Source organism: Cyprinodon tularosa, unplaced genomic scaffold, assembly GCF_016077235.1.
Source record: "Cyprinodon tularosa strain WSP-4 unplaced genomic scaffold, ASM1607723v1 ctg452, whole genome shotgun sequence".
In the NCBI taxonomy this organism is placed as follows: Eukaryota; Metazoa; Chordata; class Actinopteri; order Cyprinodontiformes; family Cyprinodontidae; genus Cyprinodon; species Cyprinodon tularosa.
In genome coordinates, this window is record NW_024039177.1 from 404,121 (window position 1) to 548,299 (window position 144,179).

The 144,179-nt window shown below is 41.9% G+C and overlaps 4 protein-coding genes across 7 annotated transcripts in view; 1 reads left to right on the forward strand and 3 right to left on the reverse strand.

Annotated features, from left to right (window-relative positions):
- Positions 1-13,204: 13,204 nt before the first annotated feature.
- On the reverse strand, positions 13,205-56,539 carry ckap5 (cytoskeleton associated protein 5). 3 transcript variants are annotated; one of them, XM_038300646.1, is made up of 45 exons: positions 56,418-56,539; positions 51,380-51,479; positions 49,623-49,816; positions 49,233-49,439; positions 47,677-47,848; positions 47,473-47,602; positions 47,292-47,392; positions 47,014-47,127; positions 46,486-46,590; positions 46,308-46,397; positions 41,001-41,165; positions 40,749-40,877; positions 40,504-40,668; positions 40,321-40,422; positions 37,652-37,762; positions 37,456-37,548; positions 33,347-33,532; positions 33,179-33,273; positions 32,850-33,033; positions 32,612-32,757; positions 31,695-31,869; positions 31,455-31,568; positions 31,248-31,376; positions 30,978-31,172; positions 30,772-30,898; positions 30,612-30,700; positions 30,341-30,442; positions 29,956-30,078; positions 27,558-27,707; positions 27,280-27,483; positions 22,244-22,379; positions 21,770-21,963; positions 21,520-21,692; positions 20,531-20,554; positions 18,810-18,977; positions 18,608-18,728; positions 18,347-18,526; positions 18,088-18,275; positions 17,927-18,002; positions 17,670-17,858; positions 17,452-17,589; positions 16,207-16,290; positions 15,970-16,129; positions 15,765-15,886; positions 13,205-13,980 (listed from the first exon to the last, which is right to left on the reverse strand). In XM_038300646.1, the coding sequence occupies exons 2-45, from the start codon at positions 51,434-51,436 to the stop codon at positions 13,720-13,722; spliced, it is 6,168 nt and encodes a 2,055-aa protein (XP_038156574.1). In that variant the 5' UTR covers positions 51,437-51,479; positions 56,418-56,539; the 3' UTR covers positions 13,205-13,719. The 3 variants fall into 3 exon arrangements, with proteins under 3 accessions (XP_038156574.1, XP_038156576.1, XP_038156575.1); XM_038300648.1 differs by lacking the exon at positions 30,341-30,442; XM_038300647.1 differs by lacking the exon at positions 20,531-20,554.
- Positions 56,540-62,003: 5,464 nt separating this feature from the next.
- cunh11orf49 (chromosome unknown C11orf49 homolog) lies at positions 62,004-78,144 on the forward strand. Of its 2 annotated transcripts, none has more exons than XM_038300651.1 (10): positions 62,004-62,035; positions 62,098-62,185; positions 62,267-62,369; positions 66,035-66,165; positions 67,252-67,336; positions 70,049-70,134; positions 74,098-74,305; positions 74,393-74,502; positions 76,889-76,952; positions 77,293-78,144. In XM_038300651.1, exons 2-10 carry the CDS (start codon positions 62,143-62,145, stop codon positions 77,459-77,461), a joined length of 999 nt encoding a protein of 332 aa, XP_038156579.1. In that variant the 5' UTR covers positions 62,004-62,035; positions 62,098-62,142; the 3' UTR covers positions 77,462-78,144. The 2 variants fall into 2 exon arrangements, with proteins under 2 accessions (XP_038156579.1, XP_038156578.1); XM_038300650.1 differs by lacking the exon at positions 77,293-78,144 and adding an exon at positions 77,050-77,259.
- Positions 78,145-82,953: 4,809 nt separating this feature from the next.
- LOC119793443 (C-Jun-amino-terminal kinase-interacting protein 1-like) lies at positions 82,954-120,392 on the reverse strand. The gene is made up of 12 exons (XM_038300665.1): positions 120,068-120,392; positions 103,621-103,696; positions 98,417-99,001; positions 97,249-97,770; positions 93,410-93,691; positions 90,483-90,558; positions 89,794-89,960; positions 88,372-88,475; positions 86,766-86,876; positions 84,771-84,841; positions 84,530-84,628; positions 82,954-84,328 (listed from the first exon to the last, which is right to left on the reverse strand). The coding sequence occupies exons 1-12, from the start codon at positions 120,137-120,139 to the stop codon at positions 84,256-84,258; spliced, it is 2,238 nt and encodes a 745-aa protein (XP_038156593.1). The 5' UTR covers positions 120,140-120,392; the 3' UTR covers positions 82,954-84,255.
- Positions 120,393-135,042: 14,650 nt separating this feature from the next.
- Positions 135,043-144,179, reverse strand: part of cry2 (cryptochrome circadian regulator 2) — a 21,148-nt gene continuing 12,011 nt past the window's right edge. The window contains exons 5-12 of the mRNA XM_038300666.1: positions 143,747-143,835; positions 140,280-140,411; positions 137,177-137,302; positions 136,911-137,096; positions 136,687-136,838; positions 135,736-135,938; positions 135,518-135,598; positions 135,043-135,446 (exon numbers count right to left, since the gene is read on the reverse strand). Of these exons, the coding sequence (XP_038156594.1) occupies positions 135,088-135,446; positions 135,518-135,598; positions 135,736-135,938; positions 136,687-136,838; positions 136,911-137,096; positions 137,177-137,302; positions 140,280-140,411; positions 143,747-143,835 (1,328 nt within the window). The 3' untranslated portion in view covers positions 135,043-135,087. The remainder of the gene's footprint in view (positions 135,447-135,517; positions 135,599-135,735; positions 135,939-136,686; positions 136,839-136,910; positions 137,097-137,176; positions 137,303-140,279; positions 140,412-143,746; positions 143,836-144,179) is intronic.

A 144,179-nucleotide genomic window follows, 5' to 3' on the forward strand; every position in this document is an offset into this window, starting at 1 on the left:
TGTGTAATTTACTAAGCTTTTAGTTAGTCATAAATTGCACTTTATTTATGTGGCTTTTTATAGAATCAGCTCAAATATAATGAGTAGAATTTACTCATTCTTTATGAGTAATGTCAATAATCTCTATTTCAAGTATGTGATGAGACTCAGGAGTCAAACCTCATTATTGTTGCTGAAGTTCTTGAAATGTGTTGAGTTGGTTTAACAAATATTGAACGTAAACCTCCAGATTAAACTCAGCTATCTGTGTGTTAGGTTGAATAATGAAGTACTGAAGCAGATTTTGACCCTATTTCCAAATTTTTTATTTTTTTTTTAACATTACACTGGGCTTTGTTTTCCAAGCTTAAAGATGTTTCACTTCCCATCCAGGAAAGCTTTCTCAATTCAAAAATTGAAAAAGCTTTCTTGAAAATCTGCTTATTGATACTAAGTGTCACTTTGTTGCCATCAATTCTAAAGATGACTTTTCCGAGGCTTTATTTCATCCAATATAATCCTTATAGGAACCTTGATATATTAAGCTTCTAATGCCAGTTGTTAAGTATGTTTGAGGGTCTATGATCCTGTGGGCCTATTTCTCTTCTAAAGGGCCCCACTAGCCTTGTTAGAATGCATGGCATTGTGAACCAGAAACTCCACGGCCCCTCAGATCCACCAGCCACAACTAGTCCCAGGTCCTGCAGTGCTGGTCTGTTAGCATGAATCAGAGAATTCAGCTGTTACTGCAAGGCCTTGGTTTACATCACACGTTTCTGCAGAGACTTTCCAGTCCTCGTCAGCGTGTCACATCAAACCCAGAGAGAAGCTTCTCCTCTGAAGATGAGGGTTCCTCTTTGTGAGGAAGGTGAATGAAGGTGGAGGATTTACTGCACTCACTCTGAAGCCTGCCATGAACCCCACATCTCCATCTCCCTGCCTGCTCTGCTGTACTCTCTCCTCTGGTTTGATGAAGGTTTTTGTAGAAAGCACTGGAAGGCCTGCTAAGCCACACTGAGCCGGCTCGATTATTCTCCTGAAGGGCCGCCCCACTTTGAAGTTCCACATTCATCCATCTCTTTCTCCTCCATCAGTGTCTCCGTCCCGCTTCAGCTAAAACCCAGATGAGGTAAAGAGGCAGAGGAGGAGGGGATTTAAATTACAGCGCCGTCTTTCTTCCTCATTGTATTTAATGGGTCTTATTGTGAGAGCGCCGCAGCACAGAGGAGCTGTGAAGGCCGATCTCTCTGCAGAGGAGAAGAGGCTCAGGAGGAGATGTGAGAGGCCGATTCTTGAGTTTTTAATTAAAACGAACAGAGGAATCTGAACGAGGCTCTCATCTCCTCCTTCGGAACTCAAGACTGGAAAACTGTGCAGAGAGGAGCTGCAGAGAGGCTGTTTACAGAATAATCCATTAACACATCTCATTAATCAATTAACTCATTCATGGTGAATAAAAAGACTAATTAACTCCTGGTTAAAGGACCATGGGAGCGCTGCTGAGAGCTGTCAGCCTTTTTCAAACTTTTCCACTGCTTCAGGCCCTTAAAGTGCTCCTTCTTTTCAAAGTTAGGCTGACCCGGCAGAAAAACAGGAATCCTTTTACATTTCATCTGGATGTTCATAAATAAAATACACTTGTGACTTTTACAGAAATTATCGAAAAACAAGAAACACACCCTGAAAAAACTCTTATTTATAAAGAAAACTGTTTCTAAAGGGCTTTGAAAAACGTTTCTTCAATTAACAAACATTTTTGTTTTCTTGTTTAGCTTTTATTTTGTCATATTCAAAAATGTTTGATTCTTGTTTGCCCATCATTTTTTAAATCTTTTTTATACATTGATTTTTATAACAATTACAACATTTTAATACCGTAACAATATTATTATTATTCATATTGTTTACTGCAACAGTGAGTCAATTTTTCTAATTCTGTTTTCTAGATCATTTGATTAATTTATTATTCTTCCTATTTTCCTGCAATTAATATTTATAATTCATAAATCACGTTTCTAATTTGTGCAAATTTTTATTTTGCCTTTTAAGGCTCTATTTTATCAAATATTTCAGTTTTCAGTTTTATTGTTGCCTGATCATGCATTTCCTGTTTTTATCATTAGAAAGAAAAATGTCCTTCTTGCTTTCGCTGCTGTTGCTTTATTCACCTATTTGATGTGTATTTTCCAGTATAGTAAAATATCTTTATTTATGTTCCCTTTGCAATTTATTTTGCAAAAACAATATTTTAAATAATTTTGTATGATGCATTTTTAAATGTTTGACTTTTTTTTTTGTTATTCTAAATGTTTCCTGGTTAGAAAGTGTGCTTCTCCTCTGACTCTGCAGAGTTTTTCTTTTTTTTCTTTTTTTTGCTCACATGACAAAAATCTGCTGGAAGGAGGTTAGTGTGAGTTTGCTGTCGTTGGATTTGAGTATCCAGCCTCTTTTGAGGCCCAGATTGAGACTGTATAAAAGAAGCAGTGAGGCGAAGTGGAGGCCAACGAGCGATCTGCTGCTTCTTCTACCTGAGAGCAAACACACATCGTACCAAAGGGCCGTCAAGTGCAGCTGAGAGGCACTGCTGAGGGGCAGCAACAATGGGCCCCCAGGGCGGCAGTGTGACCCCTGGGAGTCTATAATTCAGAAAGGGGTTAGTCTATCATTCACACACTCTCTGAAGAGATTCACAGGGCCAGGACAGGCGGCTCTTTATCACAGAGAGGAGGAGGAGGAGCCAGGAGGTGGAAATAGGTTTCCACAGAGAATTCAAACTAAATCAGTCTCAAGAAACAATAAGCAAAGCAGGGAGCAGGTATGAATGTAGAGAAGAGCTCAAAAACTGCCTGTACACATAAATACAACATTTAAAACGGCAGCAGAAGATTAACTTATGTGAAAACTTGTGAATTTAGGAGCTTCAATGCTTTCAAATAACAACTAGAAAATGTTTTTCCCTCCAAGGCTGCGTTATTTGTCTCATCAATTTCTCACCTTGGCCTTTTCTAATAGTATAGGTGGTTTGGGGGGGTTTCTCAGAAAAAACTAAAAATTACTTCACTGTGAAGCTTGAGATGATTATTCTTAATAACAAGATTTTTTAATCTGACTGATCTTTCTTCTGGTGACTTTAAGATATGGATGGGACACAAATCATGTGCTTTTATACATATGAATGTTGCTTTTTGTTTTCTTTTTGGGTTTTTTCTGCATTGTTCTCTGAAAATGCACCTTTAATTCTGTAAAGCAGTTTTGATCCTTTCTGACGGATTGTTAGCCCAATATTACATTTAAATTTGAAGTCAAAGCTTTCCATTTTATTTCTAATTTTCTTGTGCAAAACTGTAAAACTGGTTAAAACGTTTGATCCTGTTCTCATCTTATCCTCAACCACCCAAACTCTGAGTATTATTTTAAAATAGACAAATTACAAGTTATCTGTACTTTTTATACAAAACAAGCTAAAATGAGATTTAAAAAAACAATTAAAAAGATTAAAGTGAGATGAAATTTATCACAAATTTAGAATCTGATTAAACTAATCTATGAAAATATAAACTTGCCTGAAAAAATTATTAATTCAAGATAGCTTCTCTGATATAAAATAATAAATATAAAATACACTGTGTTATAATAAACTAAGCTAAACTAAAATGATTTCAGGCTAGCTTAAAATGAACTAAAATTATTGAAAATAATACAACAGACCTATATTAGATAAAGTCAAGTAATGTAGGATTAGATAAATATTAATAAACCAATCCAAACGTGGGCAAGTGAAAGAGATTAAAAACAATTTATCATAGTAAACCTCATTGGGCCCACTTTAGCTTTTACTTTACCTTTTTTTAAGCTAATGTCTGTTTAATAAAGATAACCTAAAACAGAAACAAACTAAGACGATTTAAGTAAACAAAAGCTGGCTAAATTCAGCTAAAATAACTGCAATTAGTCTTTTTTTCTTAGTATAGCAAAATTTAGCTTTAGTTTGTTTATTGTATGTCAGTCTGATGTAAAACCCAAGCAAGCTAAGCTAAATTAAGCTAGGCTAAGCTAAGCTAAGACATGAAAAATATGGCACCATATGCTAAGCTAGGCTAATGGTATTGTTTAACCATAAAATTTGTTGGAGCATTTTGTTTTTTTTTTTACTTCCCAAAAAATTTATTTATTACATTTATTAATGTATCTGTAGTTTTAATTTTATGTTTGCTTTATCAACTACACACCTACATTTTCCTCTCTGTGGGACAACAAAGGACATTTCTACTAAATTCGATTCAAATTAATTTGGCTCTATTCTTTTTTTATTATTATTATTCTTATTTTATTTTTTCATACAGTGTGGCAATAAGAATAATTGCCTGAATGCCAAAAAGAGCCCAACAGATTTTGCTTTCACGAGTGGAGCAGTACGGCTATCTCCATTGCTTTATGCATATAAATAGCTTTATTATGATGCAAGGGAGTATTACAGATAATATGGACACTGCAATGTAATATAAACAGGAAAAAGGACCAAAGATGAAAGAAAGAAGAGATGAAAGAGAGACAATTATAAAACATCTTAAGTCTGCTTCATCACTTGCAAAGAGATGTAAAAAGAACATCATAACCAACGGATAAAGTATAAAAGATACAATAAAGTAGGACCTTGATACTATCACTGAAGTATAAGTAGTTTTATTTAATCTGACATGTATACTGTGGTAGCTGAAGATAAGAATATGGGCTTTCTGTATGGAAGTGAATCTCTTAGTACCTGGAGCCAAGCACATGTAGTTGTTTGTGAAAGTGCACTTGTGCATGTTAAGTTTATCCAAAGGAAAAATGATCAATAGCGGTTGTGAAGAGCCAAATAATTTGGCTCTATTCTGACAGATACTGCTTATATTTTTTGAATAAGGTGACGCAGCTGAAAGTAACATTGCTGTCAGGTTTATCAAATAGGTTTAAAGGTGTTACAAGCATTTTCTCTGTGTATCTTAACTAGGAAATATATAATTTATAAATCTCATCTATTGCATGTCCATTTTTAATCTGAAAGTTCTGCGGAGATCTGCTGTTGGAGCCTGAATCCTTTTCCTGATTATCACACTGTATCATGTTTTGAATTTGGTTACAGATTAACCTGAATTTATAGAAATAAATGATCCCTTTATAAAGGCTAAACACCTCCTTCACTTCGCAGGAGCAAAAAATTGAGCCAGAAAGCAGTGATCATCTGTCCAAAGGGTCAGTTAACTGAGTTCACTATAAAGTCCACTATATAGTCCCCGCTCTATATAGTGATTGAGGAATTTAGGGGTTAGGGTGGACGACAAAAACAGAACTTTTAAACAGAGCGTGCATGAGGAGAAATGGGCTTGTGCACGCTCTCGTAGCTGCATTTTTTTAAAGTGGAAATTTGCAAAAATCCTCCACAATACCTTTAAGCGACAGATGCAAAGGCAGCATTTAGGGTTTTCTGTATCATGTTTGAATTGAACAGATGTTCTCTGCATCAGGCCGATGTCAGCAGGTGGAGGATGATGCTGAGTTTTAACTTCATCACAGCCCTACAAAAACATCTGTTCTTGTCTATGTGTCTTTATAAATGAGATAAATATTTTGCATCTAAAATCTCCTGTTTCAAAATTAATTCAGCTGGTCTGTGTTGCCTTCATTTCTATTCCTTGAATGGTTCGAAGCTGTCCGCCAGACCCCTGTCTTGTAGGCCGTGGACTGTTTCCACGGAGGACAGGGTTGCTGTGTGTTAGGAGATACCACACAGAGCTGTGACGAAAGGAGCAAAATACAGACATTTCACACACACACTGACACACACTCAAGCAGCAGTTTTTCAGCTCATTAGGCAGACGGTGGCGTGGATAATCAGGTTTTATATGCATGCTGCGAGGTCATTATGATCTAATTACCTTTAGTGGGTATTCAGCTGGGCAGAGAGGGAGGAGGAGGAGGAAGAAAGGAGGATCTCAGAGAAAAGCCCCGAAACTGAATGTCAGCAGAGGCATCTCTAACATAAGCATCTAAAGGCCATTTTTTGTTGTCGTAGATCTGAAGATGACGCCAGAAACACAGCAGAACTTCCCATTTTCTGAAGAAAATACTGAGCAAGAACAGGGGAAGAAAACTTAAGCATAATAAATGAAACTCAACGCTGGAGATGGCATCTGGTTCAGACATCGAGCCTTCAGCCTTTTCATCAAATTCTAAGAAAAGTGCCGTCCTATGACATGATCCTAGCAATAAAAAGGTTCCATAATAAATGAACGTTTTTGGAAGTAAGAGGTCCATTTCAGAGTAACTTTCCCAAAACTTACCAATGCACTATCCTGGAACTTCATTGACACTTGTAATGGTGCTTCTGATCATAATTAATAATGATTATAGGGATCAACATGCTCGATGGGGCACTGTGTGCTGAAAAACCCTTTCTCTTCATCTCTTCTGCAAAATCTGATTAAAATTACAAAAGCAATTTCAGAGCAATGATGCAACTGATGATGGATGTGTAAAAAAAGTTTATACATGTATAGAAATGGCTCCTTCCTCATTTGGGGGTAGCAGTAGAGGGGAAAGGAAATATGGTTTCAAAGTTGAAAAAGTTCCTTTAAAGTACCTTGTAAGTTCTAAGTACCATAAATGTTACAGGAAAGTATCAGATCAGTTTAATGTTCCAGGAAATTGCTTGTAAGTTCTATGAAAGTATCATACAATATCCATGAAACTTAAACAGTACTTAGAAAGTTCCAGCAAAGGTCCATTAAAAAAAACCATAAGTTTGGTTAAGTATCTATAAAGGTAATTGAAAATGTCAGGAAAGTTCTATTAAAAGAAGTTATAATAGGAAGGTCATCATAGGTTTTTGAAAATTCTATGTTTTTGTAAATTCAAAGAGTGCCAGATGAGTTCCAGGAAAGTATCTGGGAAATTACACAAAAGTATCTGCTAGGCAGCAAAAGAGACTGTTAAAAGTACCTGCGATTTTTCATCTAAGTTCCAGAAAGTATTTGATAAGGTGGTATTTTCATCCAAAAAAGGAAGAATATGTCGGTTTCAATCAATTCACTGAATCTAACATCAGGAAATGTTGCACAATGTGGGACAAAAAAAGGTTCTGGCCGCTGCAGGAAGGAACCCCGCTCTAAATGAAGCCCAGAAACACCAAAGTTCTTAAATAAATGTTCAGATGTGGGATGAGCAGAAGGAAAGGCAGACTAACAGGAAGAGCTAAATCACTGTTCTGATTTCTAACACAAACGGAGCCTCAGTGTGACGCAGAGAGCTGGTTAAATTCCACGCTGCATACATGGGGGTCTGAACCTTTTGTCCCAGCGTGTTAAACGGGTTAAAAAGTGCTGTCCTGGAGGCACCAGTGTGTGTCCTGGTCAGCGTGCACGGATAAAGGAGTCCATATGGCACTGGTCAGTCGGCCACAGCTCCCAGCGAGGAGGGCCGGCCAACTGCCAATCAAACAGAGAGAGCGGAGAAATAAAGAGAGGAAGGCGGCCACACACTCACTCACACACACACATACACAAAAACAAGTGTAATCTAGAACAGCAGAAATCAATTTATCAAGTAATGCAGTAAAGTTTAGCTTCTTATTCAATTGTATTTTAATTTTTTCTTTAATTGCATCCAGACATAGAGTTGGAGCCCTCAGTCCTCCTGGAATAGTGTGCATCAGTGGGCAGTCGTCCATTCTGTCATTGGCTTTGCAGCTGGCATGCATGCAGTGACAGTGGAAAGGAAAACTCCTCATTGACAGGAGGAAACCTCCAGCAGAACCTGTCTAATGTAAACAGCCTTCTGCTGCCATTAGCTGGGAGTTTTTTATTCAGGTTTCCCTCCAAAGGTATGACCGATATGACAGAAGCTAAAGATACTGTCAGAAAACAGCAAAGAGTGGAATGACAGCAGCTGATGCACGCCCACAATTTAAACGGTCTGAAAATGTTAACATTGATGTAAGAAATCCACCAGAGTGACTGAAAAAACTGAAACATTCAAAACATCTGGGCAGGTATTAAAATGCTTTTTATTCAGCCCACAATTCTGTATGAATTTTTTATATTGTCTGATGTAATATTTTGATCTTAACTCAGTTTTTCAAAAGGTGAAAAATGAAAACTTTAATAAGTCGTAGAAATAAAAGCTTTTAAACATCGGTCTGTGTCTGATGGGCTGTTTCTAAGGGAAACACCTGATATTGCTTAATAAACTGATTTAATGAATAAAGTTACGGAAGAGGATTAGGGCCACTGAAAAAAAAAAAAAAGTTACGGTAACTGATTATTAAATTTTATTTCAGTTTAGTATGGGAAAAAAGTCAGAATTCTGACTTTAATCTCAGAATTCTGACTTTTTTCTCAGAATTCTGACTTTTTTCTCAGAATTTTGACTTTAATCTCAGAATTTTGACTTTAATCTCAGAATTTTGACTTTAATCTCAGAATTTTGACTTTTTTCTCAGAACTCTGACAGATAACAAACATGTTAGCATCAAGCCATAGCCATGTCTGTTTTAGAGACTAGCTCTCTTGTTTGAATTACCATTAATGAGGGGACCCCAAATCTCTTCCTTCATGGTGCCCATCTACATTAAGATCCCAAATCCTGAGATTAAAGTCAGAATTCTGAGATTAAAGTCAGAATTCTGAGAAAAAAGTCAGAATTCTGAGATTAAAGTCAGAATTCTGAGATTAAAGTCAGGATTCTGAGGAAAAAGTCAGAATTCTGAGATTAAAGTCAGAATTCTGAGATTAAAGTCAGAATTCTGAGGAAAAAGTAAGAATTCTGAGATTAAAGTCAGAATTCTGAGGAAAAAGTAAGAATTCTGAGATTAAAGTCAGAATTCTGAGATTAAAGTCAGAATTCTGAGGAAAAAGTCAGAATTCTGAGATTAAAGTCAGAATTCTGAGGAAAAAGTAAGAATTCTGAGATTAAAGTCAGAATTCTGAGATTAAAGTCAGAATTCTGAGGAAAAAGTCAGAATTCTGAGATTAAAGTCAGAATTCTGAGATTACTTTTTTCCAATACTAAATTGAAATAAAATGTTAAAATTAGTAAACTTTTTTTATTTTCCAGTGGCCCTAATCCTCTTCCGTAATAAAGTGATAACAATTTTGATAACTTTTTTATTAAGTAAAAAAAAAGCACATTTTGTTTGATGAAATCATGTTTTTATGATGTGAATTGTTTTAGTTTTGAACTGTTTAAGCTCCAAAATATGTTCCTCTAATTATGATCTTCCTTGAATCATGCAGGTTTCTATGATTAACTTTTAGACTGTTTTTGTTTTTCACAATTTATTTTGTTGGTCTCATGATGAGCTTAAAGTTATTTAAAGGTTTTTATCCTTTTTTTTTTTTTAGTCTAATCTTGTTTTTTTGTGTCAGTTCTTCAGTATCTTCGTCTGAAGTTCACTTTTTTTTCTGTGCTTGTTTCTTATTGTGGTTAATTTCCTATAACAATGTTGTCCCATATTTTTGTTTTAGACTCGTTTTCCTGGTTTGTGTCTCTGCTGGTTGAACCAAAGGAGTCTCGCCTTCAGGTAAAACCTGAAGACCCACAGAAATGCTTTAGTCTCTGTAATCTCTATATTAATCTGATCCCAAAATAAGTTTCCTGTCAGAGTAAATGGAAATCATTGTGTGTGTGTGTGTGTGTGTGTGTGTGTGTGTGTGTGTGTGTGTGTGTGTGTGTGTGTGTGTGTGTGTGTGTGTGTGTGTGTGTGTGTGTGTGTGTTGGGGGTGGGGTACTTCTAACAGCTCTTGAACTCTGAGTCTTATGTCTCCTCACTGGAATTCTGTTCATCTTCTCAGACATTCAGAGAAAATCGTTCAGCAGCTAAACAAAATGCAGCTCCTCTGCAGATCAAAGTCCTCCTAATGACTCCTTTCTCTTCGCTCGGATTTCAAGCAGTTTGGATCCTTTGGGAAGCGTTTGGCACATCTGATCAGGAGATTAAGAAAACCTGATAATTGGTGGAAGAGGAGCAAGAAAAGCGGCTTTGCTCTGCATTTACAGGTTTTCTGACTGAGGGCAGGGTGTGTGGTCGAGTTTTTTCAATTGGTACTTCACTGCTGCTCTCAGTTTTTGCAGGATTGGAGCTCTGAGCTGCTGTGATAGACAGATGAAGCGTCTTTGAGGGATGAAGCATTATGTCACGTTAAAGGAATCCAGACAAAAACCAGCAGAAAACAGTAGATAGAACCCAGACAGGTTTAGCTGCTAATGACCTGCTGACCTCTGCTAGAGCTCCAGACACCTGAATGCGCCTTGACCAAAGTCACAACAATCACTAAGAGAGAAATCCTCCTAAAAAATAAACCAATAAGCAGAAAAAAAGGTGAAGAAAAACTGAAATGAATAAACATTTTCAATTCATCCTCCATCCATCCACCCATCATCCAACCAACCATCCTCCTTCATCCAACCAACCATCATTCTTCATCCATCCACCCATCATCCAACCAACCATCCTCCTTCATCCAACCAACCATCATTCTTCATCCATCCACCCATCATCCAACCAACCATCCTCCTTCATCCAACCAACCATCATTCTTCATCCATCCACCCATCATCCAACCAACCATCCTCCTTCATCCAACCAACCATCATTCGTCATCCATCCACCCATCATCCAACCAACCATCCTCCTTCATCCAACCATCATTCTTCATCCATCCACCCATCATCCAACCAACCATCCTCCTTCATCCAACCAACCATCATTCGTCATCCATCCACCCATCATCCAACCAACCATCCTCCTTCATCCAACCAACCATCCTCCTTCATCCAACCAACCATCATTCTTCATCCATCCACCCATCATCCAACCAACCATCCTCCTTCATCCAACCAACCATCATTCTTCATCCATCCACCCATCATCCAACCAACCATCCTCCTTCATCCAACCAACCATCATTCGTCATCCATCCACCCATCATCCAACCAACCATCCTCCTTCATCCAACCAACCATCATTCGTCATCCATCCACCCATCATCCAACCAACCATCCTCCTTCATCCAACCAACCATCCTCCTTCATCCAGCCATCCTCCTTCATCCATTCACCCATCATCCAATCAACCATCCACCCATCATCCAACCAGCCGTCATTCTTCATTCCTCCACCCATCATCCAACCAACCATCCTCCTTCATCCATCCATCATCTATCATCCAACCAACCATCCTCCTTCATCCATCCATCATCCATCTATCATCCAACCAACCATCATTCATCCATCATCTATCATCCTTCATCCAACCAACCATCATTCATCCATCCTCCTTCATCCAACCATAATCCATCCTTCATCTATCCATCCATCATCCTTCATCCAACCAACCATCATTCATCCATCATCCTTCATCCAACCATAATCCATCCTTCATCTATCCATCCATCATCCTTCATCCAACCATAATCCATCCTTCATCTATCCATCCATCATCCTTCATCCAACCAACCATCATTCATCCATCATCCTTCATCCAACCATAATCCATCCTTCATCTATCCATCCATCATCTATCATCCAACCAACCATCCTCCTTCATCCATCCATCATCCATCTATCATCCAACCAACCATCATTCATCCATCATCTATCATCCTTCATCCAACCAACCATCATTCATCCATCCTCCTTCATCCAACCATAATCCATCCTTCATCTATCCATCCATCATCCTTCATCCAACCAACCATCATTCATCCATCATCCTTCATCCAACCATAATCCATCCTTCATCTATCCATCCATCATCCTTCATCCAACCAACCATCATTCATCCATCATCATCCAACCAACCATCATTCATCCATCATCATCCAACCAACCATCATGTATCCATCCATCATCCCCTCATCCAACCAACCACCATTCATCCATCATCATCCAACCAACCATCATGTATCCATCCATCATCCCCTCATCCAACCAACCACCATTCATCCATCATCATCCAACCAACCATCATGTATCCATCCATCATCCCCTCATCCAACCAACCACCATTCATCCATCCCCAGTGAGGCTGATTTCTATCTCCATGCAGAAAGACCATGAACCAGGAATCGAACCCCTTGGAATCTAACTGATCAAGCTTTTGATCGAGCTTTATCAAAATAAACTCTCCATTTTTAAACTTTTCTATCACCCTCTCTGGATCTTTTCATGGTTCTTTTCCAGCATAGTTCCACAGTTATTACTGTAAAACAAGGAGACAATGAGGGAATATCAAACAGTATCTTAATGTGAGTTGGAGGCACCTTTACTTATGGATGGTTATTTACCATTTCAAATAACAGTGAGGCTCCGCTTTAAATGGACAGTGGCTCCCTCTAGTGGACGGTGGTAATATGACAATACATTTATTCCCAGTCTGTTATCAGTTAATCAGATGGAACCAATTTAAATCTAATAAATCATTGATCTATAATTAATCGTGATTAGATTTTTTTTTACATTACTTATCCGTGTTGGTTTTCAGCAGGTGTTTTTCTCTTCATTCAGTTCTTATAAAATAATTTTGGCAGGCAAATAAAAAAGCATCTAGAATATTCTGTAGCTACGGTTGGTTCAACTGATCCAAATTGTTCTAACAGAAGCATATCTTTTCTAGGATCCTTCAGGATTCCTCATGAAGTTCTATGTCCAAACAGAAGATTTTTAAAACATCTAAACCTGTTTCAGAACTTCTGGATGTCCAAGAAGAACCACATCTGGTCCAAACTCAGCCAGAGGCCCTGTGTTTTTACAAAATAACTAAAACTTCTGGTTCCTATACGTTTGAGTCAATAGATTGGTCTCTGATCTGTTTTTTTAATCATTTAAATAAAGTGGAGCAGAAAAGTTTAACATTTTAAAGTGATCCTTCTGTCGTTTTTAACCCATTCAGACCCTTTTTTTTTGGCTGCTGAAAACAAACTCCTGTTACCAATAACAACAAGAACGTCTCCAGCTGTGACACAAAAGGGAGTGATGGCCTAGTGGTTAGGGCATAGGGTGTGGAATCCTTAGGTTCTGACTACAAAACCCACTCCCACAGACTGCCACTCTTGCTCTTTGAGCAAGACCCGATTGCTCCCCAGCCACCACACGATGGCAGCCCACTGCTCCCCAAGAGGATGGGTTAAATGCAGAGGTAAATTTCTCCAATGTAAGAACAATAAAGTTAAATTAAAAACCATAAAAATGTTGTTAAAAAAAGATTTTATTTATGTTTTCCACAGTGGATTATACAATAACTCCAACAAAACATGACTGCAGTTCTGAATTAAATAGAAAAAGAGGGTCGTTTGAATGAACGAGTCCGGCTCACCGTGGACCGACACGAGGAGGACCAACTGCAGCTTCATTAAAACGAATTTATTTACACAAACATAAAAACAGCAACAGACATGCCATGCTCTTCAAGCCACAAAGATGGAGCGGGACGGCGAGCTGAGTGGGTCGGGACCGGCCGGTCTGCTCTGCCGTCACGCTGCTGAAAGAACAGGGTGTTAAGAGAACTCTACAAGTATCTACAGCCTGATTAACCTGCAGGGGGCGCTGTGGAGGACACTTAAATATTTACAGATGGTTAGAAACAGGAGCATCAGGTGTATTATACAGACACAGGAGGGTGGGGGCAGCTGTAATGGTTTCGTCTCACAGGCACAGTGGGCGGAGTCAGGCTGTGTGTGCGGAGGCCGCCGCCCATCCTTCGCCTCACTGCCTGTTGCTCTTGATGCGCTCCAGACGTTTCTTCAGGTCGTCCAGGTTGGCAGCCGGCGAGGCGGAGCGGGCGTGCGAGCGCGTCGGCGAGCCGGAGTGCGGGTTGTGCTCCTGCTGGTACAGCTCCCGGGACTCCTTCAGCTGAGACAGCTTGCTGTGGAGCATGTCTGTGGACGACGCCACGGACGGCTTGGAGGACAGCAGGGATGAGATGGCCGGCCGCTGCTGGGGCTCGTCCTCGCTCCCTCCGAGACCCTGGACCGACAGAGAGGAAACCCCGTAAAAAACAAACATGGGAGCCATTTCTGACCGTTTCATTCTGTTGGATTCATTTAGGATCAGTATCTGAAATAGAACGAGACAGGAGGACACCTGGAGACCACAGAGGAAGGACAGGGGGGAGGAAAGAAAGGACAGAAGGTCTGATGGATGGAAGGAAGGAAGGAGGGACTGAGGGAAGGACAGAGGGAGGGAGGGAAGGAAGGACAGAGGGAGGGACAGAAGGATAGAGGGAGGGACGGAGGGAAGGACAGAGGGAGGGACGGAGGGAAGGACAGAGGGAGGGACAGAAGGATAGAGGGAGGGACGGAGGGAAGGAAGGACAGAGGGAGGGAGAAGGACAGAGGGAGGGACGGAGGGAAGGACAGAGGGAGGGAGGGAAGGAAGGACAGAGGGAGGGAAGGAAGGATAGAGGGAGGGAGGGAAGGAAGGACAGAGGGAGGGACGGAGGGAAGGACAGAGGGAGGGACAGAAGGATAGAGGGAGGGACGGAGGGAAGGACAGAGGGAGGGAGGGAAGGAAGGACAGAGGGAGGGAAGGAAGGATAGAGGGAGGGAGGGAAGGAAGGACAGAGGGAGGGAAGGAAGGATAGAGGGAGGGAGGGAAGGAAGGACAGAGGGAGGGAGGGAAGGAAGGACAGAGGGAGGGACGGAGGGAAGGACAGAGGGAGGGAGGGAAGGAAGGACAGAGGGAGGGAGGGAAGGAAAGAGGGAGGGAAGGAAGGATAGAGGGAGGGAAGGGAGGATAGAGGGAGGGAGGGAAGGAAGGACAGAGGGAGGGAAGGAAGGATAGAGGGAGGGACGGAAGGAAGGACAGAGGGAGGGACAGAAGGACAGAGGGAGGGAGGGAAGGAAGGATGGAGGGAAGGACAGAGGGAGGGACGGAGGGAAGGACAGAGGGAGGGACGGAGGGAAGGACAGAGGGAGGGAGGGAAGGACAGAGGGAGGGACAGAAGGACAGAGGGAGGGAGGGAAGGACAGAGGGAGGGACAGAAGGACAGAGGGAGGGAGGGAAGGACAGAGGGAGGGACGGAGGGAAGGACAGAGGGAGGGATAGAAGGACAGAGGGAGGGACAGAAGGACAGAGGGAGGGACAGAAGGACAGAGGGAGGGAGGGAAGGAAGGATGGAGGGAGGGAAGGAAGGATGGAGGGAGGGACGGAGGGAAGGATAGAGGGAGGGACAGAAGGACAGAGGGAGGGAGGGAAGGACGGAGGGAGGGACGGAGGGAAGGATAGAGGGAGGGACAGCAGGACAGAGGGAGGGACGGAAGGACAGAGGGAGGGAGAGAAGGAAGGACAGAGGGAGGGACAGAAGGATAGAGGGAGGGACAGCAGGACAGAGGGAGGGAGAGAAGGAAGGACAGAGGGAGGGACAGAAGGATAGAGGGAGGGACAGCAGGACAGAGGGAGGGACAGCAGGACAGAGGGAGGGACGGAAGGACAGAGGGAGGGACGGAAGGACAGAGGGAGGGAGAGAAGGAAGGACGGAGGGAAGGACGGAGGGAGGGACGGACGGAAGGACAGAGGGAGGGAGAGAAGGAAGGACAGAGGGAGGGACAGAAGGACAGAGGGAGGGACGGAAGGACAGAGGGAGGGAGAGAAGGAAGGACAGAGGGAGGGACGGAAGGACAGAGGGTCAGAGACGGATGGATGGAGACCTTTGATGAGGGACAGAACCAGCAGAGATGAAAGGAAGGAGACAAAGGAAGCAGAAAGAAGTGGAAGCAGAGCCGTGCGGTTCTGCCGGTGGAGGAACCCACCCTGGACGTGTTCTCCAGGCCCTGTCTCTGTCGGAGGATCTTCAGCCTCTCATAGTAGACGGCGGGCTTCAGCTCCTCGTTGCTGCTGCTCAGGCTGGAGTCCACGCCGTGCTGAGGGATCACTGAAAGAAACCACGGCCCAGTTAGCGCCCTCTCCTGGCTGACCCGAACAAGGCCCTGGGGCCCAACATGACCAACAGCAGACCTGCTGCGCTCTGGATCCGAGGTTTTCCTTCTCTCTCGGACTCGATGACCCGGAGGCCCCTCTCCACGTAGCTTTGGAAGAACTGCGACGTGTTCCTCAGGAAAGGCTCCAGATCTGCATCCGAGTACTTCTGCTTGTACTCGTAGAGCTCCGTCAGACCCTGAGGAAGAAAGGAGGCGCGTGTTAAACGGACTGAAGATTTTACCAAAGCAGAACCAGAACCAGACGTCAGCCGACCTCTTTAGTGTTCTCCTTGGAGCCGATCTTCTTAAAGATCTCAGACAGGATGTCGCTGACCTTCGCCTTGGACATGCGCTCATCCTATAACAGCAGATTAGATGGAGATCAGATTAAATTCTTCCATCGCAGCGTTGGTGAATGTGATCAGATGACATGGTAACGATGCAGACACCCAGGAGGATGCTCGCTCATTCACTCCGCCGCTCAAAGTTAAGGCAGGACACTCCGCTCAAAATCCGCTCTGCGCTCTCCTTAATTTTCCTGCTGCGCCGAAATTGCTCTGTTAACTGGCTGTTAAATTATCGCACTGTTTCCCAGCTGTGAACATAACACCTCGCTCCATTTATGTTGCCCCCGTTTCCTATTTAATTAGTAATTTATTTTACTAGACTTCATTAAAAAAGGCATCCCAAGGCATTTGCATCCCATTGCAAATGAGATATTAGCTATAAGCCATGCATGTGATCCATTTTCAAAAACCAGCTCTTACCACAACGATCACTTTATGTAAACCCACTCTATATTAAGAATAGTTAGTGCATGTTTTTTATGACATTTTATCCCACTTTTTAAAATCACACTTAAATCATAAATGTCATTTTACAAATTTTATAATCCAACATTTTTAATTGACGCGAGCAAATAATTCAGTTCATTTTGTGATTAAAAAACAGAACAAAAACGTTGAATCTAGTCAAACAAAGAAAACATCTATACATATCAAAAGCATGACATACCCCATCTAGTAATGATACATCTGCGTCTCTGTTCATTGGAAAACTAGAAGTTTTACAGATTACATTTATTATTTCTAGTAACGCAATAGTTTCCCATTTTATTTTCTATAAACCAGTTTAATAATGTGGGAAAAACATTTATTCAGTCATTATCTTAACTGAGGAGACAAATTGTTAAATATAATAAAAACTTTTTTTAAATTAATATCGTAAAACAGCTCCTCATATTCTGAAAATAATTGATATTAGAGAAAACTGGAAGCTTATTAATCAGTTATTTTGATAACTTTCATCTCTACTAAAAATTTTTTTATGTTTTTGCTAAACTGATCACAGATCCCAATACCTTAAAAAAAAAAAAAAAAAAAAAACTTTTAAAGGTATTTATTCGTTTAAAAATAAAAACCCTTTTTGCTAATCTGGCCTAAAAACCCCAAATAAAAAGCAAACCAGGTCTGATCGTTCCGATCTGAACCTTCGCTGCGGGTCGAGGGGCGTGGCTCACCATGCCGTGGGCCGTCTTCTCATTGCCGCGGTCGCTCTTCGTTCCAGACAGGTTCCCCGTGTGTTTGACAGTTCGTCTCAAGTGGGCCTCCAACTCTGACTCGTTCCGGTTTTCTATCATGGACAGATGGTCCAGAATCTGCCCACAAACACGGAGAGGAATGAGAAACCCTCTGTTCCCTCACCGAACATTATCTGACACCTAAACCTCCAGGTTACCTTGGCCCCAGTGAGCTTGCAAAGCGTGTGACAGAGGGTCTTCAGGGTCCGGTGTGGAACATCCGTCTTCAGCTGCTTCAGCTTCTCTTTGGGGAAAACCTTCATGAAGTTGTGGACGTCCAGCAGGATCCGGTCCAGGTTGAGGCTGTTGATGGTCTCTGGGAGGAAGCGGATCATCCTCCACAGACACTGAGGGGACAGAGAGGGTTAGAGAGGAGCGGCAGGGTCAGCGGCGGAGCGGCGGCTCCAGAACTCACCTTCATCACCAGTTCAGACACCTTTGGAGACCCGGCTGTTGAAACCAAGGTATCCTGAAGCAGAACCAGCAGAGCGCTGCAGGACAGAAAGAACGGATCAGCCTTGGACCACCAGGGGGAGCCCCACCCCCACTGCGGCACCTAGGACTGACTCCACCCACCTGAACATGTTGTTCTGATCGGAATGCTCCAGAACCCGGATCACCAGCAGGTTGACGGAGCGGATGACCTGTTCCCCGTCCTCCACGTCCTCCACTCTGCTGTCCAGAATCAGCGTGATCAGGCTGTGCATCAGGTCCTTCAGGACGCCCATGGATGCCTCCCTGGCCAGCGTCTCCATGGAGAACAGCTGCCAGAGGAGAAATGTGTTAAAACCTGCTGGCAGGCTGCGTGTCGCTGGCGTGCCGCTTGCGTACTCACAGAAAGCATGTTTCCCATGATGCAGCTGTACAGCTTGATGAGGTCCCTCTTGTCCAGCCGGTCGTCTGCCAGGTGCGTGCTGTTGATGAGCCTCAGCTGCATGATGGTGGCGATGAGCAGCTGGTCGATGTGTCCCGACATGACGTCCGCCTTGTCCTCCTGACGCAGAACCTCGTCGATCTAAGGAGACGGAGGACAGCCGACCGTTTAGACAGGAAGTTTTTAATTTTTCTTTCCATTTAGTGGAGGAAGCTGTGGCACCTGAGCCAGCGCCTGGATGCTGGTACTTATGTCCCCGCTCGCCACCTGAGAGATGACGAAGTTAATGGTGGAGGCGGTGCTGCTGTGGAGGTCATCAAAGTGCGGTGACACAGAGCGCATCCTTTGAGAAAGGAAACCAACAGGAAGGTCAAACCAGGGAACGTTTCCTTCCAAAGAACCCAGCAGAACCGGGTGGACTCACTTTGGCTCCGGGATCACCAGCGGCTCCAGCAGCTCGTCCAGCTTGTGTTGGACCAGGTCCGGCAGCTCGCACACGTTGCTCTGGTCCTGCTCGATCATGTCCAGGTCCAACTGGAACTCCTTGGGGATGGAGGGGTGGTCGTTGTGCTGGGCGTTCTGACGGGACTGGCTGGATGGGCGACGAACAGAAACCCAGTTAGTTCTGTTCTGCAACGATCAGCACCGGTTCTGCTCCAGTTCAGACTTCCACATTTCAGAGCTTCTCAGCTCTGACGTCACTGGTTTTTAAAGTGCTGATGAAGAATAATTAAAAACAGTCACCGTGACGACGGCTCACCGTCTGCGTCTCTGTTCCCCTGAGGTGAAACCCTACATTAACGTGGCCCTGACAGCTTTAAGGTCCGTCTGAACTGGAGCCGATCGGCACTGATCTCAGAGGCCAACATGGTGGACTCCAAACAGAGTTAATGTGCCACAGAACACAGAGGAAGCATAAACATGGCGAGCAGAGAAGAGCTTCCTGTTCCGTCTACCTCGTTAAAACCAGCAGAAAACCAAAATAAGCCTTAAAAAGAGGCGATTGGCAGCTCCATAACTTACAGATGGATCAGAACAAAGATCCTACTAAAAATAAGCCTCACCATTAGCTTGTTACCTAAGATATGCTAGCTTATGAATGCTAACGGTGGAGGTTCAATGGATCACGAGAGGGGGGTGACCGTTAGGGGAGCTGCTGCTACTAAAACAAATTCAAACATCAGATTTCATTTCCAGACTTCAGCCTTAAGTTTCTAAACAAAAAACATGAATATAATAAATAATTAGGAAACCTAAAGGAGGGAAATCTGATGCAGCTGCAGTTTAGAGCAGTTAGCTGAAGTTTTAGCAATGGTCCTTTAAAACCTTCCGGATAATTTAAGCACCAACTAAAAAGTATCAGCTTTTAGAGTCAGTCCACTCGATGGAGAACGGCTTCATTTAAGATACTATTAATAAGTCATCAAGAATTATTTTATCAAATAAAAATTCCCAATATATATATATACAAATTATATATAAGTAGCTTTGCTACATATGTGTTTCACATTTGATAATGAAATAAAGCTGCCAGTAAAAATTAGATATTTCATATAAAGCTATTAAGAAAGGGATTTCCTTTTGAATTAAACTGATCTGCACTGCAGGAAAGAGGAGAACGACCATAAAGATCTAATAAAGACCTTCCTCTGACCCTCTAATCCAGAAGCGACTCAATGAACGCCTCCCATCGTCAGGAACGCAGCTGAGAGCTTCACATTAGAAGAAACCTAACACCTTAAAGCCATGTAGGAAAAATATGTCTTTGAAAAGCAACGCAGCAAAACTTTCCTCATGCGACATTTTGATCAAATCTTCATCTCATTTGATAGGAACCCAAACAAAATGGTTTTCAAGTAGCCTCTAAAAACTGGATCAGCTGATCATAAAAACCAGCAGCAGTTCTGACCCGCCTGATGCTTCGGAACGACTGCTCAGATTCAGGGTTTCACAAACACTAACGGGCGACTGAGGAAGAGGAGCGATGGAAATGAATGCTCAGCTTCTGAATGTTAGTCTGATGCTCCACCTGCAGCAGCACTAAAACTCCAAGCCAGCAGCAGTTTTGTTAGAGTCATGGATGATGAGGATTAGGATGAAGTCAGGAGCGACGACATAATAAAGAGGAGGAGGAGTTGTACTCACATCCTATATGTGCGATACATTATTCTGCTCCGGAAAGGAAGGCAGGCAGAGCAGATCACACAGGAAGAAAGATGAAGGGTTAAGAGACAAACAACCAGAGCAACCCAGCATGCGATGGCAGAGAAACTAGGAGGACAGATTAGTTCAAAGACGGATAAAAAGACGAGGCTGGAGGAAGAACGGTCAGCATGCTGCTGATAAACAGCTGAAAAATGGAGTTTCACACACAAAGATGTAAACAGGCATCAAGGAGCGCAGAGAGACGAAAAAACAAAACAAAAAAACCCTTTGTTATTAAATAAATAAATTAATTAACACACTGACGACAAGTTGACGACTCCAGGATCTAATATAAGGGATGGAGGTGATGTTTTAAATCAAAATCTACGGTCAGATTCTCAGGACATTTTGGTAAAATAAAAACAAAACTAAGAAAACAGACAAAGCCTGAAGAACGTTTTATAACAATCTGTGTGAAGTTAACGATAAACACCAATAACTGGACGTCTACTGGCCCTAAAACCATTTCAACCATCTAAATTCAAATCAACTTCATTGAATTGTTTTAGTTCATCTAAGGTGATTTGTAAAGGAGCTGGAGCTAAAGATTTGTTGAAGTTAGAGAACCTTTACCTCACATGCCTGAGGAGCCGTTTCCTGTGCCGACCTCCTGAAAGCAGCGTTAGCATCACACGTAGCAGCGCTAACACTAGCGACACGATGCATTTCACCCTGCCTTCAATAAAACCTTGCTCCATCATTGAACTAGCTAGCTTGCTAACTACTTCCTGTTTATTACAGCCAAGCGTTACCTAAACATCTGACAATGTTCTGCTTTGCATCGCCTGGTTCAACTGCGGTTTCCTTTTTTTGTTATTCGTTTCAGTGTTTGTGAACAGAAAGTTGGACTAAGATCAGATTCATAATTTTTTTCACTCTTTCACATCACGTCACATCTTACTGATTTCCAGTGATCAGCAGGGACCTACTTGAGCTTTCCGGGGTCTTCCTGCGTTGGCTTACGGAGGAAGGTGGCGTTGGGGTTTGTTGGGTGTTCCCTCTGCGTCTTCTCGGGGGCGCTCTGCTTAGCCGGAGCCGCAGCCGTCTTCTTTGCCGACCGTTTGATCCTCTCCTCCAGCATGCTCATGTCTTTCTCTGATAACTGCAAAATAAACATAAAAATCAGTCCTGGGTCGACGCTGTGGACTGGAGCTGCGGATTGGAATGGTTTTCTCCTACGTTTCCAATCAGTTTGTAGACTTGGTCCCCGCAGACGTTGTAGACTGCCACCACCGTGTTCAGGGCGGCGTTCCGGACCGAAGTGTCCCTGTCTCCGATGTGCACAGCGATTTCCTTTAAGCACTTGGCTGGAGTCGGCTGGCACACGTTCATCCCGTAGCCCTCGATTAGACAGCCCAACTCCTCCAAACACTCTGAGGAGCAAACAAGACCAAACATGAAGCAGGGAGCAACAACTCATCAGATAAAAAGGTTATTTTTCACATCAGGCCTAAAACAGCCCTTCAGGATGTCTCCATAAAAATCTAGACGCCCCGGGAAGACTCAATGAGGCTCAAAAATTACAACCCCATCAATGGCAATCAACAACAGCCGGCCTAAATGCCAACAGTCAGTCCAAACATGAACAGTCTAGTGACTACAATCAGATTGGTCGTTTTCCACGGCTGAGATCTGATGCCGTTTCAGACCCACCTGCTCTCTGCTTGGAGTTCTTGGACTTGGTTCCTTCCATGAGGAAAGGGAAGAGCTTGGAGGCTGGATAAACTTTGCACAGCATGGTGAAGATGGCCCGGACGTCTTTACGGACCACATCTTTCGATTCTCCCACCTTAAAAAAAATGAAATTTAAAAAACAAGTTGAGCTTCTCACTCTAAATGACAAGGTGAGCAGGAAATGCAAACAGATTCCAGAAAGAATTAAATGTTGGACATTATGGTCCAGGTTAACTTTCTATTCCAAGTTAAATTGTATCCATCTGGACGGAGTCTGAGGGCAACAGATGCTCTCTGGACACGAGGGACTTCACCCACAAAGCTGAATATCAAGAGATTGAAGAAAACACGTCACATTTTTTAAACCACACTTTTTAAAAATATCCTCCATATTGAAATCGACCGTGTTTTTAAGGCTACTAACGATTATTATGAGTCTGGCTGATCCCTGATCTGTTTTCTTGAGCTGATGTTGCTTTTTCTTCCTCCTTTTTCATAATGAATAATAAATGACATTGCTGACAAATGTTACACGTGTCTCAGTTTAAAGAAAATCTAAACATTTAATAAAAAGGATCCACCACTGGTTGAATGCATTGGCCTAAATATGTTTTAATTTTCCTATCAACTTAAAAATTGCTGTTTGTGATACGTGAAAAGTCTAAATTACACATGTGCGTGCCAGCTGACCTGATTGCCTTTACCACTCCTGGCGTGGTGATTTTTTTTCCCCCTTTAGCCCCCCTTCTGTTGTGAAATGATTTTTTAAAACTATTTGACTCAAATCTGCACGGAATTAGATGCATATTTGTGAGTGACATGAACACATGGAAAGCAAATTATTATCCAGCAATTCACTTTAATACAAAATAACAAACTTTGCTGTTTAAAATAAGTATCTATCTAGTCGATAAACATAAGCCTGTCCTGCTTAACTTCAAACTGTAAAAACAACTATAAAGCAAACAACAGCAAACTTGTAAACGCATTTGTCCAAGGTGCTCAACCAATGGGATGAGGGGATTCTGGATAATTACATATATTTTGTCAGCTGATTGGTCACAATGTAGGACAGGGCCCGGGAAAAAGTTTTACTTAAGTTTTGTATCTAACGTGCCCTTGTTTTTCATTTGCCATTAGCTTCTTACTGACTAATTTTTTTACTTTCGTAGTAATACGGGACAAAGTGCGTTCATTTTCCACTAAATATGGGACAGGTCCTTCCATTTCTAAATACAAAACGATTCCGTTTTTCAAGGTACAGTTGGCAACCCTAGTTGGAACAAACAAATATAATCGGTATGTGATCTACTGTTAGCTACATTAGCTTGGGCTAACACCGTTAGCTTAAGCTAACCTGAAATCAAAATCAGTGACAGAACGATGGGTTACAACTGAAAGATGCTTCACTAATGAATCTGAAAAAAATGTTTTGATCCAGATGCTAAAGGCTAACTGCTAACAGCCTCAGAAGAAACTGGAGCTCTTTGCAGCGTTGCTCTCTATCTGGGTTAGCATCTCCTAGCAGCAGCCAAACAAATAGCAGCTTCTTCAGCCAGTTCTCCCCTCTTCATCCATTTGGTCCTTATCTTCATATTTTTGTGATTCTACATCATCAGTTTCAACGTGGTCTGGTTGAAACTGAAAAGGCTTAAATTTACCCAGTGCCATTTTGGCTGTACGGAGCTAAGGCTACTGGATCTAGCATATGTCATTTACCTTAATGCCTTTCAGCATAGATGGCGATGTCTACATGACAATACTTTATTCACATTAATAAAACTGAACAGCCAACTGTTTTTTTACTAGATTGTTTTACATCAAATATATATACCCATCTCATATTTTTTTTTTTAAACAAATCATGACTCCTTTAACAAATCAAATAGAAATATTAAGCATAAATAAAAGGGAGCAAGTGGATGAAGCAGCAATGCATGAAGTATTCAGTGCCCCTGAACTTTGACCTTTTGCCACATTTCAGGTTTCAAACAAAGATATAAAATTAAATATTTTTTGGGACACAATCATGAAGTGGAATAAAATTTATTGGACATTTCATACTCTTAAGAAATAAAAAAAACTGAAAATTGGGTGTGCTAAATTATTCACCTCCCTTGAGTTCATACTTGTAGCTTTACATTTTGCTGTGATGACAGCTGCAGGTCTCTTGGGGTTTGTCTCTATTAGTTCTGCATGTAGAGACTGACATTTTTGCCCATGCTTCCTGCAAAACAGCTGGAGCTCAGTGAGGTTGGATGCAGAGTGTTTGAACAGCAGTTTTCACTTCATTCCAAAGATTCTGGATTGGATTCAGGTCTGGACTTTGACTAGGCCATTCTAACACCTGGATCTGTTTATTTGTGAACCACTTCATTGTAGATGTTCATTGATGTTTTGGATTATGGAAGACAAATCTCTGTCCCAGTATCAGTCCTTTTGCAGACTCCAACAGGTTTTCTTCCAGAAGAGTCCTTCCATTTCAATATTATCACCTGTATATTGCTCCTTGGGATGTTTAAAGCTTGGGAAAACTTTTTCCATCCAAATCCAGCTTTAAACTTCTCTACATCATCACAACATCAGTGATGCAGGTCAACAATGGATCATTCAGAGATCCTCAATGAATTTCTGGAGTTTGCTGCTCTGAATTAAAGAAGCCTATTCATTTAGCACACCCCACGCTTCATTTTTTTTCCCCCTCTCCACAACATGATTGGGTTCCACTGGTTGTTGATTCTTTACAAAAGAATATATACAATTTTATATCTTTTAGTTTGAAGCCTAAAATGTGGTAGAGTTCAAGGGGGTTGAATACTTTATCAAGGCACTGGATCAGTTAAAACTATCAACCTGCTGTTGCTTTTTTTCCTCTCTGCCTCAAAGGTCCTGCAGCCTCTGGCTAAAGAGCTGCTGGTTCCACATTTAACGGATTTAATTTGCAGTATCTATCGCTTACAGCTCGTTTCATGGTTTGGTCAGATAAGTTCAGAGTTTGAATGAGTTTTTTTTTTTTTTAACAGATTTTGACTGAAACTCTCACTTTGAACATTTTTCACCATCCTGAGCAGCTAATCTTCATTCAGGTTTAATCAAGAAGTTTCCATTCTAACTGGGATGAATAAACGTCAGGATGTGACCAACTCCGCCACGCGCCAGGGGATCCACAGACCAGCGGCATGTTTGCTCTAATTTAATAAAGGCTAGTGGAGGTGAATAGTCGGTCCTCAGGGCCCGCTAGGTTCCCTCTGCTCTTTGTGACCCGCTCCAGGTTTGGCTTACTTGGCTTCAGTGATGTTTTTGACAGCATCTTAGATTTAGTCTTAGTCTTCAGGACAAAAACATCTATTAGTTTTAGTCGCATTTTAGTAATTATGATATGTGACAGTTTTATTCGACTAAAAGTCTGGTTTTAGTCAGTTTTAGTTATATTGCAAAAAAAAATTTCAAATAACCAGATTCTTTTCCAGGCTGACAGCTCTAGCCTAGATACTACAGTTGCTGGTATAGAATGCTGCCATGCAGTTCATCATTGCTTCACTTTGATTTATAGAATTCAAATAAACTTTTTTATGAATTAATGCCCTACTTTATACAATAGTCTCACAAAAGTTGTGAAAATGGCAGATCTAGTTCAACACGTCATATTGGTTAATATAGCAGGCTAACAAAATGTGCAATGAAGGAATGGTCATAGAAGGTTTCCATTGTAAAGCAAAACTCTTCCTGATCTACTATGAATTATGCTTTACACACAGATCAATAAAATCTTCACTGCTCCAAAAAAACAAAGAACAAAAACATTTGTCTTTCTACTTTGGACATTTTGGCTCCCTTTCTTCAATTTGCCCCTTGGTTCCTGCTGCTCAGGGGTCAAACTAGATTAAAATTCACTGGGCTTTGATATTTAAAAAATACAGAGAGAACCTATATAATTGCCTTGTAATGCCATGGCAATCAAGGCCTAAATTGAATGAATATGCCAACTAAAATGTTAAAATATTCAAAGGACAAATAGAAAATGTTTTAATGACAATACAAGGAAATATTTACATCACATTTAAATAGATAGAACAATGAGAGAAAAATATTAAAACATAGATGTACCTTTTCATCTGGCTCTTTGTCCAGAAAAAAAACCAGAATTCAATGAAATATTTGGTTTGGATATAATTTAGGGATTCTTTTTCGTAGAAGTTAAAGAATGTTTAGTATCACCTGTTCTGAGCTGGAAGAAATAAAATAATAATAAGGATTTTTTTTTTTTTCACTTGACAGAGGATGATCAGTCACATATAGTTTATTAAGTAGCGAGATCAGGAAGAGTCATACTGCTGAGAGCGAACCATTAGAGTGGAGTGTGAAGCGCAGACTCTGAGCTCCGTGCACAAAGACGCATTTCAACACAAGCGGAGAGAAGATCAGAGCAGTTTGACAAGATTTGAACGTGCAGCATCAGACCATTCCAGGTTATTTTCCTTGGACTCTGCCGCTGCTGCCATGAGCCATCTGTGCTCCTGCAACATGTGCGCGCGTCAGGATCAAACAAGACGCAGAAGTACGGCAGATACTGCTTAGATTACAGCACATTGATGCATTTTAAATAGCTTACCAATGACCCGCTAATTCTTATTTAGTCTCATTTTGTCTCACTGACTAAAACATGACTAGTCATAGGAGTTTTAGTCAAAGATCCATGTTTAGCACAAAAAAAAAAGGGATCGTCAACAAAATGATTTCGTTATCCTCATTGTTGACAAAAACAACCCTGTTCAGTGGTCACCCTTCATTTATCACCACAACTTATGACTAAAGTCTACATACTGGTCACCATTACAGCATCTAGATTTCCATTTAATAAAAGCAGACGTTCTGCCATCAGTCTGCCAGAACAGAGACGCATCCATTGATCTGTGGAGATCAGCGCCTCCCTGCTGAGGAAAGATCAACTCGGAGCTCCAGATTCAGACAGGAACCTGAACCCTCCCAGTGCTGCTCTGAGCGTGTCTGCTTACCTTCAGGATCAGGTAGGGGATGAAGGAGTTTGCTTCGTACTCCGTCAGGTGGTAGTTCTCCCTGTTCAGCATGGTGAACAGCAGCTTCAGGTACTCCAGAACTTTCATCAGGATGGTGGTGTTGGTCTCAAAGAAGCGAAGCGTGACCCATTTCAGGATCAGGTCCAGACAGCCGATGGTGGCGTCGCTTTCGCTGTTCAGCCTCTGTCAGACAGAATTCAGAGGTCAGTACCAGAACCAGATGTTCTGAAAACACAGTCTGACCCGCAGCCTCCCACCTCGATCATGACGCTGATGGCTTTCACGTGTCTCTGGAAGTCGAGGTGAAACAGCTCGTCCAGCAGCCACTTGGTGAAACAGGCGGCCATCTGGCTCTTCAGCTGCTCCACGTATTCATCCCGAGGAGTGATGAAGTTCCACTTCAGAATCTAAGGAACATACGTTAGGTTACCGTTATTGCTGGACATGACTGGGACCCACTGAGTCAACCAGGACCCCCCGACTCGGGATGAAGACCTAAAAAGCAGCCAAACCGAAAACGGAATCGTGGAATTGGCAAATTAACGCGGAATCTAGTATAAATGCGAAATTTCTACATTTGAAATGAAATTCTGTTTTTGTGTGGGAGAAGAACGTACGTCGGGGGGGAAATGCACACCAGGGGATGCAAGTCTGGGCGACACAATCCCTCCCGCCCTGTCATTTCCGCTCACCCTCCCCCATCAAAACATGGAAAAAATGTGGCTCTCCACAGCTCCGCTTTCGACGAAAAGTTGAGAAACACGACACTAAGCCCCGAGTACCGAGCTGAGCAGTTCCCGCATGACTTTTTCGTGTCAGGTGAACTATTGTTTTGCAAGTTTTGTCAACATTCCATTGATTGGAAGCGCAAAAATACATGCACTGACCACTTGTCATCCAAAATCCATGTGAGGAACAAGGAGAAGTACAATAACGCTAGCATGTCCACCACGTCCCTACAGACGTGCCTTACTGCTACATTTAAGTCTTCTGACTCAAGAAAAGAGTTTGTTGAAGATTTTGTCGCCATGTGTGCTGAGGCTGACATCCCTTTGGAAAAGATGAAAAAACTGCGTCCGTTTGCGTCAGTAAAGGGTAAAAAAAACTGAATTCGCAAAAATTAAAACGGAAAAAAATGGAATTTGCAAAAATTAAAACGGAAAAAAATGGAATTTGCAAAAATTAAAAACGGAAAAAACGGAATTTGCAAAAATTAAAACGGAAAAAAACGGAATTTGGGGAAAAAATAAAACGGAAAAAACGGAATTTGGGGAAAAAATAAAACGGAAAAAACGGAATTTGGGGAAAATATAAAACGGAATTTGGGGAAAATATAAAACGGAATTTGGGAAAAAACAAAACAGATTTTATAGGGCCCTACTGGATTTCAGTTATATCCCTATAGCCCGTTTATTTCTGAGAAGAGTCGGCTATTAGTGGCAGCTGGAACGGCTCACAGGCCCGGGTTAAAAGTCGCCTTCAAACAACTCAGCTCAGATCGGCATACAGTGGGAACGACCTGGGTCGACCTGCTAATTTACATGATCCCATTGAGCTCTATGTACATTCGTTGAACTTTGAGAAGCTAAGAGAGATTCAGACCGAAAATAGAACGAAACAATAAAGCACAGACTACGCCCTGTACGAGTTCTCTATACAAGAATTCTCCAGTCGTGCAAGACATTTTTTGGATCGCTCCGAGTTTCAGCCTCATGTGTCCTGTAGCATACAGGAGGTAACGAGGGCAGCGGTGGGAGGGAAGGAAAGTCCTCCTAATTGTCAATCATTCTGGTGATATGTTTACATAGGGCCGTCCTACATGCTTGCCTGGTTAGCTACCTTTTTCTGCGCACTTTCAGGCGTATGTCTGTGTTGAGCTACGGATTCAGAGAGTCATTGAAGCTCACCTTTCTCACCGCGGTTCTATAAAAATGGTCGAGTGTTGTAAGAGAAAAAGTGTATGAAAAGAAAGGCCTCAGAAGAGGTAGATATGTCCCAGAATGCTTAGCGCTGAGAGCTGTCCTTGCAAAGCATTATGGGATTTACTGTCAAAGCAGCCCGCTGTCGCTACCCGACCGCAGTGACTAATAAAGATGGTGCAGGAACCGCACAGTGGAGGAGTTACGTGATCCGTCCACTATATAGTCCCCGCTGTATGTGGACACAGTAAACTTGTATGAGCTATGAGAACCGCACATATTAAACAGGGTGTGCACAAGGAGAAATGGGCTTGTGCCTAACGCTGGGGTCAAAGGTTACACAGGGTTGCTTTAAGGCAGGCATGTGAAACTGGTTCCGGGAAGCTGCTTTTTTTTTTTTTTTTGGAACACAGGCTCCATGAGATCATCAGGTTTAGACTGGATTCATGGTATGGGAAGGCTGCAGTCTGGTGTGTTCGAAAACCGGCAGCCATATGGCCTCTGGAACCAATGTGATAGCCCTGCTGTAAGGGAAGAGGTTTGTCCAGATCTGGTGTTCCTGCTATCAATATCTAGAGCAGCTGGTTGGAGCAACGACAACATTTCCCTTCAGGATCAATACACTATTTTTGAATTAAATGTTAGCAACAGAAAACAAACTAAATTAAAAATAAGGGGCTGCTCCTTAGAAATCAAACAAACTAGAAGAACAACCAGCTACTCCACTGTCTGCTACCTTCAGCTGCTTCTCCTCCTTCATCCTCTGCTCCTTGGCATTGGGGATGAGAATGAAGATGGGTCCAGACTTGTCCTCTTCGTCCTTTAGGACTTTAGCAGCAAGCTTCTTCCCGGCTGGACCCTGTAAAGTAAGCGGAGTGAAGATGATTGGAGGTCGATGGAAGCAGAGTTTTCTAAAGGTGGTTTTAGTGAGAACTGGTCAGAACAGAAGAACAAACAGCAGCTACTAGTCGGACTAAGATGGAGAGATTCCCGTGCAGGTTAACAGAGGGAGCAGAAGAACAGTGATATTATAGAGCAGTCATCAGGTGTAACAGCGCAGCACTGCTGTTAGTGACTGAAGAAGCTGGACAGAGGTTAACATCTGCCAAGCAGTCATCTACCTGTTGGCTGCCAGCAGCAGCCTTCCCTTTGACGGGGGGCTTTTTGCTACCATTACTCTCCTTTTCCTTGGAGGAGGGGGCTTCCTCAGAGGGAGAAGGAGGCTGGGTGAGTAAAAATAAAAGACGTCACACAAACTTCCTGGAGGAGAACAGATGATGGGACGGGTCCACATTTAAACATTAGGAGAAATAAGTTGGATCTCCTTCTTCTATAAAACCAAAGAGGAAAACGTTTCTAAATGTTTATGTTGAGGTGGTTTAACAGTCATACCTTCTTAGCAGCTCCTCCTCCTCCTCTGACCTTCTTGGCTTCAGGTTTGCTGTCGTTTACATCCTCGCTGGCGGCCGCAGACCTGGAAGCTGCAGAGGCAAACATCTGGGTTATCTCCGGTTTTTCTTTCGTCCACCTCGGATCACCTCCCAGGGCTTACCTGAAGGGGCTCTGCTCGGCTCAGCAGAGCCTTTCCCTACGCCCGCCTTGGCCGGCGCTGCGGGTTTGGCCGGCATCACGGCTCTGGCCTTTTCCAACATGGCTACCACCTGATCCTTAGAGGCAGGCTGAGGGAGAACATCAGGTTAAAATTAACCAGCTGCACTCAGACACTGGAATCACCAGCACTCCTTAACGGCTCCTTACTTTGAGTTTCCCCGTAGCTTTCATCATCTTCTCGTAGCCCAGATGCATCATGAAGGTCGGCAAGGCGTCCTGAGCCTTCTTCCTCACATCGGCGTTTCTGTCCTCCAGGCAGACGAACAGCTGAGGGATACAAAGCATCAGGTCCCCGGGGACCGTCCTGAGAGTGGGCAGCTTCTCTGCCAGCCAGGCGAGCACCTGAGGAAGAAGAGAAAGTTCAGAGGCTGATCTGCATCGACTGACGAAGATGAAGAGGACGCAGGAAGTCGTCACCTCTTGGCGCAGGAAGGGGTTCTCCCTCTTCAGCTCCTCAGACAGATCTTCTCCTTCCAGCCAGTCCTTCATCCCAGTCTGCTCCACCCATGCCTGCAGGGTTGCCATGGCAGCCGCCCTCAGGTTCGCCTGCAGATGAACCGCAGTTAGAGCCGTATTACCTGCAGGTCTCTGAAAGAACCAAAATATCTAGCAGAGCATAAGGACCTTGCTGTCTCCCAGAACCGTGATGATAGAAAATCCGAGCGCCTTGACATGCTGCTTGAGCCCGGGGCCCATGGCTGTGGCCAGCTGCTGCAGGATCGTCAGGGTCTGTTGGACCTGCAGAGCAAAAAAAGGAGGGGCATCAGGTCAAGGTTCAACAGGTTCAGCATTAAAAACTGTTTCACTGCAGGCGTTAAAAAGAACTAAACTGTCAAAAGTTAAGAAACCTTTCCCACTCCTCACCAGGATCTTGTTGGAGTCGCCGAGCCGCCCTTTCAGGGCCAGAGGAAGCTCTCCGATGTTGGTAGTGATGAATTTGGCCTCTGAGATTATGGCTGCAGTCTCATCCAGACCCTCCTTCCTGATCTTCCAGTTCTTGTCTCCAATTTTATACACCAGGTCGGATGTGATCTTCTCACTATACAAAGAAATTGGCACATAGATAAAAAAGGATGCAGACTGAATCATCAGATTTAAACTCCAACTACAATCAAAACTCTTTATACCATTTCTATAGATATTTGCAAACTCTTTAACCTTTAAGAATAAGCAGAAACTTAACAGCAGAACAGCCAGCGGATCATTTTACCCCTCTGCATTTTCTAATGTAATACAGACAGATCGTTTATACCCAGAACCACTGAGGGGGGGGACCACCATTGAAAACAATGTGCCCAGCACCAGTGTTGCTAGGCAACTGAGTGATAGTCTGAAAGATGAGAGCAAAGAAAGCACACATTTCCATAATCATTTCAGTTTCTTAATACTTAGCATTACTGTAGAAAATGTTTTAAATTTTAAATGTAAAAATTGGATAATTTAATCTACTAAACACTCTAATTCATCTTAATTAGTTCTTTTTCTTCCCCATTAAATTACAGACTGCAGTTAAAGTATCAATGCTCTGAATGTGTTGATTGCTCAAAAAACAAAAATACACTTCTCTAAAATTTTCTAAATATTTCCTTAGATGTCCACCTGTTAAATATTACATGATACAATCATACAAAAAAGTTTGGGCACCCCTTTTAATTGTAATTATTTTTATTTCAAAATATTTGGGTGTTTTTCAAAAGCTAATTCAGTTTGATATATCTAATAACTGATTAACAGTCCAATAAATCTTAATCCAATGCAGAGAAGATGCAGAAGTTTGTTACCTGATATCAGTCCTGGGCAGCAGGTCCATAATGTCCGGTGCTGCTCCTCCTCCATCATCTTCGTTCTCCGCACCTTCCTCTCCTTCATCCTCGGCTGCAGCCTTCCTGACCGATCTGATGGGAGCAGGAGGAGACTGACCCTGCATCTGTGGTGGACAGAAGCATTTAGAGGGATGGAGCGGGAGGCAAACCAGGCCGTGATCAGCAGGATTAAGATCGGGTCTAAAGAAGCTGGAACCTTCTCAAACTCGGCATTTATCTGCGTGAGCAGAGCAGGCTTCTCGTCTTCAAAGAACATCCGCAGCGGCTGCCCCATGTACAGGTACATGACCCCCAGCAGGGCGATGGCAGCCGTCCGCACCGCAGGGTTGGTCGCCCCCAGAGCGGTCTTCACATTGTTGATGAATCCTTTCACATTGATGCTGCAGAGCAGAAGGAAAATGGTTTGATAGCTTCAGAACCCCCCCCCCCATAACCCTCATTAAAGGGTAGGTTTCACACTTTAACCTGATGCTTCCTAAAAGTCTGCTTAATCTACAGGTTTCACCACCATCAGTAATCTCATACCCAGCAAATCCAAACTCCTTCATGGCGTTGGCGAGCCAGTTCAGCGTCTCCGCCTGGTTTTTGGGGTTCTTCTGTGCAAACGCCAAGGAGACAACCTGAAGCACAGACAAACCGGATCAGTACCGTTTGTTCAGAACCCCCAGCCTTCGCTTCATTAACCAGGTTCACCTGCTCGGCGGTCCATGGCAGCGAGCATGCCTCTCCGATCGCCGTCAGAGCCGTTTTGGCGTTCCCGCCGCACTTCACGTCTCCGATCTTGTCCACCAAGCCCTCCAGAACCACAGAGGCTGACGTCTTGGAGAACTGTCCTCTCTGAGCCACCAGAGCCACGACCTGCAGCTTCAACTGCATCACCTGCAGAACGTCACATGAGCCAAAGGTTACCATGGCGCCACCTACCGTATTTTCACGACCATAAGGCGCACCGGACTAAAAGGCGCACTCTCAGTTATGTGTCCCATTTCTGTATTTAACACACACATAAGGCGCACCGGACTAAAAGGCGCACTCTCAGTTATGTGTCCCATTTCTGTATTTAACACACACATAAGGCGCACCGGACTATAGGGCGCGTTTTTTATATACAGGTACATGTCCTCTACTACCTTTAAATACCTCTACTGCGTATTTAAAAATACAGCGGGGGCAAAACTGAGTATGACTGTGCTTTATTCATGTATTTATTACAAAGTATTAATCAAACCTGGCAGCTGGCCGTGAGACAGAGACATCGCAGATGACACAGCGCTGTGATCACTCCTAAATTAACTTAAAATCCTGAAACCTGCTGACGGAATATGTTCGCTTTTATTGCCGGTATCCTGGTGCCTGCAGCTAAAATTATTTAGATGAAAAACACCTGCCAGCAGCCGCGGTGAACCTGGAGGCTGCCCAGCCTAGAGGCTGCTGTTGAAGAGATTTCTGCTGTCAGCGCACCGCTGGTATGTGGGGGTCTGAGCGCCTCCAACAGAAATAGATAATCTGGATGAACTGACTGCAATTATTAAGTTTTCAGGTGGACTTTCTCACTTAAAAACATATTAAAACTACTTTATTCCCACTGATCACAGCAAATATAGCTGCAAGATTTAGATTATTTAGATGAAAAAACACCTGCCAGCCGCCGCGATGAAGAGGAGGAGACGCGCCGGGGATGCTGTTGAATTAAGTTTTCAGGGAGAAAAATACAGCGGGAGCAAAACTGAGTATGATTGTGCTTTATTCATGTATTTATTACAAAGTATTAATCAAACCCATCAAAGTCATCATCCTCTGTTTCTGAATAAAACAGCTGCGCTAAATCAGACATGCCAGTTTCCCCTTCTTCACTGTCAGAGTCACTTTCCGTGCAGCGCGGCTCCTCAGAAATAATGCCGGCTTTTGCGAAAGCTTGAACAACAGAGCCAGCAGACACTTTAGTCCAAGCATCTACAATCCATCCGCAAACTATGGCGTAATCTGCCCGGCGCTGCCTTCTTATCCTGAAACTGTGGTCTCCGTCGGTCATCCATCGCTCCCACGCCGCTCGCAGCCTTACTTCGAACGGCTGCTTCACACCGATGTCGAGCGGTTGAAGCTCCTTTGTCAGACCCCCGGGATAACGGCGAGCACAGCGTTCATTTGATTCACCTTTTTTTCACATCGGCTGTGAGATGGGCACGCAGCGATGGTGATGCGTGGAAAAAACCACCTAGTCTTCTCACATACACCTGCCTCAGCCACGCATCCATCCAGCCTTTTCCATTTGCGTTAATATCATATGTCATCAGAGCGCTGTCTGTCTCGCTGGCAGCTCCCAGATCAGCTTCTCTGATTGGTTGATGCGGCGCGTCCAGCAGCAAAACTTCAATTTTTCCATCTCGAGCAGCAGAAGCGCGGCGCTTCAGATGCTTAAACGCTCCCGACCTGCTGCACCAAAATGCGCTGCGGGACCTTTTGCTGCACCTATATGCGCGTCAACCATTGACTTTGCATGTAAACTTGCTGCTTCTGCTGCACCTGCTGGGTCCGGTTCACACCGATGTCGAGCAGCGTTAATTTGTTTCCCCATGTTTTTCACATCAGCTGTGAGATGGGCACGCATGGAGTTACATATTAACAGCGATGGTGAGGGGTGGAAAAAAAACACCTGGTCTCCTTACATTCAGCCACTCTTTCATCATCTCCTCAATGAGGTGGTCTCAAAAGTCACAGTTACAACACACATAAGGCGCACCGCACCAAAGGGCGCACCGCACATTTTGAGGGAAAAAAAAGACGTTTAAGTGCGCCTTATAGTCGTGAAAATACGGTACATGTCCTGCTCCAACTGAGCTGCTGGAGAAACATCCACCCATCTATCGATCACTCCATTTGCTGTCACACTTATCCCAAGCGGGGGTTGCGAGGGGTGCTGGTGCCAGCTGTCTATGGGCAAGAGGCGAGATCAAACTTGAACAGGTCGCCAGTCCATTGCAGGGCAACACAGAGACAAACAACCATTCGCACTCACACCTAAGGGGAATTTAGAGAAGCCAATTAACAGTCATGTCTTTGGACTGTGGGAGGAAGCCGGAGTACCCGGAGAGAACCCATGCATGCACAGGGAGAACACGTAAACTGTATGCAGAAAGACCCCGGGCTGGGAATCAGGCTCAGACTGGGAAAGATTTTCGGCCCTGGCAACATATTTTTGCTAAATATTCAAGATAAAATTTGTCAAATAAAAGAGGAACATCGTAGTTTGGTTTAAAGAAGCATTTTAGTTTTGTTGTAATCTAGTTTGTTGCAAGGATTTTACAGTTTGAAGAAATAGAAAATTACTTCATATGCCAACCGTCCCAAGGATGTGCATGTAAAGCAAGGGCTATATATACTGCATGCATCATTTATGTAGTTAACATATCACTTCTTGAGCTCCTTAAGTTATTTATGGTCACAGGTAGGAGCTTCGCCCCGAGTGTAAGTGTTGGGGCCGGTATGAATTTCTCGCACGCTGAAATTATGACCGGCCTTCTGGGCAAATACCCGGTATCACAGATTATCAGCCCTAGCTTGCCCGGAATCAATCCTGGAACCTTCACTGCAAAAAATAGAAATCTCAATAAGTTATTTTTTCTTAAAATAAGTGCGTTTTTCCTTGAATTGAGGAGATAAGTAAGACACTTTGCCAATGGAACAAGACAATTTCCTTTTAAAATAAGAAAAAATTATTTTATCGTCTTATTTCAAGTAAATATTATCTAACTATCTTATTTTAAGAGTAAAAATACTCATTCCATTGGCAGATCATCTTATTTTTCTGCTCAAATTAAGGGTAAATATACTTAATTTAAGAATTTTTTTACTTATTTCTGGATTGTTTTTGCACGTGCTGCAAGGCATCAGTGCAACCCACTGCTCCACTGAGCAGCCCCTGCTGGAGAAAAACTAATAGGCCAGTCTGATCTGCAGAGTCCCCTTTTTCAGTGGCTGGGCAGAACAAATGCATGACAGATGACTTGGCTCCTGATCTCCCATCTCCCCAAAGCTAAACATGCATATCATGGTCCTCTAATCTAAAATCAGGCCCATAGTGGTTTTTCACCAATTCCTGCTATCTGAGCAGCAGCCCCTCCCCATTCTGTTAAATGCAGCATCCATCACAATCCTTCGTAGATCAGCGGAGCACAGAATAAACCTCAACCCCTCAACAGCTGCAGTCAGAACCATTTCCTGACCGAAATTTTATAAAAGTGGACAGATCGTATGTCTGAGTGAGACCAACTCATAATAAACCTTCATAACACATTTAAGTTTGGGAGGCTTTGTGTGTGTGTGTTTAGCTCTATAAAAAGAAGTTGTTCATATGAATTAAACCAGAGCAGATGGATTGCTGGTATGTTGCATTTTCACATTTTATTTTAATTCCTAAAATGCTGATAACTTAGTAAGATATCAGCACTAATGATAGCTCTGTTTATTACTCATTTCAAAGTGTAAAATATCAGTAAAGGTTACCAAAGTGAAAATATTCAGAACAGTCAACAGAGGGTATGAGAACAACCGAATGAAGAGTATGAACTAATGGGTTAAGCTGACTGTTTCTATGAGCTTAGAGACATTATAGATGCAAACAGACATATTCTAGGTTTTGTTTTTGGCTGATCAGACCGATTTCTGATATCATTATCAGATGTTAAACTAGACTCTGCTAGCCACTATGCTATTAGAAGTATGCAAACCCTCTGGGCTGAGATACGAGAACGAGGCTGAGCTTTAGGTTGTTATCGAGGATCTGTTGGTTTCCAACAACATACCTGGAAGTTTGTCTCCTTAAAGCCTGGTTTCTTGGCCAACATCCTGACTAAGGCCTGGCAGGGCATCGCTGCCTTGTCCATGGTCTCCACCGCCTGCAGACACACATGAATCCAAACCACAGCTTTGTCTCGACAGTCACAAAAAAAACAAAAAAACTGTGGCTGCAGGTAAAGGAGTAAAACGGGGAGACTTTACCTTCTGGAACTCCTCCATACTCGCCAGCCTCTCCTTCCAATTGCTGGAGTCCATCTGTTGCAGACAGGAAGCAGGAAGTACACCTGCTGCCAGCTCCTCACACACTTCAACCTGAAACCACAACAGTAGACGATCAGAAACATGATGAGCCCAAATCTAACAGACAACAATAGGAGAAGGCTTCAAAAAAACACAACAGAGTAGATGTAAAACAGTCAACTTTTGGTTGTTTAATCAATAGTTTATAACAATAAAAATAGAAATGTGTTACAGCTAGGGCTGCAAGTAATGATCATTTTGCAAAACGATTAATAAACGGATAGTAAAAGGGTTACTTAAAGAAGACATTTTAAGAATTTTAAGCAGGTGAAAGAAAAACTTTCCCACTTAAGGAGTTCAGAATAGAGTATATTGGCAGACAATACAGTTTTATATTAAATGCAAAATGTTTATATATTTTTTTATGATCTTGGTATAATCTTAGTCAGCTGACAGCATGTTTTAGATTCTCTATACTCCAGTTAACGAATAATAGATTACAAAATTAGTTGATTATTTCAATAATTGATTCAACATTTAAAGGAATAGTACACCCAAAACATGATTAGCCTTCATTTTCTACTCACCCCCATGCTGAACAACACTCTGGAGTACTTTTTTGATATCTCAAATGCATCTGGAGATCTGGGAGGCTTCTTGCTGTCTGCTGACATTCAAATAATGGAGGTCTATGGCGCCCCAGGCAGAAAGGTCCATAAAAGTCCACAAAAAACGTGTCAATATTCCTCCATACTGCTCGTCCAATGTATTCCAAGTGTCCTGAGTGGGTAGCGTCCAGAATTTACTCGAAACGAAGTCATTTAGAATGTTTTTAGAGCATAAACAGTAGTGTATAGGATTTCCTGAAAGCGCGCACATGCGCGCTCACGACGCTACGGAAGCCGGCAGACCAAACCAGATGAAAGTGCGCATTCAGCTCGGCAAAGAACTCATGCTCTTCCTCAACACTGAAGTCCTCAGACATTTTTCTTTCGTTGTTTCTTTCTTTGCACAGGTAAACAGCACATTTCTTCTTCTACGCTTGCATTATCGGCAGAGCAGACGCTGATTGCGCACTTTCATCTGGTTTGGTCTGCCGGCTTCCGTAGCGTCGTGAACACGCATGAGCGCGCTTTCAGGAAATCCTATACACTACTGTTTATGCTCTAAAAACATTCTAAATGACTTCGTTTCGAGTAAATTCTGGATGCTACCCACTCAGGACACTTGGAATACATTGGACGAGCAGTATGGATGAATATTGACACGTTTTTTGTGGACTTTTATGGACCTTTCTGCCTCGGGCGCCATAGACCTCCATTATTTGGGCAGTCGTGGGTGAGCGGTTAGGGTGTCAGACTTGGATCCCAAAGGTTACCGGTTCGACTCCCGACCCGCCAGGTTGGTGGGGGGAGTAATTAACCAGCGCTCTCCCCCATCCTCCTCCATGACTGAGGTACCCTGAGCATGGTACCGTCCCGCCACACTGCTCCCTTGGGGCGCCATTTGAGGGCTGCCCCCTTGCACGGGTGAGGCATAAATGCAATTTCATTGTGCGCAGTGTTCACTTGTGTGTGCTGTGTCACAATGACAATGGGAGTTGGAGTTTCCCAAAGGGCTTTCACTTATTTGAATGTCAGCAGACAGCAAGAAGCCTCCCAGATCTCCAGATGCATTTGAGATATCAAAAAAGTACTCCAGAGTGTTGTTCAGCATGGGGGTGAGTAGAAAATGAAGGCTAATCATGCTTTGGGTGTACTATTCCTTTAAGCCCTAGTTACATCCGATTAACATAACGCTCAACCCATTTAAAGATGATACCGCAATCCACTAGAGGGAGCCGCTGTCCATTTAAAGCAGAGCCTCGCAGTTATTTGAAATGGAAGTAATATCAGAGTGGAACCAGGCAAGAATAGAACAATGAATGGACCCAGAGTCCAGTCCGGATTTTTTCCTCAGTTTAGAGGATCCTAGGATCCAGAATTAACTTTCTGTGGTTCTGTTAGTGAATCTAAACTCTGTATCAACTCCTTCAGTTCTCCTAAATGGGCCCTTTTAGCCGCGCTGCATGGAGGAGCAGCAGAACTTCTCTACTGGGATCAGAGACCGCTTGGAAAACCCAGATTCTGGATTCTGCAGTCGAACAAAATCCTGGATGATTTTCAAACTCCACCCGGATTTCTTTTTAGGTATGAAAAGCAGGACATGTCTGGAAAAAAGAGGACGTCTGGTCACTCTACCATATCAAAAATTTGATGTTTCAGTGAGTGAGTGTTTGTTGCTATGATGCGTCTTTGCTCAGCAGATTTGCTCGTTATAAACCAACCAATCAGCGCACAGCTCATCTAAATATTCATGATCATACCATAAAAGGAATAAACCTGTCGTTTCATTCTGGGGCTTTTAATCAGGCTTGCATTAGGGATCATAGAAAAGCAAATATGCCATTTTCAGCCCAACCAATGTTACACACCCAATTCAGAGACCTTAAGAACCAAATACGCTATACAATCATTCGATGACCCCTTTAAAGCCAGTTTAAAAGATTAAGACAACGGAACATTTTGCATCATGGTTCACGTTTCTGTGCAGCCCCTGCAGCTGGACCACCACCTGCTTCGAAAACTTACCGATAGTTCAGTCTCTGTGAATTCTTTACTGTCTGAGGTCTTCTTGCTTTTTCCTCCAGCTGCAGATGCTGGTTTCCCTTTTTTAGGAGGACCAGCTGACGGCTGCAGAAAACACATCGTTTAAGAACTGAGATTTTCACACCAACCATTTGTGTAAAACCATCCCTACATACTAAAGTATACCTTGCTAGCAGCAGCGGCTTGGGGCTTCTTGGGTGGAGCAGAAGATTTGGAAGGAGCTTCTGCTGCAGGAGTAGCTTTAGCAGCAGGTTTCTTGTCAGCAGCTGCTCCTCCAGCTGCACCTTTTTTGCTCCCAGGAAGCTCCACTTTATCAGCGCTCTCCTTGATCTGTTAGAAAACACACAGGGATCAAATACGAGATCACAGAGATGAGACACTCAGGAGGATTCTTCTGCCCCAGCGCTCACCTTATCTAGTTTGAGTTTGTCCAAGTCGGCGAGGAAAGGGTTCACAGCCTTTTCTCCAACCACCTTCATGGCCGTTCCCAGAGCTTCAAAGGCAGCATCACGGACCTCAGGGGCCGAGTCGTTCACTTGCTGATGTGGATAAAGGAGGAAGCAGAAAAGATTAGCCTAATGATAATAATCTTGTTCTGGTCAGAGTCTGATGGGTTTAATGTGTTGATGTTCCAGAGGACCACCCTGCGGTACCGGACAGACCTTGATGAGGGCGGCACAGAGAGGTTTGAGGACGCTCTTTGGCAGCATGGCCTGAGTGCAATGTCGGAAAGATCGGGCCAAAAACAGAGACGCCTGCTGCTTAATGGACGGGTTCTTATTGTCCATCACAGCCAGGACATCCTCTGAAAGGTTCTGCAGAGTCGTCTGGAAAGAAAAAGTGAAAATATCAGTCAATCTCTGCTTTACTGATCCGCAATGTCAGCTGAGTGCTCAGCAGATACCAGTCAGTTCATAAACAGGAAGCATATAACACAACCTGATTAGAAACCCATCCACAGAGAAAGAGCTTCATCATGTCTGAACTGAACATGAAGCTCAGCAACAGGAAAGCTTTTTTAAAAAAAAACTCATGCTGCTGGATCTCTAAGGCTCCTGATTTCCAAAGCTTCAGCAGCATTTAACAGGATAAACATCTATGCCACTGCTTAGTGACCTGTCTGCATCAGAGCACCTGGATGATGCGTTTCAGGAGGAATCAGCATGCAGAGAGAAGCAGTGCCTGCAGCTCCTGCAGGATTCTTCAAACAGAACCTAGAACTTAACCAGAGCTGCTGCTTCTTCAGCGCCTCTCAGCATTTCTAGGTCTAATTTATCTGCAATTAAACATTTTTCATCTACAGTATTTTCTTTTAGGATTTAACCCAGGTCATCTCATCAAATACCGTATTTTCACGACTATAAGGCGCACTTAAACGTCTTTTTTTTCCCCTCAAAATGTGCGGTGCGCCCTATGGTGCGGTGCGCCTTATGTGTGTTGTAACTGCGACTTTTGAGACCACCTCATTGAGGAGATGATGAAAGAGTGGCTGAATGTAAGGAGACCCGGTGTTTTTTTTTTCCACTCATCACCATCGCTGTTAATATGTAACTCCATGCGTGCCCATCTCACAGCTGATGTGAAAAACATGGGGAAACAAATTAAGGCTGTGCTCGCTGTTCAACCGCTGGACATCGGTGTGAACCGGACCCAGCAGGTGCAGCAGAAGCAGCGAGTTTACATGCAAAGTCAATGGTTGACGCGCGTATAGGCGCAGCAAAAGGTCCTGCAGCGCATTTTGAGCTGCAGGTGCAGCGTCGGGAGCGTTTAAGCATCTGACGCACCGCCAACACGCTGCTGCTGCTCGAGATGGAAAAATTGAAGTTTTGCTGCTGGACGCGCCGCATCAACCAATCAGAGAAGCAGATCTGGGAGCTGACAGCGAGACAGACACAGCGCTCTGATGACATATGATATTAGCGCAAATGAAAAAGGCTGGATGGATGAGGAGATGATGAAAGCGTGGCTGAGGCAGGTGTATGTGAGGAGACCAGGTGCTTTTTGCCACGCATCACCATCGCTGCGTGCCCATCTCACAGCGGATGTGAAAAAAAGGTGAATCAAATGAACGCTGTGCTCGCCGTTATCCCGGGGGTCTGATAAAGGAACTTCAACCGCTCGACATCGGTGTGAAGCGGCCGTTCAAAGTAAGGCTGCGAGCGGCGTGGGAGCGATGGATGACAGACAGAGACCACAGTTTCAGGATAAGTGGAAGGCAGCGCCGGGCAAGTTACGCCACCGTTTGCGGATGGATTGTAGATGCTTGGACTAACGTGTCTGCTGGCTCTGTTGTTCGAGCTTTCGCAAAAGCAGGCATTATTTCTGAGGAGCCGCGCTGCACGGAAAGTGACTCTGACAGCGAAGAAGGGGAAATTGGCATGTCTGATTTAGCGCAGCTGTTTAATTCAGAAACAGAGGATGATGACTTTGATGGGTTTGATTAATACTTTGTAATAAATACATGAATAAAGCACAAACATACTCAGTTTTGCTCCCGCTCTATTTTTCTCCCTGAAAACTTAATTCAACAGCAGCCTCTGGGCGGGTCTCCTCCTCTTCATCGCGGCGGCTGGCAGGTGTTTTTTCATCTAAATAATCTAAATCTTGCAGCTATATTTGCTGTGATCAGTGGGAATAAAGTAGTTTTAATATGTTTTTAAGTGAGAAAGGCCACCTGAAAACTTAATAATTGCAGTCAGTTCATCCAGATTATCTATTTCTGTCGGAGGCGCTCAGACCCCCACATACCAGCGGTGCGCCGACAGCAGAAATCCCTTCAACAGCAGCCTCACCGCGGCGGCTGGCAGGTGTTTTTCATATAAATAATTTACAGTGCAGGCACCAGGATACCGGCAATAAAAGCGAACATATTCCGTCGGCAGGTTTCAGGATTTTAAGTTAATTTAGGAGTGATCACAGCGCTGTGTCATCTGCGATGTGTCTGTCTCATGGCCAGCTCGCAGGTTTGATTAATACTTTGTAATAAATACATGAATAAAGCACAGTCATACTCAGTTTTGGGCCCGCTGTATTTTTAAAATACGCAGTATTTATATATTTAAAGGTAGTAGAGGACATGTACCTGTATATAAAAAATGCGCCCTATAGTCCGGTGCGCCTTATGTGTGTGTTAAATACAGAAATGGGACACATAACTGAGACTGCGCCTTTTAGTACGGTGCGCCTTATGGTCGTGAAAATACGGTAATCATGTTAAGACTGGACTAACTTGATGAGATGACTGGAATCTGGTGAGCTATTGCTTGGTTGGAAAGAAAACCTGCAGCCACACAGCCCTTTCTGGAACCAGTTTGAGACCCATGATTTAAACTGTACTGATTTTTATTATCGCCCATTAGAGGCAACACATAAGGAGCAAAGTGGAGCATCCCATAATACAATGAAAACAGAGTAGAGCCTGCAGCAAGACATAGAGTAAAGACATGAAAACACACCATAGAAATGCTTTAGTAAACCCAGCAGATGGTATTAATGGTCATCTTTAAAGAATGCAGAGAATTAGAAGTGAATCAGTTGGAGTCAGATTTGCTCCATAAACAGGTTTTGGTGGGCATCTTCCAGACGCAGGCTGATGGATTTTAAACAGAGTGTTTTTCGCCTCATGGTCAAATCAAAGTTCTGGTTTCTAGTGATGTTAGGAGATGAGCCTAGGCGTGTGTCGAGTACCGGAGGGGGGGCGTTTCCACGAGGCGCGTATTGACGCATGCTTCATTTGGGATAGAGGCCAAATACATGACGTCCCAAGCCTCGTTACCACGTGATCGCTTTGGGAAGTGGTTCAGCTCGCTGGGAACTTCAGCAGGCATTTAGACAGCCTGTGTTCAGTCAAGATGTGGGAGTTTGTAGGAGAGTCAAAGTCAGTTGGATAGATTGGTTGTTTTTTGGTAACATCAACCTCATTTTGGGAAATTCTCTATTTTGCATACAAAAATGCAAAAGCAAATAAATTAATTTTGGGTAGGAAATAAAGAGTAGAACACAGCCCAAGCTGTATCAGTTCAAACTGATTCAATGTTGTTTTTCTATTCTCAAAAATAATAGGTATATTTTGAACACCAGTAATAAAGACATGCCTGATTGTTGCGGCTGCTTTGTTATGTTTACAGTTTGACATGCTGCTATATCTGCTAATTGTGCTTTGGTGCTCGCTATGTTCATAAAATTATCTTGGTGGTTCAATTGTGGAGAATCAAAGCTTTCCAACGATGTCTAACATGTCTATATTGGTAAACATTTTACCGGTGGAATTTTCATGCATTCTGTATCATTTGTAAACGCTTTAAAACGTTCTGAGAATTTTGGTTAGATTAAATCTGAGCAAACCACTGGTCACGGTTCTAACCTTAGTGTTAAGTAGTATTGCTTTCCAATGTGTAGTTACCATTGCTAGTGGAATCAGCTGTAAGACATTGACTTCCATTCCTGAGGTTGTTGGTTCGAGACCCACTTCAGATTTTTGAAGGTTGCGATGAAACGCAAGTATTTTGGCTCATGTCATGTGACCAACTTGTACTGGTTTGCCCTTGTATAAATATGGATTGGATAAAAACACTGCCTAATTAGATTGGTTGAGCCAAAAGAATGGTTGAACACATAACTTCCAGCCAGATTAAAACCAAAAAATGGGGAAAATAACACCTTTAATTTTTCTCATCGTTTCCCAATTTGCACAAGCACTTTCACCGTCTGCTTGAGCTTATTTCACTAAAATGTCAGACAAACAGTGTACAGACAATTTACTTTAAAAAGATATGATACACACACCAATCATTAACGATTTCAAAGGAACTTAAATGTGGAAATAAAAAAAACAAACAGGAAAAACAATAGCAACATGAAGCTGTGGGGATCGTTGGAGCAAGTTGGCCAAACGGTTCAAATGTCTAATGAGGCTTCTACTACTGAATTCCATCTGTTCTGTGAAGCTACGCCCTGTTGACCAACTGACTGTTCAGACAATAGAGGAATCGAGCTCCAACCATGGTCGGTTTACTCTGCACACATATGGAATAAATTCACAACTTCCATCAAAGGCTACGTTCACACTGCAGCCTGAACTGACCCAATTCCGATTTTTTTGCCCATATGTGACCTGTATCAGATCTTTTTATGACAGTCTGAACGACACAGATCGGATTTTTTCAAATGCGACCCAGGCCACTTGGATATGTGGTCCTGAATCCGATACGTATCTGATCTTTTCAAATGCGACCTGTGTCTGTACGGCCAGGTCGCATTCATCCGACCTACACGTCATTGATACTTGACAAATGTTACTAAACGTTACTAATCTGCGTCCTACTAAGCGGAGGCGGGAAAAACTAACAACCATTGCGGAAGATAACACAGAGAGCAGTCAATGGAGAGAAAGTGAGGTTGCTGACTTAATTCATATTTGGAAAGATAGCTCGATTCAGATCAAACTCGAAGGGTCTTACCGGAACCTGGCTCTCTTTCTTTTTGATCTTCTTAAAAAGATTTCGTTCGTAATGTGCCTGCTCCTGTTGGAGAAGAACTTAAAGAACGCAATATACGCTGCGGTATTACGAGTCATGTTTACTTCCGCAAACACGGAGGACGCTTGCTACATGTGACGTCATCGCGTCCTCGAGTGCGCATGCGGGACACTTCGGTTGAACGCTTTCAGTTCACACAGTAGATCACATACAAGTCGCATATACTTGGAAGTGTGAACGGACACGCAAAAAAATCCGATTTCACAAAAAAAATCGGAATTGAGCATTAAGGCCTGCAGTGTGAACGTAGCCAAAATGACATTTGACCATGCTTCGAGCTCAATGTTGTCTGAACAGCAGCCAGTTGGACATGACGTTCCCAAAGTTATTGGATTCAATATCAACATAAATGCACAGCCTGGTATCTAAAAGTTTGTCATTTTTTTATCCAAACATAGTGGATTCTTTGTGTAAAAATGCATCTGCACTCACAGTGAGGAATATGGCGTCGATGGCCTCCTGCAGGGCCTGGACAACCTGCGGTTTCTTCTCCTTAAATTTCTCCAGAATCGTTGGAACAACCTGAAAATAATCAGTCTCAGCTTACAGGAAGTGACTAAAGGGGGCGGAGCTGAAAGAAACCTGAAAACTCAGAGAGAGACTCCCTTACTTGCCCAGCGTATGTCCCGAACTTCTTCCTGAGACCAGAGGCCAGTCCAGCCAGACATTTGGCCGCCACTGAAACCAGCATCACGTTCGCATCTTTCCCCACAACCTGCAACAGAGAAACCATTGAACCTCAGCCAAGGTCAGCGGGACCGATCCAAACCAACAGCTGCTGGATCTGTCAGAACCAATCAGGGCCCAGAGAAACAGGAGTTCTGCTGGAACTGCTGGTTCCTGAACTGCTGGTGAAGAACGGAGTAAGTATTCCTCAGGTGTATCTTCCCTGATGATGGGCTAATTTCATCCTTAAATCTTTGGAGCCTTTATGGCTCAAAGCTAATAAGACCAGCGAGTCTGGTTCTGTTTCAGAGATCAGGGGCAAAGTGCAGAAACCGATTTCACCCAGACGCCTTCATGGTGACCCAGATCTACAACCTGACACCGGATCAGGGCCTCAAACAGAAACTATGGAGCTCAGAGGTCTTCTCCTACACCTAAAATAAAAGAAGCTTTAAAGGGGTGAGGAGTTTACCTTCTTCAAGGCACGGACCAGGTCTCCATAGTCTCCGTTCTCCAGTTTGGGGTTCTTTGTCAGAGCTTCAACAGCTTCAAGAGCTTCTTTTCTCTCCTGCCACTTCTTGGCTTCCTGCAGACATCATTCCCAGAGATCATCGTTACCGCAGTCTGTACAGATTGTTCCCTTTGGAACTATCAGTAAACAATCACTGATTTTAATGAGTGGAGCCTTTTTAAAGGGCAGCAGACAGGAGAGCTTAACGTTTATAAATAGAACAGACGTGTCAAACTCACGATTTTATCATAGAAGTCTTTGGGCATCTTTGAAAGAATCTCCACAGGTTCCAGCAGATCGTACGGATCCACAGCTGCTGCCACTTCTTCTTCCTCATCTCCTGAAATAAGGACAAGAGAGTCTGTGATTTTTGGCACCAAACAGAAAAGCTGGTAGTGGGCGACGGTCAGCCAGCCTCACCATCAGACTGCTCTCCCTGAGCTTGTTGCTGCTCAAACTTTGCTTTCAGGTCCTGCTGAGAGCGAAGGAACCTGGTCTGCTTGGGAGGGGAGGACGGCAGCTTCACCCACTCCTCCTCCAGCTCCTTCAGCTGCAGGAACAGGGAAAGCAGACATGTTTACCTGCTCTCTGTCAGCAGCCGTGTGCAGTGCTGCGCTCTCTCACCTGTACTGGGTTTATATTCTGCAGTGGCAGCCTCAGAGCGTCTCTGATCCACTTGTAGATTTCAATGGCTAGCTGCTTGGCCTCATCTCTCACAGCTTTCTCTCTGGACTCAAACTGTTTGGGTAAAACTTTTACTACTGGCTTCAGGGTCACAATCTTTGATCCAAACTCGCTGTGGGAGAAAGATGAAGAGAACAAAGAACCAGTCAGTGTCTGCCTGCTCTTTTATAGAGCTGCACTGATCAGCTGCTAATATCTGCATTGGGTCTGATATTAGAGACCATTTTAAATGAGGCGGGCCCAATTAGTAGAGGAAGATCTATTCAATCCATTTCTATAATTAAAATCTCTGAAACTGCAGGAAAGTTCCCCTCTTTATGGGTTTGCATAGGGATTCTATGGAATTCCTTTGCACTCTGAACTTTTTTTTTTTTTTTTTTTTAAGTATTTTCCATTTGAATGTTCTTCACTGGAGGCATCCATGTTTGTCAAAGAACATTACTCTGGGTTAGTGACGTCACGGTGCGGTATCGGCTGTTGATCAAGTCCCAGTGCTGTATCTGGTGTTTGTCACAACGTGCTATTATCCAAGTCATCTTGAAAACATTTTTCCTCAAAATGTTGGCTACATATTATGGTTTTTTTCTCTGGCCAGAAGTTCGATGGCGAATCCTCCCCCTTCAAGTTGGCGATCAAACGACGAACCCGTCCGTGGAGGATCATGAATCGGAAAGATTAAATGACATCCCCCCCCCCAATTTTACCCGATGTATTCCAGCATCCAGCTGCCATGCACGTGGGCATTGTCAGTTTCACTATAGCTCTGGTGAATTTCAATGGTGAAGTCCTCTGGAAATCTTCAATAATTGTTGTTGATTGCAGATGTGTCTAGTAGTTCCCATTGATTTTGCTTGTAAAGCGGGGAGAATGGCGCTAGGCTTACCGCACCGTGACGTCACTGCTGGAAGATGGCAGGAGGGAGGGGCTACTATATTTGGGCAAAAATGGCCACTGCCGGACTCGGTAATCACAACGAAACATTTTTTTTTTTAACTGATTAATACTAAATTCATTCAATCACCGCAAACGTATTAGTTTTAGGTATAAATAATGATCCATTGATTTTTCCTTGCTGACTTTTGCTTTAATTTCTGCTAAAATGGCTGAGCTCCATCAGAATTTCCCCCCATCAGAGATGCAATGCAGAAGCGCACTGGCAAATTATGCTAAGATGAGGACATCCTTTAAAGGTATTTCAGCTTTTTTCCACCTCCAGCTTGTTTGGCTGTAGTCCATCAAAAAGGTGGGAGGTTTTTGACTTTGTAGACACATCAAAGTTGGAAACTCAAAAAACCCAACAGGAAGCCTGAGGAAACCCAAATCAACTTGGAAAACAAAATCAGAACTGGCTAAAATTCTCATGTTTTATTAAACCAGCAAGAAGAAAAACACTAAAGACAAGAAGAGTCCCCTGGAGGGCCGCTGACGGCTGATCTACGGAGCCACAGAAGAAAAGGAGGATCTAAAATCTGACACCATCTAGAAAAACCACCGACCTCAGAGCTTTCCTCAGCGTCTCGATGCACGCCACCACGATCTTCGGGTTCTTGTTGTCCAGACCTTTGAGCAGCTCATCCTGAACCACCTCGGCCTTCTCTATCTCCATGTACATGAGGCAGATGTCCATGCCCAGCTCCTTGGCCCGGGCCTTCGGCTGGTTGAACACTTTGGTGACGACACCCGACACCACCTCACCCGCCGTCCTGCGGCACAGGGACAGAACAGATCAACATTAACAGCTTCTCCAAACATTCCTGGACGTTTACTGTGAAACCATGTCAGCTAAATTAGAGCAAAGCGCATGGAGCCGCGATGTCCACCATCCAACTCCAACCACCACCATCTGCCATCATATGTCCTCATCTTACACTAGCAGATAAACTTACTTTCCAGCCACATGAGCGTTTTCGACGAAGGCCAAGGCGGCCTCCAGGCCTTTGAGCTGAGCCACAGCATTAGAGTCTGTGACAAATCTCTTGATGAGACCCAGATACTTTCCCCACTCCGGGCTCTTCTCATCCTCTATCCTCTGGAACAGCTTCAGAGCTTCTTCATAACCGTTAAGTCTGGCCTTCCACACCTGGACAAGACGGGAGAGAAGGTTCACACCAGATCAGACACAAACAAAGAAGACGACTTCAACACTTCAGGACAGACCCGCTTCAACCCAAACAGCACCCATTAGGCTCAGTGCACTGATTCCAAGCAGCTCTTTTCTTTTCTAGAATCATTATATAAAAAAAAAAATAAAAATAAAAAACATATTTGCAATTTTTATTCTATAAAAGGTCACAGAATAGAGAGTTGTTGTTTGATGATATCTGGATCAGAAAGCAGCAAACTGCTTTAGCTGCTCATTATTACTGGGTGCACAGAGACCAACCCGCCTGCAGGGTGTGGCCCACTGAAATGCTTCTTTTGGGATGTCATACCAAGTTAAGCTTGGTTTAAACTGGACTTCCATCTTTTTCCTTTTCTACTTATTTGGCTTCCGGATAGACGAGGACGAGTAGTGCCATGTCATGTCATTTACGGAACTGAGTCCAACGTGGTTTTTAGACGTACAGTGTGAGCAGGCAGATCCAGTAAGAGCATTGGGTCGCACAGTACGAGAACATACATTATGAGCTGTGAACTTTTAAACCCTACAGTTTTGTCGTACAGTGTGAGCTGTAGCTGCGTGCAACAATTGGAGGGAAAAAATTAAACGCAGTGTATGCCTGGCTTCAGAAAAGATGCAGATGAGTCATTCAATCTCAGAGCAGAAACAGAAGTTATTCCATCAGAGCCTCGAGTGAACACAAAAATAAATACACTTTATGCTTGTTTATTGGCTTTTCTGCATATTAGTGAAGAGAAATATTTAGATATAAACAAAAAACAGACATGGTCAACATCTAGAGACCTAATTTATTAGGAAAATAAAGAGGGCCACTGTGACCCAAAGCTAAACATTCCCATAGTGCTCCTGTTGGTTTACAACACAACATTAGTACTGATGTCATGTCTGTTGCCATGGATTACAGGTCCAATTAGGACTATTAATCTAATCCTGAATCCAAAGCCTCACCAGGATCCAAACAAGCCGCGTAAGCAAGTCTAGAGGAAGATAATCATACAGAGACTCAAGCTGAACCCCTGATGTCTGCTTTCAAGCCCGTCTGATCTGAGCCCAGAATCTGCCGCCGGCTCGTTTCCAGGTTTGGATTGCCGGATGTGTGGATGCTGTAGTGACGGTTCCTCAGTGGAGGGTCCCGTTATGGTGATATTTGGTCTCCGTCAGCCTGGTCAGTTTGGGGGAATCGTTTAACAAACACCGACTTCAGGCAAAGTTAAGATAGATAGAAGTTTGTCTCATTTATAGTTATGAATTCACTCTTTTTTTTTATTAACTGGACTCAAACAGTAACAGCCTTGTCAGTTTATTAACATCATTAGCAGTGTTCTAGCGCCCAATGAACTGTGAGGAAGATTAGAGTTCAGCCTCATTTCAAAATAAGGTTAATATGTTGAGATTTTAGAACCATAAAAACTAATTTAAATGTTTTGATAAGTAGGATGACAAAAGAAACAGCATGACCGATGTCGAAAAATTAAGAAAAGAAACAGTTACTAACGCAACTCAGTGCAGCCAGTTTCTCACCTTATGTTCACATTTCTGGTCGATGGGAAGCTTCATCCACTCGCTATCGTCCCCCATGGCTACAGGTGGGGGGGACTGGGGTTCCCCTGGAGTTACTCAGCTGGAAACATTAAAATAAACATGTTGTATTAGCATGATAAACATTAAGCTTATTTTAACAGCACTTTACGCCGAGGCAGATTAGTTCAGGTTTGCTTTCTGGAGCGAAATGACTGTTCCTGATGACGACGTTGTGATGAGACAGAGGTTTATCTGCCTGCTTCACAATACTTCAGAGCTTAAAACACAAAAGCTTTGTGAGGTATCCTCCCTGCAGAGTTCCTCCTCAGACAGCAGGTTTGGTTGAGGTGACGCACCTAAAGGTGCTGCAGAAGCAAAGCGTTCACACAACCACCCAGACATCTGGTTCCATCCCCTGACTCCAGTGATGGAAAAGGTCAGAGTTTACAGGTGCTGGTCATAAAATTAGAATATCATGAAAAAGTTGATTGATTTCAGTAATTCCATTTAAAAAGTGAAACTTGTATATTATATTCATACATTACATACAAACTCATATATTTCAGATGTTTATTTTGTTTAATTTTGATGATTACAAATGACAACAAATGAAAATCTCAAATTCATCATATCAGAAAATTAGAATATTGTGAAAAGGTTCAAAATTGATGGCCCCTGGTGCCACACTCTAATCAGCTAATTAACTCAAACCACCTGCAAAAGCCTTTAAATGGTCTTTCAGTCTAGTTCTATAGGCTACAAAATCATGGGGAAGACTGCTGACTTGACAGTTGTCCAAAAGACGACCATCGACACCTTGCACAAGGAGGGCAAGACACAAAAGGTCATCGCTAAAGAGGCTGGCTGTTCACAGAGCTCAGTGTCCAAGCACATTAATAGAGAGGCGAAGGGAAGGAAAAGATGTGGTCGAAAAAAGTGTACAAGCAAGAGAGATAACCGCACCCTGGAGAGGATTGTGAAACAAAACCCATTCAAAAATGTGGGGGAGATTCACAAAGAGTGGACTGCAGCTGGAGTGAGTGCTTCAAGAACCACCACACACAGACGTATGAAAGACATGGGTTTCTGCTGTCGCATTCCTTGTGTCAAGCCACTCTTGAACCACAGACAGCGTCAGAAGCGTCTAAAGAGAAACAGGACTGGACTGCTGGTGAGTGGTCCAAAGTCATGTTCTCTGATGAAAGTAAATTTTGCATTTCCTTTGGAAATCAAGGTCCCAGAGTCTGGAGGAAAAGAAGAGAGGCACTTCATCCACGTTGCTTGAAGTCCAGTGTAAAGTTTCCACAGTCAGTGATGGTTTGGGGTGCCATGTCATCTGCTGGTGTTGGTCCATTGTGTTTTCTGAGGTCCAGGGTCAACGCAGCCACATACCAGGAAGTTTTAGAGCACTTCATGCTTCCTGCAGCTGACCAACTTTTTGGAGATGCAGATTTCATTTTCCAACAGGACTTGGCACCTGCACACAGTGCCAAAGCTACCAGTACCTGGTTGAAGGACCATGGTATCCCTGTTCTTAATTGGCCAGCAAACTCTCCTGACCTTAACCCCATAGAAAATCTATGGGGTATTGTGAAGAAGAAGATGCAATACACCAGACCCAACAATTCAGAAGAGCTAAAAGCCACTATTAGAGCAACCTGGGCTATCATAACACCTGAGCAGTGCCACAGACTGATCGACTCCATGCCACGCCGCATTGCTGCAGTAATACAGGCCAAAGGAGGCCCAACTAAATACTGAGTGCTGTACATGCTCATACTTTTCATGTTCATACTTTTCAGTTGGCCAACATTTCTATAAATCCTTTGGTTTTATTGGTCTTCAGTAATATTCTAATTTTCTGATATGATGAATTTGAGATTTTCATTTGTTGTCATTTGTAATCATCAAAATTAAACAAAATAAACATCTGAAATATATGAGTTTGTATGTAATGTATGAATATAATATACAAGTTTCACTTTTTAAATGGAATTACTGAAATCAATCTACTTTTTCATGATATTCTAATTTTATGACCAGCACCTGTAGGTCAGATGTTTTGACTGTAGGGCAAAATTATCCAAAGGGAAAAAAAAAAAACATTTTCTTTCTTCCAATAAGTAAAGTTTATTGAAACAAAAACAGGCTTTATTCCATTAGAAGCTTAGAAAATGGGCGGTTCAAAGCGGCTTCTAGGAGAACCTGCTGGTTCATGTTTCACATTGATCCAAACCAGTCGGGCAAACAGCCTGAAAAAGCTTTCAGTTCAGAGTCGGTCTCACATAAACAGATGAGAAACCTCACTGACCCCAGCCAACTCTATACACTTATGAACTACGGTTTTCAGTAGGACAGGAAATTTATTGCATTTGCAATATAATCACAATTTAACAAGGTGCAATTTTCAAATTGCATAGGAACTCCATTTTGGTCTTGCAACATAAATAAAGTGTCTAAATTTCTTATTCCAGCGCTTTAGGCAGCAGTAATATGATTTAAGTGGGTTTGCGATCATACAGACAGATAGAGATGCAGCTAGCTCGCAGATTCATGCCTGCAAATAGAATTTAGCACTTTTTCACACAAAAGTCACAGTTGAATCCTGAAAAATGGACTCCGGAAACACGTCCAGGGCCAAGAAAAATCCTAAATCCTTTAGTAAAACATTTATGATTGTGGTTAGTGCAAAGGAAAAAAAAATCGAAATATAATTGCAGTAGTAGTTTAAAATATTAACAATTTTTGTTTTTGGCAAAATCATTCAGCCCTAGTATTCAGTTTAAGATTACATAGGGCATACAGTCAGGCTCATCTTAACAACTAATTTCCAAACATAAATAAGGACATAGAGATACAATAGTTGCAGAAACGCATCCTTGCAGGGTTTTTTTGTTTTTTGTTTGTTCTTTTCCCTCTCCAAGCAGAGCACCTGAGACCACAAGCAAATTGTTACTACTAGAGAAGCACGATATTAAAAGAAAGAAAACTGTTCTTCTAATTCTGACCTAAACCAAACTTAGTGCAGCTCCACAGGATACAGCCAGGTCCTCTAAGAAATGGATTATTAACTCTAGTCCTCAGGGCCCACTATCCTTCATGATTTAGACCAGAGGTCACGGCTTAGCGGACCAGGGTCCGGATCCGGACCCCCCTGCTGGCTAATCCGGACCCAACCAGATTTAAAACATTTATAAATTACCACATGTTGTCCAATGACAGTGTCTAACTTAAGTTGCGTCGCTTTTCCTGTTAATATGGTAAAGCTGGAGCGTCAAGGTTTAGCCTTGATCAATGCTCTAGGCCCTAGAACTGGCTGGCCAATCACAACACAGAGATGTGTTTTGAATTTCTGGATGCAAAGCGGGCGGGGTTTTGAGGGCGTGACGACAAAGCTGTGCGACGCTGGAGAAAGCACAACAAGGAAGATGGCAACAGCTATTGAACAGTTCTTGTTTGACTCAGTTTTGGAATCAGTTTAGGAAGGATTAGACTTTGGGTTTTCATCGAAGCATGAGCGGGAAGAGGCTCTACGCTCATTCATTTTTGAGAAGCTGTTTATTTACATTACCTTACCAGCTTTCTGTCGCTCTTACTACGTCACAGTCAGTTGCCCTCATTGGTCAGAGCGTTGGCCAATAGGAAACAGACATGGTTTGAAAAACAACAGGTTGTTCTCATCAACAATCTTCTGATGTCTCATTCATCGGGACCAGACTAAATTACACATTTAATCTCACATTTAGTCTGGATTATCATGCTACAAATGGTAAGTTCAAGTGTGAATATGTGAATCAGGAAGTTGTCTATATACCAAACTGAACGATTGTTGTTTTCTTCTTCAAAAATCACTTTCGATTTTAAAATAGAAAAATGTTTTTTTATACATTTTTTCATTTAAACATTCCATGTATAACATGAATGCATATTTAATTTCAGTGTTAAATTCTGTTTAAAGTAACAGATTATAATTAAAAATGTCTCCAGACCTTTACTGGTTGATGATTTACTTTATTCCGACCCCACTAATTTTTAATTGGCTACCTCTGAGCTAGATAATGTTTATTTATATAGCACTTTATTATTTATATAACACAGACAAAGAGGTCTTAAAGTGCTTTGCAAAATTACAATACAAATAAAAATGTGTGATTCAGATGATTGCATTTCTTCCTGGACAGACCAATGCTGCAAAAGCCTGTCAATTACTTTTTCCATTCAGGTCAGGTGTGTGGATGCAGGGAAACACCTAAAACATGTAGGACAGAAATCTGCCCTAGAAGGCTGTCAATCAGACGGGTGGCAGCAGGGAGATATGGATGCAGGACCTAGAGGGGTTCCTGTATTCTCCAACATGGCTCATTATTAATTCAGGCACAAAAGCAAAACTAAAAAAGCACTAAAGAGCAGATCAGATGACAACAGCGTCGGTCAGATCCTTCAGAAAGCTGTGCTCACTAGTTAGATGCCACTAACTGGTGAGCACTGGTGAACTTTCCTCCCCCTGATTGGTTCAGTTGATTTGAATTTTCAATGAAGTCGTTCAAATGTCTATGCTCTGCAGAGATCAGCCAGAAACAAAGCTGCACACAACAAACCGGTTAGTCAATAAGATCATCAGACCAATCTGCACCGATGAACCTTCATCACTCGATCAAAGTGAGAATAGTTAGCCTTTTATCGACAGGACTAGTCAAGCAGCGCCGTGGTAACTAGCTACCTTAGCAACAGCCGTTGCTCCGTTTCTGGTGCCAGATCCGGTTTAAACCAGCTTACCAAAATTATACTTAAATATATGGTTAGTTTGTTTCTACTAAAACTGTGAACGACTAAATAATTCTAGCCAGATATCGTCCCCTATTATAACCTGCTCTAACCGCCCTTTAGCTGCCTGGGAACGGCTACCAGCTAACCGTCCATCCGCGCCAACACAACCAGGCCGAACAACGCACTTCCCCGCCTCAGCGACTGCAACACTCCGCCACTTAAACATGGAGGTCGGTGAATAATAAGGAACAAAGGGACATGAAATGTGTACCTGTTGGCGTCTCCGTAAGACAATAAGGATGCAGGTAACCCGGTGATATGAGGGCTAGAATGAGATCACCAAGTGAAGTCTGGCCGAGTATTTAAAGCCTGGATTGCAAAGAAGCGACAAACAACTTCCGCTACAAAATAAAAGTCCTCCATTCATGCGTCAGACGTTGAAGAAGCCGATGTACTCTAAATATTTAGAAGAAATATAAAATAATGCTGAAAAATATGGAAGAGGATTAGGTTCACTGAAAAAAATAAAAAACAGTTAACTGATTTTTAAATTTTATTTCAGTATAATATGCGGGAAAAGTCAGAATACTGACTTTTTTTCTCAGAATTCTGACTTTAATCTCAGAATACTGACTTTTTTTCTCAGAATTCTAACTTTAATCTCAGAATTCTGACTTTAATCTCAAAATACTGACTTTTTTTCTCAGAATTCTGACTTTAATCTCAGGATTTGGGATCTTAATGTAGATGGGCACCATGAAGGAAGAGAAGTGGGAGCACTCAGCTTCACTGACAAGATGTGAGTTTTTTGGAAGGGCCAGTAATTACGGAATTAGGCGATTTTTTATGTGATGCTATTTAACACAAAGATGCTATTTAATTAACGGAAAAGCAGAAGGTGATTAAAACAAGAGAGCTAGTTTAGTCTTTAAAACAGTCATGGCAACGGCTGGATGCTAAAATGTTTATTAGCTGTCAGAATTCAGTCAGGATTCTGAGATTAAAGCCAGAATTCTGAGATTAAAGTCAGAATTCAGAGATAAAAGGCTGAATTCTGAGATTAAAGTCAAAATGTTGATAAAAAAAAGTCTGAATTCTGAGATTAAAGTCAGAATGCTGATTAAAAAAAGTCTGAATTCTGAGATTAAAGTCAGAATGCTAATTTTAAATAAGTCAGAATTCTGGAATTAAAGTCAGTATTGTTAGAAAAAAGACAGAATTCTGAGATTGAAGTTGGAATTCTGAGATTAAAGTCAAAATTCTGAGATTAGAGTCAGAATTCTGAGATTACAATCAGAATTCTGTGGGGAAAAAAGTCAGAATTCTGAGATTAAAGTGAGAATTCTGAGATTACAATCAGGATTCTGAGAAAAAAAGGTCAGAATTCTGAGATTAAAGTCAGTATTCAGAGAGAAAAAAGTCAGAATTCTGAGATTAAAGTCAGTATTGTGAAAAAAAAAGACAGAATTCCGAGATTGAGGTTGGAATTCTGAGATTAAAGTCAAAATTCTGAGATTACAATCAGAATTCTGTGGGGAAAAAAGTCAAAATTCTGAGATTAAAGTCAGAACTGTGAGGGGAAAAAAGTCAGAATTCTAAGATCAAAGTAAGAATTCTGAGATTACAATCAGGATTCTGAGAAAAAAAGTCAGAATTCCGAGATTGAAGTTGGAATTCTGAGATTACAATCAGGATTCTGAGAAAAAAAGTCAGAATTCCGAGATTGAAGTTGGAATTCTGAGATTACAATCAGGATTCTGAGAAAAAAAGTCAGAATTCCGAGATTGAAGTTGGAATTATGAGATTAAAGTCAGTATTGTGAAAAAAAAAGACAGAATTCCGAGATTGAAGTTGGAATTCTGAGATTAAAGTCAAAATTCTGAGATTACAATCAGAATTCTGTGGGGAAAAAAGTCAAAATTCTGAGACTAAAGTCAGAACTGTGAGGGGAAAAAAGTCAGAATTCTAAGATCAAAGTAAGAATTCTGAGATTACAATCAGGATTCTGAGAAAAAAAGTCAGAATTCTGAGATTAAAGTCAGAATTCTGAATTTTTTCTCATACTGTACTGAAACAAAATGGTTCAGTGGCCCTATTCCTCTTCCGTAGAAAACTATCTAATTATTATTAATTTGTTGAATTATTTAAGTATATTTTGATCTTCTAAAATGATTTGACTTTTATTTTACAAAATCACATCCGTAACGCTCTCTGGTACATAAGTCATGCTTGACGCGTCGTTTTCAGCGAGTCCAAGGGCGGAGAGACAGTGGAGGGCGGAGACCGGGGGCTTCGATTGTCTGCAGCCGTTTCTTGGCCTCATTCTGGCACTGAGAGGACATAAAATACCGAGAAACCCCCAAAAAGTCAGAGGAAATAGATTTTCCCCCCTTCTCTTTTCTTTTCCAAACATTTGTGATTTTCTTTGTGGTTTTCTTGTTTGTCAGCAGACATGGCAAATGATTGGCTACATTTAAACTATGCTCCGCCCTTAACTCCTTCAAACCAAGTTACTGATTTGCTGAAAACAACGTTGCTCATAATCGGGAGAGATTTGATTGGCTGATCCGAGAAAACCCCGCCTTTTATTTTACAATGCCTGGTCTCTCATTGGTTAGTTCATACTGAAGGTGTACACGCCCGTTATTTTTGACTGGCTGTTCTCATATTTTATTGTTCATTTTCCTTTAAATTGTATGCATTTTTTTCATGCATAATCTATACTATATATATATATATATATATATATATATATATATATATATATATATATATATATATATATATATATATATATATATATATATAATATAATATAATATAATATAGAAGGTTAAAAAAGACTAAATGAATAAAAGGAAATAAAGACATTAAATTAAAACAAGGGTAAAAAGAAAATTTCTATTAAAGTGATTAGACTGCTTAAATTCTAAAGAACTTGATTTTTTTTTATCCCACTGCCTCCAATCTGGGTTCCTGATCAAAAGCCCTAACCCCACAGTGCTCCATGATGGCAGCCCACTACTCCCCAAGGGGATGGTGTACATTCAAAAAGGTGCAATGTATGTAGATCTATTTTTGGGGGCATATTGAATCCAGACTTCAAAAGTCACAGCAGACAAGCCAGCAGGACATCCTTAATGGGATTCCCTTATACTGGAAACAGTGATTCGAGCCTTGTTTCGTTCAGCATTATCTCAAAGAATCAGGACTCAGAAGAGAAGTGCACAATATTTGTAGGGAGTGTTGGCCAAGTGGTTAGAGCAGTGCGCTTGTGCTTCTGAGGTTGCAAGTGCCCGGTTCGATCCCCACATACTGACACTCTGAGGAAAAGGCCCTTAACCCCCGATTGCTCCCGTGGTCCAGCACAATGGCAGCCCACTGCTCCCCAAGGGGATGGGTTCAATGCAGAGAGTGAATTTCTCCAGTGTGAGATTAATAAAGTTGAATTATTATATTCAGGTGTGGTGTATCCACCACCTGAGATATTGAAACAAAGTAGGTTGAAACCATGTTTTTATGATGTTTCAACAAAATCCTCACCCTAGTATCATAATGTTTCTTCTTTGATCGACTGATTTGCAAATGCAAAGTATTATTAAATCTGCTATTGTTCAGTCAGGGTGAGCTGCATGTTGAGTCTTCTGCTATTAGCTGACAGAAGTGGCATCAGAGTGTTTTTCTTATTGTGGGTCCAAACCTGTTTTAACAGGCGGTTATTTATTCTGATTTTTCCTTTCCATCGTTTCCAGTCATTCTGTCTGTTCTGCTTTGACCACTGACTTCCACAAGCCCTTGGGTCAGCACAATCGCAGCTCACCGGATTATTTATGTATTTTAAACCCAGTGTCATGAGACAAAACGAGCCACATGACATAAAGCTCCTCTTTCTTCCTCAGAACAAATGGATAAATCATATTTATATAGATTCTTCTTAGTGTTTTTAGTCTTTCTGGGACAGTTTTTACAAATGCTCTTATATATAGGAGGAGTTTTCCAAAACAGTGGAGCAAATATGGCCATTTACCTGTCTCATAGAGACAGACTGCAGGATGGACCTCACCTTGATCCCGCAGCTCTGTGGAAGTGCAACGTTAAACAGAATAAGGCCGGAGGTTCGCTTCCACAGAGCCACACAGAACATGGAGGATTTTATTCAGTTGTGGGGTTTTAACAAAATTTTATGTACTGTGTCAGATAATGTAGATCTACATTTTAACAGGCTCCTCATTTAATGATTTTTAACTGACACTTGTTTTATGTCAATTGTATGGTTTGAATTGTTGAAATAAAGTGTTGTTAAATATTAAAACTCTCATTACTATTTTCTATTAAGGCGGATTGCAAGCAACTTTAAGGCGCTTACCTCCACCTACTGTACATGAGTGTGTAGCAACATTACTTTACATCAATTTCTATTTTTTAATTTTGTATTCTGTAGATAAATAAATAATGCTTTCCTTAATCTGTGAATATCCTTTATATTTCCATCATTTCCCAACATTCCTTTAAGTCTCAAATCTTTGCCTGTCCTTAAAATTATTCTTCTCTATATCTCCTTTTCATGTTCATAAGTTTTACAGTTCATCAGATAATCAGATAATCTACATTTTCTTTTTCTCCACATCCTTCACATTTATCATTATTTTTCTTTCCTATTAAATATACATTGTCATCTAAATAGGTATCACCCACTCTTAATCTGATCAGTATTACTTCTTCCTTCTGTTTCTCTCATTAATGATTCTATTTAATACTGATTTTTGTACCTTATATAATCCTCTTCCTTTCTTATCTTCGTTCCGTCTCTTTCTCCCTTTCTTTCCTCCTAATAAGTGATTTTCCTTCCCCTTTCCCTAAATGAATTGTAATGTTATTATCTAAATCCCTTTTTGCTAATATATCTACTTTTTCATTGCATTTTACACCTTCATGTGACCCTATATAATCTAAATAGACTGTGTTGGATTTCTAATACTAAATCTTTTTTATCATTTCCTTCTCCCTGAATACTTTCTAAAACGTTGGAATCAGTAGAGACCACCACCCTGTCTGCTCTAACCTCCTCTAGCCATTGTAAGCTTAGTATAATTGCCACCATTTCTGCTGTGAAAACAGTTAATCTGATATTCCTTTAAAATATGTATATTTTAAGCTCTGTTATATTTATTCCTATTCCCAGATGTCCTTTTAAATTCTTAATTTATATATTCTTCTTTTTGGAATTTTATTGGCGGTTGGCACGCAACGAAATGGTGCATTACTGCCACCACCAGGTATGGAGTGTAGATCTGAATGGCTACTACCTATCTATACTGAACAAAATCAACAAAACAAAAACCAAAATAAGATTTAAATCCCCTCAATTACACTGATTAATCTAAGATAATGAAAACAAATGACATAACACTTATCTCTTGAGTTAATTCTAAGGATTTCCATTAAATTACAGTGTATTCTTTCTTTATTAAGATTTTGAACCAATCTTCTCCTTTTCCTTTCATACTTCTTACAATTTATATAGATTCTTCTTCTTCTTTTCTATTATGGCGGATCGCAACCAGCTCTAAGATGTATACCGCCACCTACTGTACATGAGTGTGTAGTAACATTACTGTACATCAAGTTCTATTTTTTTATTTTGTATTCTGTAGATAAATAAATACTGCTTTCCTAAATCTGTGAATATCCTTTATATTTCCTTCATTTTCCAATATTCCTTTAATTTATATAGATTAAAACATAGAAATGTTTCCGGGGGAAACATTTCTATGTTTGTTTGTTTCTATCTAACAAACATTTGTATGTTAAACATTTCCGGGGGAAACATTTCTATGTAGCTCAAAACATCCGGTCTTCCCTCTCTCTTTTTTTTTTTTCTTCCATGGCAACGCGCACGTTACCAGAGCGATGAGCAACCGGAGCCTTCACAACTGGAGCAGTTTTATAATAACGTTCTGTTAGTTTGTGATTATCTGAGAGGCGGAACCAGCAGAATGAGCCGCCTGAGTTCGGCCATCCCCGCTGAGCAATACCTCGGTATATTTGCAGCTGCAGTTGCTCATCTATATGGGTTCGGTTCGGTTTGTCTTAACATCTGTGTTGTTGTTTTTGTGCTAGCGGACAGCAAGGTTCTGTTCTACCTGAAAGATGCGTTGACTCAGCTGCTGGACCATAAGGAGGAGTACACCCAGTTCGGCGTGGTTCGGTACTTCGCGGAATAGTAGGTTCCACATTTGGACCCGCCCGAACCACACAGCTAAACACAGGAGATTTGTATGGATTTAATAAAAAAAAAAAAAATGTTTTGTTTTTTTTCTGATTTTCTAGGTTCTAATTTTTTTTCGTTTTTCCTTCGAAAAGGATCCAACGCTTTTTTGAAAATTCAGAGTTGCTTAATACTTATAAAAGTATGTGTATATATACAGATCTGTTTATCCAATTTTAAACAAATCCTTGTTCTCAGTCATAAAATCTAAATAGAAAATAACAGAATAGAAAATAATAATAATAATAAAAAGTATAATAATATTAAAAAAAAACTAAACAAAAAATAATAATAGAAAATAATGGAATAGAATAGAAAATCCCTTTAGGGTTGTTTGTTTTTTATTGAAAAAATACTTATTTTAAAATAGAATATAACAGAAAAGCCTTTTATTGTCTCACAATGGGGAAATTCTGTTGTTTACAGGAGCAAAAAGATTATAGAAAGAAATGGTCACACATATGTGGACCTTAGAAAAATGCATAACATTATAGTGAAGAGTTAAAAGATGAACAATGAAATGCTGTAAAGTGCTTTAACAATATATTATAAAATAAAATCAACATGAATGTGGTAAACTCTGTTCATTCTAAGGTGAAATAAAGGGTTAATCCCCCTTTATTTATCAGCGTGTTTCAACCCAGCTTTACTTCCTGAATATTCCAAATAAAACAAACAAACTATTGTTTCTTGATCAATAATCTTTTAGCCTGTTTTAAGGTGATCGTCTAACTACAGGGCTTCCCAAACTTTTCAGCCTCTGACCCCCAAAAACACCACTGAAACAAAAACACACAGAATTACTTCAGTTTTGGTTCATCTATTTATGTAAATGTAAAATAAGGAGATAGGAAAGCAAGACGGGGAATGCTGAACAGCTGGATCCAGATGGGATATAATTAGTAACCAGGTTTTTTACGTAGCACTAAAGGCCATTATTATTTGATCAATCATGAACTAAAACAATTATAAACTTGTTCGAATCTCCTCTATAATTTGATTTTAATTGTTGTTTTCACAAAGAGGATTTTGTATGGTGGTCTGTTTGCATAGACGATTGTTCTGATTCTACATTTGGGTTTTTTCCCTTTTGCAAGATTGTTTTGAATTAATCTCTGATCAAAGAAAAGGAAAAAAACAACAACCTCCTACTGGTAAATATTATTAACAGGACTCATATTACTGCACCTGCTACCTATGAGTAGATCATTTTATTATCTTATAAAATTTTTATTACCTGAACTTTCATTATTTTTGGCTATTCTTCATTCATGTTGCCTATTTGGTTTTTAAATATTTCGTTTTTGTTGCTGGGTGTAGCCCTTTATGGTGCGTTCAGACCGGAGGCAGTGGCTGTGGCGAGTGCGGTAGATTCACATAGAATTCCTGTACAAACAGCTCCGCCATCACCTCATGCTACTAGATAGAGCTATAGTGCAGCACTGCATGGAGAGAGTGGAGCGCTGATCACTGAAGTGGAAAAATCTGAACTTTTCTATGAAACTCCACACAGCAGCCAATCAGGGACTGGTTGGAGGTGAAACTTTTTCACTTAAAGGTATAGTGGAGGATGTTCTTTTTTTGTGGATCATCAAAATAAGCGGTCCTCCTAATTGTCAATCATTCTGGTGATATGTTTATGTCCTACATGCTCATTTTGACCTTAACCCTATGGTGAGAAATACCTCCTCTCTCGCAAACTGATGAGAAAAGGGATTAAAATATGAAGGAAACATATTCTTGATGTTTTCATATTTCCTATGCATGGATGCCCTAAAACTGAGAGTTTTGGTGGACAGATAAATTCAAATGAAAACGATTTTTACTTGTATGGAGACACGTTTTGGTCGATGTGCTACAGTCAGTGTCTAATGAACATATTCTCAGTGGATGGCATTTCCCACTATTTTTGCTATCAACACCATTCTAGATCATTTCTGACAAAAACATTAAGAATATATTTAAAAGTTCCCTTTTCGTTCATATTTCAGTCCATTTTCTCATCAATGTGCGAGAGTTTACGGCCATGCACGCTCCTGCAACATTGGAGGTAATTCTCGGCAGCCAGGAATTTCTCAGCATTTATCTGTCCTGCAAAAATTTCATTCTCAGAGGATCCATGTATAAGAAAGTGTAATAAAGAAATATTAAAAATATAGTATCCTCAACATAACACCTGTGGTGAGTCTGACAAAGTGGAAAAATTGCAAATCTTCTTTTGCAAAGTAAGCTTGTATGAGCGATGCAAACAGCAACTTTTAAATAGAGCGTGCACGAGGAGAAATGGGCTCCTGCATGCTCACACACGTGTTTAATAGGCGTTCCCTCTCGGGAGCGGGTACAGAGTTGTAATATGCACTTTGTTTTAAAGTGGAAAGGGAGGGTCTTCTTAAAGATTTGTGAAAATCCTCCACTATACTTTAAAATGGAATACAGGGAAAATAATGTTTAAAAAGGTAGAAATAAACTCTAAAGATGTGGTCAGGTGGCTTAAAAATGTCTTTAATTTAGTCCTAAAAGGACTGTTAATCATCTTCAATTCCCTCCAGCACAGAGCCCAGTGTGTTGCTTCCCACTGCCCAGCATCAGTGTTTTCTGAGGGGGTAGATTTACAAGGAAGCCCCGCCTAATCCGACTGTCATCCACACTTTTTTTTCAGAGTTTTTGGGGCTTTTCCAAAAAAAGATGGTCTCCCCAAGGTGGTTCAAAATTTGTTCATAGAGCACAATTTAGCAGCAGTTTGTGATGTTAAAGGTCACCTGTGCTTTTATTGTCAAATGCTGACAGCAAGACCTTGACAGGAAATTACATGGGGTTGCCAGGGGTAACGGCAGGTCCTAAGTGATGGGTCTGGGAGGCTGGTGGTTAACTAAATATCAAACAATCGTTCCAGCCACTAAATAAGGTAAACATGCCCTCTGTTATATTCAATACCAGCACAGAAATGACATGTGATGTTATGCAATAACTTTATATCAGGATACAAACGCAGCGTCTGCTGGGATGCTGATGTCATTGTCCGTAATTATTAAAAATAATTCTATCTTCAAAACCAAATCAGCTCAAATTACCTGCAGAAATGAAGAAGCATTGAAAAATCCGGCTAGATTATTTGATAATTGACCCTTGGGTGACCTAAAACATAATATCTCTGAAACAGCAGCAGCATGTGGTCTTTTTTATTACATTTTTACAAACGACCCTTTTAAATGCTGATGAAGGTTCTCAGTCATCCAGGTCATAGTCATTCCGTAAAATTAAAAAAATATCCACTGGACTTGGTTTCCAAGATTTGAAGACGTTTCGCCACCTCTCCAGGAAGCTTTCTCACCCTTTTAAATGCACAAACCTGCACGAAAGAAGTAATAACCATTCAGTCTATTTGCTGAGTTTTTTTCACATCGGTGGGGTGTCAGCTTCATGATGATGCGGTCCAGGGTGTAAACACCGTGCAGAGCGGTGAACTACCCACAGGGCTGGAGGAAATCAGCGCGGACACCACGTCCGGTCTGGAGGCACCATTAATAAACCGAACCGATGAGTAGTTGAAGGAAGATGTCTTATTTTTTATAAAGACCACAGCTTTGCGATGACCTTCGACCTTATTTATGTGTTTGTAGTTTCAGCAGTGTGAAGAACGGCAACCACGTCCTCTTCAGGGAGTTTAACTTCATCAGAGCCACTCAGCACAACAGAGCGTCCTTCATCAGAGTCTTCTGGAGATGCTTCAGGCAGATCGGGAAGAGTGGAGGTGAGAGCCGCTGCTAATCCGACTGCAGCATGTTAGTGAATAACGGTAGCAGGTTTCCTGAGCCGCAGAATGATAACCTTTTTAATATATCTGTTAATTAATGCTTTCATCTTGTTTAAAGGAATAGTACACCCAAAACATGATTAGCCTTCATTTTCTACTCACCCCCATGCTGAACAACACTCTGGAGTACTTTTTTGATATCTCAAATGCATCTGGAGATCTGGGAGGCTTCTTGCTGTCTGCTGACATTCAAATAATGGAGGTCTATGGTGACCGAGACAGAAAGGTCCATAAAAGTCCACAAAAAACGTGTCAATATTCCTCCATACTGCTCGTCCAATGTATTCCAAGTGTCCTGAGTGGGTAGCATCCAGAATTTACTCGAAACGAAGTAATTTAGAATGTTTTTAGAGCATAAACAGTAGTGTATAGGATTTCCTGAAAGCGCGCGCCGGCGCGTTCATGACGCTACGGAAGCCGGCAGACCAAACCAGATGAAAGTGCGCATTCAGCGTCTGCTCTGCTGATAATGCAAGCGTAGAAGAAGAAATGTGCTGTTTACCTGTGCAAAGAAAGAAACAACGAAAGAAAAATGTCTGAGGACTTCAGTGTTGAGGAAGAGCATGAGTTCTTTGCCGAGCTGAATGCGCACTTTCATCTGGTTTGGTCTGCCGCGGTTTCCGTAGACTCGTGAACGCGCTTTTAGGAAATCCTATACACTACTGTTTATGCTCTAAAAACATTCTAAATGACTTAGTTTCGAGTAAATTATGGACGCTACCCACTCAGGACACTTGGAATACATTGGACGAGCAGTATGGAGGAATATTGACACGTTTTTTTGTGGACTTTTATGGACCTTTCTGCCTCTGGCACCATAGACCTCCATTATTTGAATGTCAGCAGACAGCAAGAAGCCTCCCAGATCTCCAGATGCATTTGAGATATCAAAAAAGTACTCCAGAGTGTTGTTCAGCATGGGGGTGAGTAGAAAATGAAGGCTAATCATGTTTTGGGTGTACTATTCCTTTAAACATATTGTTTCATGACTCCATCCATGAAGAAGGCTCCTTGTTGTTGCAGACTTGCTGTCCATGCTGGAGTACAGGTCTCTGCTGCAGGTGCTGTGCCCAGACTTCCCGCTGGAGGTGGTGCGGAGCGCCGCCAGGTTAGCAGAATAATATGTTGGACTCGGGGATCCTCACTTGGAATTAAAATAGTTTGATCCACAAACTTAAATAAGAATTAGAAGAAGGAAAATATTTAACTGCGATACCACTGCTGAAAGCAGCAGCACAATGGTTTGTCCTCATTTTTCGTCCTTATCACACAATGTCCCCCCCAAAAAACACAAATTTCATCACAAATACAGTAAACCCTTTACTTTGGGTCATCAGGGGAAGTTAGAGCTTGTTATTTCTTTTCTAGCATTTTATTGTCATAACACTGTCACAACTACAGAGCAACAAAATTAATGGAATAGTACACCCAAAACATGATTAGCCTTAATTTTCTACTCACCCCCATGCTGAACTAGCCTGACGTAGTCCTACTCAATTCTAGTCAGAATGTGAGTCTGATACTGCTCCATAGAGCTGTGATTATGGGGCGTGTTTCGAACGAACCAGGAAAAAAAATGCCTCTGCACTCAATTGGATAGATCTACAACCAATAAGAGCAACGGAGTGCGTGACGTATGTTAAGCGAGGCATAGTTGTTGTCCACAAAAATCAAAGCGTGCAGTTGCACGCCTAGAATAAGAAGATGAGCCTTGATCGCGTTTCTCTGTTCCTCTTTTAAAATGAATTTGCTGTCGATATCTTCTAGAACAGACCTAATAGCAGAATCTACTCACCCAAACTCTCCAGCGGCAGCCATTGTTGTTGTCACCCAAGCACGCTTTGGTCACGTGGTTGATTACGTTACTGTTTGTCATCTGTCCATCATCGTATAAAGCCCGCCCTGACAATTTGATTGGATCGCCTGACAGTGGGCGATAATACTCGCGCTACTATGGAGCAGAGCCAGACCGAACTTCCCCGACCTCAAACTTTGTGGGCGGGACTAAGTTCGGAATGGCACCCAGGCTAATGCTGAACAACACTCTGGAGTACTTTTTTGATATCTCAAATGCATCTGGAGATCTGGGAGGCTTCTTGCTGTCTGCTGACATTCAAATAATGGAGGTCTATGGTGCCAGAGGCAGAAAGGTCCATAAAAGTCCACAAAAAACGTGTCAATATTCCTCCATACTGCTCGTCCAATGTATTCCAAGTGTCCTGAGTGGGTAGCATCCAGAATTTACTCGAAACGAAGTCATTTAGAATGTTTTTAGAGCATAAACAGTAGTGTATAGGATTTCCTAAAAGCACGTTCACGACGCTACGGAAACCGCGGCAGACCAAACCAGATGAAAGTGCGCATTCAGCTCAGCAAAGAACTCATGCTCTTCCTCAACGCTGAAGTCCTCAGACATTTTTCTTTTGTTGTTTCTTTCTTTGCACAGGTAAACAGCACATTTCTTCTTCTACGCTTGCATTATCGGCAGAGCAGACGTTGAATGCGCACTTTCATCTGGTTTGGTCTGCCGCGGTTTCCGTAGACTCGTGAACGCGCTTTCAGGAAATCCTATACACTACTGTTTATGCTCTAAAAACATTCTAAATGACTTCGTTTCGAGTAAATTCTGGACGCTACCCACTCAGGACACTTGGAATACATTGGACGAGCAGTATGGAGGAATATTGACACGTTTTTTGTGGACTTTTATGGACCTTTCTGCCTCGGGCGCCATACACCTCCATTATTTGAATGTCAGCAGACAGCAAGAAGCCTGCCAGATCTCCAGATGCATTTGAGATATCAAAAAAGTACTCCAGAGTGTTGTTCAGCATGGGGGTGAGTAGAGAATGAAGGCTAATCATGTTTTGGGTGTACTATTCCTTTAACCTTCTGCGTTAAGGGTCTTGGCTCAGGGAGCCACAGTGGCAGTCCGTGGGAGTGGGCCTCGAACTCAGAGCCAAGCTGTATGCAGGTCATTCCCCTATGATCAACCTATGATGAAGATCACGAGGCATTCTCTTTCTATGCAAATGAATAAACAGTTTTTAGCTTCAGAAGAGTCAGGACCTTAAATATAAATAAGGATGTAGACTGTAGCCCACAGGAATGGCCGTTTATAGACTGGGGTAAAAATAAGCGCTTGGAAATGCAGGAAAAAACAAATGATAAGAATCCAAATCCCCTGAATTCACCATCCCCATGTTGAAACAGGATGTTGGCAGCATTATGCTGTGGGAATGCTCTTTCTGTTTTGTGTTCCATCAGAGGAAAGGGAGCTGCTCAGAAAGATGGAAGTTTCATCCTGCAGCGGCACAAAGATCAGAGATGATGGTTCTGTAAACTTTACCGTCTGAGGAGCCATTTTTTTATCAGTCCCGCTAATAAAACTCGATCAGATCTGCAAACATTATGGGACCTTTTTTAAAGAGAAAAAGATCATTTTATAAATATCGACCAAGATTGATCCTTTTTTACATCATTCTGCCATTTTAAAATAAGATATTTTAAAAAAAGAAAACAACTTTTTCCCCCACTTAAAAAAAAAAAAAAAAAATATATATATATATATATATATATATATATATATATATATATATATATATATATATATATATATATATATATATATATATATATATATATATATATATATATTCTAACCAGCATTTATTTGTCTAATTTTCCAGATTAGCTCGCTCTTCTTCATTTGTAGCCAAAGTGATGAAGAATCGTTGTCATCCCCAGGCTGCAGAGCCCTGTTCTCTCATTCTGGATGTTTCTGTTGTTTCTCATTAACTTCTCTCTGTTCTTTCTGCAGGATCGTTGTGATGGATGAAGCCACTGATTGCCTGATGTCATTCTCTGACTTTATTTATGCCCTCCAGCTGCAGCTCTATTACCAAGGTACAGCATCACTCATGGGCTTAAAACCTGACACTGACCCCCTTCCATATCTGGTGCTGAATCAGATCCATAGGTGATGGATTTCAGAGTGCCTGCTCTTATTGCCAGGACTCTTTCTAACCGTCGCTGCAGCAGCATCACTGGCTGCTTTGCTATCAGCCGTTAGTTTTTTCTTACCTTCCTTTTTGCTGTTGATTTGGCAACGATGCTGTTGGCTCTCATCATAATAACGCCACAGAGACGCTGGCTGCCAATATTGGGTTTTTGTTTTTTTCAGCAAACCTTTATTGAACTTCTAGTGACGGTTACATCCATGCTTACGTCCCTGAACATGGAGCTGCTGTGCGGTGTCTACATTCTGCATCTTTGGGTCGCTTCACTCTCTTGAGGACTGATGAAGGTCACATTTAAATATTGGCTCAAAAAGATGGAAAACCAGAATGGAGGATCAGGACCTGCTGTGTGGACGAAGCAGCGGTCAAAACAAACAGAAATTTTTATTATGGTCTCAATTGTTTCTATGTAGAGGTTTCAGCCGACCTTAAATCTGAGTAGTTTCAAATTCAGACTATCATAGGAACTCGTCGGCTATTATAGGAACTATTATAACGCCTTGATTCTCAAGCCCTTTATAGATTGAATCCAAACCACCAGTTTTCTTTCTTTTTTAATAAAAGATTCTGCTAATTGTGGAAATACACTCACCGGCCACTTTATTAGGTACCCCATGCTAGTAACGGGTTGGACCCCCTTTTGCCTTCAAAACTGCCTCAATTCTTGGTGGCATAGATTCAACAAGGTGCTGGAAGCATTCCTCAGGGAGTTTGGTCCATATTGACATGATGGCATCACACAGTTGCCGCAGATTTGTCGGCTGCACATCCATGATGCGAATCTCCCGTTCCACCACATCCCAAAGATGCTCTATTGGATTGAGATCTGGTGACTGTGGAGGCCATTTGAGTACAGTGAACTCATTGTCATGTTCAAGAAACCAGTCTGAGATGATTCCAGCTTTATGACATGGCGCATTATCCTGCTGAAAGTAGCCATCAGAAGTTGGGTAAATTGTGGTCATAAAGGGATGGACATGGTCAGCAACAATACTCAGGTAGGCTGTGGTGTTGCAACAATGCTCAATTGGTACCAAGGGGCCCAAAGAGTGCCAAGAAAATATTCCCCACACCATGACACCACCACCACCAGCCTGAACCGTTGATACAAGGCAGGATGGATCCATGCTTTCATGTTGTAGACGTCAAATTCTGACCCTACCATCCGAATGTCGCAGCAGAAATCGAGACTCATCAGACCAGGCAACGTTTTTCCAATCTTCTACTGTCCGATTTCGATGAGCTTGTGCAATTTGTAGCCTCAGTTTCCTGTTCTTAGCTGAAAGGAGTGGCACCCGGTGTGGTCTTCTGCTGCTGTAGCCCATCTGCCTCAAAGTTCGACGTACTGTGCGTTCAGAGATGCTCTTCTGCCCACCTTGGTTGTAACGGGTGGTTATTTGAGTCACTGTTACCCTTCTACAGGTGCTGGTCATAAAATTAGAATATCATGAAAAAGTAGATTGATTTCAGTAATTCCATTTAAAAAGTGAAACTTGTATATTATATTCATACATTACATACAAACTCATATATTTCAGATGTTTATTTTGTTTAATTTTGATGATTACAAATGACAACAAATGAAAATCTCAAATTCATCATATCAGAAAATTAGAATATTGTGAAAAGGTTCAAAATTGATGGCCCCTGGTGCCACACTCTAATCAGCTAATTAACTCAAACCACCTGCAAAAGCCTTTAAATGGTCTTTCAGTCTAGTTCTATAGGCTACACAATCATGGGGAAGACTGCTGACTTGACAGTTGTCCAAAAGACGACCATCGACACCTTGCACAAGGAGGGCAAGACACAAAAGGTCATCGCTAAAGAGGCTGGCTGTTCACAGAGCTCAGTGTCCAAGCACATTAATAGAGAGGCGAAGGGAAGGAAAAGATGTGGTCGAAAAAAGTGTACAAGCAAGAGAGATAACCGCACCCTGGAGAGGATTGTGAAACAAAACCCATTCAAAAATGTGGGGGAGATTCACAAAGAGTGGACTGCAGCTGGAGTGAGTGCTTCAAGAACCACCACACACAGACGTATGAAAGACATGGGTTTCTGCTGTCGCATTCCTTGTGTCAAGCCACTCTTGAACCACAGACAGCGTCAGAAGCGTCTTGCCTGGGCTAAAGAGAAACAGGACTGGACTGCTGGTGAGTGGTCCAAAGTCATGTTCTCTGATGAAAGTAAATTTTGCATTTCCTTTGGAAATCAAGGTCCCAGAGTCTGGAGGAAAAGAAGAGAGGCACTTCATCCACGTTGCTTGAAGTCCAGTGTAAAGTTTCCACAGTCAGTGATGGTTTGGGGTGCCATGTCATCTGCTGGTGTTGGTCCATTGTGTTTTCTGAGGTCCAGGGTCAACGCAGCCACATACCAGGAAGTTTTAGAGCACTTCATGCTTCCTGCAGCTGACCAACTTTTTGGAGATGCAGATTTCATTTTCCAACAGGACTTGGCACCTGCACACAGTGCCAAAGCTACCAGTACCTGGTTGAAGGACCATGGTATCCCTGTTCTTAATTGGCCAGCAAACTCTCCTGACCTTAACCCCATAGAAAATCTATGGGGTATTGTGAAGAAGAAGATGCAATACACCAGACCCAACAATTCAGAAGAGCTAAAAGCCACTATTAGAGCAACCTGGGCTATCATAACACCTGAGCAGTGCCACAGACTGATCGACTCCATGCCACGCCGCATTGCTGCAGTAATACAGGCCAAAGGAGGCCCAACTAAATACTGAGTGCTGTACATGCTCATACTTTTCATGTTCATACTTTTCAGTTGGCCAACATTTCTATAAATCCTTTGTTTTTATTGGTCTTCAGTAATATTCTAATTTTCTGATATGATGAATTTGAGATTTTCATTTGTTGTCATTTGTAATCATCAAAATTAAACAAAATAAACATCTGAAATATATGAGTTTGTATGTAATGTATGAATATAATATACAAGTTTCACTTTTTAAATGGAATTACTGAAATCAATCTACTTTTTCATGATATTCTAATTTTATGACCAGCACCTGTATCACCTCGAACCAGTCTGGCCATTCTCCTCTGACCTCTGGCATCAACAAGGCATTTCCGCCCACAGAACTGCCGCTCACTTGATGTTTTTTCTTTTTCAGACCATTCTCTGTAAACCCTAGAGATGGTTGTGCGTGAAAATCCCAGTAGATCAGCAATTTCTGAAATACTCAGACCAGCCCTTCTGGCACCAACAATCATGCCACGTTCAAAGTCACTCAAATCACCTTTCTTCCCCATACTGATGCTCGGTTTGAACTGCAGGAGATTGTCTTGACCATGTCTACATGCCTAAATGCACTGAGTTGCCGCCATGTGATTGGCTGCTTAGAAATTAAGTGTTAACAAGCAGTTGGACAGGTGTACCTAATAAAGTGGCCGGTGAGTGTATATAAATCCAGCGGGTGCAGATAGGATAGGAATGGGTATTTGGGGTGGCGTCGGTCGTGATGGGATGGCAGAGGCTCAGAGTAGAGCTGCTCTTTCTCCATCATCAGGGGGAGGTGGCTGGAGCGTTTCATTCAGTCATTTGTTCCCCAACTTTCTAGTTTAGTTTAGGAACTGATGCAGAAAAACAGATATTTCCTTCTTTTAATTTAATGGTTTAAACAGCTAAAGGGAGACGTTTGTGGGAAGAAGGTCCTTCTGTGCTGGAGGTTTAGGTTCTAATTGATACCAGGGTCTGTCCAGAAAGGTTCAAAGGTGTTCCCAGTTCAACCCCCGGGTCCCTTAGTGTGAGCTCCAGCGGACGAACAGACCGATCAGTAATCCGATAGGAATTCATCAAAATAAAAGAAGCTCCTCCTGTCGCCCTGCAGAGTTCCTGGACAGCGTTCATGTGATCTACCTGGATCTGTTAGCCGGGAAGAGTCCCAACACCGTCATCGTCCCCACATCGTCCTCCGTGGAGCAGCTGACCTCAGCCGCCACGGAGGAGGACGACGGGGAGCAGCAGGAACAGGACGGCGTGGATTCGTCCACGCTGGGCGAGTGTGTGGAGGCGCTCTGCGACAGGTTCAAGTCCAGGTGAGGAGTCCTGCTCCGCTCCGACTGCAGCCTCCCGCTTCCATTTCTGATCATTGTTAAACGATCCATCATTGTGTCTCCATGCAGCTTTCCCCCAGGGACATGCATGAGGGAAGTCCTGCAGCAGAGCGACAAAGTCTCCTACTACAGCCTACTGAGGGCTCTGGCTAAACATGAGGGCATCAACCAAACCATAGGTAGGTTGAACACAACCCCACTGCGCCCTTTATTCAACTATTGTATATAAGAAAGACCAGAACCAGGATCTGTTCCACTCATAGACCCGAGATGTTCCAGCAGAAATCCTTTTTACTCTCATGATCATGGTGCCCCTTTCCCCGGCTCAGTGTCTGGGCTTGAAATGTAATATTTCCATTAGGGCTAAAACAGTTAATCGGATTAATCATGATTAATCGATTATTGAAATGATTGTCAACTAATTTAGTAATCGATTAATCGTTAGTATTAAAACTCTAAAGCAGTGTTTCCCAGCCGGGGGTACTCGTACCCCTAGTGGTCTATGATTGCATTGCAAGGGGTACATGAAAATATTTTATTTCTTAGGTAGTGAAATAAAATGGGGCTGGGGGCTGTTTTGCTTTCTGAGGACCCAACTGAAAAGATAAACAAGCTTTTATCAACGAAAAAGTAAGTTTCTGTCGTTTGAGTTCAGCTTCAGCTGTGAAACGCATCCGAACCAAGCAGAGGAACAGACTGGATGTGGAGAACAGCCTGAGATCAGCTGGTTTCCACACGGAGCTGTCGGAGCTCATCAAAGCAGCTCAGGTGTCCTGAGGAGAACAGAGTAAAGCTAATTAAGTCAGCCTGACTATAATTTGCTCTGCATTTTGTTCAATATTCATCAAGTTTAAATGCAGAGATGGCAAAAGTACTCACTTTCCGTACTTGAGTAAAAGTACAGATACTTGTGTCAAAAAATACTCTGGTAAAAGTGGAAGTACTGATTAAACTTCTTTACTCAAGTAAAAGTAACAAAGTACAGGCTTGTAAATTTACTTAAAGTATAAAAGTAAAAGTAGAAATCACTTTTTTCATGCCGTTGCCTACATTTTAAATGGATGTCTGCCAATAGGACTAGATCTCCGTTGTGTTCATTTTCAATCATCTCGTCGTCCATGCTACTATGCTAACGCCACCGCCACCAAGCTGCAATGATTTGCCGCGAATGAATACCGCCGAATCTGTCGATTCATCTTGTAGTGGTGCGTCAAATGCAACGTAGATTCCCATCCAATTAGATTGAATTTGGTATTGATGACGTGAAAAATAATAATGGTAACTCCATTGAAATGATTCAAAACTAAAGTAATGAGCCAATTTTTTAAAATATAAGGAGTAGAAAGTACAGATATTTATGTAAAAATGTAAGGAGTAGAAGTAAAAAGTCGCCATAAAAATAAGTAGTAAAGTAAAGTAAAAATATCAGAAAAATCTACTTGAGTACAGTAACGAAGTATTTGTACTTCGTTACTTCCCATCTCTGTTTAAATGTCAATGTCAAATTTATTTATATAGCACTTTAAAAACGGGTATAAAGCTGCACCAAAGTGCTTTACAGGAAAGACAACAACACCAATTAATACAACAGATTGTGAAATGTGATTATAAGGGAGTTACTCAGAGGAGCTCCAGTTTTATCAACACAGGTTTATAATATGAGTTTATTTTGTATTTATTTCAAATCTTTCCTAACTTCTAGGCAAAATATGTATGTGGGTTTTTTTATTTGAGATGTAAAACTTAAAATTATAAAGATTTAGTAAAATAGTCTGTGTCTATAGTCTATTGTAGTTTATTGTACTTTTAGCAAATCATCAATATTTTTGACTGAGAAGGGAACTCATGTTAAGACAAAATGACCAAAGGGGTCAAAAATGGTTGGAAAACACTGCCCTAAAACATGCCTTCAGCTGACAGAGCAACAGTAATTATACCAAAATAGTCATATTTAGTATATATTTAATATTATATAATAACAGTATATATTTTACCTTTAAGATAAAAAAAAATTTTCGTCTGTCAATATGCTCTATCCAGAACAAATTGAAAACTTTTCTTTAAGGAACCTTTGGCTATCCGATTATTCATTGATTAATCGAAGAAATAATTGAATTAATTATTTGCAGTCCTAATTCCAATTTTATGGGACTGAATTTTAGGATTTCATGATCTATAAGCTAAACAAAGAACAGGAGTGTTTCCTCACTCTGATTTCATTCATAGCCAGTGGCATGAATCCTTTTTTATCACACTGGAAAAAATCCCATTTTTTCCTAAAATAAGTGCATTTGTTCTTGGATTGAGGAGGTAAAATAAGCATTTTGCCAATAGAACCAGACAGTTTACATTTAAAAAAAGAAAACACAACTGCATTGTCTTATTTCAAGTACATTTTATCTAATTATCTTATTTTAAGATTAAAAATACTCATTACATTAGCAAATCATCTCATTAACCCACTAAAATTAAGGGTAAATCCACTTAATTTAAGAAAGTTTTACTTATTTCTAGATCGTTATTCCATTGCAGCGGATAACTGTTTGTGTCTCTGAACTGCCACAGGAGCCTTACCCAGCGAGGACGAGCTGCTCATTGACCCAGAAATGGACCAGGAACTTGACAAATTGTGAGAACAAACACTTGACCTATAATCACACATTTATTCTACATGTTACACCATCATAGAAAATAACTAATTTTGTCTGGTTGAACCTGGCTTTAAGGATGCAGAGTCATAGACCTAAAGGGAAGGACAGATCACCAAAGGATGCCAAACGAGGCAAAAAAGTTTTGAGTTTCAGAAAACAGAAAAAATGTAAATACATTTTAAAAAAGCAGTCAGTCGCCTTTATGTCAGTTATTTTTTGGTTTAACTGTCTAAAAATGATATCAAAGTGAAAAGCGCTCCTAAGCTCATCCTGTGGGATGCTGCTCTGAGTTCTGTCTTTCTGTTTGAATAAATCCAGAATAGCTCAGATCTCTGTGAGTCCCGGCAGCAACAGCAGCGGCAGCGCCGTGGGGGGGTTGAAGGAAGCGCAGAGGAGAGCCTCACCCCGCCGGAACATCCACCATCGGAGGAAGATGGAGGTGGAGAGCGACGGCTCCACCGAGGAGACCGACTCCTCTGAAAACTGAATTCTTCTGTTCACTGATTCCAGAGCCACCAAACAGCATCCTCTATTATAGATCTATTCCGTTAGACTGTGCAGCATAAACAAAGAGAGAACATGTTGACCCTATGAGGGACGTCAGGCTGACAAATCCACTCTTCCACCGTTTCATTTCATCTCCTCTTAACCTTCGCTCGTACATAAATATTCTACTGATCTTTTGAATTGATCTTCGGTTCCTCTCTGAAGAGTTTTTCTTTCCTTTTTATTTTTTACAGATTTTTTTGGTCCAGTTTTGGAGGCTCTGTTTTTTTTTATCTTATGGTCAGTTTTTTAAAGTAGCTGTAATATTTAAAAATCTTTTTTTTTTCCACTTTGTGTCAGACGGACTTGACACCTCTAATTAATTCTATGAAATGTTAAAAAGAAAACATTTTATAAATGTTTCACAAACAAAATGCATCATCCTTTCTCAATGACATATTAATGTATAAAATGACGTTCTCTTCATTTACTCTTTGTTTTTGTCCATTTTTAATAATTACAAGCTTCTCTTTTAACCCTTCGATCTGCCTCCGCATCACTCCTTGTGTAACACTTTCACTACTGTATCACCTGTTGATGTATATATCAATTATTTAAGGACATGAATATGTTCAGTATATATGATGCCATTCTCACAATGAGCAATAAAAGCTAGAACTGTGATGCTCTGGTTTTTATGTTTCCACATGTGCAGCACTTTGTTGCAGCTGCAGTCGTTTTTAAAGTTTTCTATGTATAACAAAGTCGTACTTTAATATGGAGCAGGTTTTTGGTTTGTTTCCATGATTTTTCAGCTGAAGGTTCTGATCCAAATGAGTTTCCAGCGTTTTGTAGGATAAATTGGAATTACCAGTAAAATTAGGACTATAACCATAAACGGACAGTTTGGGTTTATGTCAGAAGGCAGATTTAACCCTAAAAACCTCAAATTGAGATCTGAGAGGGAAAGGAAAGACACAATGGAGGACTGATGGATAAAATGACGATAAAACCATGTTTGTCTCTGGAAACCTTTCCAGACCCAGAAGACACTGAACTGTTTTTGTTGAAGGCGTCGCCTGCTTTTGGGAACATAAAGAACAAAACCTCTGATAAGCATGAAGTTCTAATACCGTCTGCAGACTTTAACCAGCAGAAAATCTACATTAAGCATAAATCTCCTACAAACAGGGGCGGTTCTGGTCGGGGGCCAACGGGGGCCGGCGTCCCTGTAGGACTGGCCCTCATACTGAAGACTCAATACCAAACCAAATTGTTCTTCATTGAAATTGATTTAATTTGAAATTTGAAACTGATTTAAAACCATTTGGGCCACACTTTAAGCCTGAGAATAATAAATATATATGATCTATGATGAGTTTTCTGTATGACCAGGTCTGCAACCTGCAGCTCTAGAAAGGCTCGGTGGCTCATTTGATACATTAAACAATAAACCGCTCTCCTGTTTTGATTTGCATTATTCTTGTTTTCTGTGCCCTCATGAAAAAGAACCTAACTCACCAATAGATTGCTGCAGAAAAATGAAAAAAAAAAAAAAGCAAATAAAAGAATAAGCAGACAAAGCTCTCTGCCTTTTTTTGTTCGTAAACTTGATTTATTGACAAGAGATCTTCATTTTACAACACTGATATCATGCGGCGTGACACCCGGTTACAGCGTACAGTAATACATCCTATACACACCTACGTACATACTGTACATACAGGATTTCTCCAGATCTCTGTGAGGATGAGGAGGATGATGGCCTATGTACAGTGGATGTTAGTGCTGTTAGGATCACAGAGCTGGAACAAATAGGAAGGACACTTTCTGGAGGAGCAGCTGAAAGTGGTGTGCCTCGGGTGGTTGCCGTGGAAACGAGGATGACACCCCCTAGTCGAAGGCGGAGCTACAGCTTAAAACTCTTTAAGTTTTACTTTGGACTGTTGCTTCTTTTCCACTCGGTCTGGATCGATTTAAATAAGACATTAAATATTTTCTTTTACCTCGTTAACCATCACCTCCCCTGTTGGAAGGACGCCTTCGTCCTTTTCATCCCCATAAATGAAGCCATACTGGGATCTTTTTTTTGATCCCATGTATTATTTACATGTATTAATGGATTTTCAGTATTTACTAAAGTTTTCTGCATATTTCACCTGCTTTCCTGCTTCTAACTACCTTTCTGCAGAAACTAGTCTCCCTTTTTACTGAATTAAGTGTGTTGAAGCAGGAAATGTGAGAAACATGCAGTCACTGCAGCAGCCAGTAGCTCTTGATGACTGTTTCCCCACAGCTGATCTGATCTCAGCTCCATTATATAAACTGTTTTCATGGCAGCCACCTCAGACATGACCGATCGGACTGAATCACAGGACTACTCATCTGTTTGGGTTTTGTAGGTTCGGTTATGTGTTTCTGGAGGGGGCCAGTTAGTGCAGAAAAATAAGAGGAAGAACAAAAAAAACAGGCACTGCTTGTCAAATGTATACAAATAAGGTTAAGGTGCTCCATGATCAAAGGCCTCATCTGCTCAATCTGAGCTAAACTCTGTAATGCCTGCTGTGGCCACTGGAGGGCAGCATGACATGAACCCGGTTATCAGGGTTGTTCCCAGACTGCTGGGTTCTAGTCCAGGTTCTTATTTGTTTCTGGAGTAAAAGCAGCAACTGAGGATTTACATGAAGAAAATACTCCTATTGAGTTTAAAGAAGGAAACAAAAACACAAGTAAAGATTTTCTGATTCAGACTTTCAGGGGAAAATGACACCTAAGAGTTCAAATTCTGCAATTTCTGCGGTTTAAATTTGGTCATAGTTTCCTTCATCTTGAGATTCAATTGTTTTCACCACTTTTATTATTCCAAAGCAGAAAATATGATTTTATTTTAATATTTATCAGTTTCTCTCGTCTCATTTTAGAAATCTCTTTCCTGTGACCTTTCCGAAACATTTCCTGCTTATTTTCTCAGCAGCTTTTTCTTTGGATTTGGCTCCGGATTTGAGCAGATAAAGCAGAACAAACATCGTCTTAAAGTGATGAAAGGACGACTGAACAGCATCTCTCTCTCGCTCACACACACAGATTGCACAGCAGTGTTTCGGGCTCGACTCTTTTCCCGCCCGTCAACGTTTTCAGTTACATTTGGAAGAAAAATTAAAGCAAAAAATGAGGCATCTTCCCCTTTAAAACATCAGATTGTCTGCTCTAAATGTCTGAAAATGCAGGTTTGGTGCTTCTGGAAACTAGCAGGTCCAGGTTGTGTGATCAGATGAAGGCCTCTGTTACCATGGAGCTCATGAAGTCTGACAATCCCTCCTGAGCTTCTTCTGGAGAAACTATTATTTAAGTTAAGAATCTGTTTCATTCTTTAAAAAAAACCAGGAGCATAGATGTTTGATGGAGATCTTCGTTGCACCTGAACATCCTGACACAAACCTCACTGTTACATTTGGATTGGAAACCATATACAGCTCTGTTACCCGAGACAAAACATCATGATGTCATCATGCTTTTTCTTTAAGCAGCCGATCTGAATCGGTTCAGTTAATTTATTTTTTTTTTTTCTTTCATATATTTTGCTTTCTAGGAGTTATTAATTCCAGCTTTTGCTTCACTAAAACTGTTTAAGGAGATAATTTAAACTCCAGCTGTGGTTCATAAGAAGAATCATAGCTGAGAAACATCTGAGCTCCACTGATTGGTCAAGAACATCTCTGATGGTGCAGCCACGCTCCAAATGTTTCTGCGGCAGCATCAAAGTTCTCCAAGCTGATCTCTCCCTCTGATCACTTTGGACATCTGGAGAAGAGAAACAGCATGAGTCCTGCATGGTGCAACAAGGTTGCAGTGGAGATGGATCAGAAAGTCCTTCAAGAGCAGTTTCTTCCAGCATTCAGGGAGAAGAGGGTGAGGATCTGCAGATTGTCCATCATGATGGAAAGGTAAGATCAACCTAACTCCCATACCAGATCAACGAGGTGTTGGACATTTGGTCAGATAACCGACCAGATCAGAACCTCTGCTTGGTTTTTAAAAAACCAGGGGGAGAAAACAACAGACTGAGATCAACCCCAAGCTGTATGTAAGAAGACAAGAACAAGAAGAGAAGAAAATATTTATTCATCCCGAGCAGAGCTCTGATGAATCTGATTTTTATGGTTATGATCCAAAGTTTCAGCTCTTCACAAGTACTTCTGATTCAAATCCTTCCGGCAAATTAACCAGCTTTAAGTGGTGCCCTCCCTCGCTGTCCTGTCGATTGCCAGGTCCACTAATACTAATCCTTTTAAGGCTAGGCTTAAAACTTTCCTTTTTGATAAAGCTTAGAGTTAGAGTGGCTCAGGTTTTCCTGAGTTATCTCTATAGTTATGCTGCTATAGGCTTAGAATGCTGGAGGACATATTGACCCCAATCTCATCCTTCTGCTTCATTCTGTCTCTATTCTCCCACTCTGCAGAATCTGTTAGTTCAATCTCTAACGTTCTGCTCTCTCATAGTAGCTTCGCCTTGTCTGTTCCAGTTGGGCTGTGACTCCATCCTGTTTATAGATGTTGGAGATCTGCCTGTTTTCCAGTGTAGTCCTGTTTCTCTGGAGGTTTCTTCCAGTTAAAAGTGAGTTTTTCCTCTCCACTGTCGCTACAAGCATGCTTAGTGTGAGGGATTGCATTCGAGTCAATAAGTCGATGCAATCAACTGGTTTTCCTTAGATAGAAAACTTCAAATCAATGTGACTGTATGATCTGGTGAACTGTAAAGTGCCTTGAGATGACATGAGTTGTGAATTTGTGCTATAGAAATAAACTGGATTGAATTGAATTAATGGATAGCATTAGTAAACATTTTCCAGAAGATAAGCAGCTTCTTAGCACTGACGCTCTAAAGCTCACTGATTTTCACCATAATTTTGCTTTCTTTTGTTTTTAATCATAGAAAAGGAAACTAGAGAAGAAGAGGGAATTTCTCAGATCTATCATGGAGCCATTAGGATCTGGAAACACCTGAGCTCCGTCTCACCTGACTTCAACCTACTACTCCTATTGGTGCAGAACCGTTTGTGCCCATGTTGGCATGGTAACCAACTGTAAATATTTACATATGGTGGAAAATAATCATTTCTATACTTTTTTTCAGGAAAACTAATACTTTTATTCTGTAATTATTTCTAAAAAATAATTGTTTTTAAACAGCCTTAGCTGTGACCTTCAACTCTAAAACTTCTTTAGGAGGGAAGTGGCGTCCAAACCAGGCCGATTGAATTCCTGTCAATCCCATGAAGAACCTTTCCAACGACATGATGTAGGCGAGAAGATGTCAGAGAAACAGATGTCATATCCACACTGGAAAAAAATCGAAATCTAGACAAGTCATTTTTTCTTAAAATCAGTGCATTTGTTCTTGAATTGAGGAGGTAAGTGAGACACGTTGCCAATTGACATTTAAAATAAGAAAACAAAATTGCGTTGTCTTATTTCAAGTGCATTTTATGCAAATATCTAATTTTAAGAGTAAAAATACTCATTCCATTGGCAAATCATCTCATTTATCTACTCAAATTAAGAGTAAATTCACTTAATTAAAGAAATTTTTGCTCATTTTTAGATAGTTTTTCCAGTGCAGATGTAAAGAACCTCCAGACAGATGAGAAACAGAGTCACTGGCGTCCATCGGCCTGGAAAGTGCTGCAAAGCACTATTTAACGCTTCAGGAGTTCATTGAACCTCAGTGAGGTGCAACAAGGACCAGAGGCGAACCCTTCCCCGAGGGGTCGCCCTACTAAAACTACTCCAAGAGGACTTCAACTCATCAAGAGCCCCAAAACAGGCTAAACCAGCTTGTCCAGAACCAAAATCAGCATGAACATCTGTCTAACATCTGCCAAGAAACATCTGAATGACCCAAAGACGGGAGCGACGGTACTCTGCGCCGCAGGAATGCGTCTCAGATCACAAGAATGACCTGCTGTAAGTGACAGAAACATAACTTCTGCTCCTTACCAGCAGATTCTGACCATCAGTCCATAAAACCTTAGTTACATTGGAGGAGATGTATGAATAATTGAAATAAATAAAATGAAGGGAGTGGCCTAGTCAAAGTCTGGATGCCTTCCACAGGGAGAACCTTTCAGTTTGGCTGAATAAAAGCCACTCTAAAATGAAAGATTGTTTCTCGGTGATTTAATAGAGTTAAAGCGTAAAACAATTGTTGTCGCTGCCTTTCGATCATTGAGGGCCTTCAAACTACACCAGCTTTATTTGGGCCTTTGGTATTTTTTCTGTTTATTTGTGATTCTGTCTGGACGCCTCGTCTTCTTCACCCCGGTGTAACCGATGTTTGCAGTTGTTTTAATGCCATCTAGTGGTCTTTGTTGGTATCTCAGCTGTGTTCTTCTGTGAGTTGAACACTTTTAGCCTCTTCCTAGAGGTTGTGTCTCTCTGTTAAAGTGATCATCTGTGGTTCCCATCATCTCTAAATGTTGGATGTCAACGCTCATTTTATTGAATACAATATCTAATTATGGGTACATGTAAATATTTTCTGTTAATAAATGCATGACTATAAAGTGACTGTTGGGGACATTTCGGTGTGTTAAGTTGTTTTGGTTGTGTCCATCATAGAGGGATTCTCCTGGTCACCCGGGCAATTAAAGATGGACCTGGCCGTCTCTTTTGATGCAGCAAACTCAGTAAAAACCCACCATGCAGGCAGGATATGCTGTCCGGGTGTAAGACCAGGCTTACATGCACAGAGTGAGTCTTCAGTTTTGTGGAGGAGCCAGAGGAGGAAGAGGAGGGTTCATTCAATGAAGATGTCCTCGGTGGGACAGGAATATCCGATGTGCTCCTTGTAGTACTGCTGGAACGCCCTCCTGAGGGAAAAGAACAAAAAACAGACCAGATGAGGTCCAAAGTTTAGTTTTTCCCACAAAGTCTAATTTTTAAACCAGATATTTACTTAAAATGCTTAAAAAGAAACACAAACTTTTGACTGATCTATCTATATATAGATCTATCTATAGATAGACAGGCGGGTATTGAAATATGACAAAAGGGAGCAGATATTTACTCACCGGACCGACTCTGCCAGAGGATGTAGGGAGGTGTCTGACATCAGGACGTGGCAGGCGAAGCGCTGCTGGTCAGGATGTTTGGTGATGAATCCAAAGTACCTGCAACAGAACCAAGATATGAAAATGTTCTGCTGGTTCAAACGTCTGCAGGAAGGAGAACTTTCAGTGACTCCAAAACCCTCAACAGAACTCTGAGAGCGGTTCTACATAGAAATGATTCAAGTAGATTTTGTCGACATACCTGCTGTGTTTGGGATGGCAGCCACAGAATGAGATGTTCTTCAACTGGAAGAAATGGAAACACTGGTCTCCCTGACATGGAGACACAGACAGGTCAACTAGTAGAAAACTTAGCATGAGTCTTCAGTGGTGTTCCTCAAGTCTCTATGCTGGGGACCCTTTTTTAATCTGTTTCTGCTGCACTAATTTACTCACATAACTTCACAAATGTAAACTTAAAGTTCAACTTTTGATTGTGATGTTCTCAATCTAGAAAAAATGGAAACAATGTTGTTCCTGACAGAAACAGACAAAATAAGTCCTGCTCCTCTGATGGGACCTCAGTCTATCTGTTCTATGCTGGGGATACCTTTTGCCCTCTGCTGCTCTAATAATCCTTTATTCTGATGTAAAGAAAATACATGGCTATATTACACACTGGATTTCTTTTATTTTGATATCAACAGATGGAATCAGGCTGTTAGAGAATGAGATGTTCTTCCACGTAATAAAACAGAAACGGGTCTCCTGACAGACACTTGGTGTCAAACACAGATTTAATGCAGTGAATCCTGTAATAGAAATTCTTCATGAAGTTCCTCAAGTCTCTATTAATGGGATCATTTTTTATGTTTTTAAAAACAAAAATGTAGAATTTAGTTAATTAATTAGCATTTCCATGTATTTATAGCAACCAGAAAATGGCATTTTTAACAGGATTTATTTTTCGCTGGTATTCCTGAAGGCTCTATGTTGGGAGGCCTGCTTTCCAATTCAATTCATTTCAGTTTATCTCTATAGCTCCAAGTCACAACATGTCCTCTCAGGTCCCTTTACAAAGACAATTCAACCAGATCATACAGTCAGATTGATTTGACGTTTTCGATCTAAGGAAAACCAGTTGATTGCATCGACTCATTGACTCTTCAGCAATCCCTCACACTAAGCATGCTTGTAGCGACAATGGAGAGGAAAAACTCCCTTTTAACAAGAAGAAACCTCCAGGAAAACCAGGCTCGGTGTGAGCGGCCGTCTGCTGAGGCCGACTGGAGTTCAAGGAGACAGAAGCTGACTTGATGCTGCAATAATCTAGCCTGACGTAGTCCTACTCAGTTCTAGTCAGAATATGAGTCTGATGCTGCTCCATAGAGCTGTGATTATGGGGCGTGTTTCGAACGAACCAGGAAAAAAAATGCCTCTAAACTTAATTGGATAGATCTACAACCAATAAGAGCAACGGAGTGCGTGACGTATGTTAAGCGATGTATAGTTGTTGTCAACAAAAATCAAAGCGTTTCTCTGTTCCTCTTTTAAAATTAATTTGCTGTCGATATTTTCTAGAACAGACCTAATAGCAGAATCTACTCACCTAAACTCTCCAGCGGCAGCCATTGTTGTTGTCACCCAAGCACGCTTTGGTCACATGGTTGATTACGTTACTCTTGATCATCTGTCCATCATCGTATAAAGCCCGCCCTGACAATTTGATTGGCCCGCCAGATATTGTGCGAGCATACTCACGCTACTATTGAGCAATGCCAGACCGAACTTCCCGACCTCAACCGTTGTGGGCGGGACTAATTTCGGAATGGCACCCAGGCTAGCAATAATCTGCTCTCAGTGTTTGTTTGGGTTTATTTGTTTTTAATATTATTTCAAAAGGAAAAGTATGAGATTTTTTTTCTTTTGCCCATAGATTAATTTCAACATTCAGAGAATACGATGTTCTCCTGGCAAGAAAAACACAGAGATTTGATCCCTGGTTGTTGAAATTAACATTCCTCTTAACTGTTTTTTCTTGCAGCTTTATGCCAGTACGCCTTATTCTCTGCTGCAATATTTTGCCTCCATGAAACTGGTTTGTTAAATAGAGACACGATGGTTTTAAAACTCTCCACAGATTGATATTTGCTTTCTTTTTGAGCTATTTGTAGACTCTTAACTGCCACTGGGAGGCGCTGTACAGCTATATGTGATGTTTCCAGAAGATGGACAAAAGCTCAGATCTTGGACATACCCTGTGAGCAGAGTGGCACTGGTCCTGAACGATCATCTTCACGCCCTTCACGCTGACCTCCAGCACGCAGGCCGACGGCGGCTGACCCGCTGACCGTCTGTTGCACGCTACCTGTGAGAAAACACATAATCAGTTTATCAGAACAAACGAACAACATGATCTTTGATGTAATGTAAATGTAATTTAAATCCCTTTCTCGTCCAACAATGGGGAAATTCACTCACTGCAATTTGACCAATCAGCTTGGGGAGCAGTGGGCTGCCACTGTGCGGCGCACCGAGGAGCAGTGTGGGGTTAAAGGAGTCATAGAATGATTCTATAGGGTAGGGTGTAACATTGGTTGGGCTGAAAATGGCATATTTGCTGTTCTATGAGCCCTAATGCAGCCTAGTTAAAAGCCCTAGAATGAAACAACAGGTTTTCTTCCTTTTATGGTTTGATCATGAATATTTAGATGAGCTGTGTGCTGATTGGTTGGTTTACAACGAGCAAAGCTGCTGAGCAAAGACGCATCATAGCAACAAGCACTCACTCATTGAAACATCGAAATTGTTGATATGGTAGGATGACAAGACGTCCTCTTTTTTCCGGACATGTCCTAATGTCCAGGGGGAATTAAAAAATCGTACGGGATTTTGGTCGACTACAGCGCAACTTTTTTACTGGAGGATTCCACCTATTTGACAGGATGCACAGCTTTGAGTGGTAACTAACTGACTGTCAGAGAGTAAACCGAAACTTATTACTTATCATTTTTCTGCCTAATCCAATCAGTGCGTTCTTTAAAACCAGTCACCTTGAATGCTCGTTGAACAGAGCATCGCTTTGGACAGATACGTACAGGTTTCACAAAGAACCTCCTCCCCACACCCCAGAAGTAGTTTTAATCCGCACATGGTGCACGAATTATTGTATTGCCTGTATGCTCTCATTCCCATTAAAAAAACACCACCTCGCATAGTCTAAAATCCGGGATAATTTATCCAACTCGCTGGCATTGGGGAACAAGATCTATATCAAGGAGACTCCCGGAACTTCCGGGAGACTTGGGATGTCTATTACCAGCCCCCCTGCTCTGGCTGAGAGCGGGCGGCTCATGGCTCTCTGCTGAGGTCCGGTCCAGTCAGCCATTAGTGGGCTGGTCTGAACGCCAGAACCAAATAAGGCAACATTGACGTCAATTTGGTGCTTCGTTTGGATTCGCCCGTTTTATTTTGGAAGTTTAGAATTGTGAGATTTGCAGAGAAAGGAGGTGTGGATAGGGTTTGAACTTCTCTGTACGTCCATTTCAATAACTATCGTTATTCATCCCTGACAATGTGAACTCGGTTTTGCATTCCTTGACCCCTTTAAGGGTCTTGCTCAGGAACCCAGAGTGCAGGCTGTGGGGATCAAACCGGACTTGCAACCTTCTCAGGGCACAAGAGCGCTGCTCTAACCACTAAGCCAGCACTCCCCACTATCACAGCGCTTTTTAATTCTTCAGTTTAGCCCTAAATGAGGATGTTTTTCTTCAGGGTTTATCGGAGAAGCCAAAGACTGGAGGACCTGTTGAAGGTTGTGAACCCGTCCATTTTTCTTGCAATTGATCACAGGGTTTTTGTACCTTCTGCATTGCTGAACACAGGACATCATTTCCCATGTGGAAGGGAACTTGAACCGAGCCCAGAAACCGGACCACGAATGGCTCCGTCCAGCCGTCATTCCGGGCTGAAAGAAAATCAGACCAAGAAACAAATTAAAAGACCAGAAGCTGAAAAAGAAAAGTAAATCCACACTTGATGCTCCCTCTGCTGGACTTTTTCTGTATCACCAAGCTCAGCTTAGCTGAAAATCAGATTGATTGCCTGAAATCTACCCTAAAGAACAGACGTCCTGGTTCCTGGAACCATGGAAAGGGATGGGATATGTCCATGGCTCTACTGGTTCCATCGACTATGGATTGACACAGCAAAACTTCAGACATCCAAACTGTGCAGTGGTGTTAACACTGCTCCCGCACAGCGTCATAGACAGTCTCTCATCATCTACTTCTTTTTCCGGTCTTTTTCAGTCTAGTTTTCAAAATTTCCAGCTTTTTAACAACTTTCAATATTTGCTTCTTTGACCTGTTGAGGTTCAGCTTCACTTGAAAAACGATCTAGAAATACGTAAAAAATTCTTAAATTAAGTGCCTTTACCCTTAATTTGAGTAGATAAATTAGATAGTTTGCCAATGGAATGAGTATTTTAATCTTAAAATAAGATAATTAGATAATATGTACTTAAAATAAGACAATGCAATTGTGTTTTCATATCTTAAGTGTAAATTGTCTTGCTCCATTGGCAAAATGTCTCTTTTACATCCTCAATCAAAGAACAAATGCACTTATTATAAGAAACACTAACTTGTCTAGATTTAGTTTTTTTTTCCAGTGTTCTTGGATGTTTTCATCCATTATTTTGAGCTTTAAGGATTAAAATGTGTATTTTCTTTAGCCTTTCAGGTTTCTAAGAGTGGCTAAAAGAAATTGGCATATCTGTAACTTCCTCTTTACATCCCAGGGAGACAGGAAGTCAGGAATTACTTGATAAATCTTCCTAGACAGCAAAGCAGAAAGTATAAATAAAAATAAGTGTTTAAATGACATTTACTTCATATGGACAGATATGTTTTGGGATTAAATACTGCAGCACAGTTAGAAATATTTATTTTCTAAAGTTTTTTAAGTTTCTCAGCTTGAGGCTGAATTAAGTAGTGCTGAAAAAAGAGATCCTTGCTGAATAATGGATTCTTAGGCACAGATCCAATCATACCAAAACTTTATGTATAGATTTGATAAACACGGACAGCAGGGAAGGTGTTCATAAAGAAAGAGTAAAGTCCAAATAAATACGTCGCCTATTAAATCAGGATGAGCCACATTTTTGCAGAGAGTGTTAAAGATGGGTCTAACAGTGGGAGGGTCTAAGGAGTCGATGCATAAAACTCTCAGCAGTTCTGTTCCTGCAGCTTTGCCCTGAAACGCTCTCCTGCGGCGCAGCGTACCATGGCTCCCGTCTTTGGAGACCCTGACAGCGTAGAAGGCCGGGAAGATGCCGGTGGCCCCGGTCCTCATGTTGTAACCCTGGCACCACAGGTCCTCGCTCTGCTTCAGCATCAGAACCGGGTCGTCCGTCTCCAGCTGCAGCTCGTCTGCGTGGCGGGGAACAAACCTGCGGAGAGAACCAATCAGGATGGATGTCTCCCCGGTGTGGTGATGTAATTGTGTCTGGATTCGTTTAGATGTTGTTTTCCAGTGTAGTCCTGTTTCTCTGACTGTGACTAACTGGATATGCTCTCTTCATCCTCTGACATGGGAGCTGGCTCGGAGCTCGTCTGCCTGGCTGTGTGTTTCCGCCTTTTACAGCTGCTTTTTGTATCTCTGCTTCTGTCTCCTTGAACCCCAGTCGGCCTCGGCAGATGGCCGCTCACACTGAGCCTGGTTCTGCTGGAGGTTTCTTCCTGCTAAAAGGGAGTTTTTCCTTTCTACTGTCACTACAAGCATGCTTAGTGTGAAGGATTGCATTCAAGTTAATGAGTCTATGCAATCAACTGGTTTTCCTTAGATAGAAAACTTTGAATCAATGTGACTGTATGATCTGGTTGAACTGTAAAGTGCTTTGTGATGACATGTGTGTGAATTGGCGCTATAGAAATAAACTGGATTGAATTGAATTTTTTCCGTGTGTGCTGACCTGTAAACAGCCCGATGGCTCTGCTGCCTCTCCACTCCATCCAGAAGGCAGGAGAACAAGCCAAAGGAGCCGGCACCTGAAAAACAAACAGCCAACATCACGCTTGGAACCAACAGCTGGTGTTAATGAAGACTGAGCTTCTGAGGGGATGTTCAGGATGCTCCTTGGGACTCTTCATAGAGACTGTGGTACATAAAACGTTAAGGAGGACCTATGGTGCTTATAGAGACTGAGCTACCATGGATATAACTAACCAGGTGCTTTGGTAAAGGTTAGGCTGATTTTAATACTGGGATGGAGGACGGAATTCATACGTTGTTTAAAAATCATTTTCATTGATCTTGAGGGTGTGGAGGCTTTTATTTGGCAGAGCATCATGATCTGCAACATGGAGCAGAAACCCTGAATTCTCCCAAGTGGTGCCCGACTTAACACGAGTGAATAAAGTGAATGTCATTGGTCGTTTATCAAGAGGGCGGGATTGTTGTGGTGGAAGGTTCGCAAGCAAGTTTGGTTGTGGCCGATTTGTTGGAAGCATCTTGGAAACCAGTTAGCAACTTAGTGCTAGCAGGTTCCCAATGGGAAATTCCATTGGGACCAAGTAGCACTAAATTGGTGACTTAGAAACGACGCTGTCAAGGAACGCTATGGACAGAGGAAACATGCAAGAGGAGGAGAGTTTAGTGTCGGAGGTCGTGGAGGAGTCTCCTCCGTCATCCATTTTTTATTTAGAGGAGGAAAGCGGGGACGAAGATGTTGTGGACGAGGACGCCAGGGCGGCAGATGCTTGGTTTGGTGTAGAAGGCTTCCAGCCGTACATGTTTGAGCCCTCGCCTTACAACGTTGCCAGTTCTGTTAGCTCTACGCCTGCCGAAGACACAGACGTCCATCCCCGTGAACACTGGGACGCAACTCAATGGGAAAGGACATGATTCTGTTTTCTTATTTCAGCCATTGCGTATATTAGCTGCGACATATAAATCAAGATGCTATGACTGAAAACATTTGATTGACAGATGGTGGTTGATATATAATTGGACGAAGTTAGGTGTTCAGGCTGACGTAGAACTAACTGGCCTGCATAAAATAAACAGAAATTTTCAAACTTTTGGGACAATATCGTCTGATAAAGAGAACATTTATATACATGTTTGAGCCAGAATGATTTGACATTTAAATATGATTTCCCTACGACTTTAAGGATCCTGTTATTATTACATGTTGATTTACATTGTTTAATATGATTGCTTGCTTAAACTGATGTTGCTGTTGAGTTTTTCCATCATTACTTCTGGTAGTTTTTACCGTTTTAACTGTTATTTATCATGACTGATCTCAGTGTTTAGTGCAGCTGATCTCTGAGTCCAAGGGAAGTCTATCCTTATGGAGACTAATAAAGACACTTTGACTTTAGGACTGGAGTGTATGGGACTTGTTATCTAGCAACAGATACGGGTTGGGAACTCAATAAATGTACTCAGGTAAGAGTAACACTACCTTAACATATTATTCCTTGAGCTAAATAACAAAGTAACGCAGAAACAAGTCAAGTACAGATTAAATGGTAGTTAACAAACGGATGTAATCAGAAAGACCAAAATGTAACGTTTTATCTGAAGTCTGATACTTTTGGGACTAAAAAATTATTGAACACTATGAAATCCCCAGGTAGAAGAAACATTTCCAGAACGTATGAGACCAGTCATCACTGTAACGGATGTATTTACATCAGTACAGCTAACGGTCAGTAGAGCCGCTAAAGAATTAACTCAAGAAACAGCAGCAATACCTTTTAATATTATAAGATAAATATATCTTATAATATTTGTAAAGTAAAAAGCATGATACAGTAAAACTACTTCTAAAATTGAATGTTTGTCAAAACTTAAGTAAATGTAGGTAATTAGTACTGTCCTTAGACGCATTCTTAGGTTTCTTCCTGTTAAAAGAGAGTTTTTCCTCTCCACTGTCGCTACAAGCATGCTTAGTGTGAGGGATTGCATTCGAGTCAATGAGTCAATACAATCAACTGGTTTTCCTTAGATAGAAAACTTTTAATCAATCTGACTGTATGATCTGGTTGAACTGTAAAGTGCCTTGAGATGACATGTGTTGTGAATTGGCGCTATAGAAATAAACTGAATTGAATTTAAATTTAACTCATGTTTCCAGCCATCATTAAAAGATGCGGGATTATTATTATTAATTGTCTGGCTGTGAAGGGCTGCTGCTAACATGCAGCATTTAAAAGCATCATTTCAGGGACATATTATTATTCCTGTCCACTAAGTTTGTGATTTAATATGGATTAAATTCAAAGTATCTTGATCAGATGAACATTTTAAACTGGGAATATTAAACCTTTCAGAGATTTTTTTCATAGTTTTTATGGTGAAAGCCGCTCCCCTTTAAGGGATCACTGCTTTGAAATGTGGGGAGGATAAAAAATATGTCAAGATCTAAATCAGAGGTTCTCAAAGTGGAGGTCAGGACCCACCAAGTGAGAGGTCACTGGGGTATAAAAAGTCCAGAGTACATAATAAAAAAGATGTAACATTTATTTATCTAAAACATGATTCAAATATCAAACATAAAATTGAATTATAGAATGCACAGTTAAATAATTAAATGTCTCATTAAAGCAATAAAATGACACTTTGAAAGAATGAATGATTAAATGCCTTTAAAAACACACTTAGATGGAATTACTTCACTTTCTGTTCATAAACAAACAAAGAGTGAAATGAAGTGATGTGTTTTCAGGGGTCATGTTCTCTATCAACGTTAGTTTCTGGGTGAAATGTTTGGGGGCCCCTGATCTAAGAAGCGCTCTGCATTTATTCCCATTAGCGTGGAACGGTGTGGTGGATATCAGAATTAGAGAGGTGACCGTCTGAGGATAAGGTAGTATCTGCAGGTCAACCCACCTGTGGAGCAGTACGGGCTGCTGCTGCTGGCGGAAAACAGGTTGAGGAACTTCCTGCTTCTCGGACCTCTTCCTCCATTAGACTCCTCTTCTTCTGAAGTCGTGGCCGACGAGACTTTGGACTGTTTGCAGACCCTGGCAACGGCTACGACTTCCCTCCTTCTCTTCACCTCCTCTTCCCTCCTCCTCTTTAAATCCTCCTCCTTCCTTCTCTTGGCCTCTTCTTCTTCTTTTCTTCTCTTCTCCTCCTCTTTCCTTTGTTTCTCCTCCTCTTTCCTTCTCTCTAGGGTCAGAAAACAGGGGAGGTAAATAGAGAGCACACGGTTAGTTTCATTTCTTGGAGGTGTCAGCTCTTTTCTCATTCTCAGCCCGTAGCACAGGTAAGGCTAGTCTGATCGTCCTACAGCTATGAGTTTCAAAGCATCTGATGGAGGTCCAGCAGATCCTGAAGCAGTTTCTTCCCCACAGCTGAACTGTTGAAAAAACATTAAATAAGCTCACAGCGTCTGCATCAAACTGATAACACCAAACCAAAACACTGAACCCTATGAACTTCCATATCAGTGTGTTTTTTGGCACCATGTCTTTTCGCCCGCAGTGTTTACATTTGATCACTGCTGCACTTTAAATAATGGAAATGTCATGAGAGCTGTACAAAATGAAGTTTTGCCCGTACAGGGCTCAATAACTCAGACCCCTCCTCACTTCAGTGACTGCTTATGAGAATGACACAACACCACAAACCATCTGAACGCCAACGGAGACACCAGGGACTGACAGAAAGAGCATGTAGCTCACCAAGCCTCTTGGCTGGAACAATGGCCAACATAAAGATGCTACCCAGCTCAGAAACAGATACAAGACTATGGCTACCTACTGCAGGGTAATCAACAGATGCATGGTGATGTGGAAGTGCCTCCACCTACACATTAAGGCCCACATCAAGCAGAGACTGGAGAAATAATGGGCAATAGAAATAATGTGCAATAGACAAGAGGGCAATAGACAGTGGGGCCTCAATGCAGGCAGAGGATGGCAGGCATTGGAAGCTGCCCCAGCACTTAGTATGGAGAGCCTGATGCGCCACATCCACGAATAAAAATACATGAATATTTTGAAAGATATTCTTATCTTATTTTATTTGAATTAATCTCAAGATTAATTATTTGTTTCATAATAAAGTTTTACTTTTTTAAGCATTTTATTTTGTAGAGCTACTTAACATATTTTTGGCGACTTATTTTTTTTAAGCATTTTTCTATCCAGCCTCTTTTATTTCTTGTTTATATTCAGATGAGGGGGCGGGGTTTTATCTGCCGCTGTACCGTTCCGACCACACGGTTAACAGCGTCTCTGAAGAAGCCTGAGATACCTCTGTTTTCAGACAATTTAAAGTCGTAGGGAAACGGCTGTTCCAACCGTTGCATTTCCGAATTCTCCGAGTGGTGCAGGACTTTACACGAGTGGATAAAGCGAAGGCACAGACGTCCATCCCCGTGAACAATGGGATGGAACTCAATGGTAAGGTAAATGATTCTTATTTCAACCGCTGCTGCGACCAGGGGCGGATTTACTATTAGGCAAAACTAGGCAGCTGCCTAGGTCCCCAAGTTCGTGGGGGGCCCATAAACCTCCTTTTACATGTATGGTTAATACAGGTATTACTAATTTGTGCACAATTATGTGTTTGATACAAATCCTTTCTCTAAAATGCCATGAGAATGCTTGTTATAGTAAGCCCCCCACCCCACCCCCCACAACCCCCACCCCCACCACATTGGATCAGTCTATTTGCTGCACAACTGCAGCAAAGCAGCAAAGCATTTAAATAACAAACAGTGCCAAGAGTACTTTTGCCAGCTTTGCCCTATGCTTAGGGATGCACGATATTGGGATTTTGGCCGATATCCCATATGCCGATATTTTAAAACTCATGTAGCCGATAACCGATATCGATACCGATGTTAAAGCTGGACAAAAACAAGTAGTCATTGAAAATAGCAGTTTTGTTATCCATTTCTGACACTTTGAAAAATAATATACTCAAATATATTTTCATATGCTGATATCAAATAGATTTTTAAAAACGCGGTATCGATCTATTTTACTTTCAAAATCTTGTGAAATTTCATCGTTCTGTTACAAACTCTCGTGATATTTTGCAAATTCTTGTGAGATTTTGTTAGTAAAATAGATCGATACCGCGTCAATATATCAACATATAAAAATATGGCAAAATTTCGTGAATTTTTGGGGGATTTCGTAGCATAACGATGACATATAGCAATATTTCATTAGTAAAAGAGATTGATATGGTGTTTTTAAATGGCAATATATCAGCATATGAAGATATTGGGATATTTTAATGTATCAATATTTTTTCCCTCGTCTTTAGAAGTTTTTAAGTCTGTAAAAAAGAAGTTTTTGAGGAAGAAGTAGTATTTTTTTTTTTTTTTTTTTAGACTTTAGAAACTCACAAAAAAGCTGATTAAATATCGGGTTAAATATCAGTGGGGTGGCCGATGTCCGATATTCAGTTTTAAGGCCGATACAGGCCGATACCGATAGGGGGCCGATTATATCGTGCATCCCTACCTATGCTCTTTTGTCTCTTTATTTAGCAACTTTTGAGACCCCTCTATCACTTCTTTAAAAAAGTGCTTATTTATAAATAATAAAATTTAAGATAAATTCTGTATCTGTATTATGGGTCTGTTTTATGTGTTGTCTTTTCAATTCAGAGGGCCCTATGCATGTCTTTGCCTAGGGCCCCAAATTTCCTAAATCCACCCCTGGCTGCGACATATGAATACAGATGCTATGACCTGAAAATTTTGACTGACAGAAGACCGTTGATATATGATTGGCCGAATTTAGGTGGTCAGGCTGACGAATAACTAACTGGCCTGCAGAAAATAAAAAATAAAAAACAGATTTTAAGACCGAGTTTTTTTTTTTTTATAAACATTTTCTAAATTTTGGGACAATATCATCTGATAAAGAGTACATTTATATACAATTTTAAGCCAGAATGATTTGACATTTAAATATGACTTCCCTACAACTTTAAACTGAAATATGTTAACTAGTTTACAAAATAAAAGCATAAAAAAATTAAATAAATAAATCTTAAAATAAATTAAAACAAAATAGGATACAAATGTCTTTTAAAATATCTATTTAGTGTTACTTTATGGTGATTTGTTCCTATTTAATACATGTATTAATAACTTATCAATATCAGTATTTATTTATTTAATTTTCAAACGCCTCTCCGTACTGGCGGTGTTCCCCTGATCCACTGCCACAGCGGTTCTATTGGTTGATGAAAGCAGGTCTTTGTTTTTGATCCGGTTACGACAGAATCCGTGACCCGTCACATATTGTGACCCAAGGGGCTCACATTTATTTCTCAACAGACTTCTTTAGGTTTAGGTATAATTCCTGTGAAGTTAGGGTCAGTAGATAACAGACTAATGAGGAGAATCTGTCACAGATAACACCTGAGTCCCAGCATATGGGGTGAACGGGCCGGCCTGTATGAATCTGCTGCAGTCGTCTCTAAAAACTAAAAATTTCTGAGGGGTTTTTCCATCATCACACTTTTAAATCTGTAGTACTGGGAACTCTCCTCAGCTTAGTTTCTATTTGGAAGTAAGAAGCTTTTTTTTTTCCTGGAACAGTTGATCATTAAGGAACCTTTTCTTTAGGAAATCAAAGGACTTCTGTTTATTGTCATTTTCTTAGCAGCCTGTGATACATTTAGGAAACAGAAGCTGCTTCATTTTATTTTTAGTTCCAGTTGAGTTTTTTTTTTTTTTTTCAGGAGGATGCGTTTACCTAATTTCCGTGCTTCCTCGCTCTTCCTCCTCTCCTCCTCATACTCGGGGTCCTCCTCCTCATTGGCTGACTGGTAGACGGTCTCTGTGTCGCTGTCCTCGTTGTGCTCAGAGTGACCATGCAGGCAGTCCTTCAGCTTCCCCAACTCCAGCTGAGCGTGCTCGTCCACCACCAGGGTGTATTTCACCGAGTCATAATTGAGCCCGGCTGCTGCCTCACTCTTCGCCTGGTTCCGGTCCATCTCCACACCCACTTTGTCCCCCCCTGGGCCCGCCTCTGGTTTGTCTGTGCCCGCCATGGAGCAGCTGTGGTGTTTCTGGACGGAAGCACAGGGGGTCGGTTCTCCTTCTCCGTCCTCTTCACGGATGTCTGGGTTGGTTCTGCAGGAAAGAGGTGGCTGCAGAGGCCCCGGAGGGGGCCCCTCTGTATCTGAGCTCAGGGACATCCTGTTTGACCCCCCCTCGCTGCTGGACCGGGACAGAGCAGCAGGAGGGTTCTCCTGGGTTCTATCATGGTTTTGACCTTCAATGAAAAACAATCAGAGTTAAACGCAGAAGCAGCCTCAAGTAAATCATTGCAAACATCTGAGGAGTTCAGACTGACAGCCTTCTGGAGGAACTCATTCATTTCACTCTGTTATGAAAATTTGCTCCTTTTAGCCATTTCGTTATTCCAGCAGTTTCACAGGACGATTAAGAAAAAGGCATTGAAGTCATCAAAAGAACAAAGAACCCATTTTAGGTTCAGGTAAAAACGAAAAATAAATAAATAAAAATGCAAGAGAGGCAGAGCAAAGATTGTTTACAGCCCAGACTTACAGCAGAAAACAGGTTTTCAGGGAGTCAGTTAGACCAACACTGAGTAACCTTTACAAAATACTTTCATAACTTTTGTGATTATATGTTGACTTATAAGCAGGTGATGTCAAACGTCTCCCATTCAATATAAAGACGGAAGTCGCTGATTTAGGGTTTGTTTATGTTAAATATCAATCAGCTGTTTTTTTCTTAGATAAAAACTTTGCATCAGTTTGACTGGATGATCTGGTGAACTGTAAAGTGCCTTGAGATGACGTGTTGTAAATTGGCGCTATAGAAATAAACTGAATTGAATTAAAGATGAACAGAACCGTCTGATCTTCCTCTGGACCTGGAGGCTGAGGGCTCACCTTGGTTCTGGCTCTTCTCCTGGCTTCTGGCTGTTACAGGTGTGCGCGGGACCACCATGGCAGGCAGGTAGACCTCCTGATTGGTCAGCTTGTTGTTGGATTTGATGCCCACTCCTCCTCTGCTGCTCACCTTCGTCCCTCCTCTTCCTCTCCCCTCAGCCGCCCGGCCTCTCGGCCCGTTTCCGTCCCTCTGCCTCTGATGTCCGTTCTTGTCTTTGTCCTTGGCCTTGTCCTCACACAGCCGTCCTCCTCTCCGATCCGTCCCGGTACCTCTCAGCTCTCCCTGATTCTTCTCCCTCATTGCTCCTCGCCCGCCTCCTCTCCCACCTCCTCCACCGCCCCCTCTCCCACCTCCTCCCCCTCCGGCTCTCCTCTGACTCCTGGGCGTGCTGCAGGGCTGCGTGGCTGCAGGCGGCTGCCTTTCTCGTGGTCGAACCCGTGCGTCTGCAGCTGAGGCAGCAGTCTGACCATTGGTTCTGCCGTTTGACCCGCTGGCTGTGGGCGGTTTTGGTGCCGGCCGGCGCTGAGCTGCAGGCCGGACTTTGTCCTCTGCTTTGGGCTGGGCATCCTGAGGAGCTGGGTCTCCTTAAGACGCACAGAGAGGGAAAAAACGTGTTACTCAACCTGCTGAACAGCAAACAGATTAAACACGTATTATAAAGATTAGTCTGGATCTAAATTGTTGGAATTTTTTTGTTTCACATATTGTTGCTAAATTGCAAACTATGAGGTTTACCTGCTTCCTGCCTCAGAGCCTGTAGGGACAGCTGACAAAGGTCTCCTTTGTTAGATTAGTTTAGTCTTTGTTGAAGCACTTTATTATTTTGATCTAAAAATGGTTTTATAAATAAGGTTTACTTCCAACATTAGACAGTTCATGACTTCAAACAGGCCTGAAGTCATAAACATGTTGGTCATCCACCATGTTTTGTGGGATATATAATATATTATATAACATGTTTTTAGCGCCTTCAACGGTGTAAACTAGAATAAGTTACGAGGACTGACAATTTTTAAGTTCGTAAATCACAATTTATGAGAACTTAAATTTTTTATTTTTCAGTCATATCTTAGTTTAATCTTAATATTTCATCAAAACAAATTAAAAACGTTTAGTTCTAGCTTTTAGTTTTATGAACTTTTTTATGTTCCGTAGTTTCTTGTTAAACTTGCACCTTAGGGTCAGGTTGGTTATTTATAACTTTTGGGTGTCGTAAAACCTTCAAAATAAATAAATAATACATTTTCAACATTTTGACAATGATCCTCACTAAAGATGTGTCCAAATATCTGCCCTAATCGCTATACAGTTCCCTATGTAGTGATTAGGCCATTTTAGATGAGTGTCCAACCGTCTAGTGGATGAAAAAGTAGTGGACTCAAAATTTCCCACAATGCATCTTGAAAGGTAGTGATCTAGGGAGTATTAGGGCCAGGCTAGGGATTTTTAAAATGTTCTTATTTCAAGAATAACGTCATAAAATTACTAGAATAAAGTCACAACAAGAATAGTCATAAAACTATGAGAATTAAGTCATAACATTACGAGAATAAAGTCGTAAATTACGAGAATAATGTTGCTACAAGAAAAGTCATAAAATTACGATAATAAAGTTACGAGAAAAGTCATGAAATTACGAGAATAAAGTTGCTATAAGAAAAGTCATAAAATTACCAGAATAAAGTTGTTACGAGAAAAGTCATGAAATTACGAGAATAAAGTTGCTATAAGAAAAGTCATAAAATTACCAGAATAAAGTTGTTACGAGAAAAGTCATGAAATTACGAGAATAAAGTCGTAAAATTACCAGAAGTTGTAAAATTACATGCAAAAAGTTGCTATGACAAAAGTCGTAAAATTATGAAAATAAAGTCATTAAATTACGAGAATAAAGTTTTAAGATCACAAGAATAAAGTTGCTACGAGAAAAGTCATTAAATTACATGAATAAAGTCTTAACATTACGAGAATAAAGTCATAACCTTAGAAGAATAAAGTCGTATTATTACTAAAATAAAATCGTAACATTACAAAAATAAAGTCGTACTATTACTGTGGAGGTTCCTCCATCTATTTCTCCATATCAGTATTAATTTATTCAAAGGTCATCTCACAATACATTTATAATTTCATTCTTTAGTGGTGCTTTTTTTGGCATTAGGTTGTTTACTATTATGGGTGCACACATTTAGTAAACACCTTTTGGTTATTTGAATTATTAACTACTTTTCTTTGCTGAGTTTGAAGGACTGGCTGAGCGGAGAAGGACTGGTTGAAAGGCAAACCAGGAAGTGGAACGTACCACCAGGCTGCTGGAAGCAGGGGACTGGATGTTAGAGTCTGCTTCTCTCTTTCTACTAATGGCATAACTGTTAAAACAGTTTTGGTGTTACTTTGTGTTCTTTTGATAGTTGTGTTGTAGTCAAAAGGTTAGATTGAATTAGTTATTTATGTTTAAGCATTGTTTATCTTTGTCCAATCTCCCACCCCTCCTCGTTTGGGTAGGCTAGCCTTTGTGTATAAATTCCCCTGGGTGTTCATTGTTTGTAGTCAGTTTTTTTGGTTTGTTATCCTGAGTTAGGTATGCCTTAGCTGATTTCCTTTGGGCACATTTTGGTATATTTTTTTAGACTTAATGTAAGTCCTTTTGTGAAGAATTTTTTTGGAAATAAATAGAAAATACTTTTTTTATATGCCATTGTCCTTGTGCCTTACTGGACGGACCACTACAATTACGAAAACAAAGTCGTAACATAACAAGAATAAAGTCGTAATATAATGAGAATAAAGTCGCAATATTATTAGAGTAAAGTCCTTATATTACAATAATAAACATGTTTTTATGACAACTCTTACAGATGATGCTTGACATTTCCTAAAATGAGGAATGTCAAGCATCATCTGAAGTTATGCTTCGGCAATGATCTTTTAGCACACCAGCTTTAAATTGGGCAGTATGTCAAAGTTGACTCAGATTGCTTTTTGGTGGAGCTGGTCGGTCGTCATATGTTGGTCGGAGCTCGAAGCTTTCTTTCTGAAACAGGTTGGCGTATGATATTTATTCTCATTATTTTTCAACTTTATTCTCATATTACAACTTTATTCTCGTAATATCACAACATTATTCTTGTAATATTACAACTTTATACTCTGTCGCAGTAATAATCCATGGTCACTAGGCGGGCAGATATGTTCAGATATATTTATCATGGGATCATGGTGGCGATGAATAACAAAGATGGCGCAGGCACCATGCAGGTAGGCGGAGCTACGTGACCAACCAGGACCGACAAGTAGTAATCATCTGTCCGAACAGTCAGTTTACTGAGTTCACTATAAAGTTCACTATACCCCACTCTATATACTGGTTTAGGCGTTAGGGCTGATGTTCGGACACAGCCTAAATCTAACTGCAGTCATGGTGTTACAGCGTTAGCTCCGCCCACTGACAGCTCCTCATCCAATGAGGTCTTATTGTTCAAATCTGCACCAGTGTTTCCTTATTACAGTTAAGTTGTTAATTGTTGAGCTATTTAAAATAGCAGTATACTCTTCTGCTTTTTCTTGTAGCTTGCGCTCATACTTGACTTTTTTTCTGTTGTTGTTGCTTTTTTCACCAATTTGCCATTTGTGTCTGAGTTGAGCTGGGTGCCTCAGGAAATCAGGCTACAGGCTTATCGATGCATCGGCATCAATCTTCCCATCAAATGATGTTTAGTCAGAAAGGTTCAAATAAAAAAGGCTATTGTGAAGATACCTTTCAATAAAAACGTACAAAATGTCTTTTTAATTAATATGCCAATAATTCAAATCACTCTGATGATTTGTGTTAAATGTACCCTAAAAAACTTTACATTAACTGAACACATTCAGCAGTAATTTTACAAAATAATGACTCGACTTTTCATGCCATTTAATTATTTTAAACATTAAGGTTTACAGTGCTATGTGACAAGTTTGTTGCATGCACCATTGGCCAGTTTGGGTTTTTGCATTCGTGTACCTCTGATGGGTTTATTTGACATGTAACATGTTCTTTAGCACCTGGAACATGTTTATTGCATCAGTTGCAAAAAAAAAAAAAATTGTTGCCTATGTGCCATGTTTGTAGTCCCGGCAATGTTTCATTGCACATGTAACATGTTTATTTCTAGCCTGGCCATCCACACTAATGCGCTGTGTATACATAGTTTCAGGCTCGTAGCAGGCAGGTCTAACAGAGTCAGCATCATTTGGTTAGAACCAATCAGGTAAGTATGGATGTGATGTAAAAACTCCAAGTGACGCACTCTGTTTTTGTAATTTCGTAGTCTATAAAACATGGCAAGCCTTTGGATGAGCATTTGGGCCACTGAAAAATTGTTTTAAAAAGTTAACTTTTTAAATTTTATTTCAGTATAATATGAGAAAAAATGTCAGAATTCTGACTTTAATCTCAGAATTCAGACTTTTTTCTCAGAATTCTGACTTTTTTCTCACAATTCTGATTTTCATCTCAGAACTTTGGATCTTAATGTGTATGGGCAACATGAAGGAAGAGATGTGGTGACTTTTTACATGCCCGTGGGGTGAAGCTATTTCATTAATGGAAGAGCAGAAGGTGATTAAAACAAGAGAGCTAGTTTAGTCTTTAAAACAGACATGGCTATGGCTTAAATCTAACATGTTTGTAGGCTGTCAGAATTCAGAGAAAAAAGATAAAAAAAAAGATTAAAGTCAGAATTCTGACTTTTTCCTCATGTTATACTGAAATAAAATTTTAAAATCAGTTAACTTTTTTTTATTTTTTTCAGTGGCCCTAATCCTCTTCCGTACAAGCCAAAGAAGAAACTCTCCACTGAACGTTTTCTGCAGGTTTTGCCTCAAAAAAATCTGACGATATTAAGTGTGCTCTCTATTACGTTCTTAATTTTAATCGTAACATTGCTCCGTTGAGGTCACCAGCTTGTTATGCTAGCAGAAGAGCACTGCTGCATTATGGGTAACTCTGCCGATGAGAGTGATGCATCGTAAAATCCCGTCTGATGTGTTGTTCTCCAGCTGTCACATTTTGGAAGTGACACTCTGGACATGCTTCTTGCACCTATACCTTGAGTTTTTTGTGTCATAATTTGCTGTACTTCTGAATGGTTTGTGGCATATCATGTTGCCCGTTTGTTGCATTTGTGAAGTTTTTATTGCAGGTGTGACGTGTTTGTCGTACCGGTGATGTGTGGGGAGGAGGAATGGGAGTCCTTCCAGCTGTCCTTTTTACCCAAAGAGTTGTTGTTGATGGAGTCCTGCAAAGAGATGAAAAGAAAATTATTGGAGGAAGCATCCAACAGTCCATCCTGATGGAGAAGAATCTTTAGAATCTGTGAGGTCCTGATCTACTCAGAACCAGCAGATGTCCACATTACCCATCCTATCATTGAACGCACTCACGCCTTGTAACCATGGTTACCGTATGAACTGTGAGAAGCAGTTTTTCTGATCCACACATCTAAAAATAAACTGATTACTGACTTTCATCATAAAGATCTGCTGATTTTAAATACCATATTTGGTTCATCCCTTTAAGCTCGTTTAGTTTCTCAAAAACTGAAATTAGAACGTTTCTTTTGTTTTTTTTCTTAATCGACATTCTACTTTCTGCTTCGCTAATATTCATGGTCTGAAATCTTTTGTATTAACTATGGATTCTTAAAACTCTGTCCCACAAAGCCATAAAACGAATAAAAGAAAAAGTGAAATAGTCATGTTTTAGAAATGAAGTTAGCCAAAGACCTCTGAAGCTGCAGATCCCTGATCTAATGTAAATGGATTCTTTCTCAAAATGGCTGAAGCTTCATTTTTGTTTTGTTTTGTTTTTTTGAGTTTTTATGGCACTAGTGGCTTGTTTTTATTAATGGACAGTAGGCTAACAGGAAAGGGAGAGAGACATGCAAAAGATATCTGGGACATGAGGAAGACATCCGGTGAGACGCAGGTCGGATTCGAACCCAGGTCGCCCGCGTCGAGGACTAAGTCCTCCGTAAATGGCATGCCCCCAAAGCTTAATTTTTTAAATCATTATTAAGGTAAAACTGTAAATTGGTCAAAGAGGAGAATATGTTACTGTTTCTGTGCCAGATAATACATCATTAGCAACTGATTAGTTCTTCAGTAGCGGGGCCATAACCACTGCTGTGAACATTAGGTATATAAAAAGTATTCAATTAAAGCTAACAAGTTTGATCAAAAATAGTAACTAAGTCAGTAAATTAGTGTCAATGAATTTAATTTTTTACTAGGCAAGGTAACTGTGCAGTCATATTTTATGATCTTAAATGTAAATGACTCTGGATGTATTTCCCTGTCTGTAACAGGGCCACTAGCAATCCTATAGGCCTGGATCATTACTACAGTGGCCAACAGCATTTCTACAGGGACCAGGACCTATTCTACAGGAACAGTGTTAAGGGGCCAAGTACAGTTTTATAGGGGCCAGGGTCAATTCTATGGGGCCCAGAGCAGTTAAGTAGGGGTCAAAAGTAGTTCTACGTAGGCCAGGAGCAGTTCTATAGGGGCTAACAGCAGTTCTACAGGGGCCAGGAGCAATTCTATAGGGACCAACAGCAGTTCTACAGGGGCCAGGAGCAGTTCTACAGGGCCAAATGCAGTTCTATAGGGGCCAGGATCAATTCTATAGGGCCTAGAGCAGTTATACAGGTGTCAAAAGTAGTTCTACGTAGGCCAGGAGCAGTTCTATAGGGGCTAACAGCAGTTCTACAGGGGCCAGGAGCAATTCTATAGGGACCAACAGCAGTTCTACAGGGGCCAGGAGCAGTTCTACAGGGCCAAATGCAGTTCTATAGGGGCCAGGATCAATTCTATAGGGCCTAGAGCAGTTATACAGGTGTCAAAAGTAGTTCTACGTAGGCCAGGAGCAGTCCTTTAGGGACCAACAGCAGTTCTACAGGGGCCAGGAGCAGTTGTATAGGGGCCAACAGCAGTTCAATAGGACCCAGGAGCAGTTCTACAGGGGCCAGGAGCAATTCTAAGGGGACAATAGTAGTTCTACAGGAGCCAGGGGAAGTTTTATAGGGGCCAGGATAAATTCTATGGGGCCCAGAGCAGTTAAGTAGGGGTCAAAAGTAGTTCTACGTAGGCCAGGAGCAGTTCTATAGGGGCTAACAGCAGTTCTACAGGGGCCAGGAGCAATTCTATAGGGACCAACAGCAGTTCTACAGGGGCCAGGAGCAGTTCTACAGGGCCAAATGCAGTTCTATAGGGGCCAGAATAAATTCTATGGGGCCCAGAGCAGTTAAGTAGGGGTCAAAAGTAGTTCTACGTAGGCCAGGAGCAGTTCTATAGGGGCCAGGATCAATTCTATGGGGCCTAGACCAGTTATACAGGTGTCAAAAGTAGTTCTACGTAGGCCAGGAGCAGTTCTATAGGGGCTAACAGCAGTTCTACATAGGCCAGGAGCAGTCCTTTAGGGACCAACAGCAGTTCTACAGGGGCCAGGAGCAGTTGTATAGGGGCCAACAGCAGTTCAATAGGACCCAGGAGCAGTTCTACAGGAGCCAGGAGCAATTCTAAGGGGACAATAGTAGTTCTACAGGAGCCAGGGGCAGTTTTATAGGGCCAAATGCAGTTCTATAGGGGCCAGGATCAATTCTATGGGGCCCAGAGCAATTATATAGGGGTCAAAAGTAGTTCTACATAGGGCCAACAGCAGTTCTACAGGGGCCAGAAGCAGTTGTATAGGGGCTAACAACAGTTCTACAGGGGCCAGGAGCAGTTCTAAGGGGACAATAGTAGTTCTACAGGAGCCAGGGGCAGTTTTTTTGGAGCCAGGATAAATTCTAAGGGTCCAAGAGCAGTTCTATAGGGGTTAAGAGCAGTTCTACATGGGCCAGGAGCAGTTCCATAGGGTTAAGGAGCAGCTCAATAGGGGACAAGAGCAGTTATGGCCCTCCAAGTAACTGTGTCACACATTCTGGTAACACATATACTTAACTTGCTAATCACGTATCCAAATATTGAAATTCTCCTAAAAAGATGTAAGAATTTGATGGAGACGATAATCCAGGAAGTTTATTCCTATCTGATCTGAACCTCTTTCAAACAGTACCAGACAATTCCAAGTTTTTAATATTTGTTAATATTCAATAATTTGGTCCTTTTTAGTCTAAGTCATAAAAGGGACATGAAAATTACACAGTGAACTGATTCCAGATGCTTCTGGGCTCCTAAACGTGTTGAATGATTGTGAGTGATGTGTTTCTGGATCTAAAAATGCAAGAGCGACAGTAAAGATCATTCCTATTATGAGAAGATGGGAGATTGCAGAACTCCAGAGCCTGTTTTTTTCCCTCCAGTCTTCCTCTTGAAGGCATAGAAGTTGATGTGAAAATGTAGAAATCAAAGTTTAAAAGGCTGATCTTTATGACCAGCCTCCTCCTGGATGCACAAATCACCACATATTTTTAGCCCTGTGTTACTGACTGGCAGCAGCTGTAAACCCGATCCAATTCACCTCCAGTTGACAGACAGAACCGATGCAGAACTCTACAGTCTTTTACCACGCAGAATAAGAACCATTCGGGTTCTCTGGTTGAATAAAGCTCTTGTTGTTTTTTTACAGCTGAGCCAAGCAGCCACCCATCATTCCTTTAGCTCACTCTGTCTCATCCTGTTTCTCTAAAAAAAAAAATGTCCACAATCATTCCTTATAATTTCTCTCATGGTTTATGCAGTGATCTCTCTCCTCTGTACTGAAGTTTGAAGAACAACAGAAAACCAAATTTAGGAAGGAAACACTGTGGTTTGAGTTTTCCAAACAAAATGGTCAAATATTGATGGAAAATAATAGAAAACAGGAAGGGAGGACTTTCTGTTTCCTTAAAGCGAAAATAGCTTTATTTCCTACTATTTCAGTATTTCTTACATTTTAAAAATCTCTATGACATTCATTCACAATTTTCCAACTTTTCACAAAAGGTACTTTTTTGGACTTATTCAATACATCCTTAAATACACAAATGTACTACTAAATTATGAAATGTACAATTTCATAATTAAATTACTTATAAATTGACATTAAATAAATGTCATTAAAAATAAATGTAGGATGAAAAGAAATCGTTAATAAGTTAAAGTAAATATCCGAAAGTAAAAGGTTGTCATATGTAAGGATATTCAGGATTTCTAAATATTCTGAGGTTCTTTTGCAAATGTAAAAGTAAAGGTAACAGAGCATCAAGCTTATGGCTTCCTTACTCAGGGAACTATGATAAATATACATTTTATTATTTTTGTTCTATATTTATTAGATGAGGATAGTTGTGCATCAGATTAATTATAAAATTATTTAATCGCTCAACTTAACCAATCAGGCAGGTTTCCATAGAGAGCTTTACATCTGATTGGCTGCTTCACATTAAGAAAGATGAGACAAATTCTTAATGTTTTGCTTTGACTCTGAGGTCAATATTTTTGTTGGAAGGTGCAGAAATAACTTCAATACTGCATAGCAATTTTATTAGTGCACAATGAGTGAGCAACTCCAGCAGATATATTCCTAGTTTAGTCTGAAATATATCCAATATGTTTAACAAAGATCAGCCATTGTTAGATGGTGGGCGGGGCTAATGTCTGTGGCAGCTTTCTCCATGCTGGACCATATTGGCTCTTCGTGTCCCTTTAACTCTCAACCATCTTAAGGATGGTTGAGAGTTAAAGGGACAGAGATCGATGGCCTGGGTTCGAGACTGACAGACATTCAGCTCACCACTCTCACAGGAATGTATGGAGTGAATGCTGTTCCTTTATTGCTGCAGAATATTGTAAATAAAAAAAATTGTAAGTGGATTTACAAAATAAATTTTTTTTTTTTATAATTAAGGGCAGAAAAAAATGCAACCCATAAAAAAAACGTAGTGTTTTTATAAAAAAACTAAGTTTTAAGAGTAGCTTTGCTGATTTTCCATTACATTTGAATAATCTCTTTTTTATACATATCTTATATTTTCAGATTTATTTTTTTATGTTTGTTTTTTTAGATCAAGTTTAACTAATTTAATTATTTTCAAATAGCATTTTTCAAATCATATTCTGTTCACTTCTGGGGGCAGGCTTTCCTTTGGAGTGAGGAATTTCTATTGGTCTGCAGGATGTTAGCAAAAACATTGTATTGTGTGAGCGTTTGGGTTGGGCTGGGATTGATTGAGATTTGCGAAACGCAATTAAAAAAGAACATAATTCATAAAACTCAATTTGAAAAATATCAGAGAAAATAAAAATTTTCAAATTAAATTAAATAAATACAAGAAAAGATAATAGAATAATTTTTAAAAATTGAAGGAAATAGCAATTTACTCTCAGAAGCTGTTTTAATCACAGTTTCTTTTTTAATCAAGTTCTTTTATTTAAAGCTACAGTGTGTAATTTTTACAGGAATATAAAGTCAGAAATGTAATATATTATACATAACTATGTTATTTATCATCACCTTTGAGCTCAGCCTTTTAACCATAATATTTGCGTTGCCTTAGAATTCGTTATTTATAATTACATAGGAGCGGGTCGCGCAGCCATGGGGGCTGATCTTTGCTCTACGGCAAGTGCAGAGGCAATAAACTAGCGATTGCGAGATCTCCCATTACGCTCGAAAATAACTACGGCAAGTTGAGAGAGATTAACTGAGACGGTACTGAACAGTAGATGGCAGTATTATGCCTGAGAAGCGTTTAGTCTGCCTGAAACCAAAGAAGAAGAAGAAGCAGGTATACTGCGCCTCAGTAACAAGAAAGGTGAACAAGGCGGCAGGCGTGAGTGACTTTGCAAACTGTTTGGCACTGTGTGGCCAAACATCAGACGAATGGAGGATCATGCCTACTCTGTATCACAACGAAAAGCGGCGGACACCGAACCCCCGTCATCTAAGAAGCGGAAACACGACGAGAATAAACTCAAGCGTGACAAGAAACGGCAAAAAACACGGATCAACATTGGCACGGCATTTCCACGATGGAAGTCACTGATGGAGGAAAAAGGTTTTCAAAGTGACGCTCAAGTTGCCAGTTTTCTCTTGGACAGGTAATTAATCCTACACACACAATTGTCTAATATCACTGCAGTTTTTGGAGTACAGGATGCTCAGACCTGTCTAAAACAATAACATGCTGCGTGATGATGCTGTTACTCTCCAGTATACTTATTCAGCAACGTCCCTGACGTTTCACAGGTAATGATTCAGTAATTTTCTGTAAAATAATTTTCTGGATATATACCTCGGTTACTTCTCTCCGGCTCCTTTGGAGATCTTCAAGCCTTTCCTCCTCTGCTCTAGTCACCCCGCTGGCACCCCTCTCTCGCCTGGCCCTAGCTGCACGCCCTCGCCCTCTTCCTCTCCCTCTTCCTCGCCTTGTAACCCCCGTGCCACAAACAAGACTTGGACTCTGTAAACGGGGAATATATATTCTTCTAGCGAACACAATCTCGCTGTTAAACTAATGACTACAATTACTTCGTCTGTTTATATCACCATGCAAAGCAGCTCACCAAAACGTCACAACGACGTAGAAAAAATAACGGGTATATTTATTATCTAAAGTCTACATGAAATCTATACCCTACACAGACTAATGAAATACTATCTGTAAAATTATCTATGTAAACAAACCTCATCACTTGAGAAGGTAGGTGATTCCGACGTCGTGGAAGACATTTTGTCCCGTAACGCTCGCCGTACTGTTGGGGGGGAGAAGCGGTGGGGGGGAGATGTTCATGTTGCTGCGGTCTGCAGTCTGGACGTTAGATGTCGCTGAAAATTACACACTGTAGCTTTAAGCTTCATTTCTGGATTTCATTTTTTTTCTCAAATGTTCATTTACAAAATGTGTTTTTTTGCTTAAAGTAATAATGGAACAAAATTGACTCCATTGCTGAATAATGATTTATTATGTTTTCTATCGTTTTATCTTTTATATTCAGTGTTAATAATTAATTTTTTTATACCATATAAAATTATATATATATATATATATATATATATATATATATATATATATATATATATATATATATATATATATATATATATATATATATATGTGTGTGTGTAAGTATATATTATTTATAAGTGAATCTATATATAGATAAGTATGAAAGAATTGGGGGCTGTGGGGACCTCAAAGAGATGAAGGAAAAATAGATCAGGATAAACATTCTTAAACAGTTGCAGGCAGCCACTCTCCCATCTTTCTGGTGTGGTTTTGGGCAGGTGTAGGAAGCTTCCTGCTTTTATAAAGCTCAGTAACAGATTATCTGGATTCTCAAAAGCTCTAATATCCCCTAAGGAGTTTTACCTAAACTCAAAAAGGTAAATAATTTGAAGGAAAATATCAGAAAATATATATATTTCAATATATTTCAACAGAATGTTGATCTATAACTGAGCCAGTTTGTCATATTTGGACTGGACCAAGTTCACTGGACCATAGAACAGAAACTAACCAGACCAAGCAAAATAAAAAATAAAAAAAACTAATCAGATCAAACCAGACCAAGTGTAATGACTCACAACCGAGAGACTCAGTTTTCAAGCAAGACAGAAAGCATTTATTTAAAACTGGCGGACAGCGGATCTGCAATAGCGGTGGCTAGGGCGTGTATCACAGCAAACTCTGGTTTAACAGTTCAGTCTATGCCCAGAGAACAAGGAAGGATCCAGTGGGCTGCCAACAAAATGTGGCAAAAAGAGTGTCCCAGATGCGGAGAACATGCTGGAATACGAAGCCAGGTCAGGCAAACAGATCTTAACAGGAACAGGCAGGCTCAGAGGTTGAGAAGCAGAACATTTCAGGGTCAGGAAATCAGAAATACCAAGGAACTATAAAAACTCCCTCGCCACTGGCTAGAGAGAACAAGAATAATCTGTCCCTGATGACTGGATGCAAACACCTTAAATAAAGGCAGGAGCAGGTTGATCAGATGAGAGGTAATGAGCAACCGGGCAGAGTTAGATAGGTGAATTGAATGAGTAAAGAAACCAATTATCAGTGCCAAGATTATGACACCAAGGCAAGGCAATTTTATTTGTATACAGTAGCACAATTCAGTACATGGACAATTCACGTGACTTAGATAATTAGATAGAAGAAAAATAAAGGCAGAAGAAAAATAGAAACATTTGTAAAGCTAGAAAAAAAAGACCAGACCAAATGAGACCAAAGCAAACAAGACCAGACCAGAACAGACCAAACCCGACCAAAGCAAACAAGACCAGACCAGACCAATCCAGACCAGATCAATCCAGACCAGACAAACCAGACCAAAGCAAACAAGACCAGAACAGACCAAACCAGACCAGATCAATCCAGACCAGACAAACCAGACCAAAGCAAACAAGACCAGAACAGACCAAACCAGACCAAAGCAAACCAGAACAGACTAGACCCGAGCAATCCAAACCAAACCACACCTAACCAGTCCAAACTAGACCAGATCAGACCAGACCTAACCAGACCAAACCAAACATGGTTACAGTTTCCTGAAGGAGGAGGATCATGCACCAGAGCCGTTGTCTGAAACAGAACCAACAGATCAATGAAGCCTCCTGTTACACCGACTCAGCACATCCTTTTCTGATCCGTTGTTAGCAGTCAGAACATGAAGATCTAGTCTTATTGTTTAGAAGCAGCTTCCCTTGTCATCCTCCTCTTCCTCTCCCCTCTCAGTCAGCAGGATCAATCAGAAAAAAAAAAAAAAAACATTCGGATGCTTAAAGGATTTCTGATGCTGCAGCGTTCTCATGTTTCCTTTGTGCCTTCAGACCGTGGCTGGTAGAACCGTCTGCTTTCAGCTGTTGCCACTTCTACATCAGACCCAGTCTCCTTCTATTGGACAAGTTTTTAGTCTAAGCTAGGGGTCTCTAAAGTCTATGGCTCATTGATAGATTATTCTGGGTCCCATGACCCCATTAAAAAAAAAAGAAGAACAAAATTGTCGGCAAAGGTGTTTGATAGAAAAGGAGACACGTTTAGTTGTGGAGTGGGAGTTTTCCACTGATAAAATCAAAATCTTCTTAAAATGGAAAATGTTAGGTACAACATGTAGTATCTCCAATAGTTTTTTGTATGTTTGTTTGTTTATTTTGATATCACCATAATTAGAGACATTAAACATTGGCAACCTAAACTCTAGGGACTCTGGGGCCCGTTACTAAAATTAGGATAAACACAGAAAGCATTTTTGAGGAGAAAACAAATTCTTGTTCTTTCTTTTAAGCCTTATTTATTTTCCATCAAATAGAAAATCCTTTTTATTACAAATGCCTGGCTAATTTCTGCATTTTATTAAATTATTACATTTTGATTTTTAATTAAATGCAAAAACACATAATTTTTTTTTGCATTTCTTGGCCCAAGTGATAGTTTGGACGCCACGGATCTCTGTTTTCCACCTCATTGGGTCAGACCTTAGTCAAGCTGTTTCTTTATCTTTTAATAGATTCTCGTTGTAATTAAAGATCCTTTTTTATTATTTTTTTACTTCACTGTAACCACCTTTTCTGCCCCTTCAGAACTAGATGGAACTGACATGAAAAACAGACAAAATCAAACATTTTAAACAGTCAGAATGAGGACAGAAATGAAGAAAAAGGTGGAAATGATCAGAAAGTTCAATAAAGCAGGAATGAAGTGGAATGAGGAAAAGGTTGAATGCATAGCTCCCACATGACATAGCCTCTGCTGCGCTGCATCATGGCCATTTCGATATGTTTACATCCACGTAAACAACGGGATTTCTGTTACATTATTGTAAAAACGTTGAAATCATGTTTTATTTACATTTATTTTAATTTAGAGACAATAAATGCAGACTATATATGCATATTGGACTGATAAAAGCAAATGCCAGGTACTTTCAGAGAAAATCAACCCTGTTTACTCATCCTGCAGTTTGCATTTATCCACTTTGTATGGATCTTCAGCAATAACAGCCATCTTTACTCTGGATCCTTTTAGGAAGCATCCTCTAATGTGTTTCTGTAAGGCGCTCCAGCACCTGACAAACCAGAGCTCATGTTGAAAAAGACCTGCTCCTATCCACTTCCATCTTAAAGCCCACTGGTGCTGCAGAACCAAGAAAACATGAGGTGAAACCAAAGAAATGATCTCAACTGCAGCCAGAAATGCACCTCGTGGAGAAGACATTTTTCTTTCTCATCTAAAACCAACATGAAGCAGCAGATTTGAAGCCTTTACTCTGTAAGGACCTGACAGTTTCCCACAGCCAGCCTCAAACAGCCTGATCCAACACTCATCTGGATGCAGGTTCAGTGGCTCCTCTCATCTAAAGCCACTCAGTAAACAGGAAGTGGCTCATTTGAAGGGAAACTCCCGAACCGCTGCTGAGGAGGATGATGATGCTCTGCCAGAGGGATCGGACTGAAATACTGCAGCATCAGCAGCTAAACGGCACTGAAGTCAAACTAAAACGAATTCAAAGGCCGCCTCATTTCTGGAAGTATCCCCTTCCAGTTTTTAGCACCATGTTGGGTCCTTCTCTCTAGGCTGGTTAGGTTTAGTAAGAAAAACCAATTAGATCGATTGTAATGAGAGGCTGGAGGCCATCTTGTTTTTCTTTTCCTTTCACTTTGACTCTGCAGACAGTCTGAAGCAGCACGTCCCCCTCTGTCCTAAACACAAATATACTAATCTTATATTAACTAAATGCCGGAAAAATTTGCAAGATTTTTTAAACCACTTTAAAAATATTTTTTGGTTAAGCTGTTTAAAAACACAAACATCATGGTGCCTTTAAACAGCTTGCAGAGGCCCAGCCCATGAAGTTCTGAGAACAATTTGCTTTGCGACGCCTCCTTGTGTGAAACATGGTAAAATTCAGAGTGATTAGGAGGAGAATGTCGATCTCTACTAGTTTGATCCAATTTCGAAAAGACTGAACGTTCTACCTTCACACGTTTGAACTGGGATTCCCAGCTGCGCCACGCCGGGGGCCTCACTGCTGCCTTTTTTTGGTAATAAACATATTTATTAAAAAATGACTGTGTCGTTTTCTGTCGAGGACACATACAAATGAAAAATAAAAGACTAACACATTTAGCTGGTTTGTATTGTTCCTATCATTAAAGGGGGCAACATAAGCAAAGGATTTTGCAACCCTCGTGTGATCTGAAGTTCAAGCTAGTTTATGATAAGAAAGAAAACTAAAAACGAGGATACCAATAACTCACTTTGAGGACCGAGGGATTAATTAATCAGGTGAGTTTAATCACCAGATCTGAGCATTTTGCTCAATGACAGCCACGTCTGTCTGACTTATAAACCTGGTTTGTGCTCTATGTGGAGAATGTTGGTGACACAACAATTACAGCTGGTTTTCTCCCTGTGCCTTTTCCACACTGTACCGAATGTTCTGGCAAACTCCGGGGGAAACCCTGCAAGATTACGACAAGTAGAAGTAGAAAATGTTCCCGCATTTACAAAGCCTGTTTTAGAATTGAATAGAAAATCCCTTTTTGTCCAGCAATTGGGAAATTCTGGTCTTTTCGAGAGCTGTTCTCTACAGGGAAACATCTATAGACCATATTTCTGTGTACTTAGACATTTTCAACTGTGTGCTGCAGAAAATTGAGGCATGACATGATTTTGAACATGGGTCAACCTTCGTTCAATATGCATCCGTATCAAAGAGCAGGGCCTCACTCATTTAGAATTTGCACAGTGCGCCCCACCCCACATGGGGCGGCCCTGTATTCAGACAGAAATAAAGACCCTGTGAAGGTCGAGCAGGAAGGAGGCGGGTTCTAAGCTCCTGAGAGTAACATTTTATCACAGACCTGATAAACTGGTGAGTGTGGTTATCCACGGTGAATAAAAGGCCACAGATGGAGGACGGATCCAAAAGCAGCATTAATAGCCCGACTCAGAGGAGAAAGCTTCATCTATGGACGTATTCCGAGGTCTAATGAAAATAAATTACATTTTAGGGTACTAAGGAGGGGTCTTTAACCCTGAAGAATCCAAACTGTGATCTTTGGGGGGAGGCACTTGTGGTGCAGAAGGGACTGGTGTAATTCCCAACAGACAGGAAACTTATAAGGAAAGCATGTTATCAACCAGGACGTTTAAGTTTGGAATCGGTCTGTAAAGTTGGTTAAAACTTTTCAAAACCAATAATATATAATTTAGAAAGTGGCTTCATTTAATTCTGGGTAAGAATTAGATGAAGAAAAAGGTGTTTTCAAAAAGATTCATAACTTTTTACATATTTTGTTTCATCATCTTTCTTATTGCCTTCCAAATGAAACCACAAAGAGTACTTCCAATGCCAACTGCTAAGAAACTTATTAGGGATCTAGTCCTAATAGTGTCATTCTACACCACGCAAACACTTTGTCTGCGCCGATGAAGGTTTTCTCACCTTGGCCGGCTGAATACTTGTAGAGGCTTACACAGTTGGGGCTAATTTTCAGGGCTTTTCTGTTGATATTTTATATTTGTTGTTTTATTCTGAAGACTAAATTTTAGGCCCAAGATGGTTGTGTGATAGTTTAGTGAAGAAAAGCAAATTATCTAAATTAAGATCCATTTTTTCAACAACTGTTCTCCCAGTTAAAACTGTCTAAAATGAACAGGATGTACGCAGACTAGACAACATCAGAAACACATCTAGAAACAACCATGTCCCCACTGTCACGACGAGCAGAGTAACTTTCTCTGCTCTTTCTACATGGGGGAAAACCTAAGAATGAAAAAGCTGTTTTATATTTCCCACATCATTAAATAATCACCCCCTTCTAACCAAAAAAACATCTTTGAATCTTTCAAGCAGAGATGTTCAGAGGATCTCTGATTGGACTACAACTTGTATGTTTTGGCTTCGAGCTGAATCGATCTTCATCAAGCACAGCGATGCAAATCCACATCATGATACTGCCACCACCGTGTTTGAAAGTGTGCAGCATTGTTTTTTGCTGTAATGTTTCTTCTTAAAGGTTCTAGCCTGGTTCTTTTTGTTGGAATTAAAGGAACAGCACTAGACTGGTTTAAATCTTATCTATCTGATCGAATTCAGTTTGTTCATGTTAATGATAGATCTTCAACACGCTCAAAGGTTACCTGCGGAGCACCACAGGGATCAGTGCTAGGACCAATTCTCTTTACTTTATACATGCTCCCAATTGGTAGAGTTATTAGACAGCATGGGATTAATTTCCACTGTTATGCTGATGATACCCAGCTATATCTGTCTATAAATCCAGATGAAGCTAACCCATTACATAGATTACAGGCATGTCTTGAAGACATAAAAACCTGGATGACTCTTAACTTTCTGCTTCTGAATGCAGACAAAACAGAAGTTATAGTCTTTGGACCAGAGTCTCTGAAAAAGAAGCTGATTAGCCAGTCACTTCATTTGGATGGGATTAAACTGATTTCAGATAATAAAGTAAAAAATCTTGGTGTTATTTTTGATCAGGACCTGTCATTTAAATCCCATATCAAAGAGGTTTCTAGAATTTCCTTCTTTCATCTGAGGAACATTGCAAAAATTAGAAATCTCCTGTCCAGGGGTGATGCTGAGAAACTAGTCCATGCATTTGTTACTTCAAGGCTGGACTATTGTAATTCTTTACTATCAGGAAGTCCACAAACTGTAGTTAAAAGCCTTCAGCTGATCCAAAATGCTGCAGCCAGAGTTCTAATGAAAATGAAAAAGAGAGATCATATCTCTCCTATCCTGGCTTCTCTTCATTGGCTTCCTGTTAAATCAAGAATAGAATTTAAAATCCTCCTTCTCACATATAAAGCCTTAAATGGCCAAGCTCCATCTTATATCAGAGATCTGATTGTTCCTTATGTTCGTAACAGAGCACTTCGCTCTCAATCTGCAGGTTTACTAGTGGTTCCTAGAATTTCTAAAAGTAGAATGAGAGGCAGATCTTTTAGTTATCAGGCTCCTCTCCTGTGGAACCAACTACCAGTTTTAGTCCGTGAGGCAGACACCCTGTCTACTTTTAAGGCTAGGCTTAAAACTTTCCTTTTTGATAAAGCTTATAGTTAGGGTGGCTCAGGTTATCCTGAGCTATCTCTATAGTTATGCTGCTATAGGCTTAGACTGCTGGAGGACATAGGGACCCCCATTTCATCATTCTGCTTCATTCTCTCTCTGTTCTCCTATTCTGCAGAATCTGTTAGTTCAATCTCTAACGTTCTGCTCTCTCTGCTTTTTCTCAGAGTAGCTTTGCCTCGTCTGTTCCTGTTTGGCTGTGACTCCATCCTGAAAAGAAACATCAGCTGTGCTGCTTCCATCAACACCCTTGTTTATAGATGTTGGAGATCGGCCTGTTTTCCAGTGTGGTCCTGTTTCTCTGACCGTGACTGAGTGGATGTGCTCTCTTCGTCCTCTGACATGGGAGCTGGCTCGGAGCTCGTCTGCCTGGCTGTGTGTTTCCTGGACGGGGCCACCTTTTACAGCTGCTTTTTTTATGTCTGCTTCTGTCTCCTTGAACCCCAGTCGGCCTCGGCAGATGGCCGCTCACACTGAGCCTGGTTCTGCTGGAGGTTTCTTCCTGCTAAAAGGGAGTTTTTCCTCTCCACTGTCGCTACAAGCATGCTTAGTGTGGGGGATTGTATTTGAGTCAATGAGTCTATGCAATCAACTGGTTTTCCTTAGATAGAAAACTTTGTATCGATTTGACTGCATGATCTGGTTGAACTGTAAAGTGCCTTGAGATGACATGTGTTGTGAATTTGGCGCTATATAAATAAACTGAATTGAATTGTATTTAATTCTTGTAGAACTTTACATGTCACTCCACAAGGTTCTAGGAGAAACCTTGATGTTTTCTTTGGACATGGAGTTCTGGCTTTAAACTAAACATTTAAAGAACCAAACCAATGGCCCAGCAGGTCCTGCCATTTCTTCAAGGGATCTTTTTTATCCTTCTTCTGATTGACACTGTTGAACAATGGCAATGATTTGATCATTTGGTTTGCTTCTACTTCAGGTTGAAAAGACAAGCTATCTGGACATTTCTACCAGAAGCAATGAACTTCGCTCCAGGTTAATCAGATTTAAGACAAGACGGTGTTGACTATAGACAGATGAAGGTAGGTCAAAGTATTCATTTAATGATGTCCACAGCTTTACAGCCAGGTCACTCCAGCTTTAATTTTTAAATTCCTCCTGTTGAATAGATTTGCTTTAATTTGTGGGAGCTGTGCCACATTAAAGATGCAAAACAATTGGAAATGGTTTATTTAGGTGTTTTTTTGTTCTTTTTACGTCGTAGTGAAGCGGCTGTTCCAAAGGATGCAGTTCAAAATTCTCACGAGTAGTGCACGAGTTCACACGAGTGAATAAAGTGAATGTGGTTGATTATCAAGGCGGTGGGATTGTTGTGGTGGAGGGTTTGCAAGCAAGTTTGGTTGTGGCTGGTTTGTCAAAAGAACTTGCTAACCAGTTAGCAACTTAGTGCTAGCAGGTTCCCAATGGGAAATTCCATTGGGACCAAGTAGCACTAAATTGGTGACTTAGAAACGACACTGTCAAGGAACGCTATGGACAGAGGAAACATGCAAGAGGAGGAGAGTTTAGTGTCGGAGGTCGTGGATGAGTCTCCTCTGTCAGACATTTTTTTATTTAGAGGAGGAAAGCGGGGACGAAGATGTTGTTGAAGAGGACGCCAGGGCGGCAGAAGCTTGGTTTGGTGTAGAAGGCTTCCAGCCGTACATGTTTGAGCCCTTGCTTCGCAACACTGCCAGTTCTGTTAGCTCTACGCCTGCTAAAGACACAGACGTCCATCTCCGTGAACACTGGGACGGAACTCAATGGGAAAGGAAATGATTCTGATTTCTTATTTCAACCGTTGCGTATATCAGCTGCGACATATGAATCAAGATGCTATGACTGAGGAAATTTAATTGACAGATGATCATTGATATATGATTGGCCGAATTTAAGGTGTACAAGCTGACATATAACTAACTGGCCTGCATAAGATAATGAAAAAAAAAACACAGATATTAAGACAGGATTTTGTTTTTTAAATAGAAATTTTCAAAATTTTGGGACAATATAGTCTGATAAAGAGCACATTTATATAAATGTTTAAGCTAGAATGATTAGAAATTGAATATGACTTCCCTACGACCTTAAGTGGCGTGAATTGTTTTCAGAGTCAGTGAGTCCCTGTTATAGGAGGACTCAGACCACATCTGAACCAGAACTGTTTATGTTTAAATTAACCAAGTGAGCTAAATCTGATCAACATCTGAGTCTGACTGCGTTGAATGTTGAAACACGTCTCTGATTCCAGATGTTATGCTTCTGATTCCACATTTAGTGGACTTTAATATTTCCCCAAGATGACAGAGTGGCTCCTGCTGGAACGAATGCAGGCCGTACAGCCGTCCTTGGGAGAATCCTGCAGCCCTGATCCCCACCACCACAGCACTGATCAGGAATATATAGCAGAAGGTTGGAGATAGAGCAGGATCCTGGGATGTGACCCAGATGACACACATGATCACACACAGATGCCTCCAGGACACACACACACACACTAAGCCACTTACTGTCCTGACTGTGGGTGGATCCACCCCTGATCTGACCTGATCCCTCTTCTCATCACAACCATCCACACCTACCTGGCTGCCGGCTTGTGGAAGCTGAGGGAACAGATTCAGGCTGGTTGGTCTCTTTGGTCGGTATTTGTCCATGACAGCACAGGTGGTTCCTCCTCTGTTAGCGACAGCTTCCTCCCTCCTCCTCCTCCTCCTTTATTAATCCACCGTCGGACGCTCCTCTGCTCGGACAAGGCCTCCCCCACCCTCCTCTACCTCCCTGTGATCTCTTCCTCCTCAGTCCTCTGAGCATCGATCAGCTCTGAGCTCCTACTCTGGCCACACCCCTCTACCCCAGTGATTGGTCCTCCACAGCCTCACATCATCTTCAGCAACATCACAGAGAGGAAGAGGGAGAGGAGGCGGATGGTGCTGAGTGGTGATGGAGGTAATCAGGACTGAGAGGGAGCAAAGGAGGAGGAGATGAGTTAGAGATACAGGGAGGAAGAGGAGGGGGAGGAAGTCAGTGGCAGCCAATCAGAGCGATGCATGACATCATCAGCTGATCTGCCTTCAGGCTACCAAACATGCAGAGAGTGACTCAGAGAAACAAGATTAGAGAGCAACACTGGGCGGGACAAAGGCAGCAAGCAGTCAGCGAAGCAGGCGGGAAGCTGTGTGATGACTGGGAACCAGTCTGACTGAAACCAGTTTCACTGAACATGAAGAAGGTTGCCATTTGACCAAAGGTCTGATAACTGGGAACCAGCCTGTCACTCTGTCTCAGGCACATTGGACTAAAGATGGAGGCAGCAACCAGTTGGAAAACCAGCCATCAAACAGTCATTCAGTTGGCACCTGTTCACCTTTCTGCTGAGAACCAGCCAGTCAGTCCTTCCTAAACCTGTTAAAAGTCAAACTTCCATCTGGTTAACAGTCAGTAAAACCAATTTACAAGATGTTTTAAAATGTACAGCTTTACACCCTTTGAGGCCAAAACCAGTTCAGTGAGAAACAACCAGTCGGCTGGACTGAAACTAGTCAGTAAAACGGCCAGAAACCAGCTAACCAGAACACTTCCGCAGTAACCAGTCAGGAAAAAGTCATTTCACTAAAAACCTGTCAGTGACTCAGAAACTGAATACATGGTAACTGGGAACCAGTCATTTAGCATGACATGATCTAAAAAAACAGTTTGCAAGCCTCCAGTCAGTCAGTATGAGCAACAAACAGGACCGGTCAGAGGAATTTTCCTCTCAGCTGACTCTGCTGTAAAGGTTCTCCTGGATCTTCCTGATGATCACAGTTTTTGGTAGGGATGCACGATATTGGGATTTTGGCCAATATCCGATATGCCGATATTTTAAAACTCATGTAGCCGATAACCGATATCGATACCAATGTTAAAGCTGGACAAAAATAAGTAGTCATTGAAAATAGCAGTTTTGTTATCCATTTCTGACACTTTGAAAAATAATATACTCAAATATATTTTCATATGCTGATATCGAATAGATTTTTAAAAACGCGGTATCGATCTATTTTACTTTCAAAATCTCCTGAAATTTCATCGTTCTGTTACAAACTCTCGTGATATTTTGCAAATTCTTGTGAGATTTTGTTAGTTAAATAGATCGATACCGCGTCAATATATCAACATATAAAAATATGGCAAAATTTCATGAATTTTTGGGGGATTTCGTAGCATAACGATGACATATAGCAATATTTCATTAGTAAAGAGATTGATATGGTGTTTTTAAATTGCAATATATCAGCATATGAAGATATTGTGATATTTTAATGTATCAATATTTTTTCCCTCGTCTTTAGAACTTTTTAAGCCTGTAAAAAATAAGTTTTTGAGGAAGGAGAAGTAGTATTTTTTTTTTTTTTTTTAGACTTTAGAAACTCAGAAGCTGATCAAATATCGGGTTAAATATCAGTGGGGTGGCCGATGTCCGATATTCAGTTTTAAGGCCGATACAGGCCGATAGCGATAGGGGGCCGATTATATCGTGCATCCGTAGTTTTTGATTATTTGGCTCCATGATAACAATCATGTCAGTGCTTTAAGAGTCTGCCTTGTAGGGTGCCACAGGGGTCAGTTGTAGGACCTTTTCTTTCTTTTTTTGATAATTGTTATGGCCAAACCCATGGCCACACCTTAAGTCTGGACTATACATGCACCTTTATTTATTTAATCCATACACATACTTTAGTTTGCAATAAAGCGTTATTCTTAGTTCAAATGCATGTTGTAATGGCGATTGTTGGTCAAACCAAACATCCAATAAAGTTCCAATAAGCCACTACTTAGGCACTGGGGTCACGTTTTCTTTACGCATGCAAAAGAAGTTAAAGTCCAAACTTGTAGATGTTCAGTTGATTTATTTCCTATATTTTAGCAACATTACAGAGTTCAAACATTCCCTTGCTCTGTCACCTCTCTTGCGCTGGTAAAAACCCATAGGCCCCTAACCCAAATGCCTGCTGGTCCTTACCAGGCTGCTACAATTATAGAAAGTGGACCGCCCACATTTCTTCCTGTTTTACTTAAAATAAAGAAAGAAAAAATGATAAAACAACAAAAAATAAATACACAAAATTCAACAATTAACCTATAAATAAAGTCTGTAAATAATACAAAAAATATCTAAGTTTAGGAATTAACACAATTCAAATGGATAAAAAAAATAAAGAATAAATAGCTCCAACACATGTGTTCTATTTGTAAGGGCGCACATTTAGTTCACTGTATTTGTTTGCACTCATTCATATTCCTGTTTTTGTCACTAATCTGCTTCTTAGCTATGGTGCCTAGGAGTTTGGCCAGACAAGAGATGGCAGCCAGGGTTCAGATCTGCTAAATGCAGGAGGGGAAATTGGACTGTTCCATCAGCTGCTGCTTAAAAGGGGGAATTAGAATTTTCCTTGGTTGCTACAGACTATGCTAGAAGATATCCCGAAGTCTGCTGCTTAAAGGGGGGAAATTAAAACTTTCCTTTCCTTATTTCTTGCATTTTTCACTTAGATATTGTTTTGTGGTTGGTGTTTTCATTTTTCTAAGATATAGATTCGTTTTTTGCCAAACCTAACTGTACTGCCAATGTTTGTCGTTTGTGGTTGTTTGTTTAGTTTGAATTACCCCTATTGTGTTTATGGTCTGGTCAGCCAGTGTATTTATATATATACCGTATATACCCTTGTGTGTCATTTCTTTGTTAGGTCAGTTATGTTTGATTATGCAGCGAGTTAGTTTGGGCACAGTTTGCTTGAGTTACATTTTCTCTTTTTGGTTGACCTCTTTAATGACTTGAACCCATGTATTTTTTGTAAGTTTTTTTTTTTTTTTTAGGTTAAAAAAAAAATATATATATTTTTGTATTAATTCCTGTGACTCCTCATGCTTTTTACCGCAGTCCCTCACATACAGGTGCTGGTCATAAAATTAGAATATCATGAAAAAGTAGATTGATTTCAGTAATTCCATTTAAAAAGTGAAACTTGTATATTATATTCATACATTACATACAAACTCATATATTTCAGATGTTTATTTTGTTTAATTTTGATGATTACAAATGACAACAAATGAAAATCTCAAATTCATCATATCAGAAAATTAGAATATTGTGAAAAGGTTCAAAATTGATGGCCCCTGGTGCCACACTCTAATCAGCTAATTAACTCAAACCACCTGCAAAAGCCTTTAAATGGTCTTTCAGTCTAGTTCTATAGGCTACACAATCATGGGGAAGACTGCTGACTTGACAGTTGTCCAAAAGACGACCATCGACACCTTGCACAAGGAGGGCAAGACACAAAAGGTCATCGCTAAAGAGGCTGGCTGTTCACAGAGCTCAGTGTCCAAGCACATTAATAGAGAGGCGAAGGGAAGGAAAAGATGTGGTCGAAAAAAGTGTACAAGCAAGAGAGATAACCGCACCCTGGAGAGGATTGTGAAACAAAACCCATTCAAAAATGTGGGGGAGATTCACAAAGAGTGGACTGCAGCTGGAGTGAGTGCTTCAAGAACCACCACACACAGACGTATGAAAGACATGGGTTTCTGCTGTCGCATTCCTTGTGTCAAGCCACTCTTGAACCACAGACAGCGTCAGAAGCGTCTTGCCTGGGCTAAAGAGAAACAGGACTGGACTGCTGGTGAGTGGTCCAAAGTCATGTTCTCTGATGAAAGTAAATTTTGCATTTCCTTTGGAAATCAAGGTCCCAGAGTCTGGAGGAAAAGAAGAGAGGCACTTCATCCACGTTGCTTGAAGTCCAGTGTAAAGTTTCCACAGTCAGTGATGGTTTGGGGTGCCATGTCATCTGCTGGTGTTGGTCCATTGTGTTTTCTGAGGTCCAGGGTCAACGCAGCCACATACCAGGAAGTTTTAGAGCACTTCATGCTTCCTGCAGCTGACCAACTTTTTGGAGATGCAGATTTCATTTTCCAACAGGACTTGGCACCTGCACACAGTGCCAAAGCTACCAGTACCTGGTTGAAGGACCATGGTATCCCTGTTCTTAATTGGCCAGCAAACTCTCCTGACCTTAACCCCATAGAAAATCTATGGGGTATTGTGAAGAAGAAGATGCAATACACCAGACCCAACAATTCAGAAGAGCTAAAAGCCACTATTAGAGCAACCTGGGCTATCATAACACCTGAGCAGTGCCACAGACTGATCGACTCCATGCCACGCCGCATTGCTGCAGTAATACAGGCCAAAGGAGGCCCAACTAAATACTGAGTGCTGTACATGCTCATACTTTTCATGTTCATACTTTTCAGTTGGCCAACATTTCTATAAATCCTTTGTTTTTATTGGTCTTCAGTAATATTCTAATTTTCTGATATGATGAATTTGAGATTTTCATTTGTTGTCATTTGTAATCATCAAAATTAAACAAAATAAACATCTGAAATATATGAGTTTGTATGTAATGTATGAATATAATATACAAGTTTCACTTTTTAAATGGAATTACTGAAATCAATCTACTTTTTCATGATATTCTAATTTTATGACCAGCACCTGTAATGCTTCTAGTTAGAGTTACTCAGGTTATCCTGAGCTATCTCTATAGTTATGCTGCTATAAGCTTAGACTGCTGGAGGACAAAGGGACCCCTATTCATAATTCTGCTTCATTCTATTCTCCCATTCTGCTGTATTCTTTAGTTCAATCTCTAACGTTCTGCTCTCTCTGCTTTTTCTCATAGTAGCTTCGTTTGGTCTGTTCCCATTTGGCTGTGACTCCATCCTGGAGAGAAAAATCAACTGTGCTGCTTCCATCAATCAGTCAGTCGACTTTATTTCTATACCACGTTTAAAAACCGCAGCGTTAACTAAAGTCCTCTATATAAAACAAGTTAAGAGTAAATAAACAAGATTAGACAATTACCAGGTTTACAACAGGAGTAGGGCCACAAAAAAATAGATCTTGATGTTAAAAGCAGAGGAACAAAAACGTGTTTGCAAGATTTAAAAACAGAAAAAGAGGAGGTCTGTCGGGCACTTTAGGGCAACCTACTCCACCTGGCGATGCTGCAGCAAACGCTCTGTCTGCTCTGAGCTTCAGCCTGGTTTTAGGGACGGTCAGAAGCAGCCGATCAGCAGACCTATGGAGGAGGGCAGTAAGGCTGAAGCAGCTCAGACAGATATGGTGGAGAGATGTCATTTAGACATTGAAAAACAAATAACAGCAGCTTAAAATTTATTCTACAATACACAGGGAGGCAGTGAAGGGATGCAAGGAGGGGGGAATATGCTCTGCAGGTATCTGTTATCAAGCAAGGAGCAGAGTTCTGCAAAAGCTGCAGACGGGCAGGAGACACCTGACTAATGCCTACATAAAGAGCATTATAGTAGTCTAGATAAAGGGTGATAAAAGCGTGCACTAAATGACTCCAGGTCAGGTCTCCCCTAGACCAGCTTCTTTGGCCATTAGACTAAGTTAATCGAAACATCTTTGAACAACACTGCTGATCTGTTTCTCAAATTTAATATATGATTTTCTCCCAGCAACTTCAGTTTCAGATGCGTTGAGCCTGTTTTTCAGAATTTAGTCCTGTTTCTCTCCAGGAAACAGCTATGGACTCAGCTTTTACCGTGACTGTTTTTTTATTCTGATTAATTCAGGGTAAATCTGCTGCTTTCTAGTGGAGACACTGTTGTAACACCCTTTGATGAAACCTGAGATTGACACAGACGTTTTAATGCTTTATGTATTTTATATACAAACAGATAAATAAGTGAACAGGAAAGCTTTTGCAATCTACACAAAAGGATCATTCTATGCCTAAAGCAACATCCCGGACAAAAAAGATAAGGTTAGGTTCTCTGGCAAAAATATTCACCATTTCTAAAATATTTACTTTACACATGTTCATATAAACAAAGAAGATAAACAGAGCAGAATGAATTGGATTTAAATATGCAAATGAAGCTCCACTCAGAAACAAAGTTGGGAGCGTAACATTTGATTCAGGCCGAAGGACTCATACGTTTCCTCTTGATTACCCCCCCCCCCAAATAAACTTTTTATCATGGCTGCTGTGTTAACAAAGGGTGCTGAAAGATGCAGGTATAACTAATAAAAACCAACAGTGCTTTGGGTTAGTTAGCGTAGCAATTAGCATCACAATCAGGTAAACCGAATAATGTTCAGAACCTCACCTGCACTCAGCTGTGAACCTGAAACATCCTCAAGCTTTTTGATGTCAGTTAACTAAAGAATCCCTGCATGGCTTTGGTGTGAAGAACATAACCTTCTTTACTTTCACTTTCTGTGACCTGATCAAAACACTATGAGACACCATGAAACGTCCTCTTGGTTAGAAGTCAAAAGGACGTCGAAGGTGGTATGGATGCATCTGGGATGTAAAAGCCTCCAGTCTCCCGGGGACGTCACCTCTGCGGCAGGAGGAGAGAGGAAGATGAAGCCTGCAGCCAATGTTACGCTCCCCATTCAGACAGCAAATGTGAATCTCATGCAGCCCACCCAAAATGTTTTTGAATGTAGAAACATTGAAACTTTTTACATCTCTGGTTTTCAGATGGCAAAAAATCATCAGGATAGGAACATAAACATGCAGTTTAAGGAGGAGAAGAAGGTCAGGAGGTCCTCCTAATGCCATCAGAAGAGGAGAGGGATTCAGTTTGTGGTTCTATTTCATCCCTACTGACCGCCAGAGGGCGGTGCTGAAAGCACTGAATGTTCCCTTCGGGCATGCGCAGTTCGAGTAATTATACCAACAGAGTCACACCTGTGACACCGGATGACCACTCAGAAGCTATGTAGCCTGGTGTCATCCTTTGCTCTGCTCCTTTTTTCTTCTTGCAAGCGGTTCGCTAACTTCCCCGTTGTCTGAAGCCCCTGTATCTTGACCGGAGTTGCGGTTATTCTCCGCCCTCCCAGGGCTGCAACGGGTTGATTCTGAGGATTACGGAAGGTAAGTGAGTTGTTTGCTGGTGATGGTAGCGTCCGCGCCCCCTCTCCCGGCTCACGACTTTAGCTTTTTACCTACAGCTTCGTGCTGTTTTGTTTCGAACTGGTGACGGCAGCGTTTTCGCCCCTACTCCCAGTGTGAATAACTTCACTGCCGAAGTTATATACGGCTAACGTAGTTAGCTTCTTTAGTTTGTTGGTGTTATACCTGGTGACGGCAGCGGTTTTCGCCCCCTCTCCCAGTATATTCCCTACTTTTGCATCCTTTTTTTCACCGGTCTGCGCTGCTATAATTACTGACGGCCGCGGTTTTCGTCCCCCTCTCCCAACCAAGTGTGGTCTACTTCGTTTGCCGAAGTTGGAGACGGCTAACGTTGTTAGCCTTTTTTGGTTTGTTTGCAGCCTTCTTCATCGGTCTGCTTAGTTATGAATGGTGACGGCAGCGTTTTCGCCCCCTCTCCCAAAATCAACCTTTTTTGCAGCCTTTTCGTTGGTCTGCTCTCTTAATTGGTGACGGCAGCGTTGTTCGCTCCTACTCCCAACTTAAGTTTCCATACAGCTAACGTTGTTAGCTTTTTTGGTTTATTGGTTTTATACCTGGTGACGGTAGCGGTTCTCGCCCCCTCTCCCAGTATCGGCTGCCTTGTGCTCGCAGCCTCTTTCGTTTCTCTGCTGTAATTGGTGACGGCTGCGTTTGCGCCCCCTCTCCCGATTTTCGATAACTTTCTGTTCTTTAAGCCTTGTCGGCCTTCGACATGGATGGCTCTCACAGCTGCATGGATTGTGGGGCTGCCCTGCAGGCACAGGATGGCCACGACCTGTGCTCTACCTGCCTTGGACATGAGCACCTTTTGGAGGCGCTGTCTGAGAACCCCTGTATGAACTGCAGCTTTATGCCCCATGCAGTGAGGGTGGCCCGGTTGGCCCAGTTGTGCCCCCAGGAGGGCTCGGACCTTCCGCCCTCTGGGCAGGTGGTTCCCCCCAAGCGTTCTAAGGGCCGTGGTGGGACCACAGCATCTGTGCCCCTCCCCCGGAGGAAGCGGGCCAAACCTGACCAGGGCCTGTCCACAAGGGTGGAGCAGTTGTCAGCAGAGCTGGCAGAGATGAAGTCCTTGTTGCAGACACGGCAATCTGATCCCTCGCTCCCAGTGGTTGGGCTCTCTTCCCCACCAATGCCCGAGCTGGTTGTAGAGGATGACGTTATCTCTCTGGCTGCTTCCGCTTCTCATTTTAGAGATGAGGAGGAGGCAGGGTCCTCTCAAGCCTCTGAGGCTGGTTCATTTTCATCTCAGAGTGCGGTTGGAGAGGCCGGTGACGGTTCCACGCGGGAGGTCATGTCTATGGCCCTGAAGCAGCTGCAGCTGGAACTCCCACAAGGAGAGGCATCCAGCTCCGGCAGTGCCTTTTTCAGACGTGGAAGGGCTCCTACTCCTTTTTCTGTACCTCCATCAGAGGAGTACTTGAAGGAGTTACACGCCTGTTGGCGGGAACCGAGAGCGCTGTCGCGTCTCTCATCGGATGGTCGTGTATTAGCTGCCATGCATGAGTCGGTGAAGGCCGGCCTGGACCGTATGCCAGCAATTGAAACAGCTGTTGCTTCACTGATTGTGTCACCAGATGAAGCCCTGCGTCCTGATGTCCGGTGCCCGCGGACTCAATGTCGGGTTACAGATGACCTCCTCTGTAAGGCGTACAATGCAGGAGCGCGTGCTGGCCGCCTTGGCAATTCTCTGGCGCACCTCATGTTTGCCCTGTCTGCATCTGTTCAGGACACTGGTGGGTCGTGTATTAGCTGCCATGCATGAGTCGGTGAAGGCCGGCCTGGACCGTATGCCAGCAATTGAAACAGCTGTTGCTTCACTGATTGTGTCACCAGATGAAGCCCTGCGTCCTGATGTCCGGTGCCCGCGGACTCAATGTCGGGTTACAGATGACCTCCTCTGTAAGGCGTACAATGCAGGAGCGCGTGCTGGCCGCCTTGGCAATTCTCTGGCGCACCTCATGTTTGCCCTGTCTGCATCTGTTCAGGACACTGGTGGTGCAAGTGCGGCGGTTGGTTATAGTGACGCAGCGCTGCAGGCCTTCGTGCTGATGACCAGAGAGCTTGGACGGGTCATGTCTTTCCTTGTCCAAGCTCGTAGACAGGTCTGGTTGGCACAATCCCTCTGACTGAAGCATGCCGTAGGACCCTCAGGGGTGTCCCGGTTGTACCAGGGGAGCTGTTTGGATCAGCTGCCTTGGAGGCGCTGGAACGGACTGCTCAGGCATGTCAGACTAGCCAGCAGCTTTCCGGCCTTCGCAGGAGCATACCTGCCTTTCCCCAGCGTTCGGGCCGCCCTGCCACTACCCCCAGCGTTCAGCCACGACCTCAGACTGGTGGCAGACCTGTTGGTTCCTATCCCCATGATGTGCGGCAGAGACCGAGGAGGGACTTTCGTGAGCCAGTCTGCCGCCCTGTTAGACAGACCCGGGCCTCAAATCCTGGACGCCCTCCCCCCAGAGCCCCCAGGGGCCGTGGGGATAGAAGATGATGCCACCGGGCCAGCCGTCGGACATTTTTCCCATCAGCAGCTGGATTTCTGGGCTGCTCATGCCGTAGATCCATGGGTGGTTGCCACCTTAACCAATGGCTACAGGCTCCAGTTCCGACGGCGGCCCCACCCTCTCACACCGGGTCAAGATGACTGTCATCACAGACCCAGTGAAATCTCAGGCACTAGACCAGGAGCTTTCCGCCCTCCTGGGCAAGGGGGCAATCGAGTCTGTAGATCCTCTGCGGCAACCCAGAGGCTACTACTCCACATACTTCCTTGTGGCCAAGAAGACCGGCGGTTTTCGCCCCATTTTAGATCTAAGGGGACTGAATCGGTACCTGAAGGTCCTTCCCTTCCACATGCTCACCATAACAGAGGTCCTTCAGACCATTGTGGCGGGAGATTGGTTTACATCAGTAGATCTGACAGACGCCTACTTTCACGTGCCTATTGCGGCAGAACATCGCCGTTTTCTCAGGTTTGCCTATCGGGGGCGCCATTGCCAATTCCGGGTGCTCCCATTCGGGCTCTCCCTTTCCCCGAGGGTGTTTACTCGATGCGTGAAAGCAGCCCTCTCTCCTCTACAGGCCTCCGGAGTCAGGATTCTGCCATACCTGGACGATTGGCTTCTTTGTGCTCCCTCTCAGGTAGCTGCCTCTCGGGATACGTCCCAGCTTCTACTTCATGTGTCACTGTTAGGCCTCAAAGTCAACTTGGCAAAGAGTTGTCTTGTTCCATCTCAGACAACCACCTTTCTTGGGATGCATCTGGACTCTGCTACCATGATGGCCCGTCCATCTGTTCACAGGGTGGACGACATACTCCAGCTTGTCCGTCGATTCAGACTGGGCAGGGAGTTTCCCTACATCATCTTCCTGCGAATGCTGGGCAAACTAACATCAGTCACTCGTGTCGTGCCCTTAGGGCTGCTCCTTCTGCGTCCTTTGCAGCGATGGCTCAACAGCTTTCGCCTAGACCCCAGGCTGCACAGGCATCGCAGGCTAATGGTGACCAGGAGCTGCCTCCATGCCCTAGCTCCTTGGCGAGACGGGACCCTTTTTGTCCAGTGGTGTTCCAATGGGGCTAGTAGTGTGTCGAAGGGAGGTGGTCACCACGGATGCCAGCCTCATGGGCTGGGGTGCCGTGTGGCAACACAGAGCTGTTCGGGGTCTCTGGGACCCAAGGGAGCGCACCGAACACATAAATGTGCTGGAGCTGCGGGCTGTGCACATGGCCCTCAGGTGCCTTCTGCCCCACCTAGAGGGAAGGCATGTGCTGATTCGGACAGACAACACCTCTGTTGTTTATCATATAAACCACCAAGGTGGCACCAGGTCAGCACGTCTCTTGAAGGTGTCGAGGGATCTCCTGGAATGGGCGTTTCCCCGTCTGTGTACCCTGCGCGCAGCGTATCTGCCAGGACGGCAGAACCAGGTTGCGGACTCTCTATCCCGCCAGGCACCTGCTCCGGGAGAGTGGTCTCTTCACCGCGACGTAGTGCGCATAATCTGGAACCTCTTTGGGCAGGCAGAGGTAGATCTGTTCGCCACAGAAGAGTCGACCCATTGCCCCCTATGGTATTCCCTAACCGGGATGGCGGGCGCACTGGGCCAGGATGCACTGGCTCATCCATGGCCGCAGGTTCTCCTGTATGCCTTTCCACCCCTCTCACTGATTTGGCCGACTCTACGGAGGGTTCTCGAGCACCGTTCTGGCCAGCGCGGCCGTGGTTCCCGCTGCTTTGGAGTCTGTGTCACGGTACTCCATGGCGTCTTCCAGCAAGGAGGGATCTGCTGTCTCAGTTGGGGGGACAGATATGGCACCCCAACCCTCAACGTCTCCAGCTGTGGGCATGGCCCCTGGGAGACTGACTGGGTGTTCAGACACCATGAGACACACCGTATTGAGTGCTAGGGCTTCCTCCACTCGGCTGCAGTATGCTAACAGATGGCGCCTCTTTTCTCAGTGGTGCTCTGCCCACAATGAGAACCCAGTTTCCTGCTCGGTGCCCACTATTTTGGAGTTCCTCTAGTCTCTCCTTGATAAGGGCCGCTCTCCTTCGACCCTTAAAGTGTATGTTGCAGCAATTTCATATCTTCACCGAACTGTTGACAACCGTACAGTGGGGCGCCATGAACTGGTTTCACTTTTTCTGCGTGGTGCTCGTAGGTTGTGCCAGCAGCCAGCCCCACGAGCCCCAGATTGGGATCTGCCGTTGGTTCTCACAGCTCTGTGCCACCCTCCATTCGAGCCTTTGGCACAAGCAGAACTCAAGTGGCTTTCCTGCAAGACTGCTTTCCTGATGGCTATCGTCTCAGCTAAGAGGGTCAGCGAGCTACATGCTCTTTCTGTCAGCCCTAGGTGTATCAGGTGGAATCCAGATGGCTCTGGTGTTACCCTGTGGCCTAATACTGCGTTTGTGCCTAAGGTGTTGTCTCCTTTTCACCGTAACCAGCCATTGCGGCTGGCTCGGTTTCAGCCTCAATCTGGTACAACTGAGAATGAGTCTGAGTTGTTGTGCCCAGTAAGAGCGTTGGAGGCATACATTGCAGCCACCGCCAATCTGAGACGCTCGGACCAGCTTTTCCTATGCTATGGGGGTCCAAGGTTAGGCTGTCCTCTTTCTAAACAGCGTCTGTCCCATTGGATTGTGAGTGTCATCTGCCACGCCTACGCTGCAGGTCACTGCTCCCTGCCAGTCGGTGTGAGAGCACATTCCACCAGGAGCGTCACCGGTTCCTGGGCTGCTTTGGGAGGGGTTCCGCTGGAAGCTATATGTGCTGCTGCTTCATGGGCTTCCCCAACCACCATCACCAGGTTCTACAGTGTCTACAGGTTCGCACTTTCATCTGGTTTGGTCTGCCGGCTTCCGTAGCGTCGTGAACGCGCTTTTAGGAAATCCTATACACTACTGTTTATGCTCTAAAACATTCTAAATGGCTTCGTTTCGAGTAAATTATGGACGCTACCCACTCAGGACACTTGGAATACATTGGACGACATTGTACATTGTACATTTTGTACATTTTTGTGGACTTTTATGGACCTTTCTGCCTCGGGCACCATAGACCTCCATTATTTGAATGTCAGCAGACAGCAAGAAGCCTCCCAGATCTCCAGATGCATTTGAGATATCAAAAAAGTACTCCAGAGTGTTGTTCAGCATGGGGGTGAGTAGAAAATGAAGGCTAATCATGTTTTGGGTGTACTATTCCTTTAATACACCTGTAACGGTCACCACTACTCTGCGAAGATTCTTATTTCAACCGTTGCGTATATTAGCTACGACATATGAATCAAGATGCTATGATCAAAATAATTTGATTGACAGATGACTTTGGATATGTGCTTTGCATAATTTAGGTGTACAAGCTGACGTATAACTAACTGGCCTGCAGAAGATAACAAAAACACACAGATTTTTAAGACAGGATTTTCAAAATTTTCTAAATTTTGGGACAATATAATCTATTAAAGAGTACATTTATATACATGTTTAAGCCAGAATGATTTGACATTTAAATAGGATTCTCCTACGGCTTTAAAAAGACTCATGTTAAAAGAAAAATGTTCACCCTGACTTCTGAACAAATACTTCCAAGATTTTTGGCGGCTCATTTTTTTTTTGTTTTTGTTTTTAAAAGGGAAAAAAAGAAGTTTGAAATTTTTAAGAATGCAGTATGACTTGCATTCGGAAACACGCCACATGTTCACCACCACCTACAGCCTTCTTTGGAGTACTTTTGTTTTGGGACAAACGAGGCTGTGATGACGGTTAATGTTTCTGTCACGCCTATAGCATTCACTGCTCCATCGTGTGGCTAAATCTTAGATTTCTGCTGCCAGAAACACCTCCAGAACATCCTTTAGGTTGCTTGCTAGTCAAACCCAGCTCTGCTGCACTTCAACCCAGTTCTCCACCATGGCTCTTCAGAAGCGCTTCCTCTGGACTCAACAAGGTTCTTCTGGACCTTCGCAGTTTCATCTCAGAATGAATCTAAAAGTCTCCGGTTCTGTCTGGACCCATCTATCCAGCATGATCACTACAGCCTTGGCTCTATCTAGGAGTTTATGTTATTTTCATCTTGTGCTGTTTCTAATGTAAGTTGACCCTGACAATCTTTAGAAAGGACCATAAATATGTAATGATATTGTTTTTATCCCAGACGTGATAATGGCCTCTGTTAAGGTCAGGAACTGACAGCAGGAACCAATGATCTATTTGACCTATGTTTATGCTCCCACTTTCTGACAGTTCAGCCTGGATGCCTCTAATCCCATTTCAATTCAATTCACAATAGGGTTGTCACGATACTAAACTTTTCAACTCGATACCGATACTAAGGAAAATATTCGATACTCGATACCATTTTTGATACCACAAGGATAAAAACAGACTCCAAAAGTCTACAGAAATATTTTCATTAATAAATAAAATATAATAAATAAACACAATAAAAGGTCGTATGCTGTGCATAATATTAAGCAAGCTTGATAAAAAACTTATAAATTTCAATTTAAGTGTTCCTTCCTTGGCTATGCTTTGCACACATAACAGCGACACTAGCCAAACCAGTAAAGAAACAAAAATAATTCTCAGCAGCTGCACCTCTTACAAAAAAAAGTCTGAAACTAAAAAGAGCACAGAATTATTCAATCACACAGTGTTCTGAAAGTGCATTGTCCTCTATTCTGCACTTTAGATGAATAACTGCTTAGGTGCCACTGGTGACGGCACTGTATCGATACTTTTAAAAACGAGTATTGTATCCGGATACAACATTTCAGTATCAATACTTTTTTGAGTTTCGACACTTTTGACAACCCTAATTCACAAACATGTCATTACAAGGCACTTTACAGTTCACCAGATCATCCAGTCAAGTTGATTCAAAGTTTTCTATCTAAGGAAAACCAGTTGATTGCATCGTCTCATTCACTCGAAGGCAATCCCTTACACTAAGCATGCTTGTAGCGACAGTGGAGAGGAAAAACTCCCTGAATAAAATACCAGCTGAATTAAATGATTGCTGCATTTCTGATTTATTTCTCTGATAGATATTCAGCAAGGAATGCAGTAACTACCTGTCCTACTTCAACTGTCCACCAGATGTCACTGCTGTGGAGCCGCCTCTTCCTCCATCTTCTCCTCATCCACCTCCTCCTGCATCCTCTCCTCCTCCACCGGGCAGCTCTGACATCCTCTCTGTCTTTGGCTCAGAGGGTCAGAGGATGGGCTGGTGCTTGGAGAGAGGCAGGAACAGGAGGGAGAACCGGGTTTATGTCGAGATGTGGCGCCGTGGGTCGGGCTGGAGGTAGGAGAGGGAGGCTGGCCAGAGGAGGTGCATTGATCCAGGAAAAGATGATGGTGTGACGTGTCCTCCTGGTCGGAATGTGGGATCGAAGTGGAGGAATCAGGAACCGTTGAGCATCCGGCTGCTTCTACTTCAACCAGGTCTCTGAGGGGAGAATCTGAGGAGCAGGAGGAGACAGTCAGAGTTCAGACCCCTGCAAACATTGTCTAGAGGAAGAGCTGCTGGTACCGGGTCCGCTGCTGGTCTGAGACTCATCCGTCATGGGCGGTTCCGCCTCTTCCTGGATGGTTGGTACCGATGCCAGCAGACCTGAAACATGGAGAAGACTTTTCCCACTGAAAGTTGCTGATCTGGACCCAAACACACCATCGGGACAGGTGTAACCGGCTGCTCCCTATAGGGGGCGATATAGCCTCAGCCTTCACCAGTAACAGGGCTGTACTCACTGAGTCCTCTGTAGTGGGACAGCTGCTGGTAAACCTGCTTCATGCGCTCGATGTTGAGCTGGCTGCCTTCGGCGTGGTTGATCATGGGTTTGGGGTAATCCACCCCCACCACGCAGTTCACCGCCTTCTGCAGAGCCTCGGGGGCGTTCCACGGCTCGTAGATGTACCGGTTAGGATAGTCCTTTAGGATGGGAACGTAACGCCTGCGGGGCGAATCAGAGAGGACCATGGCAGGAGAGCACAGACACACGGAGATTGATAAAGTATTCACACCCCTGGAACTTCTCCACTTTTTGTCATATTACCAAACTGCAAAGTCTAGTTCAATTTCTAGTTTTCAAAAATAGAGGGTATTCCAGCTAAACCAGCGATGATTGTTTTGCTTCAGACTTCACTTGATTCATTGGTCTGGAACGTTTCTTTATCAAGGCTATTGCATCTGTGGGCGTCTAACAAACGGCAGACTGTTTTTTTTATTTTTTATAATGGCCTCCTAGCTGCTCTCTGATCGGAGCGCTCCTTGTTCAGCCTGTAGGTTCAGGTGGACGCCTCAGCCTCGTCCAGTCGGTCTAATCTTTTCACATGGTTTGAACATCTCATGATGAACAGTACATTCAATTGTCTGGAGACGGATTGAACTTTTTATAGCCAAAGGCTGCTTTAGACTACCTCAGCGCTTCATCCCAGAGCTTTGTGCAGCTCTGAGGACTGGATTAGATTACACACGGGGGGATTAGCTTAATCAGGTAACAGGTTGCACTCAGAAAAGGGGGCTGAATAGTTTTGCACAGACATTATTGTGAAAAGAAGTCTGATTTTACCTCAGATTTAATTAAGCAAAGCTTCTGCCTCTTAAAAATGAGCCTCTAATAGGTGGAGGCTTATTAAACATTCGAGATCCTGGTTCTGGTAAGAAACCTGAATGCCCCTCAGAGGAAGCTGGAATCTGACCTGATGTAGTCTCCGGACGGGTCGGTCCTCTTCCCAAAGCCCACGGGGCAGTAGCAGTGGAAGAACTGCTGGAAGAAGGAGCTGCAGGACAGCCACATCCAGCTGCCAGCATTTACGCTCCAGTCCGCATCCAGCAGCAGCTCCTCAAACACCTGCAGAGACACCAGAACACCCGTCAGCAGGCAGGACGTCCCAGAGGCTGCCCGGAAGGCCGACCCTCCCACCTTCATCCCGCTCTCCCAGCTGATCCACAGGTCGCCTCTGGTCAGGAAGCAGGCCACGGCGTGCCGGGCCCGGTGATGGATCCAACCCTCCTGCCTCAGCTGACTCATGATGGCGTCGATCCAGGGGAAACCGGTCCGTCCCTCGGCCCACTTGGCCAACGCCTCTGGGTTCTGGTCCCAGGGGATCTGCAGACAAGCAGCAGAGGACAGCCGTGGTTCACCGTAACCAGACCAATGGAGGAGGGTGGAGCTTATGGAGGACTCACCTGCACACAGATGGGGTTTCCCTCCATGCGGTCAAAGTTGGGGTTATTGGTGGCGAGGGTGTAGAAGAACTCCCTCCATAAGAGCTGGCCGTACAGCGACAGAGGAGGACTGCTGCGCTTACAGAGCTGACAGAGAAGAAGATCAGTTTGGTCCTGCTTCAACGCATCGGAATATCTAACAGCCACAGGACAAGAAACGATCACGTGTGATAACAGTGGAGGGGATCAAAGAAAGGTTTCTATTAACGTGCTTTTCAGGCAGATATGAGGCTTAATGAAGGCGAAGACCAACAGACTCCTCATTAAAACCCTTTGGACTAAAACGGGCCTCATTATCATGTCATGTGATCCTGAGGAGCAGTAAGGGCCAAACTGTGTCAGGAAACATTTATATCTGAATTTACCATGATTTCAGAAGGTGAATTTTATTTTAAAATTAGAGTAAATATACAAAGAAATTATACAATGTAAATTATTGTCCCATTAAAGCTACAGTGTGTAACTTTTAGCGACATCTAGCGGTCAGACTGCAGACTGCAGCAACATGAACATCTCCCCCCCACCGCTTCTCCCCCCCAACAGTACGGCGAGCGTTACGGGACAAAATGTCTTCCACGTCGTCCGCATCACCTACCTTCTCAAGTGATGAGGTTTGCTTACATAGATAATTTTACAGATAGTATTTCATTAGTCTGTGTAGGGTATAGATTTCATGTAGACTTAAGATAATAAATATACCCGTTATTTTTTCTACATCGTTGTGACGTATCTCGCAATCACTAGTTTGTTGGCTCTGCGCTGCCGTAGCGCAAAGATGTCTGCCTCCATGGCTGCGACACCCGCTCCTATGTAATTATACACTCACCGGCCACTTTATTAGGTACCCCATGCTAGTAACGGGTTGGACCCCCTTTTGCCTTCAGAACTGCCTCAATTCTTGGTGGCATAGATTCAACAAGGTGCTGGAAGCATTCCTCAGGGAGTTTGGTCCATATTGACATGATGGCATCACACAGTTGCCGCAGATTTGTCGGCTGCACATCCATGATGCGAATCTCCCGTTCCACCACATCCCAAAGATGCTCTATTGGATTGAGATCTGGTGACTGTGGAGGCCATTTGAGTACAGTGAACTCATTGTCATGTTCAAGAAACCAGTCTGAGATGATTCCAGCTTTATGACATGGCGCATTATCCTGCTGAAAGTAGCCATCAGAAGTTGGGTACATTGTGGTCATAAAGGGATGGACATGGTCAGCAACAATACTCAGGTAGGCTGTGGCGTTGCAACGATGCTCAATTGGTACCAAGGGGCCCAAAGAGTGCCAAGAAAATATTCCCCACACCATGACACCACCACCACCAGCCTGAACCGTTGATACAAGGCAGGATGGATCCATGCTTTCATGTTGTAGACGTCAAATTCTGACCCTACCATCCGAATGTCGCAGCAGAAATCGAGACTCATCAGACCAGGCAACGTTTTTCCAATCTTCTATTGTCCAATTTCGATGAGCTTGTGCAAATTATAGCCTCAGTTTCCTGTTCTTAGCTGAAAGGAGTGGCCCCCGGTGTGGTCTTCTGCTGCTGTAGCCCATCTGCCTCAAAGTTCCACGTACTGTGCGTTCAGAGATGCTCTTCTGCCCACCTTGGTTGTAACGGGTGGTTATTTGAGTCACTGTTGCCCTTCTATCAGCTCTAACCAGTCTGGCCATTCTCCTCTGACCTCTGGCATCAACAAGGCATTTCCGCCCACAGAACTGCCGCTCACTGGATGTTTTTTCTTTTTCGGACCATTCTCTGTAAACCCTAGAGATGGTTGTGCGTGAAAATCCCAGTAGATCAGCAGTTTCTGAAATACTCAGACCAGCCCTTCTGGCACCAACAATCATGCCACGTTCAAAGTCACTCAAATCACCTTTCTTCCCCATACTGATGCTCAGTTTGAACTGCAGGAGATTGTCTTGACCATGTCTACATGCCTAAATGCACTGAGTTGCCGCCATGTGATTGGCTGCTTAGAAATTAAGTGTTAACGAGCAGTTGGACAGGTGTACCTAATAAAGTGGCCGGTGAGTGTAAATAATGAATTCTAAGGCAACGCAAATATTAAGGTTAAGAGGCTGAGCTCGTAGATGATGATAAATAACATAGTTATGTATAATATATTACATTTCTGACTGTATATCCCTGTAATTATTACACACTGTAGCTTTAAATAATAAATACATTAATAGAAATAGAGTCATTTTAAAAACAAACGCATTTTAAAATGAATAATTACTCCAACCTGTTTTATGGAGTAAATTTAATTCAGTTCAGCTTATTTCTATAGCGCCAATTCACAACATGTCATCTCAAGGCCCTTTACAGTTCACCAGATCATACAGTCGTTTTCTATTTAAGGAAAACTGGTTGATTGCATCGACTCATTGACTGGAATGCCATCCCTCATGCTAAGCATGCTTGTAGCGACAGTGGAGAGGAAAAACTCCCTTTGAACAGGAAGAAACCTCCAGCAGAACCAGGCTCAGTGTGAGCGGCCATCTGCTGAGGCCGACTGGGGTTCAAGGAGACAGAAGCAGAGATACAAAAAGCAGCTGTAAAAGGCGGCCCTGTCCAGGAAACACACAGCCAGGCAGACAAGCTCTGAGCCAGCTCCCATGTCAGAGAATGAAGAGAGCACATCTAGTTAGTCACAGTCAGAGAAACAGGACTACACTGAAAAACAGGACGGTCTCCAACATCTATAAAGAAAAGTGTTGATGGCAGCAGCACAGCTGTAAAATAATTACAGAAATAAAGTAAAATAAAAGTAAAATAACATGCATTTTTATTTGGACTCCAGTTATTTCTGGACTGAGAAGTTTGGGAACCTTTTATTAAAGTGCTCCTCCTCTCAGGAGGTCAGACTCATATTCAGGCCATGATTTCCAAGCCTTTCTTCTATTCCTTTAGTTTATTTTACAGATTTTTCTTAAAATTTTACCCAAAAGGAAAAAAAAAATTCTGCTTTTTTTCTGCAGTTAATTGGCTTTTTTTTCTCCTCAGCATCTTCATCAGAAACACAGACCAGGTTAAGCTGGACAGGACCTTCATGTACCTTCATGTAGATCTCTCTGAGGTTGTAGTACAGAAGCCTGCAGGACAGGCAGCCGAAGCGCAGGTAGGGGCTAAGGCCGGTGGGGCTGGCGTACAGGGAGCAGGTCTTGGCCCGGGTGTTGGCCACCCACACCTGAGGAGACGGACAGTCTGAGGTCAGCATCAGTCAGTCAGTCAGCAGCACCACGTCCACCTGAGCAGCGATTCATCAGTGTTGGTTTTCATAAAATTTTATGTCATGTCAGATGCTTTAAAATCTTTTTTTTAAATGCATCAAATTATCAAAAAATAATCAATTCACTTGAGAGTTTTTGTACTGAATAACTGTTTCCTGAACAGCCAGTCTGTCCAGAAAAAGAAAGTAAAGAAACATTTCTGTTGTGTAACTGATTTAAAAGGGTAAAGCTGGTCTGCAGTTTGGTGTAATGGGGCCTGTTCATCTTTTCACATTATACTCCAGCATATTCATCATCATTATTGTTTTTCTTCATGGGGTTAACGGCTAAAAGGCTAATAAATAGGTAAGAACGTTCAGAAAATTAGATTCAGAAAAGAAGCATTTTAATTAAAGGTCATTTTATGAAAATATCGTCAGCAAAATAAAATAATTAAAAAAAATTTTTTGTTTATGATGAATCAATCTGGTGTTGAATAAGCTGCTGCTTAGTTGTGTATTTTTGTCTGTAACAGCCTTTCTGAGCTGAAACTTCTTTTTATGTAATATAAGTTTCTATATTTGTAATTCATCATTTATTCTAGTTATTAGATGAGCTTTCCATATTTTTTAGTAAATAAAATAAAAACACAAAAAAACTGTCATACTCACTCATAAAAACAGCCTCACATTTTTAGCAGGCTTGGTTTAAAGGGAACCACTGCCCCCTAGTGGCCCAAGTGTATAGACAGCCTCAAACTCATCTAGTGATGTTATTCAGACTTCAGTTCATCCAAATCTGATTAACAATTTTGGTTCACAGTAAAATGACCTAAATCGTGCTCCCATTGCTGACGTCATTCAGTTCTTAAATGAGACAAACACAGAAACCACCTTTGGGTTTGGGGTCTGTAGTGACTAGGTGCTTTAATAAAGACATGGAGGGCCAGACATAAGGGAAGATTTCATTGTTTATATCGAGATGCTTTACATCATGTTATAATTGTATCAGCAGTTATTTTTCAGGCATTTCTAATATTTATCTTCAGCTCTGTTATAAAAAAAAGTGGCTTTAGGACATTGGTTAAAAAGCTTTGATTGAAGACTGCGTTTTTATCTTTGATTAATTAAAGGAAACAAATATTGCAAAATTATATGAAAATAAATTCAGAGCAGCTGGAAACTCTTATGGTTTTGGGCAAGGATGGGTTAACAATTTTTACACAGTGTTTGAATAGCGGGTTTCCTTCATTTCTCACATCGCTGCTGCTGCCGTTTCTTTTATCCACCAACTGTAAAAATGGTCACAGCCGTATATTTTGGTAATATTTCTTCAGTGACTGCATCATACTCATATTTAAAACTTACTGTTGCTCTCACTGTAAACTGTTTGTTTTTTGGTTTTAAACATTTTTTCACTTACTCTACATGGCTGTGGCTTTGCTGCTGTTACACCATCATTACCCTGCTCTGCTCCAGACTTCCTGTTCCCGCCCACTCTATTCTACTCCCCACTAGGGGTGTAAATAATAATCGTTTTGTATCAATGCATCGATACGTCCGCAATAGTATCGATTCATGTTTTTTTTTTTCCTCCAGTCTATTTTTATCCATTTGCTCCTGGGCGTAATTCTCCTCCCGTGCTGCGGTGGCGCTAAACCTATCTTTCCCTCCTACCTCGCTTCCTGGTTATACTCTTACAGCAGTGTGTTGCAGTGAGCTTGATACAGACATTTTTGATTTATGCTCAATATTGAAGCGTGATCTGTGCTACACGCTGTGGGTCTAGATACGGCCGAGGTGGCGAGGAAGTGGGGGCGAGTTTAGTCCGACGACGGAGGGACATGAGGGCCAAAAAGAGCGGAGATCCAGGTGGAACAAGGGTCTCAGTGTTCTCGCACACCTCGCTCTTCTAGCGGGTCAAACTTCACGAGTTGTTTTCCGCAATTTCAGTCATAAAAACAAAACACGCCGGCCTCCTGTCTGCGGCACTGTTAGCGGTCAGCTACAATTTGGGAGAGGCCAGCGAAGCGTCTGTGGAGGGGGCAGGGATGTCTGGAGCCGGGGTATTGCATTGCACTCATTGCACTGATTTTGTGCAGTATTTTCTGATGCACGGCCTTTCTATAACGCAGGGGCATTATTATTTTTCAGTGAATGAGGTTTTAATAGGAATTGGTGGAGTACAACTTTTCTACTTCTGTTATTTGCTGTTGTTTCTCAAATAAAATGCATAACGATATTACAGCTTTCATTGATTTATTTTAAATTTGAAACATTGTCTAGCCTGTAAGGTAAAAAAAAAATGAAGCAATTAATCGAATCAATATATTCTTGAGTATCGAAAATAATAGAATCGTTAGGTCAGGAAATCGATACTGAATCGAATCGCCATGATGGATGTGATTTACACCCCTACTCCCCACTCTATTCTACCCAAGACCCACTGTTCCCGCCCACTCTATCCTACTCCGAACTTCCTGTTCCCTCTCACTCTATCCTACTCCGAACTTCCTGTTACCTCCCACTCTATCCTACTCCGAACTTCCTGTTCCCGTCCACTCTATCCTACTCCGAACTTCCTGTTCCCTCTCACTCTATCCTACTCCGAACTTCCTGTTACCTCCCACTCTATCCTACTCCGAACTTCCTGTTCCCGTCCACTCTATCCTACTCCGAACTTCCTGTTCCCGCCCACTCTATCCTACTCCGAACTTCCTGTTCCCTCCCACTCTATCCTACTCCGAACTTCCTGTTCCCGCCCACTCTATCCTACTCCGAACTTCCTGTTACCTCCCACTCTATCCTACTCCGAACTTCCTGTTCCCGCCCACTCTATCCTACTCCGAACTTCCTGTTCCCTCCCACTCTATCCTACTCCGAACTTCCTGTTCCCGCACACTCTATCCTACTCCGAACTTCCTGTTCCCTCCCACTCTATCCTACTCCGAACTTCCTGTTCCCCCCCACTCTATCCTATTCCGAACTTCCTGTTCCCGCCCACTCTATCCTACTCCGGACTTCCTGTTCCCGTCCCCTTTATCCTACTCCGAACTTCCTGTTCCCGCCCACTCTATCCTACTCCGTACTTCCTGTTCCCGCCCCCTCTATCCTACTCCGAACTTCCTGTTCCCGCTCCCTCTATCCTACTCCGGACTTCCTGTTTCCGCCCCCTCTATCCTACTCCGAACTTCCTGTTCCCGCCCCCTCTATTCTACTCCAGATTTCCTGTTCTCGCTTCTTTACTCTACTCCAGACTTACAGACCTACACTACCCAACCAAAGCACACTTCCTGTTCCCGCCCCAGGTTTACATTTTTGTCGAGGTATCTGCTCAGTCTGTCCAGGGCCTCCGACTCTCCGCCCCGCCACACGGCTGTTGGTAGCCCCTCCGTCCTGAAACCTGCACAAACACACCAATCACAAGAAAATGTCTATTAAAGTTAAATGTAATGAAAAAAACGACAGCTTATTTCAGTTGTTTCGGAGATGAGATGTTCTGCAGGAAACAAGAACAGACACTTCTTGTTTTAAAATCCAAATGTATTTGTCATTTCTGCCCTGAGCGATTTGCTATGTAAGCTTCGGTTAACAATGACTAAATTAGTTCAGAAATATTTGAATAATTGCAAACTGAACTGATCAGGATCTTAGTTATTTACAAAAAATTACAGAAATTATGCAAAAATAAACAGAGAAAAATCCATTGTTCTGTTACATAAAGTACTTTTTTTTTCTAAATCAATC

Bases quoted from the DNA above. Each gene is read 5' to 3' on its own strand.
- ckap5 (XM_038300646.1), bottom strand. From the start codon at position 51,436: ATGGGGGACGATAGCGAGTGGATGAAGCTTCCCATCGACCAGAAATGT. The intron at 47,393-47,472 runs GTGAGGCTGGCT...TCCTTATTTCAG, and splicing joins TCAGGGAGAGCAGTCTGATG to GAGATGAGGAAGAAGAAGTG. The intron at 13,981-15,764 runs GTGGGTTCCTCC...CTGTCGGTCCAG, and splicing joins GCCTGGAGAACACGTCCAGG to GGTCTCGGAGGGAGCGAGGA.
- cunh11orf49 (XM_038300650.1), top strand. From the start codon at position 62,143: ATGAGCCGCCTGAGTTCGGCCATCCCCGCTGAGCAATACCTCG. The intron at 62,186-62,266 runs GTATATTTGCAG...TTTTTGTGCTAG, and splicing joins CCCCGCTGAGCAATACCTCG to CGGACAGCAAGGTTCTGTTC. The intron at 66,166-67,251 runs GTGAGAGCCGCT...TTGTTGTTGCAG, and splicing joins GCAGATCGGGAAGAGTGGAG to ACTTGCTGTCCATGCTGGAG.
- LOC119793443 (XM_038300665.1), bottom strand. From the start codon at position 120,139: ATGGACAAATACCGACCAAAGAGACCAACCAGCCTGAATCTGTTCCCT. The intron at 93,692-97,248 runs GTAAACGCATCC...TTCTGACCCTAG, and splicing joins CGAGGAAGCACGGAAATTAG to AGAGAAGGAAAGAGGAGGAG. The intron at 90,559-93,409 runs GTGGGTTGACCT...TTTGTTTTTCAG, and splicing joins CAGCCCGTACTGCTCCACAG to GTGCCGGCTCCTTTGGCTTG.